Consider the following 144179-nt stretch of genomic DNA (forward strand, 5'->3'; position numbering starts at 1 on the left):
TCTCTCTTCTCCTCCCTCCCATTGGGCAGAAGATACAAAAGCCTGAAAGCACGTACCACTTGGCTTGAGGATAACTTCTGTCTCGCTGTTATAAGACTATTACATGGTTCCCTAGTATGATAAGATGTACTCTTGACCTCACAAGAATCCATCTTTTTAGTCACATGTACATCGAAACACACAGTGAAATGCACCTTTTGCGTAGAGTGTTCTGGGGGCAGCCCGCAAGTGTCGCCACGCTTCCGGCGCCAACATAGCGTGCCCACAACTTCCTAACCCGTACGTCTTTGGAATGTGAGGAGGAAACTGGGGCACCCGGAGGAAACCCATGCAGACACGGGGAGAACATACAAACTCCTTACAGACAGCGGCTGGAATTGAACCCGGGTCGCTGGCGCTCTAAAGCGTTACGCTAACTGCTACACTATCGTACCTCATTATGACCTTGCACCTTACTGTCTGCCTGCACTGCACATTTCTCTGTAGCTGTGACACTTTATTCTGCATTCTGTTATTGTTTTTACCTTGTACTACCTCAATGCACTGTGTAATGAATTGATCTGTATGGACGGTATGCAAGACAAGTTTTTCACTGCACCTCGGTACATGTGACAATATTAATAGTAAACCAATTCCTGTTTCTACCTTCTTGGATACTCCTCCCAGCCACTTGCGTCATTCACTCTCTCCTGGTCTCTGCCTTATCACAAACCTTCCCTGTGTTCCCCATACCCTACCTTAAAACTTGTCATATCTCTGGCTGTCCTCAGCTCTGATGAAAGGCCATGAACCTGAAACATTAAACGTTTCTCTCGCCACAGAAGCTGCCTGACCTGCTGAGTATTTCTGTTTTGTTTTATTTAAAGAATCTTATTGTAACATCTTTCACAACTTCAGGGGCACACAAAATAATTTACAGCCAATTTACAGGCTGGGAAGAGAAACCGTTAACGTTTTGGGTTGAAGACCTTCATCAGAATGACCTGAAGTGTTAACACTGTTTTTCTTCTCATAGGCGCTGTCTGACCTGTGAGTGTTTCTGGCATTTTGTTTTAGGATTCCAGCATCTTCAGTTTTATATTATTATTATTTACAGCCAATGAGGTTTTTGTTTTCAAGCTTGTTCGCTTTTGAAACCCCATTATCCTACTTGTGCACAGCAAGCTCCCAGAGGCAGCAACGTGATAACAACATGGTTCAGGATGTTGACTCAGTGATAAATCGGTCATCAGGGAGAACTCCCTTACTCCGGTATGAAGTAATGCCTTGGGATTTTTTGTCCATTCACCTGGGATGGTTTAAGATCTCACCCTGAATACAAGAAGATGTGAATTTAAGGTGAGAGGGGAAAGTTTAAAGGAGATGTGCGGGGCAGGTTTTTTACGCAGAGAGTGGTGGGTGCCTGGATCAGGCTGCCAGGGGCGGTGGTGGAAGCAGGTATGAGAGTGGTGTTTAAGAGTCTTCAAAGTCCATGTCAAAATCGAGTTTATTGTCATCTGCACAAGTGTATGTACGCACAGATGCAATGAAAAACTTACTTGCAACAGCATCACAAGCACATAGCATCAGATAAGCAGCATTCACAAAAAAACCATAAATTGAACATAAATTAGACCTAATTTTTACAAGAAAGAACACAATTAGAACGAAAAAAAGTCCATTTTAGTGCAAAGTGATTAAAGTGGTCACAGTGTTGCTATACTGAAGTAGTGGTTAGGGTTGTGCAGGTTGGTTCAAGAACCGAATGGTTGAAGGGAAGTTGCTGTTCCTGAACCTGGTGGTGTGGGACTTCAGGCTTCTGTACCTCCTGCCCGATGGTAGCTGCGAGAAGATGGCACGGCCCGGATGGCGGGGATCTTTGATGATGGATGTTGCCTTCTTGAGGCAGCACCTCCTGTAGATACTACCGATGGTGGGGAGGGATGTGCCATGACGTATTGGGCTGAGTCCACTACTCTCTGCAGCTTCTTATGTTCCTGTGCATTCAAATTGCCGTCCCAGACCATGATGCAACTGGTCAGGATACTTTCAACAGTACATCTGTAGACAGTGTGTTTGTTACAGTCTTTCTGCTGAAGGTCGAATTGGGATTGGTTTATTATTGTCACATGTACCAAGATACAGTGAAAAACTGAGTTTTGCAAGCCATCCATACATATCATTTCAAAACATAAGTATGTTGAAGTAGTACAAGGGTAAAGCATTAAGTTGCCCCCGCAGTGCTGTTGGGGAGGGGTTTCCAGGATTTAGACCTGGAATATAATTATGGAATATAATTATTTAGACCTGGGATACAATATAATTATGAATTCACACTTGGTTACAATGCAAGGTGCTGTTGGAAAGAGAGAGCTTGTCATTTCACCCTCTGTGCTTGTGAGATGTCTGGACTTCAGCGGCTCTTGCTTGACCCCAGAGGTGCAGACATGCAGACAATTACTGTGAATTCTGCAGACTGTGGTTGGACTGAGTCCTTAAAGGGAAAAACCAGATTGGCAGCTAAACATGGAGCAGTGTCTCAGAGCCCTGGATTATCCACAAGCAATGCGAGATTGGCTCACACACCCTGAGCATTATTTTAAAGGAGGAGATGTGTAAACATTGATCAGTTCTCATCCCCAAAGCAAATTACTTCTCAAGTCTGATGCTGTTGAAGCATAATTCATGCCACTCTGCTCATTTTACTTGTTAGTCTGTGCAAGCAGCCAGAGTCTATTACACACATTCTGATGGCGTGAACAAGCTGTGTTTCAGCGAGAACCTGATAAAGCTCCTCAGCATCTGAGTTCACCTGTCTCAAAGGGAGGTGTTTGACGAGCAGCTGGGCTCAGGGCAAGAAGTGTGGGGTGTGCAGGTAAACCCCTCGAGTACCCCCCCCCCCCCCCCCCCCCCCCCCAGCTCTTCACTGAACTGTAGAAACTACATTTAGCTCATTGAATTGGTGCAGGTCCCAGTTTAGAAACTGTCCCATCTCCCTGGCCCTGCCCGTTAGGCTCTTTTGGGTGGCACTGTGGCACAGCGGGTAGAGCCACTGCCTCACAGTGCCAGAGACCCCGGTTCGATCCTGACCCCGGGCGCTGTCTGTGTGGAGTTTGCATGTTCTCCCCGTCACCACTTGAGTTTCCTCGCACATCGCAAAGGCGTGCAGGTCGGTAGGTTAATTGGCAGCTGTAAGTTGTCCCAAGTGTGTGGATGACCATAAGACCATAAGACAAAGGAGCAGAAGTCGGCCATTTGGCCCATCGTCTGGTCTGCCATTCTATCATGAGCTGATCCATTCTCCCATTTAGTCCCACTCTCCCGCCTTGTCACCATAACCTTTGATGCCCTGGCTACTCAGATACCTATCAATCTCTGCCCTAAATACACCCAATGACTTTGCCTCCACAGCCACCTGTGGCAACCCATTCCACAGGATGAGTGGTAGAATCTGGAGGGAGTCAATGGGGATGGGGGGGAGAACAATAGGATTAGTGTAGGATTGGTGGAAGTGGGTGTTTGGTGGTCAGCACGGATCGATGGGCTGATGGGCCTGTATCTGTGCTGTATGACTCTGTGAGATCTTTCCTATCTACCCAAAAGTGACTTCAGGATGACAGCTCACCAGAAAGTATGCACCCCCAACAATGCAGCACAGCTTTGGTGCCACAGTTGAGGCTATCAGCCAGTTTCTGGAGTGACCACTGTTGGTGGAGCCAAGTTGCCCACTGAGCCAGACCTGATGCCCTAGTTCTTCTTCTGTGGGCTTGTAAACTCTTCCCCAGAACTGTTGGGGTAAAGGAGGTGTATCCAGAGTCATAGATTCATACAGCACAGAAACAGCCCCTTCAGCCCACCAAGTCTAGGCCAGCATTTGTTGCCCTCTGATACTAATCCTATTTGCTTGCATCCTCTGTGCCTTGTCTGAAAAATTGCCCTGTCTAAATGCATCTTCAAAACAGTGATTGTATCTGTTTCCAGCACCTCCTCCGGCAGCGTGTTACCAGACATCAACCACTTTCTGTGTACATAAAACCTACAACAGTACAGCACAGGAACAGGCCCTTCGACCCGCTATGTATTGGTATTGGTATTGGTTTATTATTGTCACTTGTACTGAGGTACAGTGAAAAACTTGTCTTGCATACCGGTCATACAGGTCAATTCATTACACAGTGCGGTTACATTGGGTTAGTACAGAGTGCATTGAGGTAGTACAGGTAAAAACAATAACAGTACAGAATAAAGTGTCACAGCTACAGATAAAGTGCAGTGCAATGAGGTGCAAAGTCACAACTAAGTAGATTGTGAGGTCAGAGTCCATCTCATTGTATAGGGGAACCATTCAATAGTCTTATCACAGTGGGGTAGAAGCTGTCCTTAGGTCTGGTGGTACATGCCCTCAGCACCTCCTCTGGCAGCGTGTTACCAGATATCAACCACTTTCTGTGTACATAAAACCTACAACAGTACAGCACAGGAACAGGCCCTTTGACCCGCTATGTATTGGTATTGGTACCCGATGGAAGAGGAGAGAAGAGACAATGATCCGGGTGGGTGGGGTCTTTGATTATTCTGGCTGCTGCACCAAGGCAGCGAGAGGTAAAGACAGAATCCAAGGAGGGGAGCATGGTTTCTGTCCCTGATGCCAATTTAAACTGCACATCTGCCTGCATGTGGTCCATATTCGTCCATTCTCTGCCTGTCTAAATGCCTCTTAAACGTTGCTAACTTACCCCTCAGGTCCCCTTTAAAACTCCTTCCTCTCAAAGCCACGCCTTCTTGTTTCGGATACCCCTGCAAGGGAGAAAGAGTCTGACCATCTCGCCCCAAACATGCCTCTCTGGTGGATCACAAGCTCTTCCTCAACATGTACTTCACACTGAAAGAGAGAAAAAAAACGCCGAACTGCTCTCACAACTAATTCCTCTGTGAAATAGTGCTATTATGCTGAAGAAATTAAAATCAAGTCTGTGCGTATAATGTTTTGCGAAGCGGGAATTGGGTTATACTTGCTGTATAGAACTGCTTGCTATTTCAGTCACTGCATTTAATTATGATTGGTATGTTAGTACCCACTGGAGCATTACAAATTGTCATTATGTTATTCGGCTGAGTGTAATTTAATTGCTAAGTTGTCACAAAAGCAATTATCTATCATTTATTTTGTTGCCATAACCACGTCTTTGAGAGCACCTGCCGTCACTGTACGCCTCAATGCTGCCCGCTGTTTGCAGCTCTTGAATGTGGTAAAACAAAATGTGTTTCCAATGGACTTTAGAGATACTGAGTCCTCTGGGGCAGAGGGCGCAGGGGGGCCATGATCGTCTTTGAAACCTGACCGCCCCCATCTGCTCTTGTAGTAGGGAATCAATTATTCACAATTGATGGAGAGGCAGCTGCTTAAAAGGTGTAATATGGTCATTAAGTCTTTCTATTGCCTGCATCCAAGCCATGAAGCCCTTGGCTATTGTAACTTGCCCACTTGCTTCTAGTTAGGGAAATAATTGCCTTCAGTTGCCTTCCAATAAGAGAGAAATGTCTCTGTTTGAGAGGAAGGGTGGTGAACGCAGGATTAGGAGTAATTGTAGACACTAGTTACAGTGAAAGTGCCCAGCCTTGGTTGTGTTGCTGCTGACTAAAGTTGAGTGGTTTGCCCTTGCATCTGTCTGTGATGTTGCCCAAAGTCAGACTGCAAGAACACGCCTACGCATGTGTACTATCGTGATGCTTCCTTTTGTTGAATGGCCAGGCTACGACAGTGCCTGACAATTTCTTATTAGTCACGGACAGGAAGTTAAGATAAGATGAGATATCTTTATTAGTCACATGTACATCGAAACACACAGTGAAATGCATCTTTTGCGTAGAGTGTTCTGGGGGCAGCCCGCAAGTGTTGCCACGCTTCCGGCGCCAACATAGCATGCCCACAACTTCCTAACCCGTACGTCTTTGGAATGTGGGAGGAAACCAGAGCACCCGGAGGAAACCCACGCAGACGCAGGGAGAACGTACAAACTCCTTACAGACAGCGGCCGGAATTGAACCCGGGTCGCTGGCGCTGTAATAGCGTCACGCTAACTGCTACACTACCCTACCTGCCCCTACCTGCACGGTAGTTTAGTTTTGTGCAAGTCCATCAAGGAGCTTTGGAAGCTGTGCCTTGGTCTAAATTATGTTGTTCTCCTTATTAAATGTGGATAGGCATGGTGACTGTTTTGAAGAGAAGTGGAAGACTGCTCCTTGGTGTTCCAGCCAACAGCTATACCTCACTCAACATCATAAAATCAGATTACAGGCTGCCCCGGGGTTACAAACACCCAACTTATGGACACCTCTACATACGAACTTGCTGCCATAATATTATTACATTCAAAAGCCCGATGTAGGTACTTCCATTCCTACGAACGGCAGAGCTAGTTTCCTCCCACTCTCTCCACATTTAGTAATTGTCCTTTCTTATAAGTCTTATGTGCTTTTGATACCATTCATGACAACTTTGTGGAGGTGTGATTACCAAAGCAAGTGATTTTTGTGTATTTTCTGACCTATGGACATCTGTAAAAATGGAGCCCGTTCGTTACCGAGAGACGGCCTATATCTAATATCATCATCAAATTGTTGTTTAGTGGGATCTTGCTGTGCACACATTGGCTGCTGCATTTTAAGAGATATCTTTATTAGTCACATATACATCGAAACACACAGTGAAATGCATCTTTTGCGTAGAGTGCTCTGGGGGTAACCTGCAAGTGTCGCCACGCTTCCAGCGCCAACATAGCATGCCCACAACTTCCTAACCCGTACGTCTTTGGAATGTGGGAGGAAACCGGAGCACCCGGAGCAAACCCACACAGACATGGCTGCAAAACTGCCTCATTGGCCACAAAGCACGTCGAAGTGCCCTGACGCAGTGCAAGGTGCTACAGGAGTGCAAACCTTTCTCTTTTAGTAAAGACTTAAGGCAGTCAGAAGCTTACCATGTGTATAACATTATTACATAAAGCTAACATTAGGAAATAGATCACCAAAGGAACTTTGGCAGTCTTACTGCAGTGAGGAAATGATTTGCATTGGAGAGTCTTGTAGGAAGTCTAACGAAGAGAGTGCTGTAGTTATCTCACCAGCCCAAACAAGGGGTTCTGGGCTTCTCTGAGGTATAATCTTCCTATTGCTTGCTATTGCAGTTGAATAGCTTGCAGCACCCTGAGTGGGGTCCCACCTTTCTGCTGTGCTTACAGATTTTCCAGGTTTTCAATGTGATTTATAATTTGTATAATTGGAATGTTGTGTAGAGCAGAATTATTATAATGGTGTTATAATTCCACAAGGTTCAGGGTGGTTCAATTCACAGTCACCAGGCAGCCCCTGTGTAATTCTAGAGTTGTTGGCACCACTTCATTTTGGTGTCAGCGATGGGTCGATTTGACTTTGCCTTTCAATTGAAATGCGCCTGGTAAGGGAACTCCTTTTTACTTTAGCTTGTGTTTCCAAACTGGTTTGGAAGGGTATCAGTAAATACTCTCTCTCCATCTAGTTGTCTACAAATACCTGTAAAACAATTGAATGTTTTGATTGATGGAAAATAAAGACTTGTATTTGAACAAGACCTTGCAATGTCTTGAAGGACATTATAACCATTTTTGCATATGACATGTAGTCACTGTTGTTATATCAGAAAGGCAGCAACCAATTTGCACACAGCAACCTCTCACTGTCAGTAATGTGGTAGACTAGTCTTCTCCTGCAAAAAGTTGCTCTCTCCAGCGCCATTCTACAATCTATTTCTTCACTGCCTTGTATAATTTATATATATTTTATGTATAACTTTGCTCTGTGTGTTGTCTGTACCTACGTGGCTGTGATGCTGCTGCAAGCAAGTGTTTCACTGCACCTGTACCTCACCGTACTTGTGCACATGACAATAAACTCGATTTATTATGTGGTAATGACAAGATAAACTGTGTTAATAATATCAAATGAGGGATAAATACTTACTGAGTATAGGCATAACTCCCTATTTCAAGGTCAAGTCTTTGAATACTCTTGAATGGAACTCTTGTACAATAGTGAACTCTTGATCTCTCTGTCTACCTTGTCATGGCCTTTACACCTTATTGTCTGCCTGCACTGCACTTTCTCAGTAACTGCAACACTTTATTCTGCATTCTGTTATTGCTTTTCCCTTTGTGCTACCTCGATTTGGAATGATCTGCCTGGATGGCACACAGAACAAAGGGTTTCACTGTATCCCAGTACAGGTGACAATAATAAACGACTTACCAATTACCATCCGCTTGAGAGGGCAGTTTGATGTCACATTCGAGGCTAGTGACATCTCCAACAATGCTGCACTCACTCTGCACTGCATTGTCAGATTAGATCTTGGGCTCAAGTCTCTGGAGTAGTTCAACCTTCTCCCCGTCCCAGCCAACGTCACCTTCTCCCCGTCCCAGCCAACGTCACCTTCTCCCCATCCCAGCCAACGTCACCTTCTCCCCATCCCAGTCAACGTCACCTTCTCCCCATCCTAGCCAACGTCACCTTCTCCCCATCCCAGTCGATGTCACCTCCTCCCCGTCCCCTTCATTAACTGCCCATCAGAGCTTGGGTACAAAGCTGAGAGCCATCTAGTTGGGGAGAATTGCACTGAGTGGCTGCCCTTAACTTGCCAGCACTTTAAAAGTTGCATAGGTCGCTGCTGTGAGACGTCTTTTCCACTAATTATAATCTGTCTCTTCCCCTGTCTATTTGACGGCAGGATACAGCTGGGGGTAGCAGAGATAAGCACCAGCAGAATTGGAATAAGATAAACAATGGCTAAAAGAGACATTTGCATGACACTTGCACAGAGATTAAACTGAAGTGCTTACTAATGCCCTGCTGCTCTCTTCTGTAAACTGCACATCAGAACATCCCTCTGTCCCTGGGCACTCCTGACATGGTCATAGGGCCATAGAGGGATACACCACAGAAACAGGCTCTACGACCATCTGAGCCTTTGCTGACCACCAACCACTCATTTTTACGTTAATGCTACAGTAATTCATTTTCTTCTCTCCTCTCCCCCCATTCCCGTCAACACCCTCCCCCCCGATCCTACCATTCACCTATACACTGGCAGCAATTTGCAATAGCTAATTAACCAGCAAACCCCATGTGTTTGGGATGTGGGAAGAAACTAGAGCACCTGGGGGAAACCTACATGCGCAAATTCCGCACAGGTAGCCCTGGAGGTTGGGACCGAATTGGGGTCACTGGAGCTATGAGACAGCAGCTCTACAGCTGCGCCACTGCGGTCTTCTGCATGGCACAGTCGTGGTTTGTGTTGTCTCTATGAAATAAGATGCCACGGAGAGATAAGAGGGAACCTTATTAAAAAGAGTTTAATCAACTGAGTTATCGATTATCTCTCTGAGAGATGTCTCAAGTACTTCATTTGCAAGAAGCTACTTTAGAATTCAGTGACTGCTGTATGCCTCTGATTCCTCATTGGCTGGGAGAGAATCTTGAGGTTGGCTGGGACTTGGGGAGAAGGTTGAGGTCGGCTGGGGCTTGGGGAGAAGGTGACGTTGGCAGAAGATGACATAATTTCACTCAGCGGGGTCCTCATGGGGAAGGATGTCAGGCATTGGAGAGCAACCCACAACCAATGACACTTGGTAAAATTCCACCCCTGAGCCTCAGGCAACCAGAACCAGGCTAGCTGGCACAGTGACACGGCAGGTAGTGCTGCTGCCTCACAGTTCCAGCGACCAGGGTTCAATGCTGAGCTCGGCTGCTGACTGCGGGGAGTTTGCACGCTCCCTGTGACCCAGAATGCTCCAACTCCCTCCCTCGTCCCAAAGGCAAGCTGGCAGGTTAATTGGCCGCTATAAATGACCCCTTGGTGTGGGTGAGTGGCAGAGAAACCAGGGGAGAAAGAGTTGATGGGCATGTGAGAGATAGAGGGTTGGAGGGCTACAGGGTCATGGGGAAAGGGGGAGTGAGACTGGGGTTGTTCTGCTGGAAACCAGCATGGATCCAATTGGCTGAGTGGACTCCTCCCGTGCCATAGTAAATGTTACGATGTAATACACAGCCAACGTACTGAACTCACTTCCTCTTGAAGGAAATTCCACTGCGCCAGCCAATAATGTCGCGGCCAAACTCCCAATTCCCCGGAGAAGGAGGCTACACCTTCCCAACTTTCGTCTTTGCCTCTTGCCTCTCAGCTCAGGGCCAGCGTGCGACACGGAGAAGCCAGACAAGAGATTGAATAAAAAATGGCATTGACACATTAAAATAAAGTGTTAAAATCTGTGGGTTGGGAAGTGAAGACAATTATCTGATTTTTTTATTGAATTTTTTCCGATTGGACTGTTGAGACCTCTTGATTAATGAAAACTGGATGGGTGTTGATGTACGGAAGCATTTCCTTGTCAGTAATCATTAAAATATGATTGAGTCTGAAGCGAATAAAAATTACTATCTGGAGCAAGCAACAGTAATGCTGCAAAATAAGAACTGTCAACGTTTTAATATCTTTATCTGTGAAATTTCAATTTGCTTTCTGTTTAGAAACTGACTCTTGCTTTTCCTGCAAGAAAATCCAGCACTTGTATGCCGGAGCCACGTCTCAGCTATTTCCCGCGCCTCTGCTCTCCCCTCTTCACCTCCTGCACTGGAGCAAGAACAGAGTTCTAGAAGAACAAAGGGCTGCAGATGCTGGAATCGAGATGAAAAACACAATGATGCTGGAGGAACTCAGCAGGTCAGGCAGCATCCGTGGAGAAAAGCAGGCGGTCAACGTTTCAGGTCAGGACCCTTCTTCAAGGGTCCTCACCCAAAACATTGACTGCCTGCTTTTTTTGTTTGGGCACGTTGCAGCCTGCAGGACTCAGTACTCAATTCTCCAACCTCACATAACTTGCTCTTTCTTTCTGGAATCACTTGGAAATATCTATTTGATTGTAAAACTATCCTGATTAGCTTGAGCCCACCATATCACAAAGAAGCCTCCCTGCTTCAAACAGGCTAAGTTTCCAATGTAGAGTGGGTGTGTTTCATTCAAGAGATAAGACAAGATTTCTTTATTAGTCACACGTACATCAGAACACACAGTGAAATGCATCTTTTGCGCAGAGTGTTCTGGGGGCAGCCCGCAAGTGTCGCCACGCTTCCAGTGCCAACATAGCATGCCCACAACTTCCTAACCCGTACGTCTTTTGGAATGTGGGAGGAAACCGGAGCACCTGGAGGAAACCCACGCAGACACGGGGAGAACGTACAAACTCCTTAAACTGCCATCAACTAAATACAGTGAGATAACTTGTTGCGAAATACTTTAGCTCATTGAAGGAATGGTTCTGAATCACTTGGAGGATGTTTATTTGATTGTTAACTCTGATTAGTTAGAGCCCACTGTATCACAAAGAAGCCCACCTGCTTCAGACAAGCTAATCGTGTGTTTCCAATGTAAAGTGATTATGTTTCATACAACCACCATTTGTGTTTGCCATTCATCCCCACCATTATTTTTTCCTTCATCAGTATATTCCAGCCTGTTCAGCACGTCCCTGTAGCCCAGACCATACAACATTAGCAAAACATTGCACATACAAAGGTGTTTAACTCTCCATTCATTTGCTACCCATCATTTCACTCTATTACAGACATTCCCTTTCTCCCACCCATTGCCCCTTCCCCCCCACCTCCTCTGCTACGTCGACCAACTTGTTTCTTTTTCAGTTCTGATGAAAGGTCACAGACCTGAAACGGAGATGGTTTCTCTTCCCACAGATACTGCCTGACCCGCTGAGTGTTTCCAGCATTTAGTGCTTTGATTTCAAGATAGAATGAGTCTGTGGTTACGGCAGACGCAAAGCCCCAGAGATAGAGGGAAGTGTGTTCAATGTACTACGCTATACCTTGAAGTGTGGTTGCATCAGGAGGAGAGTAGAGTCCCATTAAGATAATATATTTATTTATTAGTCATATGTACATCGAAACACACAGTGAAGTGCGTCTTTTTGCGTTACCGAGAAGTGCTGGGGGCAGCCCGCAAGTGTCGCCACTCTTCCAGCGCCAACATAGCATGCCCACAGCTCCTGACCCGTATATCTTTGGAATGTGGGAGGAAACCGGAGCACCCGGAGGAAACCCACGCAGACACGGGGAGAACGTACAAACTCCTGACAGACAGCGACGGGAATTGAACCCGGGTCACTGGTGCTGTAATAGTGTTACTCTAACTGCTACACTGCTGTGCAGCCCGCAAATATTAAGTATTACGACATGTTGCTCTACCTGTCTCCCACAGATTTGGATGTCCCAGTAAGGTGAACACAAACCCAAACACCCTCACTCCCCACTCCCTCTCCTACCTCCCATCCGCACTGGCGGCAATTTACAGCAGTGAATTGACCTACCTTGCATCTTTGGGATGTGGGTGGAAACTGGGGCACTTGTGACCACAGGGAGAACGTGCAGACTCCACACAGGAGCACCAGAGATCAGGATTGAACCCGTGAAGCACCTGCACTACCTGCTGCACCACAAGGGTTAGAGGAGAGATGAGGAAATCATCTTCTCACCTAGCTGGTGGCATGGGTCTGGTGGGGTTCATGGAGAACTGGTGCAGAAGAGGTGTTGAGGCCAGCATAGATCAGGCAGGCTTGAGGGACCTGGTGTCCTGCTACTGCTCCTATTTTCTTGTGTTCTTCTTGTGGGACTCACTGCCAGATAGGGTGGCAGTGACAGAAACCCCCAGCACATTTAGCAGGACCCGGATGAGCACTTGAAGTGCCATAAACCTCAAACAGTGTGATCACAAGTGGGATTACCTTGAACACCTCTGGGATTTTTTATGACTAGCATGAACACAAATGGGCCAAATGGTCTCCTTCTCTGCTGTAATCCTGTCTGATCCCAGGATCTGCTGGGCTGGAAGATCTGGGAGGCTTTGGGATGAACTGGGTTGGCTAAACCATATTTGGAATATTGTGAGCCATTTTGGGTCCCATATCTAAGGAAGGATGTGCTAGCCCTGGAGAAGGTCCAGAAGTGGTTCACAAGAATGATCCCAGGAATGAAAGGCTTGATGTATGAGGAGCGTTTGATGTCTCTGGGCCTGTACTCGATAGAGTTCAGAAGGATGAGGGGGGATCTCATTGAAACCTACCAGATACTGAAAGGTCTGGATAGAGTGGACGTGGAGATGATGTTTCCATTAGTAGGAATGGCTAAGATCTGGGGGCACAGCCTCAGAAAAAAGGGACGTCCCTTTAAAACTGAGGTGAGGAGGAATTTCTTCAGCCAGAGGGTGGTGACTCTGTGGAACTCGTTGCTACAGAGGGCAAGTCATTGGGTGTATTTAAGGCAGAGATTGATAAGTTCTTGATTGGTAAGGGGTTAAGGGTTACAGGGAGAATGGAGTTGAAAAAAATCAGCCATGATTGGATGATGGAGCATACTTGATGGGCTGAATGGCCTAATTCTGCTCTTATGTCATCTGGTCTTATGAGTTGCTCTTACAAAATTCCGACACAGGTGCGAGGGGCTTTGACAACTCTTGGATTCCACAATGCAGTAGGGCCTCACCTGTTAAGCCTGTGCAAACAACACAAGTTGGGGAACACCGTCGTGCACCCCCTTACACACTTCACTCCAAGCCTGTATCCTGCAGTGGGTCACTGGGGCCAAGACCACAGTGAAATCTGAACCACACTTCCCCCGCCATGGAAATATCTCTCTGCAGAGTGAACACGGTGGATTGTCAAAGATCTTGGGAGTCAGCAGCTTGGGCTTGATCTGACAGTGTCCACCACGTGAATAACTGTGAATACTTGCATTCTATAAATGGAATACTCTGCCTGAATTTGTTAGCATTGCTGTTTACTGTGGTGGGTGTGAGGTTTAGCAGCAAAATTGCTGAATTAGAGGGTTTTTATTTGCATGTTCTATGGAAAATGGAAAGTTTATCATCAAAACCCATATATAAGCACAATGCTGAAGAGTTTTTTTTCCCTGAGCTGGGTGACGGCAGTAAATTGTGAGGATTAAGGTCCCAGGATGACACTCCCGACACATCCAGCCTTCCCCAGCGGATTTCTATCCTCAGAGAGGTCAGTGAATATATTGACAGAGGTGAATGCCTCGAGGTCTAACGGACAGATGCCTCCTCCAGACACACCTCTCCCCGAGTAATTCTCCTCCTGGACAGAGCAAGCACAGAGCTCCCTGGTCCTCACTTTCCACCCCATCATCGTTCAGTGGGCCCTCCTTCACAATTTCCTCCAGGTTCATTAAAATCCCACCACCACACACAGTTGGTTATTCTCTCTTCTCCTCCCTTCCATCGGGCAGGGGTTACAAAAGCTTGAAAACACACACCACCAGGCTCAAGGCCAGCTTCTATCTCACTGTTATCAGATTCTTGAACAGGCCTCTTATATGATAAAGATGAACTCTTGACCTTCCAACCTACTTTGTCATGGCCCTTGCACCTTATTGATCTCCCTGCTCTGCACTTTCTCTGGAACTGTAACACTATATTCTGCATTCTCTTATTACTTTTCCCTTTGTACTACTTTGATGTGCCGACGTTTGAAATGATCTGCCAGGATGGCATGCAAAATAAAGCTTTTCACTCTATCTCCGTACATGTGGCAATAATAAACCAATTGCCAATTCCCCTCCCGTCCCCTTTCAGCATTTCGAGACTCCCAGGTCTCTCATCCATCCCCACCAACCACTCCCTGTTTATCGGCACTGTCCTATGCAACCGTCGGAGGTGCATCACCTGTCCCTTTACCTCTTCCCTCCCCACCATCCAGGGACCCAAACACTCCTTCCAGGTGAAGCGGTGACTCCCTTGCACTTGGGGTCATACAACATTGAAACAGGCCCTTCAGCCCAACTGGTCCATGCCAACCAAGATTCCCATCCAAGCTAGCCCCATTTGCCTGCATTTGGCCCTTATCCCTCTAAACCTTTCCTATCCATGTACCTGTCCAAGTGCCTTCTAAATGTCGTTAATGTACCTGCCTCAACCCCTTCCTCTGGCAGCTCATTCCATACACTGACCACCCTCTGGGTGAAAAAGTTGCTCCTCAGTTTCCTATTAAATCTCTCCCCTCTCACCTTCTTCCAACCTGGTGTCCTGGATTCGATGTTGATGATGTGATCTTCTCTGCTCGAGAGAAAGTAAACACAGGTGAGGTGACTGCTTTCTGGAGAACCTGCATCTGATCCACAGGGGTGACCCTGGGCTTCCTGTTACCTGCTACTTTAATTCCCCAACCTAAACCTACTCTGACCTATCTTTCTGTGTCCTGTGTGGTTATAATGAGGGCAAATAGAAGCTTATCTTCAATTTGGAAATGTTGCAGCCTTTTGGACTCCACAGCAACATCTGCAACTTCAGGTAACTTGCCTTCTCTGTTTGCATCAGAACTGGCCATGTTTGCTGTGTGATACCACCTCGGTGTTTCTGTCTTCATTAGCACAGCCTGACCTGCTGGACATTTGCTCCAACTCTGCATTTTGTGTTCCTTTATAGAGTCATAGAGTCATACAGCACGGAAACAGCCCCTTCGGCCAACTCACCCATGCAGACCAAGAGGCGAGTCCCATTTGCCTGCACTTGGCCCATGCCCCTCGAAACCTTCCTATCTGTGTACCTGTCCAACTGTCTTTTAAATGTTGTTATGATACCTGTCTCAGCCACTTGCTCTGGCAGCTCGTTCCACATACAGACCACCTCTGGGTGAAAACGTTGCCCTTAGGTCCCTGTTAAATCTCTCCCCTCTCACCTTAAACCCATGCCATCTAGTTCTTGATTCCCCAACCCTGGGAAATGACTTAGTGCATTCACCCTGGTCTATGCCCCTCATGTCTCTCTCTCTCTCTCTCTCTCTCTCTCTCTCTCTACCTCTCTCTCTCTCTATTTATCTATCTAGCTATACTCTCTCTCTATCTATCTATACTCCCTCTATCTGTCTCTCACTCTCTCAATCTATCTCTCACACTCTCCCTCTCAATCTATCTCGCACTTTCTCTATTTCTCTCTCTATCTCTCACTCTCTCTATCAATCTATCTCTCTCACTCTCTCTCTCAATCTATTTATCTCACACTCTCTCTCTCTCTCTATCTATCTAGCTATACTCGCTGTCTCTCACTCACTCTCTCTCAATCTATCTCTCTCTCACTCACTCACTATCTATCTCTCACACTCTCCCTCTCAATCTATCTATCTTGCACTCTCTCTCTCTCTCTCTCAATCTTTCTCTCACTCTCTCTCAATCTATCTCACACTCTCTCTCTATCTATCTATCTATTTATCTACCAAGCTAAACTCTATCTATCTCTCTCTCTCTCTCTCTTTCTCTCTCTCTCTATCTCTCACTCTCTCCTCTCTCTGTGGTCAGAATTATAAAACAGCAATAGCAATCAATTAATGCACAGTAAGTTTCCACACAGAACAGCATCTTGAAGTTCAGATAATCTCCTTTATTGATATTGGTTGATAAGTAAATATTGACCCAGGGAGAATCCCCTGCTCTTCTTTTACCTCCAGATGAGAAGCGTAATATCTCCACTGGTCGGCAACCCCTCCACCATTACCAAGCTGCCCTGCAGTGCCCTGGATATTTCTGCTCAAAATATTGGAGTGAGACTTGAACCTACAACCTCCTGACTCACAAGCAAAAGGGGTTCCCACTGAGCCACAGTATCACCTGGTCAGGCCACTTTCAGTATGAAATGAATGTTCAACCATCGTTATCATCTTAGTCAATGCCAATACATCCCTTGCATTTAGGACTATTTGGGGTAACCAGGAACATGAAACCTAATTTGCCTTTCCCCCAGTTAGCTGAGGCTTTTTGTGAACTTAGGCTATTCTTTACTTCCTTTGGAGGTTAAGGAGGTTCAGCATGTCACCGAACACTCTAACGAACTTCGACAGATGTACTGTTGAAAGTATTCTGACTGGTTACATCATGGTCTGGGACGGCAATTCGAATGCTCAGGAATGTAAGAGGCTGCAGAGAGTAGTGGACTCTGCCCAACGCATCACGGGCACATCCCTCCCCACCATCGGTAGTATCTACAGGAGGCGTTGCCTCAAGAAGGCAACATCTATCATCAAAGATCCCCACCATCCAGGCCATGCCATCTTCTCACAGCTACATTTGGGCAGGAGGTACAGAAGCCTGAAGTCCCACACCACCAGGTTCAGGAACAGCTACTTCCCTTCAACCATCTGGTTCTTGAACCAACCGACACAACCCTAATCACTACCTCAGTACAGCAACACTATGACCACTTTGCACTACAACGGACTTCGTTTCTTTTTTGTTCTAATTGTGTTCTTTCTTGTATAATTTTGTTTAATTTATGTTGTTCTTCTGAATGCTGCTTATCTGATGCTCTGTGCCCGTGATGCTGCTGCAAATAAGTTTTTCATTGCATCTGTGCATACACTTACTTGTGCATGCGACAATAAACTCGACACGGCTTGAAACAGTGTCTTCTTTGGAAAGTGGTCGTCATTAGCTGGGCCATTTCGAAGAGTAGTTGAAAATCAACCACACAGATGGTGGTCTGGAGTTACATATAGACCAACCCAATTGAAGCAGATGGATTCTTAACAACAATTCCATTGGTTTTGGTCACTATTTCCGGTGCCAGCTTTTTTATTCCAAGTTAATTTTATGACTTGAATTTAAATTCCCCAGCCCTTGTGATCAGAATTGCAATTCTACCTGCAGATTGGTGGCCCAGCCCTCAGTGATGTTAAACACAAGCAGGTGGACATACTTAGGGGGTAAGTGGGCACCAACCCTCTGGTCAGCCACTTTTGGTTAAGTGGGTTGCGTCTCTTCTGAGCAAGAGTTTGCGCTCCATAATGAACCAACAGAAGTGTGAATCCACTGGGAGTTAAAGCTCACAAGCTTGTAACTGCCTTGATGGATTTGCAAACAGATTAGACAACTAGTTGAGCAGAAGAATAGATATTACCTCGGAAAGATTGGCAGGCAATAAATTTATCTTCATAATTCATGGGTGAGTGAAAGGTAGACAAAAATAATTATATTCATATTATATATATACTCACTTCACACAGAGGCCTTTCTGCAAAGTGTTACCATTGTGTTCTTTTGCTCCACTGTGTCCTATGACAGAAACAAAGGTTCCTTGCAAGTGTAATCCTGTTTCAAATATTGGCTCGCATCCTGCCAGATATTCTCTGCAGACGAGACTTTAATTATAGGAGAATCCTTGCTGTGTTAGTCATCTTGTTTCGATGCTGAATGTGGGATCGGCACGCTGGTTCTGTTCAATAAAACACAGAACACTCTGTGTGAATTCAATCCCATTGTTTGTGTTTGACGATTGCTCTGTGAATCTTGGAAGCTCAGACCTCATTACGGTGCATTGTAAGGCCTGGAATACAATTTAGCAACATTAGTTTATCAGCACTGGTAAATAGTGTGATACGGGACCCATCCATTTTGCTGTGGTAGTAGTGGGGGCATTTTCAGAGTTCGGCAGAGGGAAGGTGCCTCTACTTTCTTCGAAGCTTAAGGAGATTTGGCATGTCACTAACTAGCTTCTACAGATGCACTGTTGAAAATGTCCTGACTGTCTGCATCACGGCCTGGTACAGCAATTTCAACGCACAAGAGTGCAAGAGGCTGCAGAGAGTAGTGGACACAGCTCAGTTCATCAAGGATACAGCCCTCCCCACCACTGAGAGCACCTACATGAAAAGTTGCCTCAAAAAGGTGGTATCTATCATCAAGGATCCCCATCATCCGAGTCATGCCCTCTTCTCACTGCTACCGTCAGGCAAGAGGTACAGGACCCTGAAGTCCCACACCACCAGGTCCAGGAACAGCTATGTTCCAACTTCTTGAACCTACCTCCACATCCCTAACCCTACCTCAGCAACAGATCAAAACAGAACACCTCTTGCTCTACCATGGACTTCTCTTTATTATTTTTTTGCACTAAGGTCTTGCTTTTGGACAGTCCTTTTTTTCACTGTGTGGTATGTTTTTATGTATAATTTATATTCTGTGTGTGGCAGGCACGGTAGTATAGCGGTTAGTGTAATGCTTTACAGTGCCAGCAACCCGGGTTCAATTCCGGCCGCTGTCTGTAAGGAGTTTGTACGTTCTCCCCGTGTCTGTGTGGGTTTCCTCCAGGTGCTCCGGTTTCCTCCCACATTCCAAAGACGTACGGGTTAGGAAGTTGTGGGCGTACTATGTTGGCGCCGGAAGTGTGATGACACTTGCGGGCTGCCCCCAGAACACTCGACGCAAAAAGATGCATTTCACTGTGTGTTTCGATGTACATGTGACTAACAAAGATATCTTATCTTATCTTGTCTGTACCTATGTGCCTGTGATGCTGCTACAAAGCAAGTTTTTCATTGTACCTGTACCTCACCATACTTGTGCACAGGACAATAAACTTGACTCGACTTGACTTGAAAACAAAGTGCTCTGGCCTGGTGACACAAGACCATCGAAAGAGAAGCTGGTATGGTTACAACACAGAGACCAGAATTAATGGGGATTTGCTTCTTTAGAAATGGTTCATGAACTCAAGTGGTTGTTAAAAAACGAAGTCTTGGAGACACACATAAGAAACAGAATCATGAGTAGGCCATTCGGCCCCTTGTACCTGTTCTACCATTCAGTAAGATGATCATTGACCTCAGCACCACTCTCCTGCTCTAACCAATCTCCCTTGATTTCCCTAATATCTAAAAATCTAATGATCTTGGTTTAGGATATTTGGAGTGACAGGAACCTCCCAGAGTTATCATGGGTAAAGAATTCCAAAGATTTGTTGTCAATGGATGAAGAAGTTTCTCCTATCTTTATTCTGAATGGATGACCCCCCCTGTGACTGCTGGTTTTAGATCCCCCAGACAAGGGAGACATTCACCCTGCATCTACCCTATCAAGTCCTGTAAGATTTCTGAATGTTTCAATGACATCATCTCTCATTCTTTTAGACTCAACAGAGTACAAACTTAATCTGCTTCATCTCTAGAACAGTACGGCACAGGAAGTGGCCCCACGATGTCTGTGCTGACCACGATGTCAATTTAAACCAATCCCATCTACCTGCACCTGGTCCATATCTCTCCATTCCCTGCATGTTCATGTGCCTGTCTAAATGCTTCTTAATCTCCACTATCGTGTCTGCTTCCACCACCGCCCCTGGCAGCCTGTTCCAGGCACCCACCACTCTCTGTGTAAAAAACTTGCCCTGCACATGTCCTTTAAACTTTCTCCCTCTCACCTTAAAGCGATGCCCTCTAGTATTTGACATTTCCACGTAGGGAAAATGACTGACTATCTTAAGTCTCTGAGTCTCCTCAAAGGACAGGCCTTTCATGACCTTGGGACATCTTAAAACCCTTTCCAGCCAACAAAAGACTTTACATCTGTAGTTGCTGTTGTAACAACTTGTGTATCTGTGTAACTTCTTGTACATAGGATGCTCCCATAGACAGCAGTGCGATAATGGCTGAAGATCTGTTTTTAGTAATGTTGAATGAGAGATAAGTATTGCCAAGACATCATGGAGAGCTCACCCATTCTTCTTTGAGATGGTGCCTTGTCAACTGGACAGTTGATGGAGCCTCGGTCTCAGAGGGGGAAAGTTTAAAGGAGATTTGAGCGGCAGGTTTGGAATTGGTTTATTATTGTCATATGTATCGAGATACAGTGAAAAAAATTGCCTTGCATCCTGTTCATACAGATCGATTGATTACACAGTGCATTGAGGTAGTACAAGGTAAAACAATAACAGAATGCAGAATAAAGTGTAACAGTTACAGAGAAAGTGCGGTGCAGGCAGACAATAAGGTGCAAGGTCATAACGAGGTAGATTGTGAGGTCAAGAGTCCATCTTATCATACTAGGGGACTGTTCAATAGTCTTATAACAGCAGGATAGAAGCTGTCCTCGTGCCTGGTGGGATGTGATTTCAGGCTTTTGTATCTTCTGCCCATTGGGAGATGGGAGAAGAGAGAATGTCCCGGGTGGGTGAGGTCGTTGATTATTTTGGCTGCTTTACCGAGGCAGCGAGAAGTGTCGACAGAGTCCATGGAGGCGAGGCTGGTTTCCATGATGTGCTGAGCTGTGTCCACAACTCTCTGCAGTTTCTTGCAGTCATGGGCAGAGCAGTTGCCGAACCAAGCCATGATACATCTGGACTGGATGCTTTCTATGGTGCATTGATAAAAATTGGCAATGGTTGACGGGGGTCATGTCAAATGTCTTTAACCCCCTGAGGAAGTAGAGGTGCTGGTAAGCTTTCTTGGCCGTGGTGTCTACGTGGTTGGATGAGGCAGGCTATTTTTTTTACACAGAGAGGTAGGTGCCTGGGATGTGCTGCCAGAGGGGTGTTGGAAACAGATACAATAGCAATGTTTAAGAGGCATTTAGATAAACACATGTACAGGCGGGGAATAGAGGGATACGGATCATGTGCAGGCAGATGGGATTAGTTAGATTAACATCATAGCACAGACATGGTGGGCCGAAGGGCCTGTTCCTGTGCTGTGGATGTAGGTGATTAGGTGATTAGGTGATCTATGTTCTATGGATGTAGGTGATTAGGTGAAAGTAGGATTGGGGCAGACTGCTTCCTCAGCCGACATTAGGTGAAAGTAGGATTGCGGCAGACTGCTTCCTCAGCCGACATCGTCCAGTCGCACTGTTCGCACTGCACTCAGGCAGGAGAACAGTCGGACTTCTTTTCTCTTCTGGGGATGTGAGCATCACTTTATTGCCCTTCCAAAGATGGTGCTGAGTCATCTTATTGAGCCTCAGTGGTCCTACTAGTGAAGGCATCGATATAGCTGTTGTGATACAACTCTGTGGCTGGCTAGGGAGTGGTAATAATTGATAATGGCTGAAGATCTGTTTTTAGGACTGTTGATCGAGAGATAAGTATTGCCAAGGCATCATGGAAAGCTCACCCACTCTTCTTTCAGCTGGAGAGTTGATGGAGCCTCGGTCTCAGAGGGGGAAACTTTAAAGGAGATTTGAGGGGCAGGTTTGGAATTGGTTTATTATTGTCATGTGTACGGAGGTACAGTGAAAAACTTTGTTTTGCATGCCATCCATACAGATCATTTCATCACATCTGTGAACAGTACAAGGGAAAAACAATAAGAGAATGCAGAATAAAGTGTTACAGTTACACGGAAAGTGCAGTGCAGGCAGACAATAATGTGTCTAAATAATAGCTAAAAGTCAACCACATCGGTGAGTCTGAAGCCACAAATAGGCCAGGTAGATAAGGATGGCAGATTTCATCCTCTGAGTTGCTTTGGGAATGTTGACTTAGGGAAATATTATCTGAGACATTATAGAGAACCCTCTGTGGTGTGTTGTAAAATGTGCTCACTCACCGGTGGTCATCACACTGGGGTGTGTGTGTGGAGTCACATACAGACCCAGAGGAGGTAAGAACAGCAGATTTCCTTCCCTGAACTAATCTTCACAAAGGGTATCTCTCATCCTTGAGGTTCATCCCAAACAGCTACTGAACAGAGGATTCTGTGATCTACAGGCTGTTCCCAGGGATGCAGACTGAAAAAACATTGACTGTTACTGGAACAGCACCAATTTGGTGAAAGACGCACTTTGGTCTGCCCGAAACTTAGTCTACTAGTGTAAGGTGATATCCGTAAGGGAATGCTGTCGACTGGCACTTGCTAGGGTCCAAGGATGTGCTGTGGAATGCGCTGAAGCTCAGTGCCGTCACTGCAAGGGCTCTGTGGGGAAGGATCATAGTCTAGGATCCTGCCATCACCGGACACTGAGGGGATGGTCCTGTGTAATAACCTCTCAAACACTTCATGGGTGCATTGCCTGAGGAGGAAGGATGAACGTCATTGTAAGAGAATGTATTGAATTGATGGTACAACGAATGTTAAGAAAGATACGTACCAAATGCATTTGGAGACACAGGAGACTGCAGATGTGGGAAACTGGAGCAACACACAGTCTGCTGGAGGAACTCAACGGGTCGAGCAGCATCTGTAGGGGGAAAGGAATCGTTGACACTTTGGGTCGAAACCCTGCACCAGGACTGAGAGTGGAGGGGGGAGATGGCAGGTATAAAGAGGAGAGGCGGGAGTGGTGAGACCGAGGCTAGAGGGGGAGAGGATGTAGAAGGATGAGGGGCAGGTAAAAGCCAGGTAGGAAAGGGGGAGGGTGGGAGGGAAGATGGAGGCAGACAAAAAACAGGAGGAAAATGGAACCAGGAGGGTGGGTGAGAGGGTTAAGGTGGAGAAAGCTACTGTGCATTTGTGGTGTATATATTATGAATAAAGTATATTGTTGGACTGTACTGTGCTGTAGTTAGTCCAACAATATACCTTATTATTGGACTAACAATAAAGGTCAAATGCAAGCTTGAGGAACAACACTTCGTCTTCTGTCTATGTTCTATAAGCACAGGTGAATGGGTCTAGCTCAGGTAGACAACTTGTTCAGCGCGGCTTGCTTCCACGCTGCACAACTCTCCGACTCTCCACGACTCTTATCTTTTGTTCCAGGCGAGGCAGAGATTCAGATGCATTTCCTTCAACTTTGTTTATTGCATCCGGTACTTTCAATGTGGCCTCCTCTACATTGGCGAGACCAGGGGCAAACTGGGCAACTGCTTCACCGAGCACCTGCATTCCATCCGCCATGACGGTCTGGAGCTCCTAGTGGCTGGCCATTTTAGTTCCCCTCCCCATTCCCTCCCCAAACTGTTACAAGATGGTAAGAAGCGAGTGGACAGTCAGAGACTTTCTCCCAGGGCGACAATGGCTAACACGAGGGGACATAACTTTGTGATTGGAGGAAGGTATAAGGGGGATGTCAGGGGTAAATTTTTTACACAGAGAGTGGTGGGTGCATGGAACACACTGCCGGCAGAGGTTGTGGGGGCAGATACATTAGGGACATTTAAGAGAGTCTTAGAATGATAGGGAAATGGAAGGCTATGTGGGAAGGAAGGGTTAGCTCGATCTTAGAGCAAGATAAAATGTCGACACAACATCGTGGGCCAAGGGGCCTGTACTGTGCTGTAATGTTCTATGTTAAACTGTCTGTACTGTACTGTAGTTAGTCCAACAATATATTTTATTGTTGGACTAACAATAAAGATCCAATGCAAGCTTGAGAGACAACACATCACCTTCTGTCTGGGCACATTGCAGCCTTCCAAATTCTCCGACTTTAGGTAACTCTCTTTCTTTCTATTTGTATCAGAATTGGCCATTTCTGCCAGTCATCTCTTTGTGATCTTGGTGCAGTTTTTCTCTCTCCATTAGTACACCCTGATCACTGGGCATGTACCGCAGCCCTGCTATTAGCAACCCATAAAGGTCTTTATGAAGGCTTAATATTGTTAATTTTTAAACTTTTTTATTTAAATTTAAGTATCATCTGATTCTAACTCATTTGGTCTCACCCTAACAGAAATATTCCCTTTGTTCTACCATCCCTCTCCAACCTTCTCTGCTACTGAAAACTAACTTGTTTTCTCCCTTTCCTAGTTGTGAAGAAGGGTTCCAGACCTGAAAATTTAACTGTTTCTCTCTCCACAGATGCTGCCTGACCTGCCGAGTGTTTCCAGCACTTTCTGTTTTTGTTTCAGAAAACGATGGGTCAAAGGTTTCAAAAAATGATTGGACAGAGGAGTCAGAGAGTGATTGGCCAGAGAAGACAGATAATGATTGGCCAGAGGATTCAGGGACTGATTGGACAGAGGAATCAGAGAGTGATTGGTCAGAGAAGACAGATAATGATTGGCCAGAGGATTCAGGGACTGATTGGACAGAGGAATCAGAGAGTGATTGGTCAGGGGAGTTGGAGAATACATTGCAAGCATGGTCAGAGAAAAAGCCATTACTCTTGACAGGAGTAACTTCCTGGTCAGCTGTCGGTAAGGAATCGTTCCCTTGGTGACGCCCTGGTTCGCTTTTCTCTCCACACCTACCACTTTCCATCTCTGCGCACTTTCCAAAACAACCTCAGGAGATGCAAGACCTGTCCTTTCACCCCTTCCCTTCCCACTATCCAGGGATCCGAATGGTCTTTCCAGGGAGGTGTAAAAATGGAAGGAATATGGTCATGGCCATTTTGGGCAACTCCTTCTTGCTGGCAACGTTGCTTGGAAGAGTTCATCTGCACATACAAGCCCACGTGCTGGATTGCCTCTTCCTTAGCCATCAGTTCCAGAGAGGACAAAGTGTGGGGTGCAGAGCAGCCCTCTCCTGCTTTCTGCACTGCGTCACGGGTGTCAAACTTGAGCTGGAGGACAGAGAGTGGCACATCTGGTCTCACACTGCACTGCTGGACCCTGCGCTCAGTCAGAGGCAAAGCACGAATATATTGGGGAGTTGGGCCAGCTGCACATCTGGCTCCTCTGTTTCACACCAGGAACAGCTGACGTACACAGCACAGACCAGTTCTTTTGAGTGTGATCGGCAACTTTGATTGAAAAGTTTGGTTCAATAAGTGCTTTGTTTTCTTTCTTAATTGTTGTGTTTTTAATTAAGTTCTAATGGTTAATTTTTTTTATAAGAAAGCTTAATATTGTTAATGCTTTTTTTAATTTAAGAATGTTTGACAGCTATAAAATCTCTCATCATTTAAAAATTGTTCAAAGACCTTTGAAGGCAGCAAGCAGTAGGTGGTCCAAGGGCAGGGCTTAGGGATTCTCCACCTGAGGCAGAGTCGCCATTGGTAGAGCCCCCTGTCTTGTGGGATCGCCAGTACGGTGAGAGGGAGGGAGTCAGTGCGGCTACAGGGAAAGCATTGTTGTGGGGACGGACGGAGACACTTCTGGTCACACTCACTGAATTCCCTTGAACAGGGTGACCTAGGTGTCTCCTTTGCTTCTGGAAGGCAGCCCCAGATTGAGCATAATCCAGCCCACCACACTGATAATGACCAGAAGGTGATGATCGATAATTGAAGTGAAACAATTTTGCAGAACTCCCTCATCAACCAAGCCCGTCCAAGCCCACAGATCCCTCAAAGTTGCCGTGCAAGGTGATAGGGTGGGTACGAAGGCGTATGGTGTGCTGGCCTTCATTAGCTGGGGGATTGAGTTCAAGAGCCACGCGGTAATGTTGCAGTTCTATAAAACTCTGGTTAGACCACACTTAGGGTATTGTGTCCAGTTCTGGTCACCTCATTATAGGAAGGATGTGGAAGCTTTAGAGAGGCTGCAGAGGAGATTTATCAGGATGCTGCCTGGATTAGAGAACATGTTTTATGAGGATAGGTTGAGCAAGCTAGGGTGTTTCTCTTTGAAGCGACTTGGGATGAGAAGCGACTTGACAGAGGTGTATAAGATTATGAGGGGCATAGATAGAGTGGACAGCCAGCACCTTTTCCCCAGGGCGGCAATGGCCAACACCAGAGGACATCCGTTTAAGGTAAGGGGAGGAAAGTTTAGGGGAGATGTCAGAGGTAGGTTTTTTCACACAGAGAGCGGTGGGTGCCTGGAACGCACTGCTGGGGGTGGTGGTAGAGGCTGATACAATAGGGACATTTAAAAGACTTAGATAGGCACATGGATGTAAGAAAAAAGGAGGGTCATTGCTGTGTAGGAGGGAAGGGTTAGATTGATCAGGGAGTAGATTTATATAGGTCGGCACAACATCGTGGATTGAAGGGCCTGTACTGTCCTGTACTGTTCTATGTTCTAACCAAGCAAAAGCACAAAATAATTGAAAAATAAAGCATGAAGAATTTAAATCTTGGCAGTCCTGATGAAGGGTCTTGACCCAAAATGTTGACTGTCCATTTCCCTCCACATATGCTGCCTGACCCGCTGAGTTCCTCCAGCATCTCGTCTTTTTGCTTCCCCACCCGTGCCTGAACAGGGGAATCGGTCACCAGCACTGTCTCGACTCGAAACGTCAACTATCTCCCTGCCTCCACAGACGCTGCCTGACCCACTGAGTTCCTCCAGCATTTTGCTCCTTGCTCTAGATTCCGGCAGCCGTGTCTTAATTCAGAGCTTGTTCTCTTTCTTGCTCACAGTTGCTGCAGATCCAGCAAACCCCCGTAGATGGCGGTATTTTGCTTTTTAACAGCTATGTGCAGAAAAGAGGCCGAGGCAACAACCTTTTTAAGGAATCGTACAGATGAGAAGACCATCCGGCCCATCCTGCCTGTGCTATCCACTCACTCAATCCTTCTCTTCCATGTGGCCCACAGATTTTTTTTCTTTTTCCAACTCCCTTTAGAAAGTTGCCATTAACTCTGGCTCCATTGTTCAGACAGTGTCTTTCAGACCACTTCAGGTTCAAGTTTATTGTCACAGGCTTACATACCCAGGGTATAAATGTCATGGAAATTAGCATTTTGCAGCAACAGCACAGTACATTACAAACATGACAAACAGAAGTTGACATAAACTTAAATTAAGATAACCTACACAACAAAATAAGCATAATGACATAGAACATAGAACACTACAGCACAGCACAGGCCCTTCAGCCCACAATGTTGTGCCGACATTTTATCCTGCTCTAAGATCCATCTAACCCTTCCCTCCCACATAGCCCTCCATTTCTCTATCATTCATGTATCTATCTAAGAGTCTCTTTAATGTCCCTAATGTATCTGCCCCCCACCACCTCTGCAGGCAGTGCGTTCCACGCACCCACCACTCTCTGTGTAAGATAAGATTTCTTTATTAGTCACATGTACATCGAAACACACAGTGAAATGCATCTTTTGCGTAGTGTACCCGGGGGCAGCCCGCAAGTGTCGCCACGCTTCTGGCACCAACATAGCATGCCCACAACTTCCTAACCCGTACATCTTTGGAATGTGGGAGGAAACCGGAGCGCCCGGAGGAAACCCATGCAGACATGGGGAGAACGTACAAGCTCCTTACAGACAGCGGCCAGAATTGAACCCGGGTTGCTGACGCTGTAATAGCATTACGCTAACCGCCACACTACCGTGCCTGCGTGAAGAACTTACACCTGACATCCCCCTTATATCTTCCTCCAATCACCTTAAAATTATGTCCCCTCGTGTTAGCCATTGTTGCCCTGGGAAAAATTAGTGCAAGCTGAGGGAGGGAGAGAAAAAGAAATATAGTTTGAGGTAATATTAGGGTTTTTCAAGTGGGTTCAAGAACCTGACGGCAGTGGGGAAGAAGCTGTTGTTGAACCTTGAGGTGTGGGTCTTCAGGCTCCTGTACCTCCTGCCTGATGGCAGCATCGAGAAGAGGGTATGGCCCGGATGGTGGGTGTCCCTAATGTTGGATGTTACCTGTCCAGAATGTGCCGTGTAAAAGAAAGTTCTCTCATTGTCCTCTCTGGCTGAAACCTTAAATCTTCTTCTTTTGAATATCAAGTGTCCTGCCAATGGAAGCAGCTTTTTCTCCCCTATCCCAGAGAAAGCAGACCGTCTTGTCATTATCACCTTCCTGGCTACGGGAACTTAGTCTGCACAATTATTACTATTTCTTACAGTCCGACAAAGGCTGCACTTAATTGGAACAAACTGCTGGAGGAACTCAGTGGGTCAGGCAGCAGCTGTGGAGGCAGAGGGATGGTTGACGGTTCAGGTCGAGACCCTGCATCGGGACTGAATTTCTTCTCTGCCCCCACAGATGCTGCCTGACCCGCTGAGTTCCTCCAGCAGTTTGTGTGTTGCTCCGGATTCCAGCATCTGCAGTCTCTTGTGTCTCCAGTTAATGTGCTTTAGGAACATCCAGACGTTGTGCAGGGTGCTATAAAAGTGCAGGTCTTCCCTCACGTAGACTGCAGATGCTGGAATCTGGAGTAACGAACAATCTGCTGGAGGAACTCAGTGGGTCGAGCAGCATCTGTGGGGGGGACGGGAAAGGAATTGTCGACATTTCAGGCTGGAACCCGACCCGAAACATTGACCATCACATTGACCACCACAGATCCTTCCACCTCCCCCCCCCCCCACCCAGACAGATGCTGCTCAACCCACTGAGATCCTCCAGCAGACTGCTTGTTGCTTCCCTCATCTTCCTTGCTACTTCACCCCTATTCAGGAGTGTCAGCGTGATGTCTCTCAGGATGTCTTCTCAACTGGCATCCCTAGAGTTGCCTGCTCCCTTCGACACCTCTGGTGTTACTTTCAGCCCTTGTCATGTATGGATCACAAACTGTTAGCATGCAGGAGAACCAAGTTGTTAGGAAAGCAACAGTATATTGGCCTCTATTGCAAGGGGTTTGAAGTTTAGAGACAGATAACTATTATTACAATTGCACAGTTGAGGCCACATTTGCGGTATTGTGTACTGTTATGGACCTCTTAATAAGAAAGAATGTACTAGGATTGGAAGCAGTGAAGAAGGGACTCAGTGTGCTCATTCCTAGGGTGAGAGGGTTGTGTTATCATGATTAGATCTGCATTCTCCAAGTTTAGATGAATGAGGGGTGATCTAACTGAAACACATAAGATCCTAAACTGCTACAGAAGGGTAGAAATTGAGATGTTTCCACTCATGGAAAAGTCTCAAATGAGGGGGCATTGTTACAAGATAAGGGGGCAGTCATTTAAAACTGAGGAGTGTAGGAATTTCATCTTGTACAGACTGGAGTAAATCTCTGGAATTCTCTATCCTGGCAAGTTGTGGAGATGATAAGATATCTTTATTAGTCACATGTACATCGAAACACACAGCGAAATGCAGCTTTGCGTAGAGTGTTCTGGGGGCAGCCCGCAAGTGTCGCCACGCTTCCGGCACCAACATAGCATGCCCACAACCTCATAACCCATACGTCTTTGTAATGCGGGAGGAAACCCGAGCACCCGGAGGAAACCCACACAGACACGGAGAGAACGTACAAACTCCCTACAGACAGCAGCCGGAATTGAACCTGGGTTGCTGGCGCTGTAATAGTGTTTCACTAACTGCCGCACTACTGTGCCTGCCCAACTAGACTATATCACTGGAGTTACTTAAAGAGAAGAGAGATACATTTTTGAGCGACCAGGGAACTAAAGGTGATGGGGAACTGAAACAGAAGAGGAGTTGAGGCCTGGAGCAGATCAGCCATGACTGTATTGAATGGTGGGGCAGGCTTGAGGGGCTGAGTGGTCCACTCCTGCTCCTACGTTCTTGTGAAGGGCTTTCAAATCCAGGGTTAGACTGGAAGAGCTGGGACTCTTCTCCCTGCAGCAGAGAAGGTTGCAGAGAGATTTGACAGAGGTGTTCAAGATCATGGCTGATTTAGATAGAAGGGAGTTGTTTCCATTTGCAGATGCTTCAACGACTAGGGTGGACAGAGATTTAAGCATTTAAACAAGGAGATGTGAGGAAACAAATTTTTAAGCAGAGAACTGTGTTGATCTGGAACTCACTGCCTGAGGGATGACAGATAGAAAAACATTGGGTGGCCTCAAATTGGACAGGCACTTGCGAGGAAAAGGTTTGCAGGGTTACGGGGAAGAAAATGACACTGATGGGCTCACACTACTCGGACCTGGGCTTAGACTCAGTGGGCTGATGGCTTCTTTCCGATCCTCTGATTCCCTGAGTCGTCACACCTCTCATCTCTTATGATTGCCTCATGAAATTGTAAAAGATTCGATTGATTTCCCTAGCCACTTCTTTCGGTTGCATTGTGCGAAGTCCATTTGGGTAGGGAGTCGAACCTTCCTTCAATTTTCCATTCCACCAGGGATTGTCTCATCTGAAATATCAATTTCATTTACCATTTCCTCTGTTAACTCTGGAAATTCAGCGTTCTTGCAGGGAAGATTGCCATGACCTCCTCCATTAACACACACACACAGACTAAAGAATTAATTCAGTGTGCTTGCTCTCCCGTGGTCTGTTGCACTCCTGTTACCTTGGGGTATGTTCAATGGTCCTGCTGTTTCCTATTTTCAGCTGTTTGCGGGGAATGTATTTGTTGGAGTGTGTGATATTTCAACTCTTATTTCCTGCTATTCCTAACCTCATTACTGCTTTAACTCTACTGACCAGTTTCCTGTTTGTTTTTACCTTTACCTCATTTTCATCTCTGTAGCCTTTTATGTCAGGAAGAACCTTCATAACGCTTGATATATACAGGGCTTTTCTTTTAGCCATTTTCTTTCCTGAGGTTCCCTGCTCCTGAAAGAAAGGCCTGCACTTCCATAGCACCTTGCACATCCTTCACAGCCAATGCAATACTTCTTGATGTGTGGTCGCTGTTGTGGTTAACATTTTTGCAGCTAGCTCCCACAAATAGTAGGGTGATACTGAGCAGACAGTCTGCTTTGGGAATGCTGGGGAAATATTAGACAAGGCATTACAGAGAAACCACAATGCTTTATTATACAACTTGTTTGCCTGTAGGTGGTCATCACATTGGTGTGTGTGTGGAGTCACACGTAGGCCTGGAAGAGGAAGGACAACAGAGCTAATGTTCACAAAGTGCATCTCTCATGAATAGCTATGGGCTGTTCCTAGGGACGCACACCCAGAAATGGACATCAAGTGCTGCTGGAAGATCATCAACTCGGTGAGAGACGCTCTTTGGTCTGCTCGAAACCTTGTTGGTCTTCCAGCACAGCAAGATGTCCGTAAGGGAATGCTGCCCACTGGCACGTTCCAGGCTGTAGGAGCACGTGCTGAGGGATGCGCTGAAGCTCGGTGGAGGAACGCCTTTTAGCGTCCTTACTCTCTGGACATTGAGGGGCTGAGTCAGTGAGGAAGTCCCTCGAACAACGAAAGGGTGTATCACCCCAGGGAGCCACATGACTGGCACTGGTGCTATGTTAAGATACAGTGTTAACACTACTGAATGTATTGTCCCCTTCGACACTCACCAATTTTTATTGATACACCATAGAAAACATCCTACTCGAATGCATCACGGCTTGGTATGGCAACTGCTCTGCCTGGGACTGCAAGAAACTGCAGGGAGTTGTGGACACAGCTCAGCTCATCATGGACACCAGCCTCCCCTCCATGGATTCTGTCTACACTTCTTGCTGTCTTGGTGAAGCAGCCAGCATAATCAAAAACCCCACCCACCCAGACATTCTCTTTTCTCCCCCCTCCCATCAGGCAGAAGATACAAAAGGCTGAAAGCACGTACCACCAGACTCAAGGACAGCTTCTATCCCGCTGTTATAGGACTACTGAATGGTCCCCTAGTACGATAAGATAGACTCTTGACCTCACAATCTACCTCGTTATGGCCTTGCACTTTATTGTCTGCCTGCACTGCACTTTCTCTGTAGCTGTAATACTTTATTAATAACAGTCTTAATAACATTCTGTTATTGTTTTACCCTGTACTACCTCAATGCACTGTGTAATGGCTTGACCTGTACGATCGGTATGCAAGACAAGTTTTTCACTGTACCTCAGTACAAGTGACAATAATAAACCAATTTACCAATTTATTGACCAAATGACACAAAGAATGTAAAAAGTTTTGCACTGTGTTTTTCTTTCTGGTTATATATTTTTGTTATGAATAAAGTTTATTTTTGAAATAAAAAAAATCTCACATGAACACCCTGCTGCCAAATTCACACAATCCTTCTCCCCTCCCAAGGACCCTATTAAAATACAAAGGGTGACGTCCTGGTTAAATGTGGTTGGCACAGGGAAAACAATGGATTGTTTTATATTCAGGAAGCCTTTTTTTTCCCAGGGTCAAAATGTCTAATACTAGAGGGTATGCATTTAAGATGAGAGGGGGTAAGTTCAAAGGAGATGTGGGGGACAAGTTTGTTACACAGAGAGTGGTGGGTGCCTGGAATATGCTGCCAGGGTTGGTGGTGGAGGCAGATACAACAGAGGTGTTTAAAAGGCTCTTAGACAGACACATGAACGTGCAGAGAATGGAGGGATATGGAGATTGTGTAGGCAGAATGGATTAGTTTAGTTAGGCATTTAATTACTAGACTAATTAGTTCGGCACAACATTGTGGGCCGAAGGGCCTGTTCCTGTGCTGTACTATGTTCTATTAGTGCAGGCAAATGGGACCAGCTCAGGTGGACAACTTGGTCAGCCCAGCTTGCTTCCATGCCGTATAGCTCTCTGACTCTCTATGACTTTTATGTTGCGTTCCAGGTGAGGCAAAGATTCAGATGCATTTCCTCCAACATTATATATTGCTTCTGGTGCTCTTGGTGTGGCCTCCTCCACACTGGTGAGACCAGGGGCAAACTGGGAGAAGGCTTCGCTGAGCACCTGCGCTCCGCCCGCCGTGGCCGTCTGGAGCTCCCGGTTGCCGGCCATTTTAATTCCCCTCCCCATTCCCACACCGACCTGTCTGTCCTCGGCCTCCTCCACTGCCAGGGGGAGGCTAAACGCGAACTAGAGGAACAGCACCTCGTATTCCCCCTGGGGAGTCCACACCCGACAGCGTGGGCATTGAATTGTCGGGTTTCAGGTAACCTGTTCCCCCTCTGTCCCTTCTCTCCTCCTGATCTACCCAGTTCCTCCCACACCCACCCCAGCCCCCATCACCCTGTTTCTTTCCCCTCCGCCGCTCAATCTGCCCGTCACCCACACACTCCTCCCCTCGGGTCCCCTCCCCCAACTGTTCCCATCTGCCCTCCCCACCTCCCTTATTTGGTTCCATGCGCCACCTTCCTCCCCTATCAGATTCCATGATCTGCAGCCTTTTGTCACCTCCACCCATCACCTACCAGCCTCTGTCGCTATTCCCACTCTTCCCTGTCATCTCACCTGGATCCACCTATCACCCGCCAGCTCTTGCTCCAGCCCTTCCCCTCACCTCTTTATACCGGCTATCCCCCCTCTTTCTTTTCGTCCCGATAAAGGATCTTGACCTGAAATGTCAGTTGTCCATTTCCCTCCACAGATGCTGCCTGACCTGCTGCGTTCATCCAGCAGTTTGTTTATTCAATCCAGATTCCAGCATCTCTTGTGTCTTCCACAATTCCCACTGGATCAACTTCCGGACCCGTTAAACCTGGATAATTCCTTCATATTTTCCTGTACGGTAGCGTAGCGGTTAGTGCGACACTATTACAGCGCCAGCGATCGGGGTTGGATTCCCGTCGCTGTCTGTAAGGAGTTTGTACGTTCTCCCCTTGTGTCTGCGTGGGTTTCCTCCGGGTGCTCCGGTTTCCTCCCACGTTCCAAAGACGTACGGGTAGGTTAATTTGGGTTTAAAATGGGCAGCGCGGACTCATTGGGCCGGAAGGGCCTGTTACCACGCTGTAAATAAAATTTTTTAAAAAATTTAAATTTAAATTTAAAAAATTTAAATTTCTTGCTGGGATGAAGTGATTTACTTCACCTCTGATTTATCTTCAACCTTTGCAAGATATCACTTTGTGCACATGCTTCAATGTCACTCCAACATCCCATTTTTGAATATCAGGTGTATTATCTGATGTTAATGCACAAACTATATTGTTAGAACTGTTTCTCTCCATGGCTTAAATCATCATTGGGTTGCTGTCTCTACGGCTCCTCCTCCACTTCAAGATCTGGCTGAAGTAAGCTCATTCGTGTTCTAAATCTTCTGCACGTTAGTAACTGGGCAGGTGCACAACCCCTTGTAGAACAAGGCATCATCTGTAGTTCAGCTGACAGTCTACTATTCAGTGTCTTGTTAAACTTGAGCTCCCCAATGTACTTGTGTCCCCATTACTGCTTTGACACTTCACTGATCTCTCTGCTGCACTATTTAATGCTGGAGAATATGGTGAAATATTCTCTTACAACATAGAAGGAGGCCATTTGGCCCATCAAGTCCATGCCGGCTCTCAGAACATTCCCATCTGTCCCATTCCTGCACTTGATTTCCTGTGTTCTCTCCCACATGCCCACTCATTGATCTGCCGGGGTTAATTTACGGTGATCAGTGAACAAGAGCATCTGGGGGAAAGCAAGGCGGTCACAGGGAGAAGGTGCAGACTCCACACAGATAGCACCAGAGGTCAGGATCAAACCTGGGTCACTGGAGATGTGAGGTGGCACTCTGCTGCCCAAAATAATTGTGTTTTTAATACCATTTTGTTTCAAATGAAAGTGAATTCAGTGAGGCCATTTTCCAAGGCTATCTCTACCAGTTAGCTGTGACATGGATAGATGGATCTTAGTTCTTCAGTAGTACGCCCTGTTGTAACGGACCTAACATGTCTCACCTCAGTTCTTTCTGAGGGACTACAGACAAAGTGCTAATAATCAATCCTCTTCTCAGATTAATCAATGAGCACATCTTGGAAATGTCTAATCTTGTACAAAGTGGAGTGAATCCCTGGAATTCTATACCCTGGCAAGTTGTGGAGACGATAAGGTAAGTTATCTTTATGAGTCACATGTACATTGAAACACACAAAGAAATGCATCTTTTGCATTGAGTGTTCTGGGCGCAGCCCGCAAGTGTCGCCACACTTCCGGCGCCAACATAGCACGCCCGCAACTTCCTAACCCGTACGTCTTTGGAATGTGGGAGGAAAACGGAGCACCCGGAGGAAACCCACGCAGACACGGGTAGAACGTACAAACTCCTTACAGACAGCAGCCGGAATTGAACCTGGGTCGCTGGGGCTGTAATATCATTAAGCTAACCGCTACACTACCGTGCCTGCCCAAGACAAGATAAGATTTCTTTATTAGTCACACGTACATTGAAATACACAGTGAAATGCACCTTTTTGCGTAGAGTGTTCTGGGGGCAGCCCGCAAGTGTCGCCACGCTTCCGGCGCCAACATAGCACGCCCACAACTTCCTAACCCGTACGTCTTTGGAATGTGGGAGGAAAACGGAGCACCCGGAGGAAACCCACACAGACACGGGGAGAATGTACAAACTCCTTACAGACAGTGGCGGGAATTGAATCAATGTCGCTGGTGCTGTAATAGTGTTATTGACTAGGTTGGCTCTGCAGTCTTGAGAGATAATAGACTTACTTGCTGGTTCTATTCAAGATGGGAGGGTGACAGAAAGCGGGAAACAACAGGGCCAGTTTCTTTAACATCTATCCTAGGGAAAATGTTAGAACCTATCATTAAAGATGAGGCAGCAGTGTACTTAGAAAATTTAAGGTAATCAGGCAAAGTCATGCGGTTTTGTGAAAAGAAAATCACATTTGATCAATTTATTAGAGTCCTTTGAAGAAGAAACAAGTGTGTGGATAAAAAGGAATTGGTGGATGTTGCAGGCTTAGATTTCCAGAAGGCATTTGATAAGGTTCCACCTCAAAACTTGGTGTGAAAACTAAAAGCTTATGGTATAAGAGGTGGTATATCAGCCTCTGTAGATAATTGCCTGATGAAGATTTTTTAAGGAAACAAGAGTACAGACATAAATGGGCCTTTCTCTAGTTGCCAAGAGGTAATGAGCAATGCTCTGTGAGGATCAGTGGTGAGACCTCAGCTTCACACAATTGTTATAAGTGACTTTGATGAAGATCCCAAAAGTAGCGTTGTTAATTTTGGTGATCACACAAAGTTAAGTAGGAATGTATGTTGTGAAGGAGACGTAAGGAGGTACAAAGGGGATATAGGTAGGGTAAATGAGTGGGCAAAGATCTGGCAAATGAAGTATAATGTGGAAAAATCTGAAGTTGTCCATTTTACCAGGAACAATATAGAAGAAACATATTATCTAAATATTGAGATATTAAGGACTTTCAAGAATCAGAGGGATCTAGGGATTCTGGATCTTCAAAAGGCTGGTGTACAGATATAGTTTGTAATTAGGAAAGCTAATGGAATGTTTTGTTTATTGCTCAGGGAACTGAATACAAAAGTAGGGAGATTATGTTTCAGTTATGTAGGGCATTGGTGAGACCACATCTGGAGTACCGTGTACAGTATTGGTCTCCTTATTTAAGGAAGGACATTGATGTATTGGATCAATTCGAGTAAGATTTATTGGACTAAATGCTGGAATGGATGGCTCGTCTCATGAAGAAACTTTAGACAGGCTAGGCACTGGAGTTTAGGAAAGTGAGACAGATTTTGATTGAGACATATACGATCCTGAAGGGTCTTGATGCTGTGGAGAGGAGCAATACACAAAAAGTGCTGGAGGAACACAGCAAGTCAGGCAGCATCCATGGAGGGAAATATGCAGTCGATGTTTCGGGCTGAGACCCTTCATCAGGACTGGAAAGGAGAGGGTAGAAGCCAGAATAAGATGGGGGGAGGGGGAGGAGTACACGCAGGCAGGGGAGAGGTGAGTTCAGGTGATAGGAGAGGATGTGCCCTCTTGTGGAAGAAGTTACAACTGGAAGTAACTGCTTAAAAATATGGGGTTGGCTACTAAGGAAGAAATTAGTGAAATTTCTTTTCTTGGAGGCTTATAAGTCTTTGGAATTTTCTTCCTCAAAGACCAATGGATGTAGCATTTGGATATTCTGAAGGGAGAGGTAGATGGATGCTTGACAAGCAAGGGGATGAAAAGTCACTGTGGATAGACACGAATGAGGAGATGACTTCATCAAAGACCTTCCTGAAGTCCACACAACATCATACACATTGCCCCATCAATATATTTTGTTACCTCTTTGAAAAATTCAATCAAATTGGTTGGACAGGATTTCCACCTAACAAAGCCATGCTGATTATCTTCGAATAGTCCTAGGCTTTCCAAGTGCAGATTAATTCCATCCCTCAGAATTTTTTCCAATAGCCTTCCTACCACTGACATTAGATTCACAGACCTGTAATTACCTACAGCTGAAGTATAAGATGACCCACAATTTTATTGAATGGAAGAGCATTCATGGGGGACTGAATTGTTTAGTCCTGCTTTTATTTATGTTTTTATGATTATCAACAATTGCCAATTTATTTTATTCACATTCAGCTGTGGAATTGCAAGAGACAGATTTACTCTAGTGAACCATAAGTAACTGGGCCAGGAATAGTCCACTTGAACCCCTTGAGCCTGCTCTGCCATTCAGTAAGTTAATCACTGATCTAAATTTGGCCTCAATGCCATTTTCCTACTCTTGACACCCTGTATCTCTTCATGTCAAATGTCTGTCAGTGAATTCAATGATTCCACAGCTCCCCGTGTTGGAGAAGTCCAGAGATTCACAACCCTCTGAGAGAAGAAATTCCTCCTCATCTCTGTTTTAAAGGGGTGACCCTTTATTCTGATATTATGCCTCTAATGTTTAGATATCCCCGCTGGGGGAGATATCCCTTCAGAATCCACCTGTCAATCCCCCTGAGAATCTTACATGCTTTAATAAGATCACCTCACTTCTTCTAATCTCCTGTGAGCATAGGCCCAAGTTGCTCAACATCTCTTTATAGGTCTATCCCTTCATCCCGGGAGTTAATATAGAGAACCTTTACGGTACGGCATCCAATGCAAGTACATTCTTATTCCTTCCTGTAGTCTTTGGCTTCTATAAACTCTATAAGTAAGAGTCCTGCTCACCATCAACTCTTTGGTTCGATATCACCTTGTTAAGACCAAAATGTCAAGCTGTATCATCCACTTTTAGCACGACTGCAGTTGAGGCTGCCCATTCACTCTGCCTTGTGTCCATTAGAACTCCAGTCCATCCCATTTTATCGAACTCTTCCTCTACTGGACTCTTAACACATATCAGGCAGGATGAGCCCTATGGTAGATCAGCTTGCATTTGGCTTGACATGGGCATGAGCAACAGTAACCTGCTATATCAGTGCAGGTATCCTTGACCATTTCTGCATGCTTCCCCAGTACTGTGGCAGAATTTTGAAATGACCATGTTGAACATCTTTCCAGTCTAGCTTCAATTTCAAAACAGTATAATCAGCTAAAGTCATTAGTAATCAAGTCAAGCCAAGTCAATTGTTCTATTTGTTGACTCACAAATGTTTCATCCGTCTTAAACTCTCCAAAAGTTTGTTTGAATATATCTTCAAGTTTACTGTACTCTTTGTCATGGCCAAACTGACTTAGATACAGTACATGTCCTTGCTCACGATCGAGCAACCTGCTTTTATACCGATACTCCTATTGATGCATTGACCATTTTAAGAAGTTGTTCTGCTCTCTGCCATTGCCTCTGGGGAGCTAAATGCCTAAAATTCCATTGTTCACCATGGCTTTGATAGTGTGGAGACTTCCCCTCCGTAGCTTCTTGCTGTAAAAACTTCCCTTCTGTGAAGAATCCACCCTAGAACTGCATTAATTCACCACCTTGGTTTTAGACACTGAGGATATCTGCTCTTTTTTTTTGGCATTTAAAACATTTTAGCATTTTCAATTGACATAGGTGTGTTGGGATGACACATATGCTTTGGGTTCTGCTTTGAGATCCCGACCTTCACAATTGCTCACAGAGTCATGGAGCTATACAGCATAGAAATAGGACCTTTGACCCACCACGTCTCTGCTGACCATCATGCCCATCCATGCTCATCCCACTTGCCTGCATTAATTCCATATCCCCCATGCCCTGCTGTCCAGATGTCTCTTAAATGTTGTTACCGTTCCTGAATCCACCATTTCCTTTGGCAGCTCATTCTAGATACCAACTACTCTTTGCGTGAGTAATTTACCCCTCAGGTCCCCGTTAAACCTCCACCATCTCACCTTAAACCTATGCCCTCTAGACACCCCTGCTAATGGAAAACAGATTCTGGTTATTTACCCTTATCAATGCCTCTCATCATACCTCTGTCATGTCACCTCTCAGCTTCCTTTGCTCCATTTCTCTATGGCTAAAAAGTGCAGTCACAATTGTAGATTCCATTGGACAAAATTCTTCAGCACCCGTCAATGCCATCTGCATGGAGGTCACAATTTTTATGAAAGATCAAATGTGAGATTTTTTTATCCATAACAACTTTGATTGAATCCATTCATTGATTAAACCACAAACATGCCACATGATATAAGAAGATGCAGAGTCGCAGTGTTGAGATGAGTCCTTCAGCCAGACAACATTAGCGCTGACAGTCTTGTCTGACTTCTGATTCCTGGTTCCAAATCTGAAGCTCTCCACAATTTCTGATGGTTCAGGATTGAAATGATCTGGGACTTGACCTGGGACAAGTCGAGCCGAAGCGCCTGTTTCCGTGTTGTATTACACCTATGACTTAGGTTCTCCCTCACAAAACAAAACATCCCTTTCCCAGAGGTGCTGTCATGTTCAGTTAGACTCTTAATTCCACATCTCTTGATTATTCCATTATTGTCACTTCAGCATTTCTTTTTGCACTACCTCAGACTGCACTACAATCTTTGTACAACTCTGTTGTTTTGTGCTCGTTGCTGTATTTATTGTTGTAGTTATTATTACCATGTAATCTGTTTACTCTGTGAGCTTCACACATGCTAGGAATTTCATTGCATCCTGGTGTATATGACAATAAACTAATCTAAATCTGAATCTTTTTCTTTCAGTGGAATTAAAAGATTGAGACACAAGAGACTGCAGATTCTGGAACTTGAAACAACACATCAAATGCTGGAGGAACTCAGCAGTCCAGGCAGCATCTATGGAGGGAAATGGACAGTTGACATTTTGGGTTGGACTGCCAGCCCAGATGAAGGGTCTCGACCCGAAATCCTTCGTCTGTCCACCTCCCTCCATAGATGCTGCCTGACCTGCTGAGTTCCTCCAGCATTTTGTGTGCGTTGCCACAAATCGTTCATTCATTGGTACTATGAGTAGATCTGCAGAGAGCAGCCAGCAGCGAGTCGCCACGCTCCGGTGCCATCTTGCTGTTCATGACCTGAAGATTGCCATTTTCTCCATGACTCGACCATCACCTGTTCTTTTATTGATCATTCCATCTTTGTTGCCGATATTTAATGTATGAGTGTGTTCACATTACTACTTTAGTTTGAAGGCAATCAATGCAGAGAGTCTGAAGTTATAAGTAGGATGCTGAAACATGTGAAAACCGGTTTCTGTAACTATAGTGTGCACATACGTTTGCAACATCCCATATGTACCGTATATTTACATACACGGCAATGTGCAAATATGGAAAATATCTTTCCTATTCTTGTTAATTGTTCTTTGGAAGTTGTGTGGGACATCATTGGTCTTGGAGATTAGACAAGGGCCAGGCATTTAATTAAAAGAAAAGGTCAATGTGAGGTGGAGAGGAACATGAGTAACACGATTGATGAATCAACAGAGGCAGCATGTGGTAAGACAAAGATAACACAAACAACAAGGGAGATGAGTCATAAAGAGCGTAGGGAGAGCCAGTGATTAACACATGGAGTTCCAGGGCACCTACAATATTTTTATTCATGCACTGGATTTTGCCAGCTCTGGCAGGGCCAACATTTGTTACCCAACCCCTTGGACAGAGTAGTGCCGTGGGCCATTTCATGGGGCCCTTGGGTCTGGAGTCACATATAGACCAGTTCAAATATGGATTTCAGTATATCTTCCAAAAGAACTTGAATGAAGCAGGTGGGGCTTGACAACAACATGGTCCCTGGTGAGTGATACACAGATTTTATTCCAGGTTTATCCAATTAACAACTTCAGTTCCCCAATTACCAGAGTCGGATTTGAATATAGTTGAGACTTCTTAGGTTGCTCATCCAATAATAGAACCACAGTGCTACCAAGATGGATTCAGCCTGGCTATATAATTTGGTGATTGGGCCACTGGCCCAGATTACAAAATGATAAGAGGCATAGATTGAGTGGACAGTTAGAGACTTTTTCCCCAGGGTGACAATGGCTAACACGAGGGGGCATCATTTTAAGGTGATTGGAGGAAGATGTAAGTGGAATGTCAGAGGTAAGTTTTTTACACCGAGAGTGGTGGGTGTGTGGAACGCACTGCCGGCAGAGGTTGTGGGGGCAGATACATTAGGGACATTTAAGAGACTCTTAGATAGCCACATGAAAGATAGAGAAATGGAGGGCTATGTGGGAGGGAAGGGTTAAATAGATCTTAGAGAAGAATAAAATGTCGCCACAACATTGTGAGCCGAAGGGTCTGTACTGTGCTGTAATGTTCTATGTTCTATATAGAGTGACCTCTCCTTGTACTGAATGCTGGAATCTTTTTTTCGTCACTGAGGGGGATTGCTGGCAGGGCTGCCCTTTACTACCTGTCCTTCACTGCCCTTGAGTAGATGGTGGTGAGCTGCATTATAAAGTCATCGGGTCATACAGCACAGAAACAGGCCTTTCGGCCCAACTTGTTCATGCTGACCAAGAGGCCCATCTAGGCTAGTCCCATTTGCCCACGTTTGGTCCATAACTCTCTGAAACTTTCCTATCAATATACCTGTCCAACTGCCTTAAGTGTTGTTATTTTACCTGGCTAATCTTTCTTTAGCCAGCGGGTGGTGAATCTGTGGAATTCGTTGCCACAGACGGCTGTGGAGGCCAAGTCATCGGGTATATTTAACGCGGAGGTTGATAGGTTCTTGATTAGTAAGGGCGTCAAAGGTTATGGGGAGAAGGCAGGAGAATGGGGTTTGAGGGGGAATAATAAATCAGCTGTGATTGAATGGTGAAGCAGATTCAATGGGCTGAATGGCCTAATCCTGCTCCAATGTCTTCTGGTCTTGTGGCCTGCCTCAACCACTTCTCTAGCAGCTCATTCCATATATCCACCACCCTCTGCGCGAAGAGGTTGCCCCTCAGGTCACCTTTTAGATCTTTTCCCTCTCACCTTAAGTTCCCTTCCCTTGAGAAAATGACTGTGTGTGTTCACCCTATCTTTCCCCCAGATTCTTCAAATGTTGCTGCCTTTCTGGCAGATGGATTCCCACAGCATCGTTGAGTGAGGACTTCCAGAAGTCAGACCCCGGGTGATGATGAAGGAACAACGACACACTTCCATGTCAGGATCGTGTACACCTTGGAAGGGACCTGCAAGGGGGTAGTGTTCCCCTGTGGCCACTGCTCTTGCCCTTCGAGACGGCAGAGGTAGGGTTTGGGGCATGCTGTTGAAAAATCCTTGGGAACTTGCTGCTGTGCATTTTGTAGATGGAGATACGGTGCCTCGGTGGCAGAGGGAGTATTTTATATGTGTGTTTGCATAATAATCTCCACTCCTACCCGAGACTGGTGCACAGGAACTCACAGTATTGGGGGAAGCATGTTAGTGAGGATCGGAAGGCTGGTTATCACACAGAAGACAGAGAGCTGGGTCTTTTTCAGGCTGAAAAGGAGAGAACAAGTGGAGTGTCCCAAAGACCAGTTCTTGGCCCTTAATTATTGATGATTTGGAGAAAGGGATGAAATGTAAGATTTCCAAGTTTGCTGCTGACACTAAGACATGTGGGAGAGCACGTTGTGATGAAGATATCTGGACTCTGCAACGGGATATAGATAGATTGAGTGAGTGGGTGAAAACCTGGCAAATGGAGTGTAATGTGGGGAAGTGCAAGGTCATACACTTTGGTAAGAGGAATCAAAAGGCGGATTATTATCTAAATGGAGAGAGACTACAACTGAGTGAAGTTCCTAGGTGTTCTAGTGCATGAATCACACAAAGTTAGCAGACAGGTCCCACAAGTAGTTAAGAAGGCAAGTGACATATTGGCCTTTATTGTGAAGAGGGAGGTTTTGTTGCAGTAGCACAGGGTGTTGGTGAGGCCACACCTGGAGTACTATGCACAGGTTTGGTCCTCTTACCTAACAAAGGATGTAAACAGTCCAAAGGAGATTCAGCAGGCTGACTCCTGGGATGAGAGGGTTGTCCAATCACAAGTGGCTGAAGAAGCTGGACCTGTATTTTTTAAATGAGTGGTGATCTTCTGGAGGCTTGACAGGGTGATGTGGCCGACTCCTGCTCCTATTTCATGTGTTCTTGTGTTCCCACACCTTTCACATTCACAGGTCCCTCTCCTCCACTCCTCTAGTCTTGCCCCTCCTCTGCATCCCCCAGCCCCTTCTCCCCTCACTCTCCCTCCTCTCCCTTACCCCTAAGCCCATCTCTCTCCTCTCTCCCTTCCTTAACTATCTTCCTACCCTCTGGGTCTCCCTCTTCTTCCTCCTGCCCCTTTCTCCCAAACCCTCTCCCCCCCCCCTTCCCCTCCGTTCTTCCTGCTGTCTTCAACCTCTTTCACTCTGCTAGCCCCTCGCCCCTGTCCCTACTATTCTCTCCATACCTTTCACCTTCTCCTTTTCCCCCTCTCCTTCCCCTCCCCTTTCACCCTCCCATCTCCTCTCCATTACCCTGGCCTCCCTTCCCCGTCTCCTTTACTCTCCCTTCCCCTCTCTCCTTTCCTCCCACTTTTTCTCCTCCCAGACTCTCCTCTCCCTCCCTACCCCTCTCCTCTCAATCCCTCTGTTCTCTCCTTCCCCATTCTCTCCACCCTCTCCCCCTCCTCTTTCTATCCCCTAGCCCCTCCCCTCCCCTTTCTACCCCTCCGCTCTGTCCCTTCCTGCCCATCTCCCTCCCACCTCTCCCCATCATTAAAGCAGCCACAATTACAGACCACCACCTCAGTGTATTTAGACCCTCAGACAATTCACCATGCCGCTGAATATAAATGAAGCACACAGGTAAAAATTAATTGAGAACAAATCTTTGAAGCATGCTATTATTATAATGTGGATCAATGATATTGAAAGACCTAATGTTTTGCAGGGGAGACTAGTCAGTACTGAGCTCTTTTACTGTTTTCTGAGGTTTATACAATTTCTCACTGCAATCCATTTTTCTGTGCCAGGATTAATTGATGTAGAGGTGTTTTAACATTATAAAATGCTTTCAGACATGGGATAAAGTGTTCTGATTCATCATTTGATAAAGTCAAAGAAAGCTTTTAAGGGCAAATAAGGATTCTTAAAGATTCTCTTTATCTGACTAAATTGAATTCTAAAAGCTGATTTTCAAAAGAAAAGATGGTATTGTGACAGGGACAAGGCACTCTGTCTAAAGAAGGACCAACCCAATGAAACTTATCTGTGCTCCAAAACGCATTGTTTGTTTAATCAGTGTCTTGGATGTCATGATAATCATCTCCTCTGAAAAAGATGCAAACAAGACAAAGCAAATCTGGCTGAACTCAACTGGCTTGTAGAGCCCATCACCGGCTGATTAATGGGAAATGTACAAAGGGAACAAGGTCCTTGCTGGGAATGATTAATGACCTTTGGTGTTAGCTTGAGGCTCAGTGTCGAAGACACGGAGCAGTAATTGGAGCTGAATGGTTCGTTTTCATCCCAAAGGCTAACGACTAAAGTTACTCAAGGTCCGCTGGCAAATGACACCAAGCACGTCATCGAGCAAAGATGCAAACAAATAGACTTTTCTTGGCCTGTTAGTTCAACCCCTTTCATTTGAAAAGACTGCCGCTTGCTTTAATATCACGGTTGAAGGTGAAGGTACATAAATGCTTCCTACCCCCAAGGGTACCTGTTGCCATGGTTACCTCCCATCAGGGGTATGCACCATTAATGTTATTTGCGGTCATGGGTACCTTCTGTTTATTATTAGGGGTTCTTGTTAATGTGGTATGTATCTCCATGGGAATCCACGGTAATGACACCCAGCATCCTGGGTATCTACCATCATGGTTGGCGCAGCTGGTAATCGATCTTGGGCAATGCCAGTGCGGCACCATTGGAGTGCTACACTGCCAGTGGCCCCCTCTTTCTGGCTGTGATGTTAAACCCCCAATGAAAGGTGCAGAGCATTACTTCTGGGAAGAGCAGGGGAGCCCTGTCCAACACTGACATCACAATCAAAATCTACAAAAATATCTGATTGTCTGGTCATTATCACATAGGTCTTTGTGGGAGCTTGTTGTGCACGCTGGCTGCTGTGTTTGCTATGCAGCAGTGACTACACTTCAGAGACACTAGAGATCCTGCAGATGCTGGAGTCTGGAGCAACACACACACACACACACACACACACACACACACACACACACGCACACAAGATGCTGGAGGAACTCAGCAGGTCAGGCAGCATCTATGGAGAGAAATAAACAGTCGATGCTTCGGGTTGAGAGCCTTCATCAGGACTGGAAAGGAGGAGGTAGAAGCCAGAATAAAAAGGTAGAGGGGAGGGAGAGGAGCACAGGCTGGCAGGTGACAGGTGAGTCCAGCTGAGAGGGGGAAGGTAGGTGGTAAGTGTGACTACACTTCAGTCATGTTTCTACAGATGAACTGTTGAAACTATCCTGACTGGTTGCATCATGGTCTGGGACGGCAATTCAAATGCACAGGAATGTAAGAAGCTGCAAAGAGTAGTGGACTCTGCCCAATACATCACGGGCACATCCCTCCCCACCATCGGGAGTATCTACAGGAGGCGCTACCTCAAGAAAACAACATCCATCATCAAAGATCCCCGCCATCCGGGCCATGTCGTCTTCTCACAGCTCCCATCGGGCAGGAGGTACAGAAGCCTGAAGTCCCACACCACCAGGTTCAGGAACAGCTACTTCCCTTCAACCATTCGGATCTTGAACCAACCGGCACAACCCTAATCACTAGAGGTTAGCAAAACTATGACCACTTTGATCACTTTGCACTAAAATAGACTTTGCTTTGTTTGTGTTCCAGTTGTGTCTTTGTAATTGTGTACTTTCTTGTAAAAATTGTGTATAATTTATGTTTAATTTATGTTTTTCTTGTGAATGCTGCTTATCTGATGCTATGTGCCTGTGATGCTGCTGCAAGTAAGCTTCTCCTTGCACCTGTGCACGCATGTACTTGTTCATATGACAGCAAACTTGACTTTGACTTTGATCAGTTCTAACATTCCAAGGGCTGAGAGGTATTCTATGCTTCTCTTTTTCTCTTCTCATCTCTTTTGATGCACTAAGCATCAGACTTGTACCTGTGTGAGCTCCTCTTTACAATCTGTTGATTGGCATTGGTTAAGGAATAAATATTGCCCGGGTGACCAAGTCCCTTTGCTCTTCTCTGAGGCAGTTTCACAGGATCGTTTACGTCTGACCAATCTGCCATCCCCTCTTTAACATGTCGTTTGCGGGGACTGCCTGCAAGGTTTTCTGCATTCCAACAAAAGTGAATTCTGTTGGCTGCGAAGTGCTTTGAGATTAGAAAAAGGGCTATAGAAATGGAAATCTTTCTTTGCTTCCAATTAAATTTGCACCTGTAACCTTGCTATTTCTGCCTTGTCCTCTTGTGTCTCCAGTCCTTGCACTCCTGTTCCATGTTTTCACACTTCCGCTCAGTGCCGCATTAACATGGAACATAGAACGTAGAACAGCGAAGGAATAGACCCTCAACCCATGATGCCAATTTAAACTAATCCCATCTGCCTGCACGTGGTCTCTCTCCCTCCATTCCCTGCCTGTTCATGTGTCTGTCTAAATGCCTCTTAAACATTGCTTTTGTGTCTGCTTCAATCTCTTCTGAGGTTTACAGCTTTGTGAGGACGCTGCCAGGACTTGAGGGCCTGAGTTATAGGGAGAGGTTGGGCAGGCTAGGATTTTATTCCTGGGCAGGCATGGTAGTGTCTGGGCAGGGGCGGTAGTGTAGCAGTTAGCGTAACGCTATTTCAGCGCCAGTGACCGGGGTTCAATTCCGGCCGCTGTCTGTAAGGAGTTTGTACGTTCTCCCTGTGTCTGCGTGGGTTTCCTCCGGGTGCTCCGGTTTCCTCCCACATTCCAAAAGACGTACGGGTTAGGAAGTTGTGGGCATGCTTTGTTGGCGCCGGAAGCGTGGCTGCCCCCAGAACACTCTACGCAAAAGATGCATTTCACTGTGTGTTTCAATGTATATGTGACTAATAAAAATATCTTATTATCTTATCTTACTGAGGGGTGACCTCATGGAGGTGTATAAAATCACGAGGGGCATAGATCAGGTGAACGCACACAGTCTTTTTCCCAAGGAAGCGGAACTGAAAACTAGAAGGCAGAGGTTTAGGGTGAGAGGTGAAAGATTTAAAAGGGTCCCGAGGGGCAACTTCTTCACGCAGAGGGTGATGCGTACGTACATGGAACGAGCTGCCAGAGGAAGTGGTTGAGGCAGGTACAATAAGGACATTCAAAAGACATTTGGATAAGTACATGGGTAGGAGGGGGTTAAAGGGACATGGGGAAAATGGGGACTAGCTTGGTGGGCACTATGTCGGTATGGACAAGTTGGGCCGAAGGGCCTGTTTCCGTGCTGTATCGTGCTATGACTATGACTCCATGACTTCCCTTTCTAACTTTCCAGTGAAGAAAACACAAGGTCTCCAGGTTTTGCTCAAGCTTGCTTTTCCTCACACCAGGCAGCTTTCCCATTGATCCATGCTATCTGGAAAGGAATGCTTGCATTGCCAGATCACCTTGGCAGGTCAATAAAGGACTTCTGAAGTGCAGAGGAAACACAGCAGCCAATTTTGAAGTCAGCTACAGCAGCCTGAAAATAACTCTCTAGTGGGATTTGAACCTACTACTGGTTGTCTGATAATAACTAGATAACAGTTTTGGTGATAAATATTGGGCAATTCACAAAGGGGTTCTCCCTTAATCCTCCACAAAATAGACCCAGTGGATTATTTAAGGCTCACAGTTTAACACCTCGTCCAAAAGACAACACTGTTGAATCAACTTTCATATTTTGCTCTCTGTAGTTACAACCTTCCACACTCTGAGCCACAGGACACGGCCCTGATGTCTCAATGCATAAGGTCACGTTAGATCTGCCAGCTGCCCACACCAGTCTGATCTGGACACAGAGGTCATCTTGACCCATCGCGCACTTGGGACCTCTCTCGAGGTGAAGCAGGCTTTGTACAGTGAGTAAGCCTCAGGCTTTGGATCCCGAGGCTCTGTCCACAGATCCCCAATGGCGTTAGATGCTTTTGGGACCATTCTTACAATTCTGATAGCCAGAGCCAGTTAAAAACTGTCCTAATAGATTTAAATAATTTAAAGAAAGTTATTAAGTAAATAAAACACAGAAAATGCTGGCATATAATTGTAATCAGTAAAATAACGTTAGTAAAACTACCTTTTATTTAAAGGGATGGTGACTCTGTTCTAGTAAATGGGCAGGCAGTTCTTAGGTCAGCACTATCTGGTGTACAGGTGAAGGGCCAGATGCGAAGTGCCCACTGCTGAACAGGAGGTCAGAGCTGTGGGCACCTTGAGCTTCCACTTTTGACCATGTGTGTGCAGGAGTATGAGACGTTCTGAGCCATGGTCTGCCCACAGGGGATGGTTCCCTATAGCAGTGACGGCAAAAGGCAACCCTGATCTGGGCCTACATCCTTTCACTGGCATGGAGCCCATTCTGGGCAGGCAGTGGGAGGCGAATATACAACAGTTCAAAACAGGAAGCCCAGTTTCCAGCCCCCACACATTCCTCACCGCCATCCTTGGCTCCTTGGAGTCTGGAGAGGTCAAAAGCTATCACTGTTAGTGAGCTCCAGCTTTCAGTGGGCCAGAGTATGGAGGAAGCTAAGAATGATATCTTCTCCTGAGAATGTTGGCTAGGAGAAGGTGATCAAAGACCCATTACAAAGGGAATGAGGCGAAAGTTCAAAACTCATTTGCAGTGTTCCCTAGCAACCAGCTGACATGAGGGAGATGTGGGCCCTGGTGGTGTTCCCTAGCAACCAGTTGACATGGAGGGGTGCTGAGGGTCCTAGTGGTTTTCCCTAGCAACCAGCTGACATGGGGGAGATGAGGCTCCTAATGGTGTTTCCTAGTAACCAGCTGACTTGGGGAAGGGGGTGGGCAGGGTAATGAGAGTCCTGGCATCGATACAGCCTCCCCTCATGGCGAAAGGCAGTGGGTGACCTGTAAGTCCTTCCCAGAGAGAAAAGGAGATGGACTTACTTCTAAAAGTCATGAAACACAGGGACATGAAGGCACAGTAGATGAGACACAGGTTTTTCATTTCTAGGGAACCTATTTCTATTTATATTCAATGCATCTGGTCAATCACAATGTGGGACTTAACTGGCATGGGTTTGTAGCAGAGAGCTGTGCCCAGTTCAGCAGCCATGTGCACAGGAGGGCCTCAAGATGGCTACTGTGGGATATGGGAAAGAGTCACACCAGGGTCGAGGCAAGAGTGGGTGACAAGCCGAACCTCCTTAACCTTCTAAGAAATTAAAGATGCTGGTACGCCTTCTTTGTGATTGCATCTATGTGTTTGGGCCCAGGACAGGTCGTCTGATATGTTAACACCCAGGAATTTAAAGGCATTTAATAAGATCATGGCTGATTATGATTGTATTTCAACTCTGCAGACCCATGCACCCTTCACCCCCATTGCTTAGTAAGTATCCATCTGCCCGTGCCTTCAAAATATGCAGACCTTCTGCCTCTGCCCTTTGAGGAAGAGAGTTCCAAAGACTCATGGTCTTCTGAGAGGAAGTGAAATATGCTTCATCTCTATTTTAAATGGGCAATCTTTATTTTTAAATAATGATGACCACCCCCCACACCTCCAGTTCTAGACTCAAGAGGAAACGTCCTCTCCACATTCACCTTGTCGAGACCCATCAGGATCGTAAACGTTTCAACCGAGTGCTCTGCTTTGTTCACACATCCTGAAGACATGAAGGTTTGTAGGCCAACTGGCTGCTGTAAAGTGCTTCAAAGTAGGTGGTAAAATTGTAGGGAATGTGCGGAGAATAGTTAACAGGAAAACTTGCTGGGGAATCGCTCTGCAGGCCAGCATAGACTCAAAGGGCCCAATGACCTCCTTTTATGTTGTAAAGAAATATGGAAATCATCTCTTACTCATTTAAGCTCCAATGGATACTAGCCCAACCTATCGAGACTTTCCCCAAAAGACAATGTGCCCATTCTAGGCAACAGTCCAGTAAACCTTCTCTGACGTGCTTTGAACACACTGATGCCCTTCCTTAAATAAGGAGCCCAATACTGTACACAGGACTCCAGATGTGGTCTCACTAGTGCTGTATACAACTGAAACATACCTCCACACTTTTGTATCCAATTCTCCTGGCAACGAACAAGAACATTCAACTCACTTTCCTTATCCTTTCTCTGTACCACGACGCCCAGAGCCCTTAGCATCTCAGAGCCCTGCAGTTTCTCCTCATTTAGATAATATCTTTTTTTTATTTTTCCACCAAAATAGACATTTTTACATTCCTATAACAAAGTGAATCTTACCTCAATCTAGTTACACCCCAGCACTCACATCTCAGTAAAACTGTACAAATGGCAAAATACTGATGGTTAGACCAGTGTACTTGATTGTGACTAACACTCAGTGACAACCACTTCTAAAACTTCAAGGTGAAAAAAATTAGCCGATATTTAATTAACTAGAACAATTGAGTGCATGACCTGCCTTTAGCTCTCCTCAGCAGGTGTGTCCCTCACATACACAGGGTGCTTGAGCTTCTGAGACAAGGGCAGAATAATAGATTCTTATCTGCAGGATATAAGGAGGCCATTCTGCCCCTTGCACCTGTGATAGCTCTTTCTAAAGGAAACACAATTAGGCCCATAGCCTCTTGAAATTTTCCTTCTGCAATTCTCTTTTGAAAGTTAGAAATAAATCGGTTTACTTTTTTCTAACTGGTGTTATCCGATGCATCTGCTGGGACGATGTGAGCTCCGTCATGAGTGCAAGAATAACCCTGCGGATCTGACCACAACACTCCGGGCTGACACTGCCGTGCAGTACTGAGGGACTGTTGCACTGTTGGAGGTATGGTCTTTCTGATGACACTTTAAACTGAGATCCTACTTGGCTTCTGGCGTGGCTGTAAAAGACCCCATGGTACAACTTTGGAGAACTATTATCCCATGACTCACACTAGTAAAGCAGCCTCCCTGGTTATTTTCACATAACAGTTTGTGGGGTCTTGCTGATCATGACAGAGTCGTAGAGTCATACAGCACGGCCCACCAATCCCACACCGTCCATCAACCACCCATTTACACCAGTCTCCCAACTGGTTCTCCCAACATTCCCATCAACTCTCCCAGATTCTGCCACTCACCCACACACTAGGAACAATTTACAGCGGCCAGTCGGCCCACCAGCCCGCACGTCTTTAGGATGTAGGAGAGCACCCAGAGGAAACCCACGCAGTCACAGGGAGAATGTGCAAACTCTACACAAACAGTGCCGGAGGTCGGGATTGTAAGGAAGCAGCTCTACTCTCCCATTTTCTACATTTGTGCTCAGGTTATTGCTCCAACCATGGGAGCCACCTGCCCTTCCTCTCTAATCCTGTACTTTGTGCACCAGTGGGATGGCAGAGGACCGCACTAAGGCGGCTTCTCCGAACCAGAGCAAGCTTCAGTCCGTGGAGGAAGCGAGGATTTCACCGTGTTTCACCCTCTGCCCTCATCCATCCCCTGCACGGAATCTTAGACAGGTATTTTGCAAAGACTTCAGAGGAGAGCAGTAGGACGGTGGGGGTGCGAGGGGATGTGGGTTGGGAGTGGCGGAGGGTTCTCATGTCCCCTGGGCCAATAATCGTCCCTTAACCAGCGCCAGTACAGACGGGTTGCTCAGGCTGTTTGTGGGGCTTACCTTCCTGTATTCTGACTGCAGAGTAACTTCCAAACTGCTTCAAACTCCTGTGGAACGTGTGTGGTAACACCAAATGGGAGATCTTGATTCAACTGGCTCTCTTTTAATGGGCTACCAACTCACAACTCAGTCTGAAAGCACGTACACCAGGGTCAAGGACAGCTTCTATCTCACTGTTATCAGACCCTTGAACGCACCTCTCATACACTAAAAGGTGAAGTTTTGATCTCTCAATCTACCTCGTCATGGCCCTTGCACCTTATTGTCTGCCAGCACTGCACTTTCTCTGTAACTGTAACACTATGTTCTGCATTCTGTTATTGTTTTTCCTCGATGTATTTATGTTTGGTGTGACAGCATGCAAAACAAACCTTTTCACTGTATCTTGGTACATATAAAATAAGATTTCTTTATTAGTCACATGTACATTGAAGCACACAGTGAAATGCATCTTTTGCATTGAGTGTTCTGGGGGCAGCCCGCAAGTGTCGCCACGCTTCCGGCGCCAAGATAGCACGCCCACAACTTCCTAACCCGTACGTCTTTGGAACGTGGGAGGAAACCAGAGCACCCGGAGGAGACCCACGCAGACACGGGGAGAACGTACAAACTCCTTACAGACAGCGGCGGGAATTGAACCCGGGTCACTGCGCTGTAATAGCATTACGCTAACCGCTACACTATGAGGGGCAGCGGGAATTGAACCCGGGTCACTGTGCTGTAACAGCGTTACGCTAACCACTACACTACGAGGGGCAATAATAAGCCAATTACCAATTACTATTCTGTTTTCTTTTACTGCCCCATCCTTATGTATGGCACGATCTGCCTGGATGGTACGCTGACTAAATTTTTTCACTGCATCTTGGCACACGTGACAATAATAAAACCAATTAAAAAAACAACCAATTTTACCCACTTTCACGAAGTGTAGGGCATCTAAATATATCGTTAACCCCAAATGTTGGTTCACACAGTTTGCTTCTTCTTTTCCTGAGAGTTCTCATCCTGCTGAGATCCTGAAACATCTTGCTCCAAGTACTCGGTAGGCAAGTCACCGGGTTGGTTGCTAAGCATTACATTGATTCTAAATAATTGAGTGCTTTGGTGGGAATGATTTAAACCAATGGTTTGCTCATCGATATTGAGGAATTGTTACTCATTGCAGACAGGCCCGTGTAGCCAGAGCGAAGTGCTTCACAAGTCTGACGAGTGTAGGGGCTGATTACATTGCAGAGAAGTGGAGCGCTTCCCTTAAAGTCCAATCACTTCAAGCTGATTTTGGCAATCACTTGATCAAGGAGCTTTAGGGGACTGAAGCCCTTCAGGACAAGGAGAGGCTACTGCCAATCAAGCAGACAGCTCCTCCAGCAGGTAATCAACAAAAGCTCAGTAATGTTTACTCAAAATCTTTTTATATGGGTGGGGAAAGAAAATCATTTCGCTCCATTTGTTTTCATTTGGACTGTTCTAGAGATCTCCAAGTTTAGGAAGTCCTTTGTGCCTGAACCTAAACTTGGAGATCTCTAGAACAGCTCTCTACCAGGCCTCAACCCTGGGGTGGGCATGCGACACCCCTGGGTAAATGGAGGCCTTCTTTGTCTAAGGGGCACAGAAAGCAGGGAGTGTCTTTGGAACTGAGTAAGGTCATTATCATTCACTTTTATATTTCTCCACTTCTTCAATGGATTGTACAGTTTGGGAGAGGAGTTCCCCTTGGATTGCCAACACCAAGCACAAGTGAGAGGTCTGGCTGCTGGTCCAGAAGAGGTTGAGGCCTCGAGTAGATCAGCCATGATCCTATTGGATGGCGGGGCAGAATTGAGGGGCCGAGTGGCCTACTCCTGCTCCTTTTGTGTTCACCTCCCGCAAAATCAGATCTAGTGAAGTCAACTGGAGGTGAGTCTGATTCCTGACAAAGGTGATTGAGCGATACTGCCTGTTTTCCCTCCCATGTTGGAGGTGAGGTGGATAGATCAGTGCGGCCCTGAGGGAGTGCCTCACTGTCCAAGGTGCCTCCTTTAGAATGAGACATTGATCCAAGAGCCCGTCTGTCTCCTCAGATGGAGATGGAAGATCCCATGGATCTATGAGCAGAACAGAAGAGTTCAAATAGAACATAGAACAGTACAGCACAGGAAGAGGCCTTTCAGCCCACAATCTCTGTGCCGGACACAATGCCAAATTAAACTAAATCTCTTCTGGCTGCACGTGATCCATATCCCTCCATTCCCTGCAAATTCATGTGTCTATCTTAAAGCCTCTTAAACGCCTCTATCATATCTGCTGCCAGCACCACCCCTGGCAGGCCATTCCAGACACTTACCACCCTCTGTGTAAAAAAACCTGCCCTGCACATCTCCCTTAAACTTCCCCCCTCTCACCTTAAATGCATGTCCTCTAGTACCTGACATTCCTACTCTGGGAGAAAGATTCTGTGGCATCCTGGTTAGTGTCACCCCAGTTTAATGTCTGCCGAGTCAAAGTCGAGTTTATTGTCATACAGTATGCACAGGTGCAATGAAAAACTTACTTGCAGCAGCATCACAGGCACATAGCACCAGATAAGCGGCATTCACAAGAAAAACATTATTTAAACATAAATAAAATACAATTTTTACAAAAAAGAACAGTTAGAACAAAAAGAAGTCAATTTTAGTGCAAAGTGATCAAAGTGGTCACAATGTTGCTAAACTGTAGTGATTAGGAATGTGCCGGTTGGTTCAAGAACCAAATGGTTGAAGGGAAGTAACTGTTCTTGAACCTGGTGGTGTGGGACTTCAGGCTTCTGTACCTCCTGCCCGATGGTAGCTGCGAGAAGATGGCATGGCCCGGATGGTGGGAATCTTTGATGATGGATGTTGCCTTCTTGAGGCAGCGCCTCCTGTAGATACTCCCGATGGTGGGGAGGGATGTTCCCGTGATGTATTGGGCAGAGTCCACTACTCTCTGCCGCTTCTTATGTTCCTGTTAATTCGAATCGCCGTCCCAGACCATGATGCAGCCAGTCAGGATACTTTCAACAGTACATCTGTAGAAGTTTGTTAGTGTGTTCGGTGACAAGCCAAACCTCCTTAACCTACTAAGAAAGTAAAGATGCTGGCGCGCCTTCCTTGTGATTGCATCTCTGTGCAGGGCCCAACTCCTGATTACATTCAACTCCCGAAGCTCAGAGTTGTTCAAGTGAAGCTGACTGTCTACAAGGCACATGTTACATTTAGTATTGCCGTTGGTATTGGTTTATTATTATCAGATGTACTGTGATACAGTGAAAAGCTGTTCATATGACATCCAGACAGATCATGCCAAACATAAGTACATCAAGGTAGTAAAAAGGAAAACAGAATGCAGAGTATAGTGTAACAGCTACATAGAAGGTGCAGTGCAGGTACATAAAGTGCAAGGTCGATTGGGAGATCAAGGGTTTGCTATGACAGTTACACTCTTTATACAGATAATCCTTCAGACAAGTAGAGGTTGTAAGTGAGCTCATGGCTGAGGGAAATTATCAAAATGCAGCAGAGCTACATTCTGCAGATTACCATGCTATACCTGATGTAAGAAAACCTGCTACTTCAAGTGTGCTCAGAGTGATTCATTCCCTAGCACTGACGTCACTTTGTTATCTCAGTTTCTCTCTCCACAGATGCTGCCTGATCTTCTGAATATTTCCACCATTTTCTCTTTTGATTTCACACTCACAGCCCCTGCAGTCCCTGTGGTCTCACCCTCCCTACACCTTCTAACCCGATAACTTTCAAAGATTGGCGTGGTCCTTCAAATTCAAATACTCCGACGTCCCTAAGTTTAATTGCTCCAACGTTGGTGGCGGTGCCTTCAGCTGCTGGAACCCTTCAAGCTTGGGAATCCCTCCCTAATTCTCGCAACCTTTCTCTCCTCCTTAAAGACGCTGCTTAAAACTTACATTCCATCCCTATTTTTGGCTGACCACAGTGTGCCTTGGGATACGTTCACTATGTCAAAAGTGCCATATCAATTTTTTTATTATTCATTCAAGTTTGTGGGCTTTGCAGGCCAAGCCAGCATTTAATTGCCCGTCCCTAGTTGCCCTTGAGAAGGTGGTGGTGAGCTGCCTTCTTGAACTGCTGCAGTCCTTGAGGTACATGTATACCCACAATGTTGTTAGGGAGGGAGTTCCAGGATTTTGGCCCAGAGACACTGAAGGAAAGGCGATGTGTTTCTAAGTCAGGATGGTGTGTGGCTCAGAGGGCAATTTCCAAGGGGTAGTTTTCTCCATGCTTCTGCTGCCCTTGTCCTTCTAGCTGATAGAGGTTGTGGGCTTGGAAGGTGCTGTTTAAGCAGTGAGTTGCTGCAGGTCTTCCTGTAGATGGTACAAACTGCTGCTACCGTGCATCAGCGGTGGAGTGAGTGAATGGTTGTGGATGGGTTGCCTAGCATAGCGGATAGCGTAACGCTGTTACAGCGCCAGCGCCCTGGGTTCAATTCCCGCTGCTGCCTGTAAGGAGTTTGTACGTTCTCCCCGTGTCTGCGTGGGTTTCCTCCGGGTGCTCCGGTTTCCTCCCACATTCCAAAGACGTACGGGTTAGGAAGTTGTGGCCATGCTATGTTGGCTCCAGAAGCGTGGCAACACTTGCGGGCTGGCCCCCAGAACATTCTTAGCAATGCAAAAAGACGTATTTCACCGTGTGTTTCAATGTACATGTGACTAATAAATAAATATCTTATATCTTATCAAGCAGGCTGTTGTGTCCTGTATGTGTTGAGCTCCTTGCATAGGAGCAGAAAATGCTGGAGACACTCGGCATTCTGGAGAACGGGACAGAGTATCACTGACGTTTTCTATTTAAAGTTTTATTTTGCAACTATATCAATGGAAGTTATTATTGCTGAATGCTGTTTGGCGCATGTATCCTTCTGGATTTTCTGTTTGTCAGTTTCTTGTTCTGTCACTGCGCCTGGTTCCAATTGTCGGTCACCCATCTGTGTGAAGAAAGACTTCTCCCATCCTAGGCTTGACTGTTGCTAAACTTGGGTCAACCATGCGGGCTTCAACACCTCCTCGAGAGCAAAGGGCTCTGAGTAAAATTCACTCTGGCCCCAGACTCCCGGTCTCAGAATAAAACGTGATACAAAAGTAAGGCCAGATAATAATTTCCTTTTAAAAGAAGCAGCTAACCTGCTTTCTTTTTTTTCTGTGGAAGGGCAAGAGTGTTCACTGTGACATTAATACTTTAATAGTTTTAGCCTGAGCTTCTTTTGGTTCCCATGGTGATAACTAAGCAGAGAAGTTGCTAGCTGCTGTTGACAGGGCAGTTCGAAAGGTGACTAAATTGCATTCATCTCTTCAGCTGACAGTCTTTTGTAGAAGTGTCTTAAGTGTCTCAATGTCCTGATAGCTTCCATTTCTTCTGAAGGATAGACATTTGGCTCCTGGGATTACTCGCTCCACATCGGTTCACTGAACAACTGCAGTGTTTTGACACGAAGGTCACAGGGGTCCCAGGCATGCATAGTGGAGCATTAGTACAGCAGTGGCAAAAACCACAGAGCATCCAGAGAATTGTTATAAACGCCAGACGCCTTGAGAAAGAGCTAACATGTTTTCTTAAAGGACCTGTCGTCACCATTCCAAGGTGTCTCTTGGTCAAATGCATTGGCGGTGAGAGTGTGCAATGGCTGTCACACATTCTGCGTGTTATCTTGCAATGTAACCTGAATAAGAGGACATTTTCACCCAATTGTCAAGATGTGGGTGGGCGCAATGTGCTTTCACATTCCATCCAACTTTACTCTCCAGAGGAACTGGCGAACCATCAGAAAAAGAGTCATAGAGAGATACAGCATGGAAATGGGCCCTTCGGCCCATCGAGTCTGTACCGACCATCAACACTACTTGTACAATCCTACCCTAGCCCATTTTATTCTCCCCACCTCCCCCATTCCCATCAACTCCCTCCCAGATTCTACCACTCATCCACACACTAGAGTCAAGTCAAGTTGAGTTTATTGTCATGTGTACAAGTACGGTGAGGTACAGGTACAATGAAATACTTGCTTGCCACACCATCACAGGCACGTAGGTACAGACAACACACAGAATATAAATTATACATAAATTATTTATAGTGGCCAATTAATCTACCAACCCGCATATTTTAGGTTGTGGGAGGAAACCGGAGCATCTGAAGGAAACCCACACAGTCACAGGGAGAATGTGCAGACTCCACACAGACAGCACCGGAGGTCAGGATCGAACCTGGGGTTCTGGTGCTGTGAGGCAGTGGCTCTACCAGATGCTCCACTGTGCCACCCCATTAGAGAGAGTCCCTAATGAATCTATTTGTATGTTCAGGAGAAATTTCATAAGGCAGGAAGTGTGGGAGTCACTGAGGAAACTATTGAGGTGAACCTCGGAGATGTGTTGAAGGAAAAGTGGGTACAGAGGAGGGATAGAAGTTTGTGTTGAAGGGATGATGTGAACAAACATCAAGAAGAGCCTTGTGTGAAGGGTTAAACATTGACGAGGACCTGACGGGTCTAACGTTTGGCCACAAGGATCGTGCCCCAGGCCAGGTCCAAGCTGAAGGATTTGGGGACATAGTGTCCTGGAGTCCCATTATCACCAAGTGTCAAAGGTGCCCAAGACCTGGGGGTCAATAGGAGGCTCCACTCACCTCCGAATTCATTCATTCTCTAAGAGCCATCCTCAGAGTGAGTGTCCTCGGAAGTGCTGGAAGGCAGGACCATTATATACTTGTACCCCAAGGTGTCTGTTCTACAACACTCCCCAGGGGCCTGCCATTCACCGTCTATGTCCTGCCCTAGTTTAATTTCCCAAAATACATCACGTTGCTCATTTCCAAGTTAAATTCCGTCTACCATTCCCTAGCCCCATTTCCCAGGTGATCAATACCCTGCTGTAACCTTAGATAACCTTCACTGTCCTCCATATCACAAATTTTGGTGTCATCTGTGTACCTGCTAACCATGCCCCCTACATTCCTAACTATTTTAAGACTTTTCTACTGTCATGTGCAGACACTTCTGATAATTCACAGGGACCGTCAAGCCACCTGTCCTTTCACACTCAGTTATATTCTATAAGCATAAACCTATATGCCAAATGCAAGTCAAGAACTAGGAGTCCCTTCAGTCTTTCACATCCACTGTTAGGAAGTCTGGGTACCCAACACAGGAGTCAAGGCAGAGTCACTACAACACATCCTAAAGTACAGCATATCCGTCCTTTTTCCTGGACGGAGACCTATTGGCCCACTGTGGCTGTCAGACGTAACTTTCTGTCTGTTATCCGTAACCCTTTGAGCTTCTCAACCTTGAAACCATCCAACTCTGTTACATATGAAATCGTTCCCACTGATTATTCAGCTACATAATTCAAGAGCTGGTTATTGACACGAGACGGATATAAAATAAACAGATCGACGCAGCAGATACAAAATAAAGATACATCCCAAAATTCTATACCCTCCAACATCAAACTGAGTTGCCAAAGTTATTTCCTCTCAGTTGCAATACAATTTCCTGTGGAAGGATTTGATTCTGTTTTCATTACCTCTGAAGGCAGTGAACTTCAGGTTATCGCCACCCTTAAAGTGAAAAGGTTCTTCCTCACATTTATCTCATACCTTCTGCCCACAGGTTGACACTCATGTCACCTGGTCCTAGAATGATTGGCTAAGAGGAGCAACACACAAAATGCTGGAGGAGCTCAGCGGGTCAGGCAGCATCTGTGGAGGGAAGTGGACAGATGACGTTTTGGGTCGGGACCCTTCATCTGGATTGAGAGATAGAAGGGAGATAGCCAGTATAAAACGGTGGAGAGAAGGAGTGGAGCAAGAGCCATCAGGCGATAGGTGAATCTAGGTTGGGGGGGGGGGCGGTGGAGGTGATAAGCAGATGGGGGAGGGGAAAAGTGGGAATGGCATCAGTAGCTGAGAGGTCAACCCCACCCCCCTCACCCAGATTCGCTCCACCCCTTCCCCTCACCTCTATATGCTGGCTATCTCCCCTCTGTCTTTTGGTCCCGATGAACGATCTTGACCTGAAACATTGACTGTCCATTTCCCTCCACAGACGCTGCCTGACCCACTGAGTTCCTCCAGCGCTTTGTGCATTGCTCCAGATTCCAGCGTCTGAAGTCTCTCTTGTGTCTCCAGTTGGCTTAAAAGGTTTAATCGCTCCATAGTATCCTGCCTAACATGGCCATGATCTTTACACCGGGCAACGGGGACTGTGATGTGGTCAATACTTTTTCACGCATTTGCCACTTAAGAACAAAGATAAATTTCTCCCTTTCTCAATGAAAGAAATCAGGAAATCTCGGTATTTAACTAGGAATTACGATTGATCTAAAAGCTTCGATGAAGAGAGCAGGGATTAATAACCTTGTAGCAGCAGAGACACACAGACACTGCGAGTTAGTTGAGCTGAGTTGAGTATATTTGGGAACAGCAAGAGGATTAGTGTGGAAACCTTTAATTAACACAGACATTGTTCAAAGTGTTCCATACCAACAGAATGCCAAATGCTTAGCACTCTGATCTTATTAATCAAATGCTGTGGCAAATTTCTCTTATTTATAGCAGTGTAGTCACTTCATCAGACAGCTTGTCAGTGTCTCAGTGGTAGACCTGTGCATCCTGCTGTGCTGACTAGCTTTTCTTGAAGTGACACAGTTTGTTAAACAGTCTGGAATGGAGAATGTCTGAAAAATAAAAGGCAGTGGCCACTTTCTAATCTTTACACAGTTATCCCGCCCACTTCTCCTCTCCGGTTTCCTCACAAGCCCCAGGAGGTTTCCTCAACTTCAGGTGGTGCCACACGAACGGACGACCATCTTACCCAATCGGCCATTCCTTGGGCATGTCAGGTGACCTCTCGCCATGGCAGCGGAGGTGTGAGACAGTGTGGGGAAGCTGGGCTTGTCTGAATTGGAGCCGGGAAGTTTAAGGAGGGTTTAATAAAGCTGTTCAAGATTATGAAAGATCTCGATGGAGTGAATGAGGGTGATACGTATGAGGAGCGTTTGATGGCTCTGGGCCTATACTTGCTGGAGTTCAGAAGAATGAAGGGGGATCTGAAAGGCCTGGAGAGAGTGGATGTGAAGGGGATGTTTCCATTCGTAGGAGAATCTGGCATCCGAGGGCACAGACTCAGAATAAAACAATGTCCCTTTAGAACTGGGATGAGGAGAAATCTCTTCAGCCAGAAGGTGGTGAATCTGTGGAATTCATTACTGTGGAGGCCAAGTCATTGGGTGTATTTAAGGCAGAGATTGATAGGTTCTTGATTGGTAAGGGGGTTAAGGGTTAAGGGGAGAAGGCAGGAGAATGGGGTTGAGGAAAAGAAAGTCAGCCACGATTAAATGGCAGAGCAGACTCGATGGGCCAAATGGCCCAATTCTGCTCCTATGTCTAATGGCCTTATGGTCATATGATCCACCTTCTGTGCAGGAAAAGGGTGCTGACAAAAAGGAGGGAGTCCAAAGAGCCGAGGGTGACAGGAGGAAAATTAGTTCCGGGCAGCAAGTTAGTTGGAGCTGGAAGGGGCAGGAAAACAGGAGTAAAAGCCTGAGGAGAAGGCAATAGTGGGGTCACGGGGAAAGAGCAGGGAAGTGACGTCAATTGGGGTATGCCTTTCAGAAATCAGACACCAGTGTAGAGGGCTGAATAGCCTACTCCATGTTGCCTCATTGTACAAAGCAGGCTCTTTCCAGAGGGGTCATTGGATTGAGACCTTTGTCTTAATTTCTCTCCCCAGCTCGGTGACACTTAGCACTGTTAATAAGTAATTCATTTCTTTTCCTTTTCCTTAGGTAGTCCCTTGGGTTCCAGAAATGACTTACTTCCACTCCGGTTTCGTGCCTTCTGTGGTAATTGGTAATTGGTTTAATATTGTCACATGTACCGAGATACAGTGAAAAGCTTTTGTCTTCAGACAGATCATTCTATACATAAGTTCATCAAGGTAGTAAAAAAGGAAAACAAAACAGAATGTAGAATATAGTGTTACAGTTACAGAGAAAGTGAAGTGCAGGCAGACAATAAGGTGCAAGGGCCATGATGAGGTAGATGGAATTGGTTTATTTGTCTCATGTACCGAGGTACAGTGAAAAACTTGCTTGCATGCCGTTCATACAGATCAATTCATCACATAGTACATCGAGTTAGTACAAGGTGAAACAATAACAGAATGCAGAATAAATGTAACAGCTACAGAGAAAGTGCGGTGCAGGTAGACAATAAGGTGCAAGGTCATAACAAGGTAGATTGTGAGGTCAAGAGTCCATCTTATCGTACTGGGAAACTGTTCAATAATCTTACGTGCTTTCAGACTTTTGTAATGTTTGGGGGTGGGTGGGGTTTTTGATTATGCTGGCAGCGAGAAGTGTAGAAAGAGTCCATGGAGGCGAGGCTGGTTTCCGTGATGTGCTGAGCTGTGTCCACAGCTCTCTGCAGTTTCTTGTGTTCCCAGGCAGAGCAGTTGCCGTACCAAGCCGTGATACATCCAGGTTTGATGCTTTCTATGGTGCATCGATAAAAAGGTAGGTCGAGAGAACAAGAGTTCATCTTTATTGTATAAGAGGTCCATTTGAGCATCTTATAACAGCAGGATAGAAGCTGTCCTTGAACCTGGAGGTACGTATTTTCTTGTATCTTCTGCCCAATGGAAGGGGGGAGAAGAGAGAATGACCGGCGTGGGAGGAGTCTTTGATTAGGTTGGCTGCTTCCCCGAGTCTGGGAGCAATGGGCTCTTCCACAGATGGAGCAGGAGGTACCGACTTGGTTTGTGAATGGTCCCCTCCTTCCGCCACTTAGGCAAGGCTCCTGTGATCTCCTGATACATGGCCTTGAGGTTCTCAATACTATCCTAAATGCTTCTTCTCCACTTTGAGTGGTCCTGGGCCAGAGGTCTCTGGGAGCCACTGGGAATGCGTGCATCTTCAATGAGGCATTGATGCTATCCTTGAGTCTTTTCCTCTGTCTCCTTGGTAATCTCCTCCCACAACAGAGCTCAGAATACACAGACTCTGGTTTATCCCCATTCTCAGGAACAAGGAAAGAAGGACATGGATTTCCAGGGTATTCCAAAACGCATCACTAACAGTGAAGTACTATTTGAAGGGCAGTCACAGCTATGGGCAAAACGACAGTCAATTTGAGCACAGCAAGCTCCCACATGCAGCAATGTGACAATGACTGGATATTCTCTACTGCGTGATGTTGGTTGAAGGATCAATATTGGTCAGGACAAATGGGCCAGCTTAGATGGGCATCTTGGCCAGCATGGATGAGTTGGGCTGAAGGGCCTGTTTCTCTGCTATATTACTCTATGAAGACACTTGAACTCTCCTGCTCCTCCCAAGATTAGCACCATGAGGTCTTTCACATTCACTTCAGAGGGCAGGCAGGACTTTGGTTTAACATTCCCCCCACCCCTACAGGGCAGCTCCTGTTCAGTGGAGTGTCCACCCCACTGTGCTCAGAAGTTTGAATTCAGAAGTCTCTGGCTTTGCACTGAGAGCACCATCCTCCGAACCACATTGAGACCCCGGGCAAGGACATGAAATATAAACTAAGAGTCAATGAGGTAACAAGTATTATTGTTCTATCAAGCACCTATCAATAAATATACAGAATTGACACAGGAGAAACTGGTAAATTGGTTTATTATTGTTAGGGGTAAGTTTTTTTACTCAGAGAGTGGTGAGCGTGTGGAATGGGCTGCCGGCAACGGTGGTGGAGGTGGATACGATCGGGTCTTTTAAGAGACTTTTGGATAGGTACATGGAGCTGAGAAAAATAGAGGGCTATGGGTAAGCCTAGTAATTTCTAAGGTAGGGACATGTTCGGCACAGCTTTGTGGGCCGAAAGGCCTGAATTGTGCTGTAGGTTTTCTACGTTCTATGTTCTACATGTACCGAGGTACAGTGAAAAAGTTTGTTTTGCATGCCATCCATACAGATCAATTCATCATGTCAGTACATCGAAGAAGTACAAGGGAAAAGCAATAACAGAATGCAGAATGTACTGTTACAGTTACAGAGAAGTGCAGTGCAGGTAGACAATAAGGTGCAAGGACCACACCAAGGTAGATTGTGAGGTCAAGAGCCCACTCAATCGTACAAGGGAACCATTCAATAGTCTTATAACAGCGGGATAGATGCTGTCCTTGAGCCTAGTGGTACGTGCTTTCAGGCTTTTGTATCTTCTGCCCAGTCAGGGGGAAAGGTGGAGGGTAGAAGAGAGAATGCCCGGGGTGGGTGGGGCCTTTGATTATGTTGGCTGCTTTAAGAGATAAAGCGGGATCAGAAATGTAACAAATTCATGTATTGGATTTAAGGCTGACAATACTGACAACAGTAACAACTTAGCAGCAACATCATTAGTTTGAGACTCCTTTGTTGTTATTTGTACACACAGAACAGCTTGCAGATTAATGAGATTCCCTTCATGGTCATCAGTCAATTTGATTCCAGTTGCGTGTAATACAGTTTGCGTTATTGCAGCCGTCTCTTTAGATTTATTCAGTGCAGGTGTGGGAGCAGTAACTGCAGCCACAGTACACCAGATGGATTCACTCTCCGTCTCTCTCCCTGCCCCTCCTTGTGACGTGCCTGAAGCCCAGTATAATTACCAGTGCTGCCCTACTGTTGCCACAGGTGAAAGTTGCCACCATCTACTGAACACCTCAAGTAATAAAGAGGGAGTCCTTGGGTGTTGGAAGGACTGGTAAGGTGCTATGGTTGGTGGTTCAGTTGGTAATTGCGGTGTTAAGTCGGAGAGCCTGGGATTGGTTTTGCCGGTAAAAGGTGCTCTTGAAGTATAAACAGAGAATGCTGGTAGTGCTCAGCAGGTCGGGCAGCATCCATAGAGTGACAAACAGAGTGATGGAAGGTCATCCACCTGCTCCTCTCTCCACATCTGCTGAGTATTGCCACTGTTTCTGCTTTCATTTCAGATTTCCAGCATCTACACTGTTTTGCTTTCCAATGGGTGCTGTTGTAATGGCTGCTGATGTTATATCACACCTGTTGTAACAGTGACTACAGTCTACCTAACCGTCCTGCACCTCAGGACATCACAAGGCCATAAAAGGAATTATATCACTGTGAATCTTTCCCCATTAATGTAAACTAACATTGAACGGGATGTAAAACAGTCTTTTAGAGTCATAGAGAGACAGAGCCCATTGAGTCCATGCTGACCATAAGACCATAAGATATAGGAACAGAATTAGGCCATTCAGCCCATCGAGTCTGTTCCACCATTCAATCATGGCTGATTTATTTTTCCCTCTCAACCCCATTCTCCTGCCTTCTCCCCGTAACCTTTGACGCCCTTACTAATCAAGACAGTATCAACCCTCTGCTTTAGATATACCCAATGATTTGGCCTCTACAGCCGTCTGTGGCAATCAATTCTTACAGATTCACCACCCTCTGGATAAGAAATTCCTCCTCATCTCTGTTCTAAAGGGACGTCCTTCTATTCTGAGGCTGTGCCCTCTGGTCCTAGACTCTCCCACTACTGGAAACATCCTCTTAATGTCCACTCTATCCAGGCCTTTCAATATTCAGTAGGTTTTAATGAGATCCCCCCTCATCCTTCTAAACTCTAGCGAGAAAAGGCCCAGAGCCATCAAACGCTCCTCGTATATCAACCCTTTCACCCCTGAGATCATTCTCGTAAACCTCCTCTGGACCCTCTCCAATGCCAGCACATCCTTCCTTAGATATGGGGCCCAAAACTGCTCACAATACTCCAAGTGTGGTCTGACCAACGCCTTATAAAGCCGCAGCATTACATCCTTGCTTTTATTTTCTAGTCCTCTTGAAATGAGTGCTAACGTTGCATTTGCCTTCCTTACTACCGACTCAACCTGTATGTTAACTTTTAGGGAATTCTGCACTCAGACTCCCAAGTGTTTCTGAATTCGCTCCCCATTTAGAAAATAGTCCACGCCTTTATTCCTTCTACCAAATGCATGACTGTACACTTCCCAACACCGTATTCCAATCTGCCATTCCTTTGCCCATTCTCCCAACCTGTCCAAGTCCTTCTGCAGACTCCCTGCTTCCTCAACACTATCTGCCCCTCCACCTATCTTTGTACCATCTGCAAACTTGGCCACAAAGCCATCAATTCCGTCATCCAGATCATTAACATATGACATGAAAAGAAGCGGACCCAACACCGACCCCTGCGGAACACCACTAGTCACCGGCAGCCAACCAGAAAATGCCCCCTTCATTCCCACACTTTGCCTTCTGCCAGTCAGCCAATCTTCTGTCCATGCTAGTGCCTTTCCTGTAATACCATGGGCTCCTATCTTGTTTAGCAGCCTCATGTGCAGCAACTTGTCAAAGGCCTTCTGAAAATCCAAGTAAACAACATCACTGACTCTCCTTTCTCTACCCTGCTTGTTACTTCCTCAAAGAATTCAAACAAGTTTGTCAGGCAAGATCTCCCCTTAAGGAAACTATGCTGACTTCAGCCTATTTTCTCATATGCTTCCAAGTACCCAAAACCTCATCCTCAATAATGGACTCTAAAATCTTACCAACCACCGAAGTCAGGCTAACTGGCCTATAATTTTCTGTCTTTTGCCTCCCTCCCTTCTTAAAGAGTGGAGTAACATTTGTGATTTTCCAGTCCTCCGGAACCATTCCTGACTCTGGTGATTCTTGAAAGATCACTACTAATGCCTCCACAGTCTCTGCAGCTACCTCTTTCAGAACCCTGGGGTGTAGTCAATCTGGTCCAGGTGACTTATCCACCTTCAGACCTTTCAGCTTCCCAAGCACCTTCTCCTTAGGAATAGTGACTACACTCACTTCTGCCCCCTGACTCTCTCGAATTTTTGGCACGTTTCTGGTATCTTCCACAGTGAAGACTGACGCAAAATACTTATTCAGTTCATCTGCCATTTCTTTGTCTCCATTACTATCTCTCCAGTGTCATTTTCCAGTGGTCCGATGACCACCCTTGCCTCTTTTTTACTCTTTATATATCTGAAAGAACTTTTGGTATCCACTTTTATATTATTGGCTAGCTTACCTTCATATTTCATTTTTTCTCCTCTTATTGATTTTCTTAGTTGCCTTCTGTTGGTTTTAAAAGCTTCCCAATCCTCTAGCTTCCCACTAATGTTTGCATATTGTATGCCCTCTCTTTTGCTTTTATGCTGTCTTTAACTTCCTTTGTCAGCCACGGTTGCCTCATCCTCCCTTTAGAACACTTCTTCTTTGGGATGAACTGATCCTGTGTCTTCTGAATTACTCCCAGAAACTCCTGCCATTGCTGCTCTACCATCATCCCTGTTAGGGTTCCCTCCCAATCAACTCTGGCCAGCTCCTCTCTCATGCCTCTGTAGTTACCTTTACTCAACTGTAATACCGATACATTCTATTTTAGCTTTTCCCTCAAACTGCAGGGTGAATTCTATCATATTATGATCACTGCCTCCTTAGGGTACATTTACCTTAAGCTCCCTAATCAAATCTGGTTCATTGCACAACATCAAATCCAGAATTGCCTTTTCCCTAGTGGGCTCGACCACCAGCTGCTCTAAAAAGCCATCTCTTAAGCGTTCTACAAATTCCTTCTCTTGGGATTCAGTACCAGCCTGATTTTCCCAGTCCACCTGCATATTGAAGTCCCCCATGACCACTGGAACATTGCCTTTCTTAAATGCCTTTTCTATCTCCTGTTGTAATTTGTACCCCACATCCTGGCTACTATTCAGAGGCCTGAATGTAACTCCCACCAGGGTCTTTTTACTCTTGCAGTTTCTTAACTCTGCCCACAAGGATTCTATCATCATTCTATCATCAGGATCAACTAGCCAATAGTATAAAAGAGGACTGACCATCAACCACCCTTTCACACTAATCCTACCCTAACCCACTGTATTCTCCCTACATTCCCATCAACTCTCCCCAGATTCTAACACTCATCTACACAATAGGGGCAACTTACAGTGGTCAATCAACCTGCCCACATGCATTCTTTTAGGATGTGAGTGGGAACCAGAGCACCCGAGGGAAACTCACGCAGTCACAAGGAGAACATGCAAATGCAAACTCTACACAGACAGCTCCAGAGGTCAGGATTGGATCCAGGTCCCTGGAGTTCTGAGGCAGTGGCTCTCCGAGCTGCACTGGACCACTACGCCATTACCAATTGTGTTGGCAACCAGAGAAATTTATCCCTGAAAGATCCCAGTCCATTGACTGGTACCCAATCGCCACACTGAACCATCATTCTCTCCACGGCCTGTGTACTGTGGCTGCAGTGTGTACCATGGCTGCAGTGTGTACCACCTACAAAATGCGCTGCAGTTACTCACCCAGGCTACTTCAACAGCACCTCCCAAACCCACTCCAATCACGTGGGAACACCACCATCAGCAGGTTCCCCTCCAAGTCACACAACATCCTGACTTGGACTTCTTCCTGTCTATGTGGAGTTTGCACGTTCTCCCTGTAACTGCATGGGTTTCCCACGGGTGCTCCAGTTTCCTCCCACATCCTAAAAAATTGCAGCTGGGTAGGTAGGTTCACTGACCACTGTAAATTGCCCCTATTGTGTAGACGAGTGGTAGAATCTGGGGGGAATTGATGGGGTAGGATTAGTGTAAAAGAGTGGTTGATGGTCAGTACAGACTCAGTGGGCCGAAGGGCCTGTTTCGATGCTCTATCTCTCTACGACTCTAAAAGACTGTTTTACATCCTGTTCAGTGTTAGTTTACATTAAGGGAGAAAGACTCACTTCCTTTCATGGCCTTGTGATGTCCTGAGGTGCAGGACGGTTAGGTAGACTGTAGTCACTGTTACAACAGGTGTGACATAACATCAGCAGCCATTACAACAGCACCCATTGCAAAGCAAAACAGTGCAGATGCCGGAAATCTGAAATGAAAGCAGAAACAGCGGCAATACTCAGCAGGTCAGGCAGCATTTGTGGAGAGAGGAGCAGGTGGATGACCTTTCATCACTCTGTTTGTCTCTCTATGGATGCTGCCCGACCTGCTGAGTATGACCAGCATTCTGTGTTTATATTTCAATAGCACCTTTTACTGGCAAAACCAATCCCAGGCTCTCTGTTGCCGGGTCTACATCCTGCAAATCCCTCTCCAGCAGCACTGAGGCAGCACCTTCACCAGGAGGACTGTAGTGGCCCATGAAGGTGGCTCCCACCCCAACCTTCTCAAGGGCAATTAGGAATGGGCAATAAATGCTGGGTTTGTCAGCAACAGCCGCACCCTGTAAGTTAATAAGGATAATAAAATTCAGGTGTCTGGTTGGTGTTTGAGCTAACCCATCATTATTACTTCAGCACCCCCTATTCTGAGGGAGAAAACCCATGTCTTCCCATTAAGAATAAAAAATGATGCATGTTACGGAGTCATAGAGTCATACAGCACAGAAACAGGCCCTTCGGCCCAACTGGTCCATGCCTCCCAAGATTCCCATTGAAGCTAGTCCAATTTGCTTGCATTTGGTCCATATCCTTCTAAACCTTTCCTATCCATGTACCTGTCCAAGTTCCTTTTAAATGTTGTTAATGCACCTGCCTCAACCACTTCCTCTGGCAGCTCATTCTATATACGGGGAAATGTTTACCGCTCAGTTTCTTATTAAATTTCCTGATGACGATTGAAGTCCTGATGAAGGGTCTCGACCCAAAACGTTGACTGTTTATTTCTCTCCATAGATGCTGCCTGACCTGCCGAGTTCCTCCAGCACCTTTTGTGTGTGCGTTGCTCCAGATTCCAGCATCTGCAGAATCTCTTATGTCTCCTTATGAAATCTCTCCCCCTCACCCTAAACCGATGTCCTTTAGTCCTTGATTCCCCAACGCTGAGAAAAAGAGTGTGTGCATTCACCCTATCTATGCCCCTCGTGATTTTATAAGATCATGCTAACTTGTCCTTTAGGAAATTTGCACAAGGCATGGATTGCTTTAAAATGTGGTCACTGGCAAAAGGCACAAAAAGTAATCTTTGCCTCCTCGCTTAGTTTGGTCTGTTCATCCTATGGAGTGCTGCAAACCTCAATATCGCCATCGTCATATCAGTTCAGAGGGTGTGAGTCCGCTGCCTGTCTTACAGTTGTCATTTAGACAAACACAGGAAAGTGTGGGGCTGAGGTAGGGGGTTGGTGGCAAGGAGAACTGTTTATCAAAATGATGGATGTTTCTCGAGGAAGTGGTTAAGGCGGAAATGCCCTATGTGTCAGTTTGTGCAAACTCCCTCTTTAAATTCAGCCTTTTAATTTCACAGGTGCAGATGGGTTAGTTCTTAATGACATTTGAAATGACAATTGTAGAATCTTCCATAATTGTTTTTAGTGGTGCGATTGGAAAGGGATAAGGGTCGCTTGGTTAATGCACATTGCAGTCTTCTTGGCTGTTTAAGTACTTCTAAATAACTAATTATTATCAAGCCAAAGTGACAAGTAGACTTGGGACCTGTGAGATTTTATTTTTGCTTCTTTCCTGCAAGAAATGCCAATCAATATGTCACATCAATTAGTATGTGAACACACAATGGTGGAGCTCAAATGCTGCTACCAAAGGCCAACTGGATCAGCAAACTACGAGTTTAGATTGTGTCCTTGTCTGCAGAGGGAGGAGTACAAAAAGCACAAAAGAAGTACAATAATGCAATAAGAACACAAGAAAAAAGGAGCAGGAGTATGTCACTGTGTCCCTCAAGCCCTGCCCTGTCCTCAGCCCCTACTCTACTCCCTATACACTCGTGACTGTGTGGCCAGATGTTACTCCAACTCCATCCACAAGTTTGCCGATGATGCCACTGTAGTGGGCCGGATCTCAAATAACAGGAAGGAGATAGAGAGCCTAGTGACATGGTGTCATGACAGCAACCTTTCCCTCAATGTCAGCAAGACAAAAGAGCTGGTCATTGACTTCAGGAAGGGGGGCGGTGCACATGCTCCTGAATGTATCAATGGTGCCGAGGTGGAGATGGTTGAGAGCTTCAAGTTCCAAGGTGCAAACAACAATAGCTTGTCCTGGTCCAACCAGATACCACGGCCAAGAAAGCTCACCAGTGCCTCTATTTCCTCAGGAGGCTAAAGAAATTTGGCATGTCCCTTTTGACCCTCACCAATTTTTATCGAGCATCATAGAAAGCATCCTACCTGGATGCATCACGGCTTGGTACGGCAACTGCTCTGCCCAGGACTGCAACAAACTGCAGAGAGTTGTGGACACAGCTCAGCACATCACAGAAACCAGCCTCCCCTCCATGGACTCCGTCTACTCTTCTCGCTGCCTCGGTAAAGCAGCCAGCATAATCAAAGACCCCACCCACCCCCACCCCGGACTTTCTCCCTTCTGCCCACTTCCATCGGGCAGAAGATATAAAAGCCTGAAAGCACGTACCACCAGGCTCAAGGACAGCTTCTACCCCACTGTTAGAAGACTATTGAATGGTCTCCTAGTACGATAAGATGGACTCTTGACCTCACAATCTACCTAATGGTCTTGCACCTCATTGTCTACCTGCACTGCACTTTCTCTGTAACTGTGACACTTTATTCTGCATTCTGTTATTGTTTTCCCTTGTACTACCTCAATTCACCGATGTGATGAAATGATCTGTATGGATGGCATGCAAAACAAAGGTTTTCACTGTACCTCAGTACGTGTGACAATAATAAACCAATTTACCAATTTATACAGAATGCATCAATAAGATCAATCCTTGTAAACTCCAAAGAATACAGATCCAAGTAGATTCCAACTAGAACTGACAAAGGAACGTACTAAGGATTAATTGGATAAATGAAGAGGTCATAAAACCAATACAGAGTGAAGAGGCCAGCAAAGACCTTTATAATAAAGCAAGGGCCAGAGAAAGCTCGACAAGGGTTTTGAGAAAGGAATTTTGAGGGAACGGGAGCCAACTCTGTTCTTAAGAATCTTAGGAGCAACAGTGAAGCGCATGAAATAAAATGAAATTCTTTAAAGCCAGAAGGATAACCAAGTGAAGAGCGGTTGTTCACTTGTGACTGGTAATTAGGAAACAGCAGATAGTTAATCAGTATTTAACACTGGTCACATTTCACCGAAGAGAAGTGAATCCTGCCTGATGTGGTTGAGAGGAAGATGAGCGATATGTCTGATAAAAAGGAATTTTTTAATCTTAGTTGACATGCAGTTTGAACTCTTAATACACTCCTTCTGACCTACCTCTTTGGTCACCTGTCCTAATACTTCCGAGGTGGCATGCAATCAGATATTGCCTGGTAATATTCTTTGCCCTCTTTCACCATGTTAAATGTGTTTTATGTGCAAGTTGTTGGACAGAAAGCCACAGACAAAAATGAGGGGCCCAGTGGGATACATCCTAAGATCTTTAGGGAAAGCAGGGAACTAATTGGCCAGGTTAGAAATTAAATTTCAGGGCTGTATTGAGTGTGGATCAGTGCTGGGGAGTTGGAGAGTGGCCAATGTAGATTCGACTTTTAAAAAGAAAGTCATCTGTATAATTACAGGGCAGTTAGTTTAACATCTGCAGTAAGAAGAAAAAATAGGGTCTCAAATTAAGGTTGAAATGACTACATATCTAGATAAAGTAATTAAAAGCCAGCAGAATAGATGTCAAACTGGTTGATCAATCAATTATATGAAGGAGTAACAGGTATGGTGAACCGGGGGGCTGTGGTGGATGTATTTTCCATGGGTCTTTTGACAATGGACCGCACTGGAGATCAGTGGAGAAATTTGAGTTTGAGGAAATTAAGATTGAGGAGGTCGGGAGTTGGAGGGATTGGTGGTGGTGAAGTTCAGGTGAAGTGTAGTGTGTGTGATACCATGTACGACAGGGGTTAGCCCTGGGGGCATTTTTGTTCAGTGCCAATGGTTTGGATGTAGGAGTGTGAGTAGACTTGAAACTTGCAGATGATTAAAAAGAAGGGGGGAATTAAGATAAGATAAGATAAGATATAGAACATAGAACATAGAACATTACAGCACAGTACAGGCCCTTCTGCCCACAATGTTGTGCTGACATTTTATCCTGCTCTAATACCTATCTAACCCTTCCCTCCCACGTAGCCTTTCATTTCTCTATCATTTCTCTATCATTCTAAGAGTCTGTTAAATGTCCCTATATGTATCTTTATTAGTCACATGTACATCGAAACACATAGTGAAATGCAATTTTGTGTAGAGTGTTCTGCGGGCAGTCTGCAAGTGTCATCGTGCTTCTGGCGCCAACATAGCGTGCCCACAGCTTCCTAACCCGTATATCTTTGGAATGTGGGAGGAACTCTGGAGCACACGGAGGAAACTCATGCAGACACGGGGAGAACGTACAAACTCCTTACAGACAACGGCTGGAATTGAACCCGGGTCGCTGGCGCTGTAATAGCGTTACGCTAACCACTACACTACTGTTTAAATCTTTGCATATCAAGCAAAACTGAGACTTGTTAAGAGAGGGGGAATAGGCTAAAATCTGAAGCAACAAACAAACTGCTGGAGGAACTTCATCACAACCCAAAACATTGACTGTCCACTTCCCTCCACAGATGCTGCCTGACCCACTGAGCTCCTCCAGCAGATTTCCAGTATCTGGAGTCTCTCGTGAGTCCATTAGGCTAAAGTTTGCCCCAACTAGGATTGCCCCACTGAGTGCTGATTGGTTAAACTGCTGCCTTTCCTCACAGAAGCACTCACTCACGGACAGCTACCTTTAAAAGGACATCTGCTTGAGTTGTTGTTGCTGTGTCAGGAACCTGGGTGCTGAGAACCTGGGCAGATCCTTGCCCTCCACTGGGGCTCCTCCAGCTCAGAGACTTCTCTGCAGTCAGTAGCACAACCCACAGAGAAGTCCTGGGGGCTGGGGTGAGCTGTGTGGCCGCTCAGTGAGAGGGAGGTGGGATCTAGGCTGTGTCCTCAGCCCTCTACTCTACTCCCTATACACTCACGACTGTGTGGCCAGATTCTGCTCTAACTCCATCTACAAGTTTGCAGATGATACCACCGTTGTAGGCTGTATCTCAAACAGCGATGAGTCGGAGTACAGGAAGAAGATAGAGAGCTTAGTGGAATGGTGTCATGACAACAACTTTGCCCTCAATGTCAACAAAACAAAAGAGCTGGTCATTTGACTTAAGGAAAGGGGGCAGTCTACGTCAATGGTGCTGAGGTCGAGAGGGTTGAGAGGGTTGAGAGCTTCAAGTTCCTGGGAGTGAACATCACCAACAGCCTGTCCTGGTCAAATCACGTAGATGCCATGGCCAAGAATGCTCACCAGCGCCTCTACTTCCTCAGGAGGCTAAAGAAATTTGGTTTGTCCCCTTAAACTCTCACCAACTTTTACAGATGCACCATAGAAAGCATCCTATCTGGATGTATCACGGCCTGGTACGGCAACTGCTCTGCCCAGGACCGCAAGAAGCTGCAGAGAGTTGTGGACACAGCCCAGCACATCACGGACACCAGCCTCCCCTCCTTGGACTCTGTCTTTACCTCTCGTTGTCTTGGTGAAGCAGCCAGCATAATCAAAGACCCCACCCACCCGGGTCATTCTCTCTTCTCTCCTCTTCCATCGGGTAGAAGATACGGGTGCCTGAGGGCACATACCACCAGACTTAAGGACAGCTCCTACCCCACTGTGATAAGACTATTGAACGGTTTCCTCATACATGACCTCACGATCTACCTTGTTGTGACCTTGCACCTTATTGTCTACCTGCACTGCACTTTCTCTGTAGCTGTGACACTTTAGTCTGTACTGTTATTGTTTTTACCTGCACCACATCAATGCACTCTGTAACTGCACTGTAACTCAATGTAACTGCACTGAGTAATGAATTGACCTGTACGATCGGTTTGTAAGACAAGCTTTTCACTGTACCTTGGTACAAGTGACAATAATAAACCAATACCAATACCAATCTTTCATCTACCCAGCAGGCAGTGATGAGGGAGACCATGGGATCTGGGTGCTCTGTTAACATGGAGCGGGTGCTTCCAGTCCACAGAAATGGCCTGCGTTCACTGTACCAGCCCGGAGCCTAACAACTCTGATATAAGGAGCTTGTGCATTAATAAGAGGTTGGACAAACCAAGGTTGTTTTCTTTGGACCAGTGGAGGCTGAGGGGAGACTGATAGAAGTTTATAAGATCATGAGAAGCATAAAGTAGTCAGCTGGTATCTTTTCCCCAGGGTTGAAATGTCTCAGGCTAGAGGGCATGCTTTTAAGGTGAGGGGGGGAAAGTTCAAAGGAGGTGTATGGGGCAAGTTCTCTTACACAGAGAGTGGTGCGTGCCTGGGATGTGTTGCCAGGGGTGATGGAGGCAGATACAATAGAGGCGATAGAGGCACGGTAGTGTAGTGGTCAGCGTAACGCTATTACAGTGCCAGCGACCCGGGTTCAATTCCGGCCGCTGTCTGTAAGGAGTTTGTACGTTCTCCCTGTGTCTGCATGGGTTTCCTCCGGGTGTTCTGGTTTCCTCCCACATTCCAAAGACGTACGGATTAGGAAGTTGTGGGCATGCTATGTTGGCGCCGGAAGCGTGGCGACACTTGTGGGCTGCCCCCAGAACACTCCACGCAAAAGATGCATTTCACTGTGTGTTTTGATGTACATGTGACTAATAAAGAAATCTTATCTTATCTTGTAAGAGGCTCTTAGGTAGGCACATGAACACGCAGAGAATGGAGGGATATGGACTTTGTGCAGGCAGAAGGGATTAGATGTCATTACTTTAATTAGCTTGACACAACATTGTGGGCTGAAGGGCCTGTTCCTGTGCTGTACTGTTCTATGTTCTAACTCAGCACTGAACTACCACACTACTTGCCCCAGCCTGCCTAACGGTCACCCTCACAGGCAGGTTCTCCGCACCGAACCGTGGGAAGCTTATTACTGCAGGAGTGCCAGCGGAGTAATAAGCACTGCACTGGGGAAGCTATCAGTAACACATCAGTAACACAGCTCTTTGCACAGCTCTACGACAGCCCTTCCAGTGGTGATTCCATTTGTGCTCTCATTCCTGGGAACACATCCAGAGCGCTAAGCGAGGTAACAGAGTAATTATGCTCAATAGAAGTAGGCTTGGTGGTGTAAAAAATGCAGAAGGGGATCTGGAGGTGCAGATTCACAGGACGGGACCTCAGGGTGATAGACATAGAAAAAACCAATGCCAAAGGAGATCATTCAGCTCATCATAGTCGTGACAGCTCATTGATAGAGCAATTCAGCCCACTCCAATTTTGGAGAGGCAGAGAGCAAAATAGTACAAAACAGGCCCTTCAGCCCATCAAGTCAATTGGGCCGAAGGACCTGTTTCTGTGCTGTATGACTGTATAAGTTGATGCCAACTATTAACCATATTAGATGGTTCCCTAGTACGATAAAATGGACTCTTGACCTCACCATCTACCTTGTTATGGTTTTGCCCCTTATTGTCTGCCTGCACTGCACTTTCCCTGTAGCTGTGACACTTTATTCTGCATTCTGTTATTGTTTTACCCTGTACTACCTCAATGCACTGTGTAATGAATTGATCTGTATGAACAGTATGCAAGACAAGTTTTTCACTGTACCTCTGTACATGTGACAGTAATAAACCAATTCCAATCCCAGTTTCCATGAATCCTACATTAATCCCATGTTTTATTCTCCCCACATTCCCATTAAGTTGCCCCAGATTCTACCACTCACCTCTCGAGTGTGCAGTGTGAAATGTGGGGAACAGTTATAGTCTGGAAAGTGTGTCTGGTTTATATTGTTCTCAGACTGCACATGTGCACACAATGATATAAGACCAAGTCGTCAAGTCAGGTCCAGTTGAGTCTATTGCCATGTGCACAAGTACGATGAGGTACAGGTACAATGAAAGACCTGCTTGCAGCAGCATCACGGGCACGTAGGTACAGACAACACACAGAACATGGATTATATATAAATTATACAAGACAGTGAAGAAAAGACAAGACACTAGTGCAAAAAAAACACAATCAGAGACAATTCCATGGGAGTGCAAGAGGTGGTCCGTGGTGTTCCGTTGCTGAGGTAGGATTAGGGTTGTGCAGGTCGGTTCAAGAACCAGATGATTGAAGGGAAGTAGCTGTTCCTGAACCTGGTGGTGTGCGACTTCAGGCTTCTGTACCTCCTGCCCGATGGCAGCTGTGAGAAGATGGCATGGCCCGGATTGTGGGGATTTTTGATGATAGATGCTGCCTTCTTGAGGCAGCGCTTCATCTAGATGCTTTCAATGGTGGGGAGGGCTATGCTCATGATGGACCGGGCTGTGTCCACTGCTCTCTGCAGCCTTTTGCGTTCCTGTGTATTGGAATTGCCATACCAGGATGTGATGCAACCAGTCAGGATACTTTCAACAGAGGTTGGTTAGAGTGTTCGTTAGGGTGAATCAAGTTGGTCATGTAGTGACATCACACTTATTTGCACATGCAATACTGCATCCCTCCCTTAATAGACAATAGACAATAGACATTAAAAAGAATGAAACCATGTTAACAACATTTCTAAATGTACAAATTTAACCAGTTAACTGGGTTTGGAATTCTCTTTGATCTACGTGACTGCATTGCTGTTGCTTGTGTTGATCTAGGAGACTCAAGGAATTTATTGATGTAACATCCATCCCTGGACTCATTGAAGGTGTCACATCCTAGCTCTCTTCTGTCACATTCTGCAATGACTCTTCTTCAGCTATTGAAGAACTCACTGCATTCAAACTCACTATCTTCCTCACCGTTCCCTTGGGTATCTTGTGCTGAGATCAAATGTTCTGCATGAACCTTTCACTTATTGTTATGAGATATTTCTTGGAACCGTATAGATCACTCAGATATTCCATTTTCTTCTCTCTGGTGGTGTCAGTATATGAATGTTGGTATTGGTTTATTATTGCGTCTTGTACCAAGGTACAGTGAAAAACTTGTCTTGCATACCGTTCGTATAGATCAATTCATTACACAGTGCATCGAGTTAGTACAGGGTAAAAACAATAACAGAATACAGAGTTACAGCTACAGGGAATTGCCTTGCAGGTAGACAATAAGGTGCAAGGTCATAACAAGGTAGATTGTGAGGTCACGAGTCCACCTCATTGTATAGGGGAACCACTCAATAGTCTTACCACAGTGGGATAGAAGCTGTCCTTGAGCCTGGTGGTATGTGCCCTCAGGCTCCTATATCTTCTACCTGATGGGAAGGGGGAGAAGAGAGAATGACCCGGGCGGGTGGGGTCTTTGATTATGCTGGCTGCTTCACCAAGGCAGCGAGAGGTAAAGACAGAGTCCATGAAAGGCAGGTTGGTTTCCGTGATGCACTGGGCTGTGTCCACAACTCTCTGCAGTTTCTTGCGGTCACAGGCAGAGCAGTTGTCATACCGAGCTGTGAATGTTATCACTAAATCTGAACCTCCCTCCTTTATATCATGTGTTGGGATGTTTGCCTCAACTGCATTTCATAGACTCATCGAGTTGTACAGCACAGAAACAGGCCCTTTGACCCATCATGTCCTTTTTTTCTTCTACTTCCCTTCCAGATTCAGCTGAATCAGACTCAAAGACAAGTCCCAAGTCTTCCAACATCGACATTTCTGCAGGAAGGTGTCCCGTATTGGAGTGAGGAGTCAACCTGTAGCTCCAGAAGAAAATCTGCAAGTCGATGCTTCATCGAAGACCAATCTGCCTCGCATGATTCAGTTCTTTAGCACTTCTTCCACTGCATGTCCCCATCTCCCAGCTTCTCTTTGAGGCTGGGTGAGAAGGGGCTGTTCCATTTTCACAGCTATTAGAACAATTGATAATTCTGAGCAATTCTAATAACCTCCCACTAATGGAAAATGCTGGGAATACTCAACAGGTTAGGCAGCATTTCTGGTGAAAGAAACAGAGATAACATTTATAATACATATGCCCCGGTGAGTTGGTTGCTTGACGGATGCTTGATCCCATTTTGTTTTGCAAACTGTTCAAACTGAATTGACCAGAATTGTGGACCGGTACCTGATACAATCTCCTCGTGAAGACAACCTGTCACAAAATTGGGATCTACAACAATTCAGGTCGATATCTTTTCATTGGAAGACTTTCATCTGTTCATTGATGGGAAACAATGGATCGGATCACGTTTCATAGAACATAGAACAAAGAACACTACAGCACAGTACAGGATCTTCGGCCCACAATGATGTGCCGACATTTTATCCTGTTCTAAGATCTATCTAACTCTTCCCTCCCACATAGCCCCCTATTTTTCCATCATTGATGTGTCTATCTAAGAGTCTCTTAAGTGTCCCTAATGTAACTGCCCCCACAACCTCCGCCAGCAGTGCGTTCCACGCACCCACCACTCTCTGTGTAAAAAACTTGCCCCGACATCCCCCTTATACCTTCCCCCAATCACCTTAAAATTATGTCCCCTCATGTTAGCCATTGTCACCCTGCGAAGAAGTCTCTGACTGTCCACTCGATCTATGCCTCTTATCATCTTGTACACCTCTATCAAGTCACCTCTCATCCTCCTCCTCTCCAAAGAGAAAAGCCCTAGCTCACTCAACCTATCCTCATAAAACACGGTCTCCAATCCAGGCAGCATCCTGGTAAATCTCCTCTGCACCCTGTCTAAAGCTTTCACATCCTTCCTATAATGAGGCGACCAGAACTGTACACGTTTCCTGGACCATGGCTCAGAATCACCACACACTTACCTATTGTGGCCCAGTTGTATCCACTATGTGGGAGATCTTCGCTGCACAGCCCTTCCACCACGGTGGGCAGGTCACGGACACTCATTGACCCTCAGGCAGCAGGACCTAAGGTCTCGACCACCAGGATTGTGCTGACCAAATTAGACACCCCGCCACTTTCAAAGGCAGGTTACGCTGTTTTTAAATGTTCCTAATATTCAGAAGTATCTCAAAGTAGTTTAAGAGAAAGCAAATTAAAAACAAAAATATTAATTATGCATACAGGGTAAGTTTTTTACACAGAGGGTGGTAGGTACTTGGAACGAAGATGAAAAACACGATGATGCTGGAGGAACTCAGCAGGCCAGGCAGCATCCGTGGAGAAAAGCAGGCGGTCAACGTTTCGGGTCAGGACCCTTCTTCAGGACTGAAGATAGGAAAAGGGGAAGCCCGATATATAGGAGGGAAAAGCAGAGCAGTGATAGGTGGACAAAAGAGGGGAGGTGGGGTGGGCACAGGGTGGTGATAGGTAGATGCAGGTGAGATAGTGATAGGCAGGTGTGGGGGAGGAGGGGAGAGCAGATCCACCGGGGGATGGGTCAAAGGTAAGGAGAGAGAGGGGAAAAAGGTAGAAAAAAAGAGGCCAGGAAAGAAGAAGCATGGTGGTCCCCCCTTCCCTGAAGAAGAGTCCTGACCTGAAACATTGACCACCTGCTTTTCTCCACGGATGCTGCCTGGCCTGCTGAGTTCCTCCAGCATCATCGTGTTTGTCATCTAGATTCCAGCATCTGCGGTCCTTTGTTTCTCAGGTGTCTGGAACAGGCTGCCAGGGGTGGTGGTGGAAGCAGATTTGATTGTGGTGTTTAAGAGGCTGTTATGCAGGGAATGGAAGGATGTGGATCATGTGCAGGCAGAAGAGGTTTAGTTTAATTTGGCAGCATGGTCGGCACAGACATTGTGGGCTGAAGGGCCTGTTCCTCTGCTGTGTTCTATGTTCTATAAACAAAATTAAAACATTTAGTTAAAATGCTTTAAATTACTGCAACCTTATTAAAATTATAAGCATAAAGTAAAATAAAAACAAAACTTTAATGTGATCTTCACTTTCTAGTGAAGGTCATTGGGAGGGAAGGATCTACTTGTAGTGGTCCACATAGATTTAGGTAGGGCTGGGTCAGAGGTTTCACTGACGAATTATGAAAAGCTTGGAGCAAAACTAGAAAGGAGAACCACAAAGGTAATAGTCTCCAGATTATTACCTGAGCCACGTGCAAAATGAGATCAGAGAAGGAAACAATTGGCTCAGAGGTTGGTGTGGGAGAGGTGGGTTCTGTTTCATGGGACATTGGCACCAGTATTGGGGGAAGAGAGAGCTGTTGTGTTGGGACAGGCCTCATTTGAACCATGCTGGGACAAGTATTCTGATGAATCGTATGACTAGGGTCATAGACAGGGTGTTAAACTAATTAGAGGGGTGGAGGGCACTATGACGGGAAGTTTAATACATCAAAAAGAAATAATAGTGAAGGGGTGAATGAAAATCAAAGTCTCACAGGAGGGGCAGAGGATCTAAGCAGAAGTGTGCAGCTGTAAGTGATACTGGAGTAAGTATCAATAGTAAAAAATCAAAGCTTAAAGCTCTTTTTCTGATTACGTGCCACATTTGTGACAAAATAGATGAGTTGGCAGCACAAATAGAAATAAATGAGTTTGATCTAATAACTATTACAGAGATGTGGTTGCAAGATGACCAGGACTGGGAACGCACAGCATTCCAGCTTATTCATTCTTCCAAAAGAATAGGGAAAAAAGGGGAAAGGAGGCTAATCAAGGAAGGTCCCGTTGGAGGGGTGAGTAGTGACAGAGGTGCAATGGGTTGTGATGTGGACTTCGGTTGGCTGGAAATAAAGAAGATACAGGTGAGATAGACCATGGGTCCCCTAAGTGTTGCCTCTCAATCGGACAAAGCATAAATGGGGAAATATCGAAGACGTGTAAGAAGTGAACTGCAAATATGGTGAATAATTTTAGTCTCCGTATTGATTGAATTAATTGCACTCACAAGGGTACCATGGAAGAGGAGTTTGTGAGTGCATCAAGGATTGTTTCTTGGAGCAGACAGTTGACATTTGGGGTCGAGACCCTTCGTCTGAACTGAAAGATAGAGTGAACCTTTCAGTCCAGGTGAAGGGTCTTGACCTGACCGTCCATTTCCCTCCACAGATGCTGCCTGACCCGCTGAGTTCCTCCAGAATCCTGTGTGTTTCTCTACGTTCATTCTGCCATCAGACATCTCAAGAGCAGCATGCGGTGGGACTGAGACTCTGGCAGTGCAAGGAGGCTCTGATGAGGAGAGCCCCTCTCACCACCAGCCAACGAGGTCTTGGTGCTTGTACCAAGGCACAGGGCACACCACTTGTTTTATATTTCAAAATTAGACTTCATTCATAATAATAAAAAAAATATACGCAAAAGAAGAAACACAGTGCAAAACCTTTTACATTCATGGTCAATACATTCAACAGTATATATTTTTTTAAACCACAGTACCGTCAGTGCCTATACAGCCCCCTGGGGTGATATCCTGTCAACGTCTGAGGGGTTTCCCCAACCGTCTCAGCCCCTCCATGTGCGGCAGCGGAAGGAGCCCAGACTGAGGTCCTTCCCCACAGAGCCCTTGCGTTGGCTGCACCCAGCTTCAGCGCGTCCCTCAGCACGTACTCCTGCAGCCTGGAATGTGCCAGCCGGCAGCATTCCCTTACGGACATCTCACTGTGCTGGAAGGCCAACAAGTTCCGGGCGGACCAAAGACCGTCTTTCGCCGAGTTGATGACCTTCCAGCAGCACTCGATGCTTGTCTCGATGTACCATTGTAAACCTCCCAGCCACATGTCTGCCTTCTGTTCCATGCCACTGATTTTCCCTTTTAATCAGAAAGACTCAACACCTCCATCAGAGGGAGGGGGAAAAGGCTGATTTTTAAAAAAACAGGAAAAGGTTACTTTTTCTCAAACAAAAAGGTTTTATTTGGACATTATGTGGCGCACATTGTGCCCAGGGAATGTGGGAGAGACAGCAAAGGGCGATGGAAGAGCACTATTGCCCAATAACCTTGAGGAACACATGAGTGACCTTGGAATAATGAATGTGTACATGCAACGCTGCTTGGCAGGCAGTAGAGGGTGCTTGAGTGTGGGCCTTAAGCCTCTCAGAGTGAAAATGCATTATTGCTTCAGTTATTAGCTTTGATAAGCCCCTCTCAGCCTTTTCCAATCAGTTTAACCTATTCAGCGGAGGGAGGATGTCAGGACTAGTGAGATAAACCCTGCACTCTCAGAGTCTGTAGTGCCTTGTAGTACATTGAGAGTGTGTTCTGTTAATGAGATAGCTGTCACTGAATGTATATTTTGTAATTCTGGTGCTTTAGTTCAAATCCATTCTCAATCATATTCTCTGCTTCCTGTCACCTTCTGGGTCAGCTGCTTGGATTGGGGCGGGTGAGGGCTGACGTCTCCATCCGCCAATGTCATGGTGGGCAGCTTAGGGGTGAGGATTGAAATCCTCTGCAAAGTTGAATCTCTGCCAGTTTCTCTCTGCCTCCTCATCGCCCAGTGGAATCACAGAATCACAACCGCACGGAAGGAGGACATTCAGCCCATCTAGTTGTAGAGCACAATGCAACCAGTCCCTTTCCCCAGCTCTTTCCCCCAGACCTGCGAGTTATTTTCCCTCAAGTGTCGATCTCTCTCTGAGTGTGGGGACTGCAGAGAAGAATTGGAGGAACCTCAGAACTTTAGGACCAGTACAGGCCATTCAGCCCCTCTGTTGCCCAACTAAATTTTTAAAGATTTCTTTAATAGTCACATGTACATTGAAACACACAGTGAAATGCATCTTTGCGTAGAGCGTTCTGGGGGCAGCCCGCAAGTGTCACTACGCTTCCGGCACCAACATAGCATGCCCACAACTTCCTAACCCGTACGTCTTTGGAATGTGGGAGGAAACCAGAGCACCCGGAGGAAACCCACGCAGACATGGGGAGAACGTACAAACTCCTTACAGACAGCAGGCCGGAATTGAACCCGGGTCGCTGGTGCTGTAATAGCGTTATGCTAACCGCTACACTACACTACCGTGCCTGCCCCTATTCTGACTCATTTCCATTTTCTGCCGTTGCTTGGTGCCAATTGTTCTCCTTCTGAAATATAAGAACAGTAACAGAAGATACCCCAGACATGACGGACCAGTCAGCTTAATATCAATGGCATGGGGAAGAAATACAACTTCTACTAAAATAGAGAATAGAAAAAACAATTAGAAATGAGAAGTTAAGTATGAATAATCAGCCTGGAAACCTGGCCAACCTTAAATTATTTTGAAGAGGTAACGTAAAGAGCAAACAATGCCAATTCGATAGATGTGGCTTATCTAGGTTTTCTAAAGACCTTCGGCGAAGGTGCCCTGTGATAGACCAACAAAAGGTGTCAGGGAACGAGGAGCTGCAGAGTTGGTTGCTGCAGGCTACGGGATGGGAAGCAGGGAATGGGATTAAAGGGCAGCTGTTCACAGTGGGAGAGGGTGGGGAGTGGTCCTACAATGATAAGTGCCACGACCACTGCAGAATGCTGCAGTGTTGCTGCAGTGTTGCCACTGCTGCAGCATTACTGTCGCTGCAACGTCTCCATTGCCGCTGTTGCTGCACCATTGCATTGCTGCAGTGTGCAGTGTTGCTGTATCATTGCAGTTTTGCTGCATTGCCGTCGCTGCAGTGATGTCATTGATGCAGTGTTTCAGTCACTGCAGTGTTGCCATTGCTGCATTGTTGCTATTGTGTTGCACTCCAGAACGTACTGACTTTAAGCAGGGTATTAGACTGAAACTCCAAATCAACTCGTGCAGGAGTGTAAAGAGAAGCCTGGTGCTAATTCAATGAAGAGTGAGGGAGGTTCCCTCAGTGCCCTGGCTGAGGTTTTTTCCCTCAGTCGAGACCAGCAAAGCTGGTCATCTATTTATGATGGCATTGCTATTTATGGGAGCTTGCTGTGCCCAAATTAGCTGACACATATATATTACAACAATGACTATGCCTTGAAATGTCCCTAATGGGCTGTGAAAGTGCTACAGAAGTACAAGGCTTTCATGTGTGGATCCGACAAAGGACGGTTCCCTGCTGCACGTCGATACACACTGAGGAAGGGTAAAATACGGAGCACTGATACGTTGCCTTTGTGCTCTGCCCTTTCCATGTAATTTCCATGACTGAAGAAGCTGCTTTGAAGGCTCTTATCAGTGGCACTTTGATTTGATCTCCAATGTGCCTGAGGGTGACTGTAATATCCTGGTCCCCAAGACCTTCCCTTTCGTGAGATCACAAGTTGGGGACAGAAACAAAGAGAAGGAAGTTCTTGCATTCAAGTCGCGTCTTATCACGTCTCTCAGGCGCATCGCCAAGTGGGTTCCAAAGAAACGCAGTCACTGTCGCATGTGGAAAGAAAAATTTGCGCTTCTGAAGCGTTTTGTTTTGTGACCAAGCTTACCCCAGAGCTCTTTACAGTCAATGTCGCACTTTTTGAAGTGTGGTTGTAGTTGCAACGTCGGGCAAGCCGCGGTTAAGAACAGCAAAGTGATTGTTCTCAGGTTATCTGATGCTCAGTGAGAGATAAGTATCGGCCAGGACGCCTGGGTGATTGTCACTGTTGTTGCCTAAGACTGTGCTCTCTCTTCCACCCATCTAAGGCATACGCACACCGAGACAGATGTCAAGTGCTGCTGGAAAGTCATCAACTCGGTGAAAGACGCCCTTTGCTCTGCCCAAAACTTGTTGGCCTTCCAGCACAGCGAGATGTCCGTAAGGGAACGCTGCTGACTGGCGCAGTACACAATAAGTGCTGGAGGAACTGAGCAGGTCAGGCAGCATCCGTGGAGGGGAATAAACAGTCGACGTTTCGGGCCGAGACCCTTCATCAGGACTGGAAAAGGAAGAGGGCAGAAGCCAGAATATGAAGGTGGGGGGAGGGGGAGGAGCACACGCAGGCAGGGGACAGGTGAGTTTGGGTGACAGGTGAGTTTTCAGGTGAGAGGGGGATGGTAGGTGGGTGGGGATGGGGGAGAAGATGTAATAACCTGAGAGGTGACAGGTAGAAGAGGCAAAGGGCTGAAGAAGGAGGAATCCGGTAGGAGAGGGCAGTGGACCACGGAATAAAGGATGGGGGAGGAGAGGAGAGGAGAGGAGATGGGCAGGTCATCACGGCGAGGGAAGGGAACCATGAGAATAAGGGAAGATAAGATAAGATGAGATATCTTTATCAGTCACATGTACATCGAAACACACAGTGAAATGCATTTTTTGCGTAGAGTGTTCTGGGGGCAGCCCGCAAGTGTCGCCACGCTTCCGGCGCCAACATAGCACGCCCACAACTTCCTAACCCGTACGTCTTTGGAATGTGGGAGGAAACCGGAGCACCCGGAGGAAACCCACGCAGGCACGGGGAGAACGTACAAACTCCTTACAGACAGCGGACGGAATTGAACCCCGGTCACTGGCGCTGAAATAGCGTTACGCTAACCACTACACCACCGTGCCAAAGGAATGGTGGAGGGGAAAAGGAAGGGGAGGGGTTACTGGAAGTTAGAGAAATCGATGTTGAGGCCGTCAGGTTGGAGACTCCCAAGGCGGAATATGAGGTGTTGCTCCTCCAGCCTGCACCTGGCACAGTCCCGGCCGCAGGAGTACGTTCTGAGGGACGCACTTAACCTCGGGGCAGCCAATGCTACAGCTCTGTGGGGAAGGTCCACAGTCTGGGCTCCTTCCGCTACCGCACACAGAGGGGCTGAGTCAGGTGGGGAAGCCCCTTGAACATGAAAGACGTGTCACCTCAGGGGGCCACGTGAGAGGCAATGCTGCTTTTTTTTTGTGTTTTTCTTTAAAGTATACACGACTGAATGTAACGACCATGAATGTTGTTTTGCATCGTTTCTTCCTTTGTGTGTATTTTTTATCATGAATAAAGTCTATTTTCGAAATAAAAAAACCTAAGAAGGCAGACAAGGCCTTGGATTTAATATTTCAGCTGAAAGCCAGCACTTCTGACAATTCAGCACCCCGTTGGTATTCTACATGATGTTTGTACTCTAGGGTGGGACTTGAACTCAGCACCTTCTGACTCAGGCATTAGAACAATAGAACCATAGAACACTACAGCACAGAAAACAGGCCATTTGGCCCTTCTAGTCTGTGCCAAAACTTTATTCCACTAGTCCCATTGACCTGCACCCAGTCCATAACCCTCCAGACCTCTCCCATCCATGTATCTATCCAATTTATTCTTAAGAGTGAACCCGCATTTACCATGTCAGATGGCAGCTCGTTCCATACTCCCATCACTCTCTAAGTGAAGAAGCTGCCCCTAAACCTTTCCCCTTTCACCCTAAAGGCATGTCCTCTTGTACTTATCTCTCCTAATCTAGGTGGAAAGAGCTGACTCGCATTTACTCTGTCTATGCCCCTCACAATTTTGTAAACCTCTATCAAATCTCCCCTCATTCTTCTACGCTCCAAGGAATAAAGTCCTGACCTGTTCAATCTTTCCCTGTAACTCAACTCCTGAAGACCCGGCCCGTGCAATTAATGATAACTCACTGTGCTGTCTGTAACACTAACTCAGATTTTCATCTCTCTCAATCTTGCACTACTGTCATGTTTATTTTGCACTCATGTAAGTTATGTATAACATATGTCAACTTGTCCATGTTAACTTATGTTTGTTGCATTTGTAAAGTACTGTGCTGCTACTGCAAAAAGCTAATCTTCATGGTATTTATACCCTGTGTCTGTATGCCCATGACAACAATAAACTTAAGCAGATAGCTGACGAGAAACACAAGAGACTGCAGATGCTGGAATCTGGAGCAACACACAAAACACCGTAGGAACTCAGCAGGTCAGGCAGCATCTGTGGAGGGAAATGAACAGTGGACGTTTCGCGTCAAACTTGCCCTGCCTCTGGGCTGTGGGTTCATCCCGTCCTGGAGGCTTGAGGACAAATATCAAAGGCTGGCATTGCAACTCTACAAGGGTGCTGCACTTTTGTGAGGGGTAATTGGTGATTGGTTTATTATTGTCTCATGAATCATGATATAGTGAAAAGCTTTTGTTTGCGTGCCATCCAGACAGATCATGCGGTGCAGAGGTAGTACAAGAGAATGCAGAATATAAGTGTTACAGCTACAGAGAAAGTGAAATGCAGGTAGACAAAGTGTAAGGGCCATGACGAATAGATCGAGAGATCTAGAGTTCATCTTTATCGTTTGAGGTCCATTGAAGAGTCTTGTAATAGCAGGACTTTTGGATGAGATGTTAAACCATGACCCTGTGGATTTTAAAGATCATGTGGGGCTATTTTATCCAAGATCAGGGTAGCTGATCCTCCTCGCAGAGTCATAGAGTTATACATCTCAGTCTTAGAACATAGAACACTACAGCATGGTACAGGCCCTTCGGCCCACGATGTTGTTCCGACATTTTATCCCACTCTAAGATCCATCTAACCCTTCCCTCCCACATAGCCCTCCATTTTTCTATCATTCATGTGCCTATCTAAGAGTCTCTTAAATGTTCCTAACGTATCTGCCCCCACAGCCTCTGCCGGCAGTGCATTCCACACACCCACCACTCACTGTGTAAAAAACTTACCCCTGACATCCCCCTTATACCTTCCTCCAGTCACCTTAAAATTATGCCCCCTCATGTTAGCCATTGTCACCTTGGGAAAAAGTCTCTGTCCACTCCATCTATGCCTCTTATCATCTTGTACACCTCTATCAAGTCACCTCTCATCCTCCTCCTCTCCAAAGAGAAAAGCCCTAGTTCACTCAACCTATCCTCATGAGACATGCTCTCCAATCCAGGCAACATCCTGGTAAATTTCCTCTGCACCCTCTCTGAAGCTTCCACGTTTTTCCTATAGTGAGGCGACCAGAACTGAACAAATACTCCAAGTACTTAAATGGCTTATCCCTTGTCCTTAGACTGTGACCCTGGTCCTAAACTCCCCAGCCATCAGGAACATTCTTCCTGCATTTAATCTGTTTAGTCCTGTTGGATTTCATAGGTTTCCATGAGATTTTCTCTCATTCTTCTAAACTCTCATGGATATAGGCCAATGTGTCAGTCTCACTCTGAGTTAGTATACATTCCAGAAAACATTCAGGTCTGGTCATGTTGGGCCAGCCCAGATACTGAGTTATGCAGGTCAGAATGACTAAACTTCATTGGATGATAAATAAAATAAATGGGATTAGTGCCAATGGGTGTTTGATGGTTGTCATGGACTTGATGGGCTGAAGGGCCTGACTCCATGCAACTTGACACTGTGTCTCTAAACATGTCCTGTGTTTGTGATCACTAGCCACTCACCTCCTGCTCTGCTTTTCTGCCTCTGGGTTGGGTCAGGTCAGGTTGTGACTGGAAATGTCTCCAATCTTTGGGCTCAGCTTGGGTTTGGAATGGCTGATGTGGAGTTGGGCTCAGGTCAAGTTTGGATTGGCTCATGTGGAGTTGGGCTCAGGTTGGGTTTGGATTAGCTGATGTGGGGTTGGGATCAGGTCGGGTTTTAATTTGATGCCCCAGTGGATCTCGAATGGGAGGCTGAGCTGTTTTGGAATGTGGTCTTGTGTTGTCTGTTCATGCAGAGACCAGCGATTGGTTTTCCAGCAACCAACACCTCTCGTCAGTTATACTGAAGGAAATGGCTCTAAATCTATTGGAAACAGAGGGAACAAGACGCAAAGGATAGAAAACTGACCCAACCTGTCAAACATGAGCCCTGCCTTGTCCAGCTCTCCTCACTGCAGCCTGTACACCAGCTCACACCAGCTCACATTCACACATCACCCTTGCACTCAGTGACCTGAACTTGTTTCAGCAAAGTCACCATTTTAACATTTTCAAGTCCCTCCATGGCGTCCTCCCTCCTTGTACGAATAACCTCTCCATCCTCTGAAACCTCTCCTGATCATTCCTTCATTGGAATCTCTTCACCTTTGGCTGCTGTTCCTTCACCGCTGATTTCCCACGCTCAGGAATTCCCTCCCCAATCCTCTCCACTTCCTTTCCCTTCAAAAACCTCCTAAAACCCTCCTCCCTTGACCCAGCCTTTATGCACCTGCCCAGATCTCACCTTATGCGTCCCCATCAAAGTCAGCTCAATAACGTTCCTCCGAAGCAACCCAGAGCGATCTTTAGCCCCAGAGGTGCTACATAAACACAAGTTGTTGTTGTGGACTGACGCTTGCAAACGGTGAGGGAAAAGCAACAGAAGTAAATGCCCTTCAGGGTCTGAAAGCAGCCTCGGTTCTGAATCATATTCTTGTGTTCCTGTTGGGGGTTTTCTTGTGGCAGATAGACTATAATTGGACCTCCTGAATGGCTGGCAAAGTAGTTTGTGATTGTCGATTACATTATTAATGGACTGACAGCATGAGGCCGATCCAAGAGCACAGCTGGTTAAAGTGGCAGCTTCATGGTTGGATGAAATCTCCTTCTGCATCACGAATGCAACCTTCTGAGTGGTCTCCGATGCTGACATGATTTATGGTGATTTATAATTCATAATGACATGATTAATGATTTTTGTCACATTGGAATTCTTCGGTGGTGATGGCCCGGCTGCGTCAATACCGTGCTGACCCCAGGCCAGGAGCCAATCGAGTCCCAGTGCTGTTTACCCCAGGCACTGTAATGACCCACGGGTCAGGGGTTGAGGGAGCCAGAGACATTGGCCAAGGAGAAAGTGAAATGATTCCCATTGTCGTTGCAACCCAGAGAGTGTTAAGGGCCGTGAACACGTTCCAGGACACCGCTTCACTTGTGTGATGAGTGGACAGTTCAGGTTCTGTCCAGCATCTTGGCAGAATTTCTATCCCATGGAATCATAGAAATTCACAACACAGCTGGTTCACGATTTCACCCCTGCCCTGTTTCAATGACTCCGGCAGAGTGCATGATAACCAGCTGCCCCAGAAGTGAGCTGCCCAGCTCTCTCTGCGGACAAAGGAACACGGGGAGGCCATTCTGTCCCTCAAACTATCTGAGGAGATACTGACTCTCACCTAAGTCCACTTTCTCACCTTCCCCCTATCCCTGAACACCATTGGTTGCCATCAGTTCACCACCACTGAGCTCAAACTCAGTTTTAAGTCTTGTAACTAATTTTGAGGAAGTCCTCTGTCAGGGATTCAGTGAATGCCACATGGGTCTTAGCTTGTGTGGCCCACACACAGTGCACACACTCACTGAATCCCCATCCCACACACAGTGCACACACTCACTGAATCCCCCCATCCCACACACAGTGCACACACTCACTGAATCCCCCCATCCCACACACAGTGCACACACTCACTGAATCCCCATCCCACACACAGTGCACACACTCACTGAATCCCCCCCATCCCACACACAGTGCACACACTCACTGAATCCCCATCCCACACACAGTGCACACACTCACTGAATCCCCATCCCACACACAGTGCACACACTCACTGAATCCCCCCCATCCCACACACAGTGCACACACTCACTGAATCCCCATCCCACACACAGTGCACACACTCACTGAATCCCCCCATCCCACACACAGTGCACACACTCACTGAATCCCCCCATCGTGCACACACTCACTGAATCCCCATCCCACACACAGTGCACATACTCACTGAATCCCCCCCATCCCACACACAGTGCACACACTCACTGAATCCCCATCCCACACACAGTGCACACACTCACTGAATCCCCCCCATCCCACACACAGTGCACACACTCACTGAATCCCCATCCCACACACAGTGCACACACTCACTGAATCCCCCCCATCCCACACACAGTGCACACACTCACTGAATCCCCATCCCACACACAGTGCACACACTCACTGAATCCCCCCATCCCACACACAGTGCACACACTCACTGAATCCCCATCCCACACACAGTGCACACACTCACTGAATCCCCCCCATCCCACACACAGTGCACACACTCACTGAATCCCCACCCCACACACAGTGCACACACTCACTGAATCCCCCCATCCCACACACAGTGCACACACTCACTGAATCCCCCCATCGTGCACACACTCACTGAATCCCCATCCCACACACAGTGCACATACTCACTGAATCCCCCCCATCCCACACACAGTGCACACACTCACTGAATCCCCATCCCACACACAGTGCACACACTCACTGAATCCCCCCCATCCCACACACAGTGCACACACTCACTGAATCCCCATCCCACACACAGTGCACACACTCACTGAATCCCCCCCATCCCACACACAGTGCACACACTCACTGAATCCCCATCCCACACACAGTGCACACACTCACTGAATCCCCCCATCCCACACACAGTGCACACACTCACTGAATCCCCATCCCACACACAGTGCACACACTCACTGAATCCCCCCCATCCCACACACAGTGCACACACTCACTGAATCCCCATCCCACACACAGTGCACACACTCACTGAATCCCCCATCCCACACACAGTGCACACACTCACTGAATCCCCCCCATCCCACACACAGTGCACACACTCACTGAATCCCCATCCCACACACAGTGCACACACTCACTGAATCCCCATCCCACACACAGTGCACACACTCACTGAATCCCCATCCCACACACAGTGCACACACTCACTGAATCCCCCCCATCCCACACACAGTGCACACACTCACTGAATCCCCATCCCACACACAGTGCACACACTCACTGAATCCCCCCATCCCACACACAGTGCACACACTCACTGAATCCCCCCATCGTGCACACACTCACTGAATCCCCATCCCACACACAGTGCACATACTCACTGAATCCCCCCCATCCCACACACAGTGCACACACTCACTGAATCCCCATCCCACACACAGTGCACACACTCACTGAATCCCCCCCATCCCACACACAGTGCACACACTCACTGAATCCCCATCCCACACACAGTGCACACACTCACTGAATCCCCCCCATCCCACACACAGTGCACACACTCACTGAATCCCCATCCCACACACAGTGCACACACTCACTGAATCCCCCCATCCCACACACAGTGCACACACTCACTGAATCCCCATCCCACACACAGTGCACACACTCACTGAATCCCCATCCCACACACAGTGCACACACTCACTGAATCCCCCCCATCCCACACACAGTGCACACACTCACTGAATCCCCATCCCACACACAGTGCACACACTCACTGAATCCCCATCCCACACACAGTGCACACACTCACTGAATCCCCATCCCACACACAGTGCACACACTCACTGAATCCCCCCCATCCCACACACAGTGCACACACTCACTGAATCCCCCATCCCACACACAGTGCACACACTCACTGAATCCCCCATCCCACACACAGTGCACACACTCACTGAATCCCCCCCATCCCACACACAGTGCACACACTCACTGAATCCCCCATCCCACACACAGTGCACACACTCACTGAATCCCCATCCCACACACAGTGCACACACTCACTGAATCCCCCATCCCACACACAGTGCACACACTCACTGAATCCCCATCCCACACACAGTGCACACACTCACTGAATCCCCATCCCACACACAGTGCACACACTCACTGAATCCCCCATCCCACACACAGTGCACACACTCACTGAATCCCCCCATCCCACACACAGTGCACACACTCACTGAATCCCCATCCCACACACAATACACACACTTACTGAATCCCACATCCGATGTACAAGCACACACTCATTGAAACCCCTGCCTCTCAAGGACAGCTTCTATCCTACTGTTACAAGACTATCGAACGGTCCCCTAGTACGATAAGATGGACTCTTGACCTCACAATCTACCTCGTCGAGGCCTTGCAGCTTGTTGTCTGTCTGCACTGCCCTTTTCTGTTACTGTAACTCCTTATTCTATATTCTGTTATTGTTTTCCCTTGTACTGCCTCACTGCACTGTTGTAATGAAATGATCTGTACAAATGGCATGAAAAACAAAGTTTTTCACTGTACCTCAGTACACACTGACAATAGTAAACCAATATAACAATCCCTGACACAGAGTACACACTCATTGAGTCCCCCTGCCAACACTATTCTGCATTCTATTTTTCTTTCTACCACCTTAATGTACTTATGTATGGACTGATCTGTCTGGATTGCACAGAAGCAAAAGCTTTTCACTGTATCTCAGTCCATGTGACAATAATAAACCAATACCAATACCATTTCCCAGACACAATGTACGCACTCACTGAATCTGCCTTCCCAGACAGCTGTCTGCATCCCATGCTGAAATTATGCATCACAGGAGACCTTCTAGCCCAGCATATCCACACCAACCAAAAATGGACTTAGGGATAACCCTCTTCCCAGCTCAGGAGCTCTGAGTGTGTATCCTGTCGTTTTTGAATCCTGGACCCTGCCATTCACTGAGTGAAATAATCTTTTCTTAACTTGCCTTCAATCTTTTTCCCAATTTTCGTCAATCTATGCTCTCCCCTTCCCCACCCTGCAGTTACTGACCTCTCTGATGAGGGAAATAATCCTTTTCTGTTTACACCGTCTAGACTTTTCTATCTTCCAAATTAATCTCCACTCAGCTTCCTTTGTTCTGAAGAACACGAGTTCAGCCAAGCCCATCTCTCCTCCCACTGATAAATCTCCAACATCCCCCATTGCCAATGGTCCCAGTGCTGTCCAGTGTCAGTGGGGGAGGAGGGGAGTGGGGGAATGGAGGGGGTTCCACTGCACTTCTAACAAGTTACACCAGCAGAGGAGGGGAATTCAACCCCCTTCCTTTCCAAGAGTTTGCCGCAATATAGGAAGGACGTGGAGGCTTTGGAGAGGCTGCTAAAGAGGTTCACCTGGAATGGAGAGTATTAGCAGTAAGGAGAGGTTGAACAAACTTGGTTTCTTTTGTCTGGAGCAACAGAGGTTGATTGGTGACCCGACAGAATTATGAGAGGTATAAGGTAAACAGCCAGAGTCTTTTCCCCACTGTGGAAATGTCAAATACTGGAGGGAATAGGTTGAAGGCAAGAGGGGGAAAGCTTAAAGGGGATTTATGTGGCAAGTTTTTTACACAGACGCAGTAGGTGCCTGGAACGCGCTGCCAGGGGAGATGGTGGAAGCAGATACAATGGCAATAGTTCAGAGGCAGACATGAGCAGGCAGGGAATGGGGGATATAGACCGTGCGCAGGCAGGTAGGATTCGTTAGATTGGCACCATGGTCGGTGCAGACTTGGTGGGCTGAAGGGCCTGTTCCTGTGACATACCGTTCTACATTCTATGTTATGTGAAATGCAGAAAGTTAGTAAGCAGGTACTCCAAGCAAAGATAGCAGATTGGGATTGCTATTGGTTTATTATTGTCACTTGTACCAAGGTACAGTGAAAAGCTTGTCTTGCATACCAATCGTACAGGTCAATTCATTACACAGTGCAGTTACATTGAGTTAGTACAGAGTGCATTGATGTAGTACAGAGTAAAGTGTCTCAGCTACAGAGAAAGTGCGGTGCAGGTAGACAATAAGGTGCAAGGTCACAACAAGGTAGATTGTGTGGTCAGAGTCCATCCCATCGTATAAGGGAATCATTCAATAGTCTTATCACAGTGGGGTAGAAGCTGTCCTTAAGCCTGGTGGTACGTGCCCTCAGGCTCCTGTATCTTCTACCCGATGGGAGAGGAGAGAAGAGAGAATGACCCGGGTGGGTGGGGTCTTTGATTATGCTGGCTGCTTCACCAAGGCAACAAAAGGTACAGACAGAGTCCATGGAGGGGAGGCTGGTTTCCGTGATGCACTGAGCTGTGTCCACAACTCTCTGCAGTTTCTTGCAGTCCTGGGAAGAGCAGTTACCATACCAAGCCATGATGCATCCAGACAGGATGCTTTCTATGGTGCATCGATAAAAGTTGGTGAGTGTCAAAGGGGGCATGCCAAATTTCTTTAGCTTCCTGAGGAAGTAGAGGCGCTGGTGAGCTTTCTAGGCCGTGGCATCTACATGATTTGACCAGGACAGATGGGATGTTGGTCATTGACACAGGAGTGTTGGGGCACTTTACCTGACTTCTAGTGTCAGTGTAGATTCACTGGATTGTTTCTTTGGGTGAGCGAGCTGTCCTGTGTAGAGAGCTGGTGTAAAATTGGGCTGTAATCTTTGGAATATGGGAGGAGATGTCACTGAGCCATGTAAGGGATTGGCAGGATAGATGCCAACGGAACACCTTCCCAAGGGATCTAGAACCACGGGACACTGCCTCAAGATAACTGCTCATCTGCTTGGGGTGAAGAAATGTCTTCTTTCAAAGGGTTGGGAAGCGTTGGAACTCTCCAAGCCAGAGCGCTGGGGATATTGGGTACCCTCAAGATGGATACTGATGACTCTGGAACACTGAGGGATCCTTGATCAGGCAGAGGGTGACAAGACATGGGTCAGACATGATCTGGCTCACAGAGCCACTTGGCTGCCTCCTGTCAAAGTCAAAGTCAAAGTCAAAGTCAAAGTTGAGTTTATTGGTGTGTACACAAGTACGTGTGTGCACAGGTGCAATGAAAAACTTAATTGCAGCAGCATCACAGGCACGTAGCATCAGATAAGCAGCATTCACAAGAAAAACATAAATTAAACATAAATTATACACAATTTTTACAAGAAAGAACACAATTAGAACAAAAGAAAACAAAGTCTATTTTAGTGCAAAGTGGTCACTGTGTTGTAAAACTGTAATGATTAGGGTTGTGTCGGTTGGTTCAAGAACTGAATGGTATGTGTGGCGTACAGCCCCAGTATGTGTGGTGTACAGCCCCAGTATGTGTGGTGTACAGCCCCAGTATGTGTGGTGTACAGCCCTAGTATGTGTTGTATACAGATCCAGCATGTGTGGTATACAGCCCCAGTATGTGTGTTACACAGCTGGGAGCTGGGGGTGCTGGGTGGGTATTTGCAGGTGACAGCACTACATGGGCAGCAGTCCCTCCCTGTCGAATGAGCATTGTAACTCTGCAATGTGCCAAATCCTGTGACCCAGGGAACCATCAGTGTGACTCTGAGCACCGGAGATGATTTCAGCAGCTGCCTGTGACAACTCAATTCATGTCAAGCCGTTACCATGGCATTCAGAACACACTTGGGGATGACTTTAATCCCTCTGAACTGAAAGGAATAATCACAACTACATTCATCCTGCCCCAACCCCCTCTCAACATACAACTGTTCACCAAGATTTAACCTAGAAAGGTCAGTGATCTGCCCTCCCTCCCGTTGTCCTCTCCTCCTACCCTGAAGGTGAGGTGGCTTCGGGAAAAGTCAGAACACCATGAGACCATTCAGCCCTTCAAGAGTTTGGTTCATTGGCTACTGTAAATTTCCCCTAGTATTGGTGGGGGACAGGAAATTTCAAGGGGAGTTGATGGGCCGGTGAGGTTACAGAGTTATAAAGGCATGGAATCATGCAGAACAGAAGCACACCCTTCGGCCCACCAAGTCCAGGTCAACAATGAAGCCCCTGATTATGTTAATTAGGAGATTAAGGATGTTCGGCTTGTCACCAAACACTAACAAACTTCTACAGATGTACTGTTGAAAGTGCCCTGACTAGTTGCATCACGGTCTGGTATGGCCATTCGAATGCACAAGAATGTAAGAAGCTGCAGAGTGTAGTGGACTCAGCCCAATACATCACGGGCATATCCCTCCCCCCACCTCAGTAGTACTAAAATGAGGCGCTGCCTCAGGAAGGCAACATCCATCATCAAAGATCCCCGCCATCCGGGCCGTGCCATCTTCTCGCAGCTACTATCGGGCAGGAGGTACAGAAGCCTGAAGTCCCACACCACCAGGTTCAGAAACAGCGACTTCCCTTCAACCGTGCAGCTCTTGAACCAACCGGCACAACCCTAATCACCAGAGTTTAGCAACACTATGACTACTTTGATCACATTGCAGTGAAATGGACTTTGTTTTTCTTTATTCGAATTGTGTTCTTCCTTGTAAAAATCGTGTGTACTTTATGTTTAATTTATGGTTTTCTTGTGAATGTTGCTTATCTGATGCTACGTGCCTGTGATGCCGCTGCAAGTTTTTCGTTGCACCTGTGCACATGACAATAAACTCGACTTTGACTTGGACACTAACACTATTTTATTCTCTCCACATTCACATCAGCTCCCCCCAGATTCTACCACACATCTTCACACTAGGGGAAATTTACAGCGGCCAATTAACCCACCAATCCCCATCCTTGGGGTGTGGGATGTGTTGGTGGGTTTTGCCCAGGAGGGTAGATGTTTGCAATGAGAAGCAGTGGCATTACTGTTGTACTCTGGGGCTAATCCAAGGGCCAGCTCACAGGACTGATCTTGCTTTAATTCTGCAGTGATCTCCAAGTGGTGACAAGTCCTCCGCTGATGGATACTGAGATCCCATCCCTGGACTAAACCCCCCCAAAATCACCAAATTATTAGTGTGGCTTTCACTCTGTGTTAGAAGATGAGGTCACACTGCTCCACTATGCTGCTTGGAATCATGGGAAGCAGGTCACAGCACTAAAGACACAGCAGCATGAATGGTGGCCATGGAGGTAAGGTAAACCAGGCTTGGGGGGAGGACGGGTGGTCTTCAGTGTGTGTGGCTACACCCACCCCCATGATCATCAGAGCAGACCCAGCCACTGTGAGGGAAGGACTCATCACTCTGCAGAGATTGCTATGTGTGTCTCTGCTGAACATGGCTGCAATAGGAGAGACCCAGCAATGATGAGTGAAAGGTCCAGTGCATTAAAGATTCAGACAGAAGCAGACACCTAGTCGTTGATGTCCTACTCCCTCTAATCCACAGTCCTTGCCTACTTGTTCTGGAGTTTGCTCCTTGTTTTACTGGGAGTTAGAAACAAAATTTATAGCTTCCATGTTATTTCTCCAACAGCTGTTGGTAAACACGCAGACACAGGGAGAATGTACAAACTCCTTACAGACAGTGGCCAGAGTTTGTACATTCTCCCCCTGACTGTGTGGGTTTCCTCCGGTTTCCTCCCACATTCCAAAGACGTACGGGTTAGGAAGTTGTGGGCATGCTGCGTTGGCGCCGGAAGCGTGGCGACACTTGCGGGCTGCCCCCAGAACACTCTACGCAAAAGATGCATTTCACTGTGTGTTTCAATGTACACATGACTAATAAAGATATCTGATATCTTGTATAAGGTGGAGGTGGGGGGGGGGGGAAGCATATTGATGCTGGCGTCACTGGCATGAACGATACTGCAGAAAAGTCAGGATGAATCGCTCCAGGCAGTGTCTTGTCCAACGCTGCCATGGGGTGGATTTCACCAGCTCAGCATCACGTTAAAACATGTATAAAGCAGCTTTTGTGGGCAATCTGCACAAAAAAGAATGGGTGCAAGTGGGTCCAGTTTCTAGTCTGTTGGGTTGAATTTGGCCACCATTTCCAGAGATAACACTGCAATAAAACTCCATAAGACCACAAGACATAGGAGCAGAATTAGGCCATTTGGCCCATCGAGTCTGCTCCGCCATTCGATCATGGCTGATTTATTTTTCCCTCTCAACCCTATTCTCCTGCCTTCTCCCCGTAACCTTTGATGCCCTTACTAATCAAGAACCTATCAACCTCCGCTTTAAATATACCCAATGACTTGGCCTCCACAGCCGTCTGTGGCAATGAATTCCATAGATTCACACCCTTTTGGTAAAGAAATTCCTCCTCATCTCTGTTCTAAAAGGACATCCTTCTATTCTGACACTCTCCAATGCCAGCACATCCTTCCTTAGATATGGGACCCAAAACTGCTCACAATACTCCTAATGTGGTCTGACCAACACCTTATAAAGCCTCAGCATTACATCCTTGCTTTTATATTCCAGTCCTCTTGAAACGAGTGCTAATGTGCATTTGCCTTCCTTACAACCAGAAAGTTAACCTTTAGGGAATCCTGCACTAGGACTCCCAAGTCCCTTCTCACCTCAACTCCTTTGATTGTAAACAGGAGACTACTTTTGCAAAATGTCATGACGGAAGCAAGTTAGTGTACTGGACAAAGGGAGCAGTGGAACACAGAAACAGTCCCTTCGTCCCACCAAATCCACACCTGCCATCAAGTGTACATTTACACTAATCCTACACTGATCCCATTTTATTCTCCCCACTTTCCCACCAACTCCCCCCAGATTCTGCCACTCACCCGCATGCTGGGGGGCAATTTACAGAGGCCAATTAACCTATGTGAGACATGGGAGGAAACCGGAGCACCTGGGGGAATCCCACACAGTCACAGGGAGAACGTGCAGACTCCACACAGACTGCACCGGAGGTCAGGATTGAGTTTGGGTCTCTGGAGCTGTGAGGTAGCAGCTCTTCTAACTGTGCCATTGTGCTGCCCACATATACCTACATATTTTATATCCTGTACTTTATAATGGTAATTAAGTATTAAGCATCAATTTATCAAAGTGTCTTGTCCTTCACAGGACTTTAGTCCCTCTATCATTATGAGTGATGAGGCTGGAGACACTCTGCTCTGCAAAAGTGGTTACTATGGTAAAACTGTTGCTAAGCATCCGGAGGAATTTGGGAGAAAAACTTTCTCAGATTCATTCAATCCGGGACCAGGTTTAAGTCTTTCACTCTGTGACTATCCTGCCCAATTTGGGATGGGTGGTCACTCCAGCAGCTACAGTATAACACTTTATGGGATGGTAAAAGGCAGTGTAGTTTTCTACTGAGTGGTGATTTTAATGTTTAGTCAGTAATAATTGGTAATTGGTTTATTATTGGCACATGTACCAAGATACAGTGAAAAGCTTGAGAAACAAAGGACCGCAGATGCTGGAATCTAGATAAAACACGATGATGCTGGAGGAACTCAGCAGGCCAGGCAGAGAAAAGCAGGCGGTCAACGTTTCGGGTCGGGACCCCTCTTCAGGACTGAAGATGGGAAAAGGGGAAGCCCGATATGTAAGAGGGAAAAGCAGACCAGCGATAGGTGGACAAAAGAGGGGAGGCGGGGTGGGCACAGGGTGGTGATAGGTAGATGCAGGTAAGAGATAGTGATAGGCAAGTGTGGGGGAGGAGGGGAGAGCAGATCCACCGGGGGATGGGTCAAAAGTAAGAAGAGAAAGAAAGAGAGAAAAAAAGAGGCTAGGAAAGGGAAGAAGAGAAGAAGCGTGGTGGGGGGGGGGGGGGTGTTGTGGGGAAGGGGGGTGGGAATTACCTAAAGTGGGAGAACTCAATATTCATGCTTTTGTTTGCGAGCCATCCGAACGGATCATTCCATACATAAGTACATTGAGGTAATGCAAAAGGCAAAAAAAACAGAACGCAGAATATAGTGTTCACGAGAAAAACAAAATCAAACACAATTTTTACAAGAAGAGCACAATTACAACAAAAAAAAACAATGTCCATTGTTGTGCAAAGTGATGGAAGTGGTCACAGTGTTGCTCTACTGAGGTAGTGATTAGGAATGTGCAGGTTGGTTCAAGAGCAAAGTGGTTGAAGGGAAGTAGCTGTTCCTGAACCTGGTGGTGTGGGACTTCAGGCTTCTGTACCTCCTGCCCGAATGGTAGCTGCGAGAAGATGGCATGGCCTGGATGGTGGGCATCTTTGATGAGAGATGTTGCCTTCTTGAGGCAGCGCCTCCTGTAGATACTACCGATGGTGGGGAGGGATGTGCCTGTGATGTATTGGGCTGAGTCCACTACTCTCTGCAGCTTCTTACATTCCTGTGCATTTGAATTGCCGTCCCAGACCATGATGTAACCAGTCAGGATACTTTCAACAGTATAGTACATCAAGAGAGAGAGATTGAGAGATCAAGAGTTCATCTTAGATAGATAGATATCTTTATTAGTCACATGTTCATCGAAACACACAGTGAAATGCATTTTTTGCGTAGAGTGTTCTGGGGGCAGCCCGCAAGTGTCGCCACGCTTCTGGTGCCAACATAGCATACTCACAACTTCCGAACACAGTCTTTGGAATGTGGGAGGAAACCGGAGCACAAGGAGGAAAACTCACGCAGGCACGGGAGGGATGTATAAACTCCTTACAGACAGTGGTGGTCAAAAGACATGATGTGGAAATCAGAGAAACCAAGTGAACCACTGTTCGTGCTGCAATTAACCTGTATGGTTGGATTCAATGGCTTGTCAAGTACCACCCAGCAGCGAAAGAGTTAATTGCATCCTTCTCTGAATAAAGAGCAGTTAGAGTTGTGAAAATACAAGTCACCACAGACGCTGTGAAACCTCATAATTAGGCAGTGAGGCTGCCCAGGGTTTATAACACTGACATATTGTGGGAAGCTACAATCACGTTAATTAATTTAAGCCAAGATAATCAATAGATCTATAGGATTTCTGCTGCTGAGGAGCTCACTCCTGGTGATTAAAGATTAATCGGATCTTCGGAGTCGCTGCATTTAATTAGGTCGCAGGCGAAGGTTGCCTTCACTTATTCCATTTATACACAATTAGTGTAAGAGTGACTACAAACAAGCATGACCCACAGCCCAGCACGCCAGCCACTAGCAATTAATTCAGGTCCCATCCAGTCCTGCACACTGACTGGGCCAGGCAGCTTAATGACAGTAAAACTCGAATCGCTTTTTACAGGAGCGAGAGTGGGAAGCGGTTTGGAGAGCAAGTCTCGTCGCCGTTCAGTTTCATTTTACAGGAGTGAGAGTGGGAGAGGGAAGTAGTTTGTAGAGCGAGTCTAGTTGCTTAGCTAATTGGGCTAATTGGGCAGCAGCAGCCAATAAAAAGAAGGTAAGCTCAAGTGGAGCGGCCATTGTGTGTGTGGCTCAGTGTAAGAGTGGGAACTTGAGGCTTTGGCTCAAGAGGCTTTGGCATGAAGAAGCATAGTTAGTGAACAGAGGCTAAGGTGAGGCACAGGTAAGGTCTCTTTTCTTCTTATTGCACAGTTTAGAGCACTGGGAATGGCAGGCAGGGCAGTAGTTTTCTCCTCTTTCAGGTTGTTGGAAATCAGGGAGATCTCCAGTGTCCCGGATGACTACACCTTCGAGAAGTGTAGTTGCAGCTCCTGACAGGACTGGCTGCTTGATGTTCCGGGGTTTAGATGTTTCAAAAGGGAAAGGGAAGGAGGTAAAAGGGGGTGGAGGGGGGAGTGGCTTTGCTAGTCAGGGATAGTAGAAAGGGAGGACATTGTGGAGGGATCATCTACTCAGTGAGTGTGGGTGGAAGTCAGAAACAGGAAGGGAGCAATCACTTTATTGGGAGTATTCTACAGACCGCACCCACCGCCCCCCCCCCCCCCCCCCCCAATAGCCACCGGGACACTGAGGAGCAGATAAGTAGGCAAATTTTGGAAAAGTGTGCAAATAACAGGGTTGTTGTCATGGGAGACTTCAACTTCCCTAATATTGATTGTCACCTCCTTACTGGCCTTCATTAGTTGGGAGATTGAGTTCAAGAGCCATGAGGTAATGTTGCAGCTCTATAAAACTCTGGTTAGACCACACTTGGAGTATTGTGTTCAGTTCTGGTCACCTCATTATAGGAAGGATGTGGAAGCTTTAAAGAGGGTGCAGAGGAGATTTACCAGGATGCTGCCTGGATTAGAGAACATGTCTTATGAGGAAAGGTTGAGTGAGTTTGGGCCTTTCTCTTTGGAGTGATGCAGGATGAGAGGTGACTTGATAGAACTGTACAAGATTATGAGGGGCAGAGATAGAGTGGACAGCCAGCACTTTTTCCCCAGGGCGGTAATGGCCAATACCAGAGGACATCAGTTTGTCAGAGGAGGAAAGTTCAGGGGAGATGTCAGAGGTAGATTCTTTACATAGAGAGCGGTGGGTGCCTGGAACACACTGCCGGGGGTGGTGGTAGGGGCTGATACAATAGGGACATTTAAGAGACTATTAGATAGGCACATGGATGTAAGAAAAATAGAGGGTTATGGGAGGTGAAGTAGAGAGGGGAGTAGATAGAATGAGGATAAGGTTTATATAGGTCGGCACAACATCGTGGGCTGAAGGGCCCGTACTGTGCTGTACTGATCTATGTTCTATGTACCGTTCCCACTGGCACAACAAACAACCCGTCATAAAACCTCAAATGACTGTCCTTTTCCCTCCACAGAAAACTGCTCCCCCTCCAAGTACCCTCACGTGTTCAAAATCAGCCCCCCCCCCCCAAATAAATATAATTAGGAGTCAATGACACAGGTACACAGCTCCCATGGAAGAACCAGCAACAGCACCAGAAACAATGGGCCAAACAGTCTCCATCCTTTAAGCGAGACGTTAATCCGAGAATAAAATGAGAGGAACAGAGGAGTTATCCTGGTGTTCTGGCCAATATTTATCTCACAACCAAAAGTTCTGGTAAAAGATCTTCATCTTGGAACGTTAACTCTGTTCCTCTCTCCACAGGTGCTGCCTGACCTGCTGAGTGTTTCCAGCATTTTCTATATTTAGTTTCAGATTTGCAGGTTTTTGATTTTCAACCACCAAGGAGACATAGGTTTCACCATGGGCAGATTACCCATCTCCCAGGTACAGCAAGGGATGAATTCCTGGTTCTGTCTCTACTTATTCTACTTAAACCCTCAGTGGATTTAAACATCTCTTTCAAATCCCCTCTTAGCCTCTTCTGTTCTTATGTGGAGAGAACACAGCTCTTTTCCACCTGAGTTTCACGCACTGCTGTTCATCTGAACTTCGCACTCTGTGAACTTCCTGTAACATGTCCTATTTTTGCTTATGGTACAATGTTTAAATTTAGACTCTGATAGCACACGCAAGTGAATACTTTCCTTGAGATGCGAGAATTGTGTTTGCTTTGTTAAATGTGAGCTGTCTACACAACTGCTGATCCTGAATAAAAAGTCAGTGATGCCAACAAGTTCAGACTGGAATTTGCTGCGTACAGTTCCTTTCAGAATGTTTACGTCAAGGCATTTTCACATAGGGAGGTCAGTCATGGAGTCATACAGCAAGGAAACAGGCTCTTAGCTCATTGAGTCCATACCGACCATCAGAGGCACGAGAGACTGCAGATGCTGCGATCTGGAGGCAAAAGCAAACTGCTGAGGAACTCAGCGGGTCAGGCAGCATCTGTGGAGGGATGAAGGGTCTTGATTTGAAATGTCGACTGTCCTTACCCTTCCACAGATGCTGCCTGACCCGCTGAGTTCCTCCAGTAGCCCCAACCATCAAACAGACATTTACACTAACCCCAATTTAGTCTCCCCATTTTATTCCCATACCCCCCAGATTCTACCCCTCACCCACACACGAGGGGCAATTTACAGTGGCCAATTAACCTTCCAACTTGCCTGTCTTTGGGACATGGAAGGAAAACGGAGGACCCAGAGGAAGCCCAGGCAGTCACAGGGAGAACGTGCAAGGTCACCAGGTGAGGATTGAACCCAGGTCAGGATTGAACGCAGTGAGGCTGCAGCTTCACTAGCTGCGCCACTGTTAATCAGCAATCACAGGGGCGGAATACCTAGGACAGTTCGATTCCTCTCTTACTTACTTTATTATTCTCTGATATTTTAATTTACATTAGCACAATTCTCACCCACACCCCCTCTCCCCTTCCCATTTAATAACTGTGGAATGAATACACACCCAGCTCTTTTAGCTGTTCCATATCAATGCTAAGGTTGCTTAAAGTAATCTTGAGGAATATGTCCAGATTTATTGGATGGAGTATGAGATTCAGCGAAGCTTGGGGAATAAGTTACAGGTTTCTCTAGATTCAGATGGTGACCTTCAGCGGCTCAGAGAGTTGTTACTGGACCAATGTTATATTACAACACATGTAGATAAACACGGCTGTGTTCTTGTGGAGGCTCACTTTTGTGCCTGTCTGTGGTGTGTGGAACATATTTTCTTTCTCTTTTCTTTCTGCTTAGTGATAGCTGGGTGAGATGGACAAGCACGGTCCACTTGTATAAGGTCATAGAGTCATACAGCACAGAAACAGGCCCTTCCGCCCAACTGGTCCATGCTGTCCAAGATTCCCATCAAAGCTAGTCCCATTTGGCCCATATCCCTCCAAACCTTTCCTATCCATGTTCCTGTCAAAGTACCTTTCAACTGTTGTTAATGTACCTGCCTCAACCACTTCCTCTGGCAACTCATTCCATATACGGACCACTCTCTGGATGAAAGTGTTGTCCCTCATGTTGTCCCTATTAAATACCTCCTCCCTCACCCTAAACCGATGCCCTCTAGTTCTTGATTCCCCAACCCTGGAAAAAAGACCGAGTGCATTTACCCTATCTATGCCCCTCATGATTTTATACACCTCTATAAGATCACCCCGCATTCTCCTACAATGAAAAATGTCCCAACCTGCTCAACCTCTCTCCATAACTCAGTCCCTAAAGTCCCGGCAACATCCTCGTAAATCTCCTCTGCACTCATTCCAGCTTATGGCATCTTGCCTATAGCAGGCCGAACAAAACTGAACACAATATTCCAAACGCTGAGGTCGAGAGGGTTGAGAGCTTTAAGTTCCTGGGAGTGAACATCACCATGGATGCCATGGCCAAGAAAGCTCACCAGTTCCTCTACTTCCTCAGGAGGCTAAAGAAATTTGGCGTGTCCCCTTTGACACTCACCAACTTTTATCGATGCACCATAGAAAGCATCCTATCTGGATGCATCATGGCTTGGTATGGCAACTGCTCTGCCCGGGACTGCAAGAAACTGCAGTGAGTTGTAGACACAGCCCAGCATGTCACGGAAATCAGCCTCCCCTCCATGGACTCTGTTTATACCTCTCGCTGCCTTGGTGAAGCAGCCAGCATAATCAAAAACCCCACCCACCCGGGTCATTCTCTCTTCTCTCCTCTCCCAGCAGGTAGAAGATACAGGACCCTGAGGGCACGTACCACCAGGCTCAAGGACAGCTTCTATCCCACGGTGATAAGACCATTGAACAGTTCCCTTATACGATGAGATGGACTCTTGACATCACAATCTACCTTGTTATGACCTTGCACCTTACTGTCTAGCTGCACTGCACTTCCTTGTAGCTGTGACACTTTACTCTGTATTCTGTTATTGTTTTTACCCTGTACTACCTCAATGCACTGTGTAATGAACTGATCTGTACGAACGGTATGCAAAGCAAGTTTTTCACTGTACCTCGGTACAAGTGACAATGATAAACCAATACCAATACCAGTACCAATAATGCTCTGTGCCTGTGGTGCTGCTGCAAGTAAGTTTTTCAGTGCACTTGTGCACACATGTCCTTGTGTATATGACAATAAACTCAACTTGACTAATCTTCTGCACTCCCTAAAACTCACCCCCCACCACATGGAAGCATATTCCATATGGCACTCAGGACCAGTGACACCATCAATTGCAAAGCAATAAATGTACCGATGCTTTCCGAGGAAAAAGCCTCTCCCTGTTTACAATCTCAACGGCATCTTAAGGAATTTCAAAGTGTGACATTTACAAGAAGTCTGGGAATAATGAGATGTTAACGTGCCTCAGTCAGACAAGCAATTAACAGATTAGCATTTGGAAAGGTGAATAAGGCCCATTATTGGCTGTGTGCATGGACTGCAAAACTACTTCAGACTATTTAAATTAAAATAACAGGTCTTAATCATAACATCAATAGAGAAGGAACAGCAAAACATTATTGAAGTTAAACTACAAGTGGACCTCTGTGCAAGATGTGAATGTACAAACCCTGTTGTAAATATTAAGTGACCTCCCATTGGAAACACATACAGGGGAGTCAAGGTCACATAAGGTCCTCAGGTTACAGACCACAGGGGAAGGATGGGGGAAGAAGGCAGCATCCATCACTAAGGACCCTCACCATCCGGGACATGCCCTCTTCTTGTTACTACTATTGGGGAGGAGGGACAGGAGCCTGAAGACCCACACTCAATGATTCAGGAACAGCTTCTTCCCCTCCGCCATCAGTTTTCTGAACGGTCCATGAACCCATGAACACTACCTCATTATTCTTTTCTTTTTGCACTATTTACCTATTTTGTAATTGATAGTAATTTTATGTCTTTGCACTGTACTGCTGCCACAAACGACAAAATTCACAACACATAAGCCAGTGATAATAAACCTGATTCTGATTCTGACACAGGGACAAAGGTAAAATACTGCAGATGCTGAAAGTCTGAAATAAGAACAGAAGATGGTATAAGCGCTCAGCAGTTCAGGCAGCATCTGTGGAGGGAGGAAGCAGAGTTAATGTGTCAGTTTGATGACCTTCAGTCAAATCTTCATTCTCACTTTCACGTTGGTAATTGGTTTATTGTCACATGTACTGAGATACAGTGAAGGGCTTTTGTTTGTGAGCCATCCAGACAGATCATTCCATATATATATGTACATCGAAGTAATGAAAGAGAACGCAGAATGCAGAATATAGTGTTACAGTTACAGAGAAGGTGCAGTGCAGATAGACAAATAAGGTTCAAGGGACATGAGAAAGTAGACTGAGAGATCAAGAGTTCATCTTTATCCTATAAGAGGTCCATTCAAGAGTCTGGGATAGACACTGTCCTTGAGCTTGGTGGTTCATGTTCTCAAGCTTTTGCCTGATGGGAGAGGGGAGAAGAGAGAATGACTGGGGTAGGAGGGGCCTTTGATTATGTTGGCTGCTTTCCCAAGGCAGCGGGAAGTATAGACAGAGTCCATGGAGGGGAGGCTGGTTTGCATGACGGACAGAGCTGTGTTCACAACTCTCTGCAAGTTCTTGCGGTCTTGGGCAGAGCAGTTGCCATACCAAACTGGGATGCATCAGGATAGGATGCTTTCTATGGAGCATCTGTAAAAATTGCTGAGGGTCATTGCAGACGTGCTGAATTTCCTTAGTCTTCTGAAGTAATGGCACTGGTGTGCTTTCTTGGCCGTAGTGTCTATGTGTTTGGACCAGGACAAATATTAACACCTAGGACTTCATCTAGACCCTTCTGTTGTTTCTTTACCTGGCCCATGAGCAACTTCTCTAACCCTGTACTATTATCCTTTGAGTCAGTTAATCTCTCCCACTTACCGCCCTCTCACAGACCCTGCCTTTTGTTCCCCTCTTCTTTTACCTCCTGAAACCCATTTTATCACTAACTTTTTCCAGTTCTGGTGAAAGGTCCTTGATCTGAAACATTAACTCTGCTTCTCTCTCATCGGACAGTGTCTGACTTGTTGAATGGTTTCAGTATTTTCGAGTCATAGAGTACTTGAAGCAGGTACTTCAGCCCATCGAGTCCACACCAATCTTCAAGCAGCCACTTACACTAACTGGTAAACTGGTTTATTATTGTCACATGTACCAAGGTACAATGAAAAACTTTGTTTTGCATGCTGTCCATACAGATAATTTCATTACAACAGTGCATTGAGGTAGTGCAAGGGAAAACAATAACTGAATAACGTGTTGCAGTTACAGAGAAAGTGCAGTGCAGGCAGACAATAAGGTGCAAGGTCATAATGAGGTAGATTGTGAGGTCAAGAGTCCATCTTATTTTACTAGTCTTATAACAGTGGGATAGAAGCTGTCCTTGAGCCTGGTGGCACATGCTTTCAGGCTTTTGTATCTTCTGCCCAATGGAAGGGGGGAGAAGAGAGAATGTCCAGGGTGGGTGGGGTCTTTGATTATGCTGGCTGCTTTACCGAGGCCGCAAGAAGTGTAGACAGAGTCCACGGAGGGGAGGCTGGTTTCCGTGATGTGCTGAGCTGTGTCCACAGCTCTCTGCAGTTTCTTGCAGTCACGGGCAGAGCAGTTGCCATACCAAACTGTGGTGCATCCAGATCAGATGCTTTCTAAGGTGCATCCATCAATATCCTGGGGGTCATCAATATCCTGAGGGCCACTTAACGGGACCAGCACCATAAATATCGAGGCAACAAGAACTGGTTGGGGGCTGGGGATCCTGCAGCAGATGACTCACTTCCATTAAATAAAAGGCACAAGTCAGGAGTGAAATGGCATACACAAGTTTGCAGATGATACCACTGTTGTAGGCCGTATCTCAAACAGTGATGAGTTGGAGTACAGGAAGGAGAAAGAGAGCTTAGTGGAATGGTGTCATGCCAACAACCTTTCCCTCAACGTCAACAAAACAAAAGAGCTGGTCATTGACTTCAGGAAAGGGGGCAGTGTACATGGTCCTGTCTATATCAACGGTGCTAAGGTCGAGAGGGTTGACAGCTTCAAGTTCCTGGGAGTGAACATCACCAACAGCCTGTCCTGATCAAATCACGTAGAAGCCACGGCCAAGAATGCTCACCAGCGCCTCTACTTCCTCAGGAGGCTAAAGAAATTTGGTTTGTCCCCTTTGACTCTCACAAACTTTTACAGATGCACCACAGAAAGAATCCTATCAGGATGTATCACGGCTTGGTAAGGCAACTGCTCTGCCCAGGACCACAAGAAACTGCAGAGAGGTGTGGACACAGCCCAGCGCATTACGGACACCAGCCTCCCCTCCTTGGACTCTGTCTTTGCCTCTCATTGTCTTGGTGAAGCAGCCAGCATAATCAAAGACCCCACCCACCCGGGACATTCTCTCTTCTCTCCTCTTCCATCGGGTAGAAGATACAGGAGCCTGAGGGCACGTACCACCAGACTTAAGGACAGCTTCTACCCCACTGTGATAAGACTATTGAACAGTTCCCTTATACAATGAGATGGACTATGACCTCACAATCTACCTTGTTGTGACCTTGCACCTTATTACAATGCACTTTCTCTGTAGCTGTGAGTCTTTACTCTGTACTGTTATTGTTTTTACCTGTACTACCTCAATGCACTCTGTACTGACTAAATGTAACTGCACTGTGTAATGAATTGACCTGTACGATCGGTTCGTAAGGCAAGTTTTTCATTCTACCTTGGTACAAGTGACAATAATAAACCAATACCAATACCAAAACCAACACCAGGACCAATACCAATACACTCTACTTACCTGAGGAGCACAATCCTCAGGGAACTCAATAGCATCCAGGACAAACCAATTCACTTAATTGAACCTTATTGTCCACCTTACACGTTATCCCTGTGACCGTGTGGGTTTCCCTAGGTGCTCAAGATACAAAAGCCTGAAAGCACGTACCACCAGGCTCAAGGACAGCTTCTATCCCGCTGTTATAAGACTATTGAACGGTTCCCTAGTACAACATGGACTCTTGACCTCACAATCTACCTCATTATGCTCCAGTTTCCTCCCACATCCCAAAGGCCTGCTGACTGATGGGTTAACTGACAACTTACCCCTTGTGTAGGTGGGTGGTGGGAGAATCCGAAGGGGGGGGTAATGGACAAAGGCAGCGGGAAAATAAGTGGAATGGGATTGCTCTGAGAGCTGGTATAGATACGATGGACCAAATGCCCCCCTTCTGTGTTGTAAAGAAGGATGGAAAATAATTGTTTTCTAAAGCTGCTCATGTTCATTTTTTTATCATCAATGTAAGATGTGTTTAAAATGTGCTTTACAATCGACCTGGTTGGAGACTACAATGGGTAAGGAGAATGGTATTCTCTGTAGCTGGATATTTTTATTATCTTCCTTACAGAATTGTGACGTCCTGAAAAATAGAGGGTTACAGGAGGTGAAGTAGAGAGGGAGATAAGGTTTATATAGGTTGGCACAACATTGTGGGCCGAAGGGCCCGTACTACACTGTACTGTTCTATGTTCTATGTTCCCTCGTACACTACTGTACGGACAGGGTAAGGACACATAACAATAGAGACACAAATCTCTGAGCTTGCCCTCCAGTCTGAGTGGTGGATGTTTATAACATTAAGCCAGTTCCCTCGCTTAACATTCCATCTGCGTTGGCGTACAGATACTGCTGACCAAGTTAAGCACGGTGTACTAGCATTCAGCCAAACCCAAACCTAGAGGGATTAGTGCAGCCAGCAGAAGCTATAGGGCCTTTTTCACTCTGCTTTGCACTATGGGAAACAAAGCCGCCATAAGTGTGTGAATCTGATTCCCCATTGGCAGGATTGGTATGGAGGCTCCAATACATTGAAGGAGGCTGCAGAGGGTTGTAGACTCAGCCAGCTCCATCACGGGCACAACCCTTCCAACTATCGAGGACATCTCTTCAACAGCCAATGCCTCAAGAAGGCTGTATCCATCATTGAGGACCCTCACCATCCGGGACATGCCCTCTTTGCATTACTACCATCAGGGAGGAGGTACAGGAGCCTGAAGACCCACACTCAATGTTTTAGGAACAACTTCTTCCCCTCCGCCATCAGATTACCGAAAGCTCCATGAACCCATGAACACTACCTTGTTATTCCTCTTTTGCACTATTTATTTAATTTTGTAACTTACAGTAATTTTTATGTCTTGCACTTCACTGCTGTCACAAAACAACAAATTTCACGACATATGTCAGTGATAATAAACCTGATACTGATTCTGATTCTGGTGACCAGTGGGTGAGACTTGGGAAAATTGATACTGTGCACTTGCAATGCAGGGAAAGGCATTTTGGGCTTCTCAGCTTATTGTCCTCTGCACAATATTTCTACTTATCAGTAAAACCTTCTCACAGTGCACATTATGCAGGGAGAAGAAATGAGGTGGTAGCCCTAAGACCTTTGAATTCAAGTTTCTGTGTGTGATCACCAAATATCCCCCGAGATATGGAATGTTACAAGGACAGGGCTGTGATCGGTAACCATGGCTAAACAGCTCGGAAACCCTGACTGCTTGACCACAATTGGCAAAGACTTTGTTGAAATACTAGTGAACTGTTTGGTAGTGTAGCAGTTAGCGTAACGCTATTACGGCGCCAGCGACCGGGTTCAATTCTGGCCTCTGCCTGTAAGGAGTTTGTACGTTCTCCCCGTGTCTGTGTGGGTTTCCTCCGGGTGCTCGGGTTTCCTCCCACATTCCAAAAGATGTATGGGTTAGGAAGTTGTGGGCATGCTATTGTCGGCGCCGGAAGCGTGGCGACACTTGCGGGCTGTCCCCAGAACACTCTACGCAAAAGATGTATTTCACTGTGTGTTTCGATGTACATGTGACTAATAAAGAAATCTTATCTTAGAAAGAGACCACACAGTCCATGGTTCTTGTAATGGCACTTTGAAGGAGCTGTACTCATTATCTCACATCCCCGTTCCCAACGATTATTTTCCCAATCACTCGTTTAAACAATTCCCTTGGAAGGTCGTTGTTGAATCTGGTTCCATCACTCTTTTACCAGTCACAGGTCCCTGTGTGGAATGTGGTCACTCTCTTCCTCCAGCTCGTGCTTTTAGCCACTGCCTTCAATCTCAGTCACTTGGTGACTGATTCTCCAGCCAATGGGCAAAGTTACTCCTTATCTCCACTATCAAGACCCTTAATAGTTCTGAACACCTCTACTAACCTCTAAGGAGAACAACCCCAACTTCTTCATATCCTTATCCTCGTTTCCAATCTCTGCTGGACCCTCTCCAGAAATATTAGGCCTTACTAATATTTCAGCATGATGTATCAGACCTAATTCCTTAGCTTGGGCTGTGTGATTCATGAAAGTTTAGCAAGACTTCCTGCGACTCCATTTACAATGGTAAATAACACCACATACTTTTAAAACAAGATATCATCTTCTTGCCATCTCAATAGGGATGCCCCTTTGTCTTGGCATATCTGCGCACCCTTTAACGGGGATTTTTCCTTCTTGAATGATGGAACATGTCTGAGGGCTAACTGTCGTGCTTGTGAGGAGGATGCCGCTAATCCTTTCTTCCTTCCAATACGCATCGTTCCGCCATGCGTCCACCCGTCTCCATCACCCTGAGCTCTGCTGCTTCCCTCCTCAGGTTTCTGGGTTCTATGCCACCTGCAAGCATTGAAGTGAAATGCAGTGTGCTCGGGGACCCGTCGCCCAGAGAACCTGGGGCCAGTCCCTTCAGGGGAGATGGAATGAAATAAACAGTGGGCCAGTGAGTTGGGAGAGCAAACTGACTGAACAAGTTCGCTGGCTCCATCTCAATTCTGGCAGTATTCAGTTCGTGAAACCTCATTTTTTAAAAGTTTATTGAAATTTGACTGCTGACACAAGTCCCCCAAGGACTCTCCCACATAAAGCCTTCAGGCGTACTGCAGACACATAATGTGCACATAATTCAGTAAGTTGATATGAGTGACAAGGTTAAATAGCTACTATTCCCACTGCCGTCTCCCTAACGCAATACAGATCCAAGTCCCCTTTTATTCCAATTCAGCTCGCAGTCAACATGAGAAACTAAAGCAAATGCTAATTTTATGGCTGTTTCAGGGAAAATTACATAAGCCCAGATCAAATGACTATTGCATATTATTAATTTCATGCACTTGCAGCTGTCCTTGTGTTTGCAGTGATTCTGTAGTCAATGGTTTCCCGGCTCCCTGATCGGAACAGACGGCAGAAATAACCAGTAATAACCACATTAGACAGAATTACATCACAGCGACAGCACGGAAACATTCGGCCCACTGGGGCCATGCCCGTGTGTGTGTGTGTGTGTGTGTGTGTGTGTGTGTGCGTGCGTGCGTGTGTGCGCACACGCGCACGCCGTGAGAGCCGCCTCCCACTCCTGTTCACCCCAACCCACTCCCGTCTCCTTCTGCTCCTTCCTCCCCTATCCAGCTTTGCTTTAAAGGAGGGAATTCACCTCAGCCGCTCTCCGAGAGGGCGAGTCCCACGTTCTCCAGCACTGCCTGGGGTACAGAGGTTTCTTCTGAATTTCCAACGTACGCTGCCAATCGGGACGGCTGCGATGGGGGTGAGACGGTCGCCCACCTCTTTGTGGACTGTGCGTTCACAAACACGGTCTGGAGAAGGACGCGGGGGACCTTGTCTCGGTTCATCCCGGGCAGCTGTGTAACGAAGGATTGTTTCCAAGGATGCGCACTGAAACGGACATCCAGTGTTGCTGGAAGTTCATTAACTTGATAGAAGTTTGCTCTGCCCGAAACTTGTTGATCTTCCAGCACTGCAAGATGTCCCTAAGGGAATGCTGCCGGCTGGCACATTCCAGGCTGCAGGAGTCCGTGCTGAGGGACACACTGAAGCTTGGTTCAGCCAATGCAAGGGCTTGGTGGGGAAGGGCTGCAGTCTAAGGTGCTTTCTTCATAGCAGGACTATTGAACGGTCCCCTAGTACGATAAGATGGACTCTTGACCTCACAATCTACCTCGTTATGGCCTTGCGCTTTATTGTCTACCTGCACTACACTTTCTCTGGAACTGTAACACTTTATTCTGCATTCTGTTATTTTTTTTCCCTTGTACTACCTCGATGCACTGATGTAGAATACAGAACACAGAACACCACAGCACAGTACAGGCCCTTTGGCCCCCAACGTTGTGCTGACATTTTATCCTGCTCTAAGATCTATCTAACCCTTCCCGCCCACATAGCCCCCTGTTTTTCTATCATTCATGTGTCTACCTAAGAGTCTCTTAAATGTCTCTAATGTATCTGCCCCCACAATGTCTGCAGGCAGTGCGTTCCACGCACCCACCACTTTCTGTATAAAAAAACTTACCCCTGACATCCCCCTTATACCTTCCTCCAGTTAGCTTAAAATTATGTCCCCTCGTGTTAGCCATTGTCGCCCTGGGAAAAAGTCTCTGACTGTCCAATTATGTAATGAAATGATCTGTATGGATGGCATGCAAAACAAAGTTTTTCACTGTGCCTCGGTACATATGACAATAATAAACCAATTTACACCGGACATTGAGGAGCTGGGTCCATTGGTAGAAGCTTCTCAAACACTTGAAGTTTGTATCATCCCAGGAGGCCACATGAGCTCGACAACTGCGACATTTAAAAGACATTTGGACAAGTACATGGATAGCAAAGGTTTAGAAGGATGAAAGACACGATGATGCCGGAGGAACTCAGCAGGCCAGGCAGCATCCGTGGAGAAAAGCAGGCGGTCGACGTTTCGGGTCAGGACCCTTCTTCAGGACTGAAGATAGGAAAAGAGGAAGCCCAATATATAGGAGGGAAAGCAGAGCAGTGATAGGTGGACAAAAGAGGGGAGGTGGGGTGGGCACAGGGTGGTGATAGGTAGATGCAGGGAAGAGATGGTGATAGGCAGGTGTGGGGGAGGAGGGGAGAGCAGATCCACTGGGGGATGGGTCAAAGGTAAGGAGCAAAAAAAGGGTAGGTGCGGGGCTTCACTCTGGGGTGAAAATGGGAGCTTAGTTTAACATCGCCTTCAAAATGCAGTCTCTCTGACAGTGTAGCACTCCCTCAGACTTGCACTGAAATGTTGGCAAAGATACTTTGACTTAAGTCTCCTAAACCTACAATGTTCTGGGTCAGAGTTAAGGCATTACACTGAGCTGTGGCTGTGCCTCAGAGACCTGCCCTCTCTCACCATAATGGAATGTACGGTCAGCAAGCTATTTAACAATCGAAGGCATCACACCTAAAACATAGGCACTCTACAGCTGTCAGACTTGTACGCCTCGCAATTATTCAACCCACCAGCTTCATTTGGTACCATTGAACAGCACATAAGAGTCAGAACCCTGGAATGCTTCCCCCATCAAACCCTCTGGGTTCCTTTACCTTAAAGCACGAGGCTGACACTGCACCTGGAACCCTCCAATCCGCCTGGGATCACAATACCCTGGGGGAGACCTTCGGGATTCTGGTGAAGGGCGTCCACCTGAACCTGTCATCTGTTAGTTCTCTGCGCTAATCCTCACAGTCTTTCCAGTTTTAATCCCAGAGAATGAAACACAAAAAGGCTGTTCCTCCCACGCAGTACCCTAACCCTAACCCTAACTCAATGTAACTGCACTGTGTAATGAATTGACATGTACGGATGGTATGGAAGGCAGGTTTTTCACTGTACCTCGGTACAAGTGACAATAATAAACCAATACCAATGCCAATAGAGTGCTGCAGTGCAGAGGGTCCTAGCATCTGAATGAGGTGCAAAATTAAATCTTCCATCTTTAGTGCATGTAAAAGACCCCAAGGTACTAGTTAAGGACAGACTTGAACTTCTCCCCGAGCCCTGGAGGAGCGGTGAGGTGTCATCAGCAGAATAAATTAAACATGTTTAACTTGTAAAACATGATGGCATGCAGTTAAAGTGAGAAGGGGAAAGTTCAAAGGAGATGTGCAGGGTAAGTTTTTTTTACAGAGAGAGCGGCGGGTGCCTGGAATGCGCTGCCAGGAGTGGGGGTGGAGGCAAATACGATAGAGGCGTTTAAGAGTTTCTTAGACAGGCACACGAATGTGCAGAGAATGGAGGGATATGAACCATGTGTAGGCAGAAGGGATTCATTTTTTTTTAGATTTCTTTATCAGTCACATGTACATCAAAACACACAGTGAAATGCATCTTTTATGTAGAGTGTTCTGGGGACAGCCCGCAAGTGTCGCCACACTTCTGGCGCCAACATAGCACGCCCACAACTTCCTAACCCGTACGTCTTTGGAATGTGGGAGGAAAGTGGAGCACCCGGAGGAAACCCACGCAGACACGGGGAGAACGTACAAACTCCTTACAGACAGCGGCGGGAATTGAACCAGGGTCACTGGCGCTGTAACAGTGTTATGCTGACCGCTACACTACCGTTCCTGTGCTGTACTGTTCTAAGTTCGATGTTCTAATTTATCCCTTAGTCAAAGTAAAAGGTAATCATAGTGTCGTTTATAGGACAAAAAGCAGCTGGAGGAACTCAGCAGGTCAGGCAGCATCTGTGAAGGCAGAGGGATAAGTCGACACTTCGGGATGAGACCCTGCATCAGTCCTGTTGTACCTGAAACGTTGACCATCCTTCTGCCTCCACAGGTGCTGCCTGACCTACTGAGTTCCTCCAGCAGTTTGTTTTTCACTCCAGATTCCCAGCATCTGCAGTCTCTCGTGTCTCCATGTGGGATTCAGCTGTGCACAGACTGCAGGCAAACCACATCAGAACCCAAGGACTTGGTCAGTTTTTGCCCACCCATTCCAGCCACTGCTGTCAATATAACAACCTGCGACATGCTATTGATCAGTCTGAGGCAGTAGCACTAAATATTGATCCAGAACAGAGATGACATGATACAAATCACACTGCATTGGATAAAGTACCACACTAGGACAGAGCAGCACAACCGAACCCCGATGTTTAATCAGAAAACACACCCACCCCAAGCAAACCCCACACACCTTGCTGGATAACATTGGATCCAGGTCAGGTAGCCAGTGTGTGTCCCAAAAGTGATGTAAAAGGTGCTAATGAAATGCAAATCTTTTGTATTCTTTTCTTTCAAATTTCTGGCAGTTTCGGCTCTGTGTATTAGACTAAAATATCTGATGAAGGTATTTTATCATCCTTAACTTGAAGCTGTGGCAGAGGAGCAGCTGCTTGGTACACACTTACCGTCAACTAATTTTAAAAAGAATATAATGTTACTGTAGACACGAGACCGCAGATGCTGGAATCTGGAGCAAAACACAATCTGCTGGAGGAACCCAGCAGGTCGAGCAGCATCTGTGGAGGGAAATGAGCAGTTAATGTTTCGGGTCGAGACCCTTCATCTGGACTGAAAGATAGAGGGGAGATAGCCAGTATAAAGAGGTGGAGGGAAGGGTTGGAGCAAGAGCTGGCAGGTGATGGGTGGATCCAGGTGACAAAGGGCTGCAGATGATGGTATTGGTTTATTATTGTCACATGTACTGAGGTCCAGTGAAAAACCTGTCTTGCCTACCGATTGTGCAGATCAATTCACTACACAATGAATCCGATAGGAGAGGAAGATGGAGCCTGGAACCAAGTGAGGGAGGTGGGGAGGGCGGATGGGAACTGTGGGGGGGGGGAGGGGAACCAGGGGGAGGAGTGTGTGGGTGATGGGCAGACAGAATAGATGGAAAGGCGAGTATGCCACACGCCCTCTTTGATGTCACACTGACTCACATCTACCACATTACAGCTGTTATTCACAAGTTGGATATTGGCGGTGCTTCTAATTATCTGACAGTTTAGTCACATCTCACGTGAAAGTCTGCAAGTTAACAAACTGCCCTGCAAACTTAACGCTGAGATGGGTCGGAAATCCCAGGTCAGCCTGTGTGGTTTGGAGTGTGCGGGGGTTATAAAGTCAGCTGAGAACACATAACACTTTTGAGTGGTGAGAAAATATTACAGCGAATATAATTACAAAACTTATCTTATTCTTAGATTCCTTCTTCACTGCCTGAACAAGCGACAGGGGCTTCACAGGATCTGACCTGGTGCAGGACTCCCCAGTACACACACTGGAAGGTCCAATAGTGAGCTCCCTGCAGGAATCCCAGGAATCCAAGGTAAGTGCTGGTTTGTTGGGCTGTCATTTACCCACAAGTTCAGATCTATTGATTTATCCTGCAGAACCTTAACCTTCATCCTTTCTCTGGAATGTTCCCAACCTCGAGCGCTTTTTTGCAAACCTTTCAGTTGGATTTGGGTGAGAGGCAGGCTCCACACACTAATTCTGGAGGTTGCATTCCACATACAGGCAGACCCAGGTTATGGCAGAGTAACACACACGGAACGCTGGAGGAACTCAGCGAGTCAGGCAGCATCTATGGAGGGAAATGAACCGTCGACATTTTGGGCCGAGACCCTTCATCGGGACTGGAAAGGAAGAGGGCAGAAGCCAGAATAAAAAAGTGGGGGGAGTGGGAGGAGCACATGCTGGCAGGTGATAGGTGAGTCCAGGTGAGAGGGGGGAAGGTAGGTGGGTGAGGGAGGGGAGGGAAGTGGGAATGATGTGAGAAGCTGGGAGGTGATAGGTGGAAAATGCAAAAGGCTGAAGAAGATGGAATCTGATAGGAGAGGACAGTGGGCCATGGAATAAAGGGAGGAAGGTGGGGAACCAGAGGGAGGAAGGTGTGGGTGAGGGGCAGGTCATGAGGGTGTTTCCTCAGACAGGGTGTCAGACTTGCCTCCCTCAGACAAAGTCGGAGTTCCCTCAGAACACGACAGAGTGTTCTGTCCCCCGAGAACTCTTCGTTGTCTGACCCATGTCTTCACCATCTCAGTGCCAACTTTGCTGGGTAGTTCATTAAATTACAGGACTTCCATGTTAACTTCTACCAAGCTGTCAGATGTTAGAGGGAATGTCAAGATCCAGCTTGTGAACAGCAACTATTAATGCAGCAGATATTAATTAGTGTGATGTCACAGATGACATAGTTGGTCATACGTCTTCCACCGTGTGTACGCGTGCAGTCTGAGCAGACTTCCAAACGTATCATTTGGAGCTCTGTTGGTCCCCCAGTTATTATAATTCCCACAACTAGCAGAGCCACTGCCTCACAGCTCCAGCGACCAGGGTTCAATCCTGACCTCGGGTGCTGTCCGTGTGGAGTTTTCACGTTCTCCCTGTGACCACATGGGTTTCCTCCAGGTGCTCCAGTTTCCATGTTGGTAGATTAGTTGGGTACTGTAAACCGACCCTGGTGTAGGTGCGTGGCAGAACTGACGGGAACATGAGGAGGACAGGTTACAGGGAAAATTAAGGGGTGAATGGGATTGCTCTGTGAGCTGGCATGGACTCAATGGGCCAAATGGCCTCCTATGTCATAAGGAAATGTGGAATATGGTGTCACTACACTAAGAACCCACAAGGATTCACTGGTGATGAGGATAGGATTGAGAAAGAATTGCAGCTGCCCAGAGTAATGAAGCTGCCAAGTGCACTGGGCAGCTAAATTTTCATAGAGGTAAGGTTAGTCACGGTAACTTCTGTATACATGCTGGACCAGTCAAACTTGGACCTGAATGCAGGGGAATTAAAAGCTGGAGTTAAGTCTTGCAATGTTCCAAGTTTTGCCTTGAGGTCCATGGTAAAATCATGGAGCCATCCAGTTCTTACGTACAATGGATGGAGATGTTTCTCAGGGCAAACAATGTCATTGAAACTGAGGGCAAGGGTGAAATGATGCCCGCTAATGGTGAAGTCATTGGAAATAGTCTCAGATACAGAAGGACTTTCAGCCCCACACTGGGGAATGGCAAGAGGTATCTTCCTTAAAGGAGGTTAGTGAATCAGATTAAAGTTTGCAACAATCCAGTAGTTTAAGGCAATCATCATTATGGTAGCATTTGTTCCACATTTCTTTAATTAATTGCATTTAAATCCCAGCTGCCGTGGTAGGACTTGAACTCCTTCTGGATCGTCGGTGCAGTAACATCATCACGGTGCTAATGTGTGTTCCTTCCTGAAGGCTGCAGATCTACAACCAGAGAGGGAGGGAGGGAGGGAGAGGGAGAGAAAGGGAGAGGGAAAGAGAGAGCAAAAGAGAGAGAGAGAATGAAAAAGAGAGAGAGAGCGAAAGAGAGAGAGCAAAAGAGAGAGAGAATGAAAGAGAGAGAGAAAGAAAGAGAGCAAAAGAGAGAGTGCAAAAGAGAGAGAATGAAAGACAGAGAGAGTGAAAGAGAGAGAATGAAAGAGAGAGAGTGAAAGAGAATGAAAAAGAGAGAGTGAAAGAAAGAGAGAGAGAGCAAAAGAAAGAGAGAGGAAGAGAAAGATAATTAAAGAGGGGACATGTTCAGAAATAGAAGACAATAAAAGGGGAGGGGGAATGAAATAAGAGCCAACAAGTAAATTTGACACCTCATTGATTGAGCTCTGAGAAGATGGACACATGAAAGAATTCAGCTGCCACTCTTACTGATTGTCACCCTGACCACCATCACCTTCCTCTGTAAACCAGGCTACCGATTAACCACTTCGTTGGGTCCTCAGTCTTAGCAAAGCAGCCTTGCAAAGGTGAGATCTGATGGTTGTGCTGTAATGTGGAATTTGTGGCTCTTGGGATCCTACTGAACAGCAGGATCCATGTAGTGTGGAGACACAGGAGACTGCAGCTGCTGGAATCTGGAGCAACACACAAAACGCTGGAGGAACTCAGCGGGTCAGGCAGCGTCTGTGGGGGGAAATGGATAGTTGACGTTTCGGGTCAAGACCCTTCATCTGTACTGGGAGACTTACGTCCATCCATTGTACATAAGAACTAGGCAGCCCCACTTTACCACCTGAGGTCCAGATGAAGGGTCTCGACCCGAAACGTCGACTGTCTGTTTCCCTCCATAGACGCTGCCTGAACTGCTGAATTCCTCCAGCGTTTTGTGTGTTGAGCCATGTAGTGCTCCTGCTTCTCAAACAACATAACAGTTTCACAGACAGGTTGGAGCAGTCAGTTTGCAGCATCAGCTTCGAGTCTCAACCTACAAATAATAAGTGTAAACCCGTTTGGCTTGTAAATAGACCATTAGCTCTTTTGGACATCCATTTGTCATGCCACAACGTATTTTAAACACCCCTCCTCACCAACACGCTGCCTTTGTCTATATCTGTAACGCGGACAAGTACAGGAGCAATGGGAGAGCTCCGTGCCATTCACAGATGATTGGCTAGGTGAGGGAAGGAGATGGGGCGAGGCTTTAGTCTGGCCACAATATGCTGCTGGCATTGTAAACCTCCATGACTTCTTGATTACTAATGAATTATAACGTGTTCTTCATAAAAACAAATGGGGTTACTCTTTACTGTTTTCCAAATATGTTGACGAATTCCTTTCTCAAAAAACGTTAATATTCATCCCTTCTGTTTATTTTAATCAATTAGTAGCTGGTTAATCTACCCAAGGTTTTAGGCATTTGATGGACAACGCAGTAGAAACGGAGCATTGAAGTAAAAAGAAAGAACTTGCGTTGATATTGCATTTGTACTTGCTGTTGTGGTTGCATTTATACCGCACTTATACTGCATTTATACTTGAATTTATACTTGAATTTATACTGCATTTGTACTGCATTTATACTTGCATTTATGCTGCATTTATACTTGCATTTGTACTGCATTTGTACTTGCATTTATACTGCATTTATACTTGCATTTATGCTGCATTTATACTGCACTGACACTTGCATTTATACTGCATTTATATTTGCATTTATACTGCATTTATACTGCATTTATACTTGCATTTATGCTGCATTTATACTGCATTTATGCTGCATTTATACTGCACTGACACTTGCATTTATACTGCATTTATATTTGCATTTATACTGCATTTATACTTGCATTTATACTGCATTAATATTGCATTGATAAAGAAAGTACTTGCACTTATACTACATTTCGCAATCCTAATTTGCCCATATTTGAAGTGTATTCGGTATTGTAGCCATTCTATTTGTGCCGATAATCTCTCATAAACTTCAATGCAGTAGGGCCACAGAGTAGTACAGCAGGTAGTGCTGCTGCCTCAGAGCTCCATCAACCTGGGTTCAATCTTAACCTCAGGTGCTGTCCGTGTGGCGTTTGCACATTCTCCCTGTGACTGTGCGGGTTTCCTCCAGGTACTCTAGTTTCCACCCATTTCCCAAAGGTATGTGGGTCAGAGGAAGGACTGTAAGTCACCCCTGGTGTGGGTGGGCAGGAATTAATGGGAAGAATAGGTTACAGGGAAAATTAACGGGTGAATGGGATCGCCCTGTGCACTGGCATGGACTCAATAGGCCAAGTGGCCTCTGATGTCATAGGAAACGTGGAATATGGTGACCTCGCTCAGAATCCACAAGGATTCATTGGCGATGAGGATGGGATTGAGAAAGAATTGCAGCTGCCCAGAGTAGCGAAGATGCCAAGTGCACTGGGCGGCTGAATAGAGTGAGTCCCGGTAACTCCATGTCGTTCAGTCTCCTCCCACCTCCCAAAGGTGTGCTGGCTGGTAGACTGGAGTAACAAACAAGATGCTGGAGGAACTCAGCGGGTCAGGCAGCATCCGTGGAGGGAAATGGACGGCTGACGTTTTGGGTCGTGACCCTTCACCTGGTTGGTAAGTTAATCGGTTACTCCAACGTGCCTGTACTGTAGGTGGGTGGAAGGACAATAGGGGTGGAATTGACGGGAATGTGAGGGATTGGTACATGTGGGACTGATGGGACTGCTCAGTAGAGGACCAGCCTCCTTCTCTGTTATTCAGAAATACAGGACCTCCCAGGGTTCTGAACGTCCGACTTGTGTACAGCTCGTACCAGCACTTGAGAGACCAGCAGGATGGATTCCCCGGCTGCTGCGGGGCTGCAGGCATCTCCTGCCGTGTGGGGATTCACTTCGTGGCCCCATTTCCGACTTGCGAACTGTCCGGGTTACAAACAGTCCACAGGAACGGATCCCCACTGTGACCTGGGGGGGACCTGTGTGTGAAGGTACCATAATCCTTATCATTGATTGAAGGATAAATATCGACTCAGGACTCCAAAGAAAGTTGTCTTCCTCGTCCTCAAAGCAGTGGTGTACAAGTTCCTCGTCCACCTGAGAAGCTAGAAGAGCACTTGCCCAACTTTCTACTTTGACCACTTTGCACTAATATGAATTTTTTTTTTGTTCAGATTGTGTTCTTTCTTGTAAGAATTGTGTATAATTTATTTTTCTTGTGAATGCTGCTTATCTGATGCTCTGTGCCTGTGATGCTGCTGCAAATAAGTTTTTCATTGCATCTGTGCATACACGTACTTGTGCATGTGACAATAAACTCGACAGACTTTGACCTTGAGTTTGACATTGGCACCTTTGTGAGTGTAAGGCTCCTTCACAAATCTACGAGAGCGGTATCTGGGACTTCAGTGCTCAGTTTTCCAGAGTAGAATATAAACTTGAGAATTCTAGATATAAAAGGCCTCAAAATTCACAGGAGGACACCCTTCCCTGTTTATATCCCAATTGATTAGGAGCAGCAAACAAGCAAATATTTTCTCCCACACCCACTTCAGGCTCTCTCTCACTCCCACTCCACCTCATTCTTCATTTGGGAGCAGAGATTAGAGTGAGCTTGCTTTGTTTGATCAATATTTCTTCCACACATTACAATTTAATTCTCACTCTCTGCAACAAACTGAAAAGATAAGTATCTGAAAAATGCTGGAATTCTACAAGGCTGTCCTTTGAAAGATTATCAGGAGTATGAACAGCTCCGACTGCAACTGGAGTCTTAACCTTCTAGCAGGTGCCCGTCAGAATCTGAGTGATTTTAGCATTTCATTTTGTGAGGAATCTTTACCTCTTTTCATTCCTTGACAGTAGAACACGTTTCCCGTTATTAGATGTCAAAGTCTATCGCCCATAAAATCAATAAATGACGTCCTTAAGATGATTTCTTATCTGTACCAAAATGCTAAATCTGGCAGGTAATTTTAACATTAAATTTCCCTCCTCAATACCTCAGCTCTCATTTCAATAACACATTGTAAAGACTCTGTGGACTTTTCCAGCTCCTTTATATATTTAAGAACGTTTGTCTGCCTTCTCCTGAAGCAAGGACCTGCTTTGGCATCACGTACAATCGAATCATCCAGGATATTCAGCCCATTGTGTTAGTGGGGTCTCCAACTAACATCTCAACGGTTGATAAGGAATGGTGGTGAATGCTGGGATTTGTGGTGCTAGTGCACCTCTCACCACCTCAGAATGTTCCAAAGCATGATACAGCCAATGAAGATATTTTGAAATGCAGGAAACACTATCCTCGCATAACAAAATCCCATGAAGAACAATATGAGACCAATCAGATTTCATCTGTCTGCTGTTTATGTTGGTTGAAAAGCAATCCTCTGTGATTTTTGAATTGTACATGGAACTGTAAAAGTTGACCCACGCTCTATAATAAATCAGGCAACAGCAGAACCAAAGAACTTATGATTAATACTTTATTAGTTTTAAGCTAGCGGGAGTGGGGGTACATGGAGGAGCAAACAGTCAGTGCTGCTCTTCCCTGCACGTGGCCTGACTCAAGGAATACAGGGTGCTAACAAACTTAAATACATTGTTCTCCGGTGGGTGTCCACCTACTGCACTGGCATACTCATATTTGGGTATGCTTGACCAGCTCACTCTACCATTGGTCCCAGACAGGTTAACACATCTTTCACAGTTAGTCTGAAACAACTCTGTTCTTGTGACCTTGAAGCTCCTTATCAGCCAAGCAGAGACTACATGAGCAGGTGGCTTAAGCTGTTTACCAGGAGAGAGAGAGAGAGAGAGGGAGAGAGGGAGAGAGGGAGAGAGAGAGAGGGAGAGAGAGAGAGAGGGAGAGAGGGAGAGAGGGAGAGAGAGAGAGGGAGAGAGAGAGAGAGGGAGAGAGGGAGAGAGGGAGAGAGAGGGGGAGAGAGATAGAGAGAGAGAGAGAGAGAGAGAGAGAGAGAGAGAGAGAGAAAGAGAGAGAAACCCTTTGTTCACTAGAGCTCCCTTCCCATAGTTTTCTATAGAACAGTACAGTAGAGGAACAGGCCCTTTGGCTCACGATGCTGTGCCAAACTAATTAAGATAATGATGCCTAAATAAACTAATCCCTTCTGCCTGCACATAATCCATATCCCTCCATTCCCTGCATATCTGAGAGCCTCTTGAATGCCTATCGTATCTGCCTCCACCACCACCCCTGGCAGTGTATTCCAGGCACCCACCGCTCTCTGTGTAAAAAAAAACTTGCCCCGCACATCTCCTTTGAACTTTTCCACTTTCACCTGAAATGAGGCCCTCGAGTTTAAGATATTTCGACACTGGGAGAAAGATACCGGCTGTTTACTGTATCTATGCCTCTAATAATTTTATAAACTTCTGTCAGGGATATTACTGTAGGTCATAGCCCGGTCAAAAAGTAGTGCTGAGTTACCCATTCCAGGTCTAAGCTGCTGTATTCCAATAACATAATCATTTTCCCATGTGCATAAATACTTATATTTGCCTATGAAATTCATTGTTAATAAGAACTGAATAATGAAATACTTGTTTTCTAGATTTATGCAATTGCATTGTATCTTGGAATCTCTTACGGAAAACTGAGAGGGCACAGTCTCACTTTAGTTCTCATTGAAGACTTGAATTGCCAAGGCATCAGTTCAGTTCCAACCTCTGGGCTGGCTGTGTGGAGTTTGCAGGCATCTTCCGTGACCACATGGTGCTCCAGCTTCCGCCCACATCCCAAAGACATGCTGGAAGGTTAATTTGTTCACTGTAAATTACCCCCAGTGTAGGTGGGTGGTACAAGAATTGGGGGAGAGATTGGGAAGGTGAGAGGGAATGGTTGCAGGGGAATGGGATGCTCTGGGAGGTCCTGAATGCCACACTCTCAAATTCTGTTGTAATGTTGGAAACACAGCAGCCAACTCATGGAGACGAAGCTCCCACATTATTTTTTTCTGATATTTTCTTCCAACATAGAAGTAGGTTATTCAGCCCATCAAGTCTATGCTGGCTCCTAGAGGTTGTGGAAAGGATATTGAAAGCCTTGCCATATTATTTGATGCCAGAGTTCTGTGCTGACGTTGGAGAGGGTTCAGAGAAGATTCACTAAAACTATTCCAGGAATGAGAGGGTTAATATATGAAGAATGTTTGACGGCTCTTGGACTGTACTCCTTGGAGTTCAGAAGAATGAAGGGGGGACCTCATAGAAACATTCCGAATGTTAAAAGGCCTGGACAGAGTAGATGTGGCAAAGTTGTTTTCCATGGTAGGGGAGTCTAGTACAAGAGGGCACGACTTCAGGATTGAAGGGCACCCATTCAGAACAGAGATGCAGAGAAATTTCTTTAGCCAGAGAGTCGTGAATCTGTGGAATCTGTTGCCACGGGCGGCTGTGGAGGTAAAGTCATTGGGTGTATGTAAGGCAGAGATTGATAGGTATCTGAGTAGCCAGGGCATCAAAGGTTATGGTGAGAAGGCGGGGGAGTGGGGCTGAATGGGAGAATGGATCAGCTCATGATAGAATGGCAGAGCAGATGATGGGCCAAATGGCCGACTTCTGCTCCTTTGTCTTATGGTCTTATGATCTTATGGTCTTCTCGAATATGATCTCTAATCCTCTCTACCTATTCTTCCCCTTTCAAGATCTCCTTCAAAAGCAATATTACTGTTCAAAGTTTAGTCATAGCCCCTAATATCACCACAGGCAACATGGGGTCGTAGTTTGATGAGGCTAATACTGTGGTGCATTTTTCACCAGGATATAAGTCATTAACTTTCACACTGAAAAAGATGCACGTTAAAAATTCAGCAAACTTCTTCTTGTAGTGAAACACAAGAACAATGTTAGCAATAAGATGTTTCCTGATGGGTCTTTGTTCTTTTTCTGACAGATTCCTTGTGATATTTCCTGTTAGCTTTCATTTCCTTCAGCAAAAGGTTCAGCTAACCCAGATTGTGGGTGAAATAAATTAATTTAATTTAAATGAGATTTTCTTTTACATTCCCTCTGGAATCCTGTCCTCTTTTCCTGCATCCATTGCCTCTTGTAAGTTTTTTTTAATCCTTTCTTGGGATCCATTGCTCTTCAACTGAATGGGCAGCTGTGGAAGGCAATTAAGAGGCAGAAGCAGCCATCTTACTGTGATCTGGAATCATATATGAGCCAGATCAGGCAAGGATGGAAGATTTCTTCCCCTGAAAGACATCAGTGAACGTGATAGGTTTTCATGGCAATCACATCCACTACCCCTGTCTTACCCCATACCAAAAACCTCTGTTCACAGATCTCCATCGGCCCTTGATCTTCCAAAGGTTCAAGTTTAAGTTTTAAAATTCCCTTCCTTGCTTTGAAATCCCTCCATGGACAACTACTTCCCTTTGACCATTCGGTTCTTGAACCAACCTGCACAATCCTAGTCACCACCTCAGTATAGCAACACTGTGACCACTTTGCACTACAATAGACTTTTTTTGTTCTGATTGTGTTCTTTATTGTAAAAATTGTGCCGAATTTATGTTTAATTAATGCTTTCCTTCTGAATGCTGCTTATCTGATGCGATGTGCCTGTGATGCTGCTGCAAGTAAGTTTTTCATTGCACCTGTGCACACATGGACTTGTGCACGTGACAATAAACTCAACTTTGGATTCTCGCTTTGTTTTCCTGTGAACTCCTCCATCCCTGCAACTCTACAAGTCCTTGTGCTCCTCCAGTTCTGGCTTCTTCCTGACCATCCCTGATTTTAATTGCCCCAACACTGGCAATTTGCTCTCTCACACTCCCTCTCCTCCGATATGCCCCTCCTTCCATGAACAAGTTATAACTCTCTCTCAGCCAGCACCAGCAGCACTTATGTCATCCAGCATTCTTTATCTCCATTCCATCACAGACACTTCCTTTGTGCTCTCCGTGATTCTCCCTTCTCTGCAACTCAAAGCATATTTGCTCTACAATGTTCTCTGTTCTGACGGAAGGTCATTGACCTTAGATATTAACTCACCACAGACGCTGCCTGACCTGCTGAGTATTTCCAGCATTTTCTATTTTTATTTCAGATTTTCAGCATCTGCGGTTTATTTGGCACCTCCTTACGTAGCTCAAATTTTGTTCCATCATCTTCCAACGAAACACCAAATGATGGATTGTGACATTAAAAGGTGCTATATAAAATGCAAATAATAGTTGTTGATAATTTTTCTTCTCTGGATTGTTCTGAGGTTGCTGCCCACACTGCTCTTCTTAAAGCCTGTTTCACTGGCCTTTTTTGTCCATGGGCTCCCTGAACACATTGCTATGTTTAAGGTTTTGTAAATAAAGTTTATAAAGGTGGTGATGGTGCCTCATGATATTCACCAATGGAACAGAGAAGGTGGTGAAAAGGCATGAGCCGAGACTCCTAGTTTCTTCACTCACTGAGTTTGTTCACCAGCACACATGGAGAAAATGCAGGGAAACAAACCTTCCTGCTTCATTCATCATGAGGTCAGCAGCTACAGTGTTAGTACCATGATCCACACTTTAACTACAGACTATCACAGGAACATTCCTAAATCTTCACGGAACTCATGGCTTATAAGGTATCGGTTTGGCCACCCACCACTATAGGAAAGATATAAGATAACTTTATTAGTCACGTGTACATCGAAACACACAGTGAAATGTATCTTTTGTGTAGAGTGTTCTGGGGGCAGCCCGCAAGTGTCGTCACGCTTCCGGCGCCAACATAACGTACCCACAATTTCCTAACCTGTACATCTTTGGAATGTGGGAGGAAACCGGAGCACCTGGAGGAAACCCACGCAGACACGGGGAGAACGTACAAACTCCTTACAGACAGCGGCCGGAATTGAACCAGGGTTGCTGGCGCTGTAAAGCGTTACGCTAACCGCTACACTACTGTGCCGGAAAAGAGTGAGGAGGAGATTTACCAGGATGTTACCTGGATTGGAGCATTTCAGTTATTGGGATAGGCTGGGTTTGTTTTTGAGGAGGCTGTGGGGTGGTCTGATAGAGGGATACAAAATTATGAGGGTGATAGATAGGGGAGATAATAAGAAGCTTTTTCCATTGATAAGGGTGACTTAAACTGGAGGGATTAGGTATAAAGTGAGAGGAGGAGGTTTAGAGGTGACCTGATGAGGACTTCTCTCACACAGAGAGTCTGGAACACATGACTATTGTTGGTGGTGGAGACAGGTACTCTCACAACATTTAAGAAACATCTGGACAAGCACTTGAATCGCCAAGGCATAGAAGGCTACGGACCAAACATGAGTATGTGGGACCAGTATAGATAAGTACTGCACAATGGTTGGCATGAAGCATCCTGTCTGGATGCATCAGGGCTTGGTACGGCAACTGCTCTGCCCAGGACCGCAAGAAACTGCAGAGAGTTGTGGACACAGCCCAGCGCATCACGGACACCAGCCTCCCCTCCATGGACTCCGTCTATACCTCTCATTGCCTTGGCGAAGCAGCCAGCGTAATCAAAGACCCCACCCACCCGGGTCATTCTCTCTTCTCTCCTCTTCCATCGGGTAGAAGATACAGGAGCCTGAGGGCACGTACCACCAGGCTTAAGGACAGCTTCTATCCCACAGTGTTAAGACTATTGAACGGTTCCCTTATACGATGAGATGGACTATGACCTCACGATCTACCTTGCTGTGACCTTGCACCTTATTGCACTGCACTTTCTCTGTAGCTGTGACACTTTACTCTGTACTGTTATTGTTTTTACCTGTACTACCTCAATGGACTCTGTACTAACCCAATGTAACTGCACTGTGTAATGAATTGACCTGTACGATCGGTATGCAAGACAAGTTTTTCACTGTACCTCGGTACAAGTGGCAATAATAAACCAATACCAATACATGCTGTAGGGCCTGTTCCTGTGCTGTGAGACTTTATGGCTCTATGGCTTCTTTACTAACCAGGTGGGGTAGCAGCTGGTTAGTAAAGAAGCCATAGAGCCATAGAACCAGACAAAGATGGATTTGATCTGTAGGGATGCAGCTTTGATAGAGGCTTACAAAAGGGCATTGGACACATACTTGGAGATGATGCTTAGTTATGGGAAGAGATCCAGGGAGTGGAACCAAATTGATTGCTCTATTAATGAGGTAGCACAGATTCAATGGACCAAGCAGCCTCGTTCTGTGCTGTCATGAGTCCATGTGGATGGTTCTTCCTCAGACCCCTGCATTTGTTGGTATCCAGGAGCCAAATGCACAAACCCAATGACTGGTCCCCTCGCTACTGGGCACAACAACGGGTGGAAGCTGAACTGGCACCAGTCATTGCCTGAGTCCACAGCGGGTGTCGCATTGCCACTTCCTGTGAAGTACCACCGTCATTTCCTGTTTGAGCCACTTACACCAGATCTCTTCCACTCCCCCCCCCACCATTGGGCCGAAGATACAAAAGCCTGAAAGCACGTACCACCAGGCTCAAGGACAGCTTCTACCCTGCTGTTGAGAATCAGAATCAGGTTTGTTATCACTGACTTATATGGAGTGAAATTTGTTGTTTTGTGGCAGTACAGTGCAAGGCATAAAATTACTATAAGTTACAAAATAAATAAATAGTGCAAAAAAGAGGAATAACGAGGTGGTGTTCATGGGTTCACGGACCGTTCAGGAATCTGATGGTGGAGGGGAAGGAGCTGTTCCTGAATCGTTGAGTGTGGGTCTTCAGGCTCACAACTATTGAATGGTCCCCTTGTATAAGATGGACTCTTGACCTCACCATCTACCTTGTTGTGGCCTTGCACCTTATTGTCTGCCTGCACTGCACTTGCTCTGTAACTGTAACACTTTATTCTTCACTCTGTTATTACTTTCCCCTTGTACTACCTCAATGCACTGATGTATGGATAGCATGCAAAACAAAGTCTTTCACTGGACCTTGGTACATTTGACAATAATAAACCAAGTTACCAATTTACCAGATCCTGAGTGTTGTTGCTCCATTGGAGATGCTCTTCAGGTTGTCTTTGAAGCTCTTGTCCAGCCGACCCTTCCCTCCTTCTGCGTTGCCTCAGCTCCCCATTCAAGACCCGTTCTGGGAAGTTGCGATTTTCCACCCTTCACCGGAAGCTCGTCCAACCTCCGCTGAAATGCTTCCATGCTGCTTGTCCCAAACCCTCCCAGCAGGAATGAGTTCCCCATTCCCATCCTTTGGCAAACCAACCTTCCCTGAATGCCGTCGGATTTATTGGTGACTGGCTTACATTTCTCCCCGTGTTTAGCTCTGAATCTTGGCACACATCGATGGTAGAGGGAAGCCTGTCGAAACCAAGAAAAAGATTACAGGACATCCCGGGATTAATAATGCCCAACCTATGCATACGCCTAGTATGAAAGAGCTCCAATAATGCTATTAAATTCAAAAGTCCAATGTACATACATATGTTTTATTCCTACAAACAGCAGGACTAGTTCCCTCTCTCTGTCCCCACCTTTCGTAATTGTTCTTTCTTATCATTTTATGTGTTTTTAATGTCATTCATTGTGGCACTGTGCAGCTGTGGTTACCATATCAAGTCATTTTGTGTATTTTCCGACTTATGGACAAAATCAAATTATTGACGTCTGCAAAAACGGAACCTATTGATTATCAGGAACCTATTCATTCAACCTGGAAAAGTGTGAAGTGATACGCTTTGGGAGATCGAATTTGAAGACAGAATATAAGGATAATGGCAGGACTCTTAGCAGTGTGGAGGAACAGAGGGATCTTGGGGTCCACGTCCACAGATCCCTCAAGGTTGCTGCACAGGTCGATAGGGTTGTTAAGAAGGCGTATGGTGTGTTGGCCTTCATTAGTTGGGGTATTGAGTTCAAGAGCCGCGAGGTGATGTTGCAGCTCTATGGACCTCTGGTTAGACTACACTTGGAGTATTGTGTTCTGTTCTGGTCGCCTCATTATAGGAAGGATGTGGAAGCTTTAGAGAGGGTGCAGAGGAGATTTACCAGGATGCTGCCTGGATTGGAGAGCATGTCTTATGAGGATAGGTTGAGTGAGCTAGGGCTTTTCTCTTTGGAGAGGAGGAGGATGAGAGGTGACTTGATAGAGGTGTACAAGATGATGAGGCATGGATCGAGTGGACAGTCAGAGACTTTTTCCCAGGGCGACAATGGCTCACACGAGGGGACATAATTTTAAGGTAATTGGAGGAAGGTATAGGTGGGATGTCAGAGGTAAGTTTTTTACACAGACAGTGGTGGGTGCATGGAACGCACTGCCGGCAGAGGTTGTGGGGGCAGATACATTAGGGGCATTTAAGAGACTCTTAGATAACCACATGAATGATAAAGAAATGGAGGGCTATGTGGGAGGGAAGAGTTAGATAGATCTTAGAGCAGGATAAAATGTCGGCACAACATTGTGGGCCGAAGGGCCTGTACTGTGCTGTAGTGTTCTATGTTCTATTAGAGGACAGCCTGTATTCGGGCAGTGTGTGTAGTGTGTGAGCTGTATTTGGGCAGTGAGTGTAGTGTGTGAGGTGTGTGAGGTGTGCAGCGGGCAGTGTGTGTAGTGTGTGAGGTGTGCAGCGGGCAGTGTGTGAGGTGTGCAGCGGGCAGTGTGTGAGGTGTGCAGCGGGCAGTGTGTGTAGTGTGTGAGGTGTGCAGCGGGCAGTGTGTGAAGTGTGCAACGGGCAGTGTGTGAGGTGTGCAGCGGGCAGTGTGTGAGGTGTGCAGCGGGCAGTGTGTGTAGTGTGTGAGGTGTGCAGCGGGCAGTGTGTGAAGTGTGCAACGGGCAGTGTGTGAGGTGTGCAGCGGGCAGTGTGTGTAGTGTGTGAGGTGTGCAGCGGGCAGTGTGTGAGGTGTGCAGCGGGCAGTGTGTGAGGTGTGCAGCGGGCAGTGTGTGTAGTGTGTGAGGTGTGCAGCGGGCAGTGTGTGAGGTGTGCAGCGGGCAGTGTGTGTAGTGTGTGAGGTGTGCAGCGGGCAGTGTGTGAGGTGTGCAGCGGGCAGTGTGTGTAGTGTGTGAGGTGTGCAGCGGGCAGTGTGTGAGGTGTGCAGTGGGCAGTGTGTGTAGTGTGTGAGGTGTGCAGCGGGCAGTGCGTGAGGTGTGCAGCGGGCAGTGTGTGAGGTGTGCAGCGGGCAGTGAGTGTAGTGTGTGAGGTGTGCAGCGGGCAGTGTGTGTAGTGCGTGAGGTGTGCAGCGGGCAGTGTGTGTAGTGTGTGAGGTGTGCAGCGGGCAGTGTGTGAGGTGTGCAGCGGGCAGTGTGTGCAGTGCGTGAGGTGTGCAGCGGGCAGTGTGTGAGGTGTGCAGCGGGCAGTGTGTGTAGTGCGTGAGGTGTGCAGCGGGCAGTGTGTGAGGTGTGCAGCGGGCAGTGTGTGAGGTGTGCAGCGGGCAGTGAGTGTAGTGTGTGAGGTGTACAGCGGGCAGTGTGTGAGGTGTGTGAGGTGTGCAGTGGGCAGTGAGTGTAGTGTGTGAGGTGTACAGCGGGCAGTGTGTGAGGTGTGTGAGGTGTGCAGTGGGCAGTGTGTGTAGTGTGTGAGGTGTGCAGCGGGCAGTGTGTAAGGTGTACAGCGGGCAGTGTGTGAGGTGTGCAGCGGGCAGTGAGTGTAGTGTGTGAGGTGTACAGCGGACAGTGCCTACAGCATCTTCCATTTCCCACTCCTGGCTTCCATTCAGTGGACAAGTCAACACCAACCCCGCCTCTCACCACACTAACACTAAAAGCACTGACAACAGTTGAGTTGAAAACAGTTTATTTTTTTAATTTTTCGGACAAACACATTGATTTCTGGACCACGTAGAGGATGGAAACCTTTCACAAACTTTTTTTATTTTGAAAATACAAATATAAAATTATACTTTCCCCATCTGTGATGTGAGAGAGCCCCATCCACATATTTTACAACAGGGCTTAGTCAGCCGTACACAGGGACCTGAAAGATGCCTTCACAATTTGTGTTTACAGTGTTGCCACTTCGGACTTTGGTAGTGAGGTGAGAGCGGAGGAGTGGGGAAGGGAGCCACGGTGACCAAACATCTGGGGGACATCTGTCCCTGCTGCCAGTCCACCTACAGACTGGCTCAACCGTTAGTTGAGGGCCATGCCGAGCTAGGAAGAGGAGAGCTGCAACGTCAAGTGGGCTAAGTACAGCAGCCTTGGTGGCGTGACCGGACACCTCTGTCAACGTACTGAGTCGACAGGGCTCTCCCCCCCGTGTCAGTCTGAAGAACCTTGTCCTTCAGCAAGCACCTTCCCCTTGGCAACGATTAACTCGCTGGTCACAAGGAGCGCGAGATTAACAGCCGTCCTGGAAGCTGTGCTTAGTAAAAACAGTCAAAAGAATGTCAATTCTTCAGGCACTTTATCATTTGTTCTTCTCCGGAACCAGGATAAAACTTCACAAAGAACGACCCTGCATTTGCGTAGCGCCTTTCCTGACCTCAGCGTATCCCATAAAGCACTTAACAGCTACCTTCTTGAACGTGGCCAGACAGATCCCGATGGAAGATGGATAAAGACAAGAGACACACACAAAAAGCTGGAGGAACTCAGTGGGTCGGGCAGCATCTGTGGAGGGGAATGGATACCTGATGCTTCATGTGGACTTCCATTTCCCAATCCTTGCGTCCAGGTGAAGGGTCTCGAGCCGAAACGTCAACTGTCCATTTCCCTCCACAGATGCTGCTCGACCTGCTGGGTTCCTCCAACATTTTGTGTGTTGCTCCAGATTCCGGCACCTGCAGTCTTGTGTCTCCATGATATCAGGCTCTATTGTCCTTTGGTGGGAAGGGGAGGGGCATGGAGTGAGGCTCAGTATCCCCCAGCAAGCCTGTGCAGAGAGATGGTACAATACAAGCTCATTTTGCATTTAAAATGTCTCAAAGGTATCTCAAACTGCTTCCAATGATGTTCCTTGGCAGCATGCCCTTTGGCACATGGGCTAAAGCACGTGGGAAGTTCTCATCTCCCGACTGAGCACACCCTCAGTCCTGCACTGGCAGTGGCAGCCCAGGCCATTGCATCCAAGCCTCTCACCTGACACTTGGCTCCAACTGAGACCAAAATCCCATTCTGGTAGGAATGGGGCCTCGGTGAAATGTGTTTGGTTTCTTCCCAGTGTGGCTTGTAGCACTGAGCTAGTGCTTACCATCAATATACGTATCTCAGTCTCGTCCGACCAAGTTGAATGCAAAGAAATATCTCCTGTTTGGGGTATTTCTGAGGCCTTGGTGTTACCTGAAGCAAAATCTATGCTTGTCTGGGAGTATGTTTGACACTATACAACAGGAAACCTTCAACACCAATATCGCTCAAGTCAATAATTTTAAAAAATCACTTAAAAGGCTTCTCAATTTCTATCTTTAGGGGTGGGAGGAATTCACAGCAAGATGGCCCACAGCTGATTTAGTTTGTTTTCACAGCGATCAGTGACTGCCTCCAGATTCCAGCATCAGCAAGTGTAACTGTGCAAAGCAAACTGCCAGGAGTTAAAGCAATCCAAGGGCAGCGGTACGAAGAAGCTGGTGGGGCCGAATCGTGCAGGTGGAGCCAGAGGGGAAGGTGAATGCTTGCTTGAGGTTGGGTTTAGGGATGTGCTTTATTTTGTTTGTGTGTGTGCGCATGTGTGTGAAAGCAAGTTTGCATTTGGTGCTGCCTTTCATAACCTTGCAACGCCCTACCGTACTTCACTCTGGAAGGGACTGCTATAATATAGGAATTGGAACTGATTTATTATTGTCACATGTACTGAGGCACAGTGAAAAACCTGTCTTGCACACCGTTCATACAGAACAATTCATTACTCGGTGCATCGAGAGCCAATCAGAAGGAACAAAGCACATTAGGGGCTTCTTCGGACTATTGAACATGATCACCTTCTTAGGCAGTTCCTTGGGATCGAGGATGACTTGCTTCCACTCAGGCCTTGTGGGTTCTCGGGTGGCTGATGAGGCCAAGGAACCGTGGGGTCATAGAGCTACACAGGCCTGACTCATTCCCGACGACCAAGTTGCCCAAACCTGGCTAGTCCCATTTACCTGGGTCTTCCACAGATGGGACAGGAGATAATGCAGGTAGTCTGTGAGTTGTTTATTCAGGGCTTCTGTGTGCATCCCATACATGGACTAGATGTTCTCTACATCACCCCGGCTGCTCCCCCTGCACTTTGAGTGGTCGTGGGCCAGAGATTTCTGGGAGTCAGTGGGGATGTTGCATTTCTTCAAGGAGATTCTGTACACATTTTCCTCTGCCCGCCCGCCTTTCCCACGACAGAACTCAGAGTAGAGCGTCTGCTTAGGGGGCTGGGTGTCGAGCGTGCAAACAGTGCGACAGCAGCGAGCCGCTCCTAGCGTCCTGGCTTTAATTTCGTAACAATGCTTGATTTTAAACACACGATCCTGTCCTGCTTCAAGGATGGAGTGAGAACTTGGTCCCACAGTCCTCTTTGCTCCCAAGATCCGCAAAGGGCTGTAAGGCGATTGGGTCACTGGAAGCCCTGAGCTGTTGGTAAGAAATAGAAGCAGGTGATCCCTACAACTAGCTCTGCTGTTCGCTGAGGTCACTGCCATCTTGTGCTCTAGAATCAGTTCCTCCTGCAGTTCTCACACCTCTTCACTCTCTTGGTGCCCAAAGCTATGAATCTTTACTCATCTTCAATTATATTCAACTACCCATCTGCAGAGATATCCACGGATTCAATCCCTCAGGTGAAGAAATTCCTCCTCATCTCCATCCTCAATCGGACACTGTGACTCCTTCTTCTCGACTCCCCAGGAGGGAGTTTTATACCATCCACGTGTTGACCTCTTTCAGAGCTGTGTCTGTCCCACTGAAGGTGAAGTTCACAAAGAGCAACCTCTTCGTCAAGGTCAAGTTTATTCTCATCTGCACAAGTACATGTCTGCACAGGTGCAATGTAAGAGCTTACTTGCAGCAGCTTCACAGGAACATCGCATCCAAGAACAATAATTTTCCAAAAGTAATCATTTTCCCTCAAGTCCGCGAGATTCTCTTGGAAAAGGGAGGGGCTGCTGGGGGGAGGTGGGTGGAAAATATTTCCAGTGACCTAAAATAGTCATGAACACAGGGCTCAATGATCAGTAAAACTTCCCATCGTTGTGTTACAGGTAAGTGGTACATGATACAAGCAGTGTTGTCCGATTGCGTCATGGCTGTGCCAACAAAGAAGGAAGCACTCTCTTCTGGCTGGATTTTTCTTCTTCCAGGTCCCGGGTGGGAAGAACTGCAGCGACGAGGAGAGAGGGAGAACTGGCCAAGTAACTCTCTGCGGTCCCAAAGACGCTCGGTTTCCACTCGGGGGAATATCCTGGTCGGTCTGCTCTGGGGCCCTGGCCAAGGTGGTCATCCAGGGGTCCAGTCAGCGGGCAGGCGGGGGTTCTGCCTGAGCTGATTGCCCGCCCCTCTCCCGGGGTTACGTCCGTGCCCGTGTGCGTGTGTCCCTGGAGAAGGAGCAAGCAGTATCCACGGGTGCAATGGAGGATTTCCGGGACAGGTGGGAGCCACAGGGACGTTATAATTTGAACCTGTAAATAGTGCATATTGTGAAGTACCGTATTATTGTATCAATGTGATCCTGTAAGCTTGGTGAGAGGAAGCTGTGTAAAGCGTAGAGAAGGTCAAACATAGCAACCGCTTCCATAGTGTCTTTTACAATCCCTGGCCATCCCAAAGCCAACAACGTACTTTCAAGGTGTAGTAACTTTTGCGATATTGGAAAAACGGCACGCAGCAACATCCCACTAAGGACGTGATAATGAAGGGCGGCATTCATCTCTACTGAGCGATAGTTCCAGGGGATCTTTCGCCTCCGCTTGGACAAGCTGAGACGGCCGGTTTTTAATCTCTCATCCAAAGGACGGCACCTTGGTCCTGCATGGGTTGTGGGGGTGTGGGGTGGTGTGGTGGGGAGCCAGCCCAGATTTCTGTGCTTGAGGTCCCCGGACTGGGACTTGAACCCTCGACTGCTGGCTCCAGGGAAGCTCTGCAGACGGAGGCGGTTTGCGCCCTGCAGGGACTTTTGGGGAGTGTCTCCCGTCTGTGGGTTGCCCAGGGCAACCTGATGCTGAGTCCGTGTTGGGGAAGAGGGAAATTTTCAGAATGGGGTTTGGAAATGGGGGAGAAGCAAGAAGAATCCACCCGGAGCAACAAACAATCTGCCGGAGGAACTCAGCGGGTCGAGCAGCATCTGTGGGGGTGGTGGGGAAGGAACTGTTGATGTTTCGGGTCGAGACCTCACATCAGGACCTGATGCAGGGTTTCGACCTGAAACGTCGACAATTCCTTTCCCCTCACGGATGCTGCTCGACCCGCTGAGTTCCTCCAGCAGATTGTGTGTCGCTCCAGATTGCAGCATCTGCAGTCTCTTGTGTCTCCAATAATCTACCTATTTGCCCCTCTTTCCTTCCACATTACCAGTTTTAGTCTCTACCACAAAAGCACACCACAAGTCAGAAGCAATTAACAAACATTCAGTATTTCTCCTTGTAATCTGCAACCCAATCTACAGAGCAAACAAAGAAATTGTGAGCTGTGTTTAACAGAAACATCAAATTGTGGCAAGCTAAATTAACAGGACTGCCGTCAAGACACCAACATCCAATCATCCCTCTGCAAACAATTTGGATTTGTCCATTTCAGTTCAATGTTTGAGCATCTGTTAAAAAATTCTGTGGATGGAACACAATTTGCTAGTGGATTATCCAAAGATGGAGGAAGGAGCCTGAGAACAAATAGAGGGCATCAGTCCTGATGATCACAGAGTCCTCTGTGCAGGAAGCCTTTCCACCAGCTCACCCGTCACCACCGCACAGGCCTGGTGGACATCAAAGATCTTCCTGAGTACGAAGGCCATCAATTAGCCTTCTGCTCAAACTGAAGTCTTCTGCTCAAATCAAAAGCCAGTATCTTGTTCCAAAGCGTCACACATTTCAGGGAAGACCATCCTGCTCTATCGTTTCTGCCCGGAACCAGAAGTGTGGAGGTGAGGGAGGGCAACTGTGAAGGGGGATTGACGGATAGCAAGAGAACCAAACCACACCAGGGCAAGAGATGGTGACGGTGACCTCTGGACTCAGGGAGGGAGGCTTGGAACACGATGAGGAAAGGCAGCCGCTGCATCTTCTGTGGCCTCCGCTCAAGTCTTCCATGTCAATCAAAGGCTGAGCTGGACTCGAGGCAGAGTTCCCCACTGCGCCATCTGCACAAGAGAGGATGTTATGCACAAGTGCCACTCTCAGATCTTCTGCGTTCAAGCGGAGAGTTGTCTTCAGGGTCCAAAGCAACTTAAATTCCGTACCAGTAATGTCCCTAACACTGTCAATTTTGCACTGCTCACGTCAACCACCTCCTCACCAGTACACAGTACCAGGCCACTTTCACCTTCCCACAAATCCACCCTTTCTATTCCGGTTCCGAACTCTGGAATATCCAATTGAAAGAGACAGTCAATTTGCAATGCAGAAATTAAAGGAAGAGTTTAGATCTTTACCGTACCTCTGCACCATCTCAGAAAGTCCCTAAGAGCCTTACTGTCAATTCCAGGGAAAGTTGGCCACAATGGTTCGAAGAATCCTTTTTCTGTTGCCATAATAGCAAAGCTACTGAGACCAGTTGGGAGGGGTGTTGATGGGGGTGTTGGGGAATGGGAGTGGGGTGACACGTCCAGCCTCTCAACTCAGAACTGATTCCTATAGCATCGCGTGACTTTGGTCACGCTGTCCCCCTGCTGTCCGCCATTTTAAACACAAGGCAGCCATTTTAAGGTGGGGAAAATCATCACTTGAGTTTGCCACATGGAATGAGGGGGGGGGGGGGGCGGGCTCCGAACTCTGGGTGTGTCCAGATTGAACCATCACGGTGACCCACCCTGGGTTCCCTGCCACATCCAGCCCATCACCTCATGTTCGAGTCCGATCAGCGAGTTTAGTCAAACACCTTTCAGGTCAAAGGAACAAAATCACCAACACTTACCCAATGAATTGAAACTAGCCTAAGCAAGATGTATGACATTCATCAGCTGTAAATTGCTGTACAATGAAAAATAAAACTTGAGCAAAAAACAGAGCCATGCTACCTTAAAGTCCAAGCTACAGATCAAATTATAAAATGAAAAAAACCATATGGACTCCTCTTAAAGTGACAGAATTCAGTCACAAAAAACCTTAACAAACCCAATGCTTTAGACGAGTGAGAACTAAAGGAAACCTTACTATATAGGCAGACACGTCAAAACATATTTTATTTCTTGAAAAATATTTGTGCTGTGGGTCACTGGGACAGTGGTTTATGTGTATATAAACATTAAAACTTATCACACAGTCACTTTTTTTATCAATTTCATCTGAGCTTTTAAAAAAATATGGATTCTTTTCTTAATAAAATCATTTTCATAATTATAGCTTGCGTCCCTCTTAAAAATAATAAAAACCCAGTCTTGCATATCTAGCATTAGCATTTAAGGTAGTATGGCAACCCCTTTTAAGAGACAAGGGTGGGGAATCCACTTAATGCCTTCCAATTGCCAGCATTAAAATGTTATGAAAGCTTTGGTTCATTGAAACCACGTCAGATCAGCAGAATTGCCCCAACATTAGAATGGTTAGTAATTGCCTTTATCTTTTAATTATTAATTATTAAGTACAGGAAATCCTATCCTTACCGGTCCTAGATCTCACTTAACTACATCTAATAGTTTGTATTTACCTTTTATTTCATTTTTTTAAAAAAGCTTTTTTTAAATTTTTTTTTCAAAGTTACAATACACCTACTACTAATACAAGATTTATTATTGGAGAGAGAATTAATTTTGTCTTAAAAATCACTAGGCTAAGCATCAAAGACAGCACTCCAGGACAATAGCAATTGTACACACTAGCAAAAAATACATCAATGTCTACTAATGAACTGGGGGAGGGGGAATGGGGAAGAGGAGGAGGGGTTGGTGTCGGTAGGAGGGGAAATGTATCTCCATGATGCGAAAGGGTAGGAAGGGTTAATGAAATAATCTAGGAAATACAGTACAGAATTATCAACAACCCCCCAAAAATATATATATATTTATATTATTGTATGTATATCAATACAAATGTTCCCCAACTGTAATCTGATTTTAGGGAACCACTTTAATTCCAAGAACAACCTTTTTCTTTTAAAATGTTTATTATTAGTTCTTTGTTTCCACTCCTCGATCAAGTCTTTTCTCATTTATAAAAGTCTCAAGCATTTTCAACATTTTACAAACTAGTTGTTCTGAAGGCAAAATAATAAAACAGGGATTTCTTTTTTTAAAAAAAAAGAAACAAAAATAACCCTGTCAGGATCCACCAAAATTTAAGGTTTAATTATTTGACTGCTACCATAGACACCGGCTTCAATCCCTAGTCAGGTCTGTATCAGTATGAAATCCAAAGTCATCCAGGAGTGCAGCAGCTATGTTTTATAATAGTTTTCTCAACTATTTAAGTGTGTTAACAAAGGGTCTTTAGTACCAGTTTCTGTGTGTTAAGGAGTTACTGATATTTCTCTTTAAAACTAAGGACGTGGCATTGGTTCATGAAGGTAGTAAGACTCTTTGACTTAACCCTTACCAATCCCAATTCATCACTCCACTGAACAAGATGCCACCTCACTGGCTGTTGGAGCCTTACTTGTCCCAATTTAATTTTAAAAAAAGACAAATGTTACAAAAAAAGAAATTAGAATATCCTTCATACCCTGCTCCCTGTCGAAGGGGAGTGAGGGCTATAAAAAATGCCAAGTAATTAACATGTGCAAATAGGAATTGTCAGTTGCTTCCTACCAATCACAGTGCAACAATGTTTTTTTAAATTTTATTTTAATTATCTTTACGTCTATAATAAATTAATCTTTAGAATGCTTCTATGCTGAAACCAATACAGCACTGAGGTATTCGTAAAATAACTCATGTTTTTGCACTATTTCAGTAATACAGAGTTATGTGGATAAAAGGTGTATGTGAGTTGTGCTGCCAATCAGTGTGGTTAAACAGGCAACACGTTTAATGGCAGGGCTCTTGCCTAACAATTAGATTAAGGAGAGAAAATAGAATGCCCGAAATGTGACAAGAATTAAAAAGCTACTGTTAATTCCAAGGCTAAAAGGGAAATTCCAAGCTTTCCCCTTTTCTTTAAAAAAATCAATGATTTAATTAATTAAATCTTGTCTGAATTATCATTTAATTTCATCTATTTCAGTCAATGAAGTGAAAAATATATTTTTTCTCATTTCTGATGTGAAATATTCAATTGGCTTCTTTTTAAAAAAGATACACAATTGAGGCAACGTCAGTCTGACGGCTGCAAGGATCTCTCTCTTGTGTTGGTGTGGGTCTGAAATCGACTAGAAATTAATGTAATGATGTGAGGACAGTCAACAGTTCTATCGGAGCTAACTACAGAGCAAGCTGTACAGTGTTAAACTAGGTATCATCGAAGGGCAGCTGGGGTGATCAGACTTGGAGGGATTCCCAACTCACTCCTAGTTCGAGAACCCTTATATCGTCAAGTGCATCACTACCCTGGAGCAGCACCAATTTCAAAAAACAAACCCCAAATATCTGTACCCACCCCCCACTCTCGCGCGCGCGCTCTCTCTCTCGCTCGCTCAATCTCTCTCTTTGAATAGAATAAATCCAGCTACTTGGAATTGTTATTTACAGTATTTGAGAATTCACAACAACAGTAAAATAAAACACCTTAAACTCCAAACACCTCTTTTTTAAACAGCGACCCAATAAAAGCCTCAAAAAATGTGAGAAAACAGCACTTATAGAAAAACGATCAG

General features: G+C 46.2%; 1 protein-coding gene across 6 annotated transcripts in view; it reads right to left on the reverse strand.

Moving 5' to 3' along the window:
- Positions 1 to 139671: 139671 nt before the first annotated feature.
- msi2b (musashi RNA-binding protein 2b) overlaps positions 139672 to 144179 on the reverse strand; it is a 483338-nt gene continuing 478830 nt past the window's right edge. For all 6 annotated transcript variants that reach the window (XM_052035983.1, XM_052035982.1, XM_052035981.1 and 3 more), the window contains one exon: positions 139672 to 144179. This exon is cut by the window's right edge and continues 858 nt beyond it. The gene's annotated coding sequence lies outside the window, so the exon portion shown is untranslated.

Source organism: Pristis pectinata, chromosome 21 (assembly GCF_009764475.1).
Source record: "Pristis pectinata isolate sPriPec2 chromosome 21, sPriPec2.1.pri, whole genome shotgun sequence".
In the NCBI taxonomy this organism is placed as follows: domain Eukaryota; kingdom Metazoa; phylum Chordata; class Chondrichthyes; order Rhinopristiformes; family Pristidae; genus Pristis; species Pristis pectinata.